This window comes from Cibotium barometz, chromosome 63, assembly GCF_041138505.1.
Source record: "Cibotium barometz isolate CiBa-2024 chromosome 63, ASM4113850v1, whole genome shotgun sequence".
Taxonomy (NCBI): domain Eukaryota; kingdom Viridiplantae; phylum Streptophyta; class Polypodiopsida; order Cyatheales; family Cibotiaceae; genus Cibotium; species Cibotium barometz.
Genome location: NC_141108.1, coordinates 25,762,727 through 25,906,905, shown reverse-complemented (window position 1 = coordinate 25,906,905; position 144,179 = coordinate 25,762,727). Strand labels below are relative to the sequence as shown.

Sequence of the window (144,179 nt, the reverse complement as noted above, 5' to 3'; positions counted from 1 at the left end):
ACGACATGTGAATTGGGATGTGAATAAATGATATGTGATGGGAATGAATCTCATGTGATCGGATGGAAAATGATGTATCTGGTTACGCATATGATTTGGATTTGGGTTAAGTAATATGGATTGATGTGGAACAATTTGGAAAGACGAGAGTTCATTATAGAAACTGTATTTGTGAACTGCTTGTTGTAAATGACTGTTTTATGTCAAGAATGCTGGGGAAGCATTTTGACTGTCTTGAGAATGTGGTCGTGGAGACCTACCTGATAAAGTTGCAACAGCTGATGGAGAGTCAACGGAGAACGTCTCGTGTAGCAAGGTCGGCCGAGGTCTTGACCAGCCTCAGTTCGATTTAAATGGTGAGCTTCCGGTACGGTGGATGAGGGACCAAGGAAGTGGCCTATGAGTGAAGCGCTAGGTGACCTGCGAAGGATTCTAGAGAGTGCTGACCATACGGTGCTCGGGCTCTGAGTCACCGAAGATACCCACACGTGCGTCATGGAAGATATTGGAACAAGGAGTAAGAGTTGTTTTCTTAAACCGAGTATGGATCTGGTTGATTGACCTTGCTCGTCCTCAACTAATGAGTCCATAGCTCTCTTATATGGATCTGTTGGTTGATCTTGCTGATCTTCAGACGAGGATTCTATCTTGATTTTTATAAGTGAATACTTACCAGGTACTATGAGCTAGGAACTATCGAAAAGGCCCTTGAGTGAACAGGTGGTGAGTGTTCTGGTTGCCAATGATGCCATAGATACTCCGATGAAGGAATGATTGGAAATTAAGATTCAACCGGATACTTGGAAATTTATGAATCAGTAACACTATGATTTCATTAAATGATTGATTTAAATACAGTTGAATCTGGGAAAAAGGCAATTTCATATTGGGTGTGTTAGTGGTGTGACTGGAGTTAAATTTGCTTGAAAATCCGGCTAGGGGGCCTGGGAACTCTTTTCCCTGGTACGCGAGACAAAACCTAACCAAATTCTAAATTGGATCCCATCACTACAGTGGTTGGGCGGTTGACTAACCCTCATGAGACTGGATGGGGTTAGGCTGGACTGATGGATCCATGAAATGAGACTCAATTTCTATTGTAGTACGCTAGATGAAGTAAATCCCGGATAGTAATTGTTCTATGGAAAAAGGAATCAACAGCTGTGCTTCTCGATGGGGAAAAAAGCGTTGATCTCTATGATCCAAGTGCAAGTTTCTTCCTTGATCTGAATATGTGACTTTAGGTTTGGTCGGATCAGTTTGGTCAGTAAGACCTTGACTACGTTAGAGTAAAATTTTATCCCGGAGGAATCGCCTGTGCTTTTCGGACAAGAGAAGTTTTTTCGAGTTCGTTTTTGGAAGAATCGAGGAATTAGTCACTTGTCCGGATATCCGTGGGCGAGGCCCTGAGTGTGGGACCCTGCCCCACACTAGATGTGCTATTTCCGCTACTAGCACCCCGAATCCGTTGCGCAGCGGGGACGGGGATCTCACAATATCCATGATGCCTAGCTTTTAGACCAATCTATCTGATATTATGTTCACTCCTGATCCTCCATCCAAAATGACCCTCCCCCACAGTCTACCCTCTGATCTTAACGGTCACTTCCGAAATGGACGTGTCATAGTCTTGAACTATTTTCACATTCATGCATTCTGCTGCTTGATTTTTTGGTTCTTGGCAAAGGCATCTACACCAGTTTCTCATTTGGCACTTTGGCTTGAAGCATCTTTTGCCTATAATTGGGAACTAGATTCAGCATTTGGTCCAGTCTGATGTTCAGTGCCATCTTGCTGAGATCCTCCCACATGTCATATTCCTTTTCGGAGTTGCTGTTTTTCTCCTTGTCAGTGGGCATACCTTGGCCTCTATACATTCGTCCTTCTTCCTCCTTTGCTTCCCTTTCCTTTTGCTAACTTTCCCTTATCAGTTTTCCTATCCGGAATTCCTTCCATTTCCTTTCTCCACGACACTTCCACTGCTTTGTGTTGTAATTGGCTCTAGTTGCACTTCAGCATCCTTTCTTCCATTGCTCTACCATTACACACCAAATTCTTTCCTGCTACAATTTCTTCCCTTTTCTTGACAAGGCTTATCCTATCCAGATTCTCCTTAGAATGCTCTCCCAAGAGTGGGCTTTCTTGCATTTTCCGCACCATCCATTGTGCACTCTGCACCAACTTGGTGATTTGCTCACAAACTCTTTGCTGCCCGGCCCACTATTCTAGCTTCTATTTCAGTTTCGACTTGGAATTCTTGCCTATCGACATCTTGAGAAGCCCTTGTGATCTTGTCACAGCCATGACCTCTGTTGGCTTTTCTTGTTCTTTACTTGCCCCATGGTCCACTTTTACCATGTTTACAGCTACGTAAGCTCCTGCTAGGTTCACCTATAATGCTCCTTGCATTATAAGCTTGAGGACTTGTAAGACTAGAACTTTGATTCTCCACCCAACCATATCCCAAATGGACTCTAAACACATGGTTATATAGGCCTAAGTGATGCATGACCTTCCAACTTCAGCCCCTTGACCTTTCATTGGCTAGGCATGGCCTTTTCACTCTCCAATGCCTCCTCAAATCCCCCTAGAAGGGAGCACCTATTTCTGTGGCCTTTGGGCTTCCCTTGTGCACCAATTACATCCCTTTTACTTGAATCTTAATGCCTATTAACCATTTCTTTAGGTATTTCCAATTTGAAATCCCCTGAACCTTATTTATATGCAAACATTTTACATATAAATAATCTTTTCTAGCCTTACCTTATAGTGTTTCTTGTCAGTCTCATAACATTTCCTCCTCTTTGAAAGAAAAGTTTTTGTCCTCGAAAACAAACTCAGGAAACCTTTTCTTTAGTGTAGCCACTCTTTCCCAAGTTGATCCTTCTTTTGTTCTATCTTTCCACTTTACTAAACACTCTTTAAACACAAAATGTCTAGTTTTATTTTCTTAATATTTGAGAATCTTTTCATGCTCATGTGGAAGAATAGATGGTTCTATAAAATCAACTATTTCTTCTTTTCCAATGATATTATCATTGTTTCCCATCTTGTGTTTCAGTCTATTAACATGAAACATAGGATGTACTATAGATCCTTCAGATAAAGCTACCTTGTAAGCTACACTTTCAACTTTTTTAAGTATTGTATAAGGACCACAATACCTTGGACTTAACTTTTAAAATTTTCCACTTTTAAAGTTTTTGACTTTTCATAAACCTTTACATAAACTAAATCACCTTCCTCAAAATTAATTGGTCTTGTTTTACCTTTCTCATAACTAAATGAACAATCCCACTCTTTTCTAATATTTCTTCCTACAACATTTAACATGTCTTGCATGTCTTTAAGAAAGTCTTTTACACTCTGTAATTTTTCTTTTTGTAACGCAACTGCTATGGGTGCTCTAGGCTGAAATCCATACATTAGCATGAATGGACTAACCAGTAGTAGCAGACTATTTAGCACTATTATAAAAAAATTCTAATAATATGAAATCTATTGAAATACTTACCCTCAGGTATTTGTAGTGGTTGTAATATTCCACCTACTTTTAGCTGCTCAACTTTTGGCACTTAGGGCATTTTATAACATAATTCTAGACGTGCCCAATAAAATTATTTTAACAAGTGCATAGGTCTTAGAAATTCTCAGGTGCCTTGCACTTGGATTGCCATCATATTCTAGTAAAATATTCTCACGAATATTTTCTTCTTTGGGTACACAAATACGCTCTTTATATAACAAACAAGTACCCATTATCATTGGAAAATTTTTTCCAACGATCCTTTTCACTTATTGATCCTTCTTTACATGATTCCTTTGAACCACTATCTTTTTTAAGTGACACTCTTTTATCACTAGCATACTCTTTATTTGAGAGTTATCTTTTTTAATCAAGTAATTTCAAACTACTTCATTAGCACATTTTCCTTTTACGTGAGCCAGCAACTCACTTTCTAGTTGAGTAAAACTCAACTCATTTATCACTAGAATTGTATTTTCTTTATTCTCTATTTGAGAGTTATCTTTTTTAATCAAGTAATTTCAAACTACTTGATAGCTAGGATCATTAGCACATTTTTCTTTTAAGTGAGCCAGCAACTCACTTTCTAGTTAAGTAAAACTCAACTCATTTATCATGGGTGCTCGAGTAAGAGCATCCATAATATTAAATTTTCCTTTTCTATATCTGATTTGAAAATCAAACTCTTGTAGGATTTTAGACTATCTAGCCAAGTTCCTACCTTTTAACTCCTTTTGAGTACTTATTAACCATTTAAGACTTTCATGGTCAGGTAATACTTCAAAATTGGCAACCATACAAATAATGATGCCACTTTTTAATGAAAACAGTTCTTTCTCATAAGTTGAATAGTTACTTTGAAATTTGTCCAACTTTTTACTTTCAAATGTAACTGGCCTTCCCTTCTGCAATAATACTGCTCCTACAACAAAATTACTAGCATCCATTTCCAATACAAATTGGATTCACTATTTACAAAATAGGAGCAGTAGCTATTTCTACTTTTAATTTTTCAAAACTAGTTTGTTGATCATGAGTCTAACTAAATTGTTTTCCTTCTTCTTTAAGCTAGTTTGTCATTGGAACAACTATCTTAGCATAATTTCTTATAAACTTTCGATAAAACCTAGAAACTCCTAAAAAGGTTTGTAACTCATCTATATTAGATGGGGCCTTCCATCTTAATATAGCTTCAACTTTATCAAGATCCATATCTCAGACACTATGTGTCCAAGATATTGCACCTCTTTTTTGAAGAAATCACATTTAGATTTTTAGCAAATAATTTATTTTTTTCTCAATAATTGAAATACTTTTCTAAGGTGCTCAATATGTTCTTGTTCATTTTGACTAAAAACTAATATATTATCAATAAAAACCACCACAAACTTTCCTAAATAAGGATGAAGTATAGTGTTCATCATGGTCATAAAAGTAGCAGGAGCATTAGTTAGACCAAAAGGCATAACTAAAAACTCATAGTGTCCACATTCACATTCATTCTTCCACATACACATCTACATTCATTCTTCCACATACTCATCGACATCCATACATCCATATCCATATCCACATCCATACATTCATATCCACATCCACATCCATACATCCACATCCATATCCATATCCATACATCCACATCCACATCCATACATCCACATCCACATCCATACATCCACATCCATTCTTCCACATACACATCCACATCCATACATCTACATCCATATCTACATACACATCCACATCCATACATCCACATCCATACATCCATATCCATATCCACATCCATACATCTACATCCATATCCACATCCATACATCCACATCCACATCCATACATTCACATACACATCTACATCTATATCTACATCCATACATCCACATCCACATCCATACCCACATTTATTCATTCCCATACACATGCATACCCTTTCTTTCACATATACATCCACATTCACATCTAATCACATCCCATACTCATCTTATCGCATCCGTTCTCATCTTATCACATCTCATACACATTTTATCGCATCCCATTTACATATTATCACATCCCATACACATCTTATCATGTCCATTCACATGCTATTCCCATTTAATAGCTTTTTCTAGATTGATACCGATAATAGGACTTTTTCTAAATTTTTGCCAATTGCTTGGCCTAATTAAAGATTCTTTTTCTAACAACTATTTTCATATTCCTTCTTAATTCCTCAATTGAATTATATTCAAGGTTCTTCTTTTGAATAAAAGAATTCATGGGATTTGTAGAAATCAATTCTACCCATATTTTCACTTTTGGTAAATAATCATAAATCGAATTATACTAAAAATTCCTCTTCTTCCCATTTAATTTCTTGGATCCCAATTACCATGGGAATTTCTCTTTTTGTATTTAATTATTTACATTCCAATGTCATGGGAATTCCTCTTTTTCCATCAATTATTTCTCATAAAATAAATTTATCTAAATTAAAATATCTATTATTTCGATATGCTAGAAATTTCTCTTTGCTCGTCTAAATGATGGAATTCCAAATGTCATCATAAGAATTCCTCTTTTGACATTTAAATATTTCTCATAGATAAATAAATTTATCTAAAAATTTATCTTTAAATTTAAATAAATTATCCCATAATTACAATATACTAGAAATTTCTCTTTTCCCATCCAAATGATGGAATTCCAAATGTAATAGGAATTCCTCTTTTAACATTTAATTATTTCTCATAGATAAATAAATTTATTTAAAAATTTATCTTTAAATTTAAATGAATTATCCAATAATTTCAATGTGATAGAAATTTCTCTTTTCCCATCCAATTGATGGAATTCCAAATGTAGTGGGAATTCCTCTTTTATCATTTAACCTTATCTATGCAAAAAGATAAATTCAACTAAATGTTCTCTTGAAAATTAAATAAAAATCTTCATTAATTCCTTTACACTAGGAATTACACTTTCCTTATTTAATTATTTGAATTCCAATATGGTGAGAATTCCTCTTTCATCATATAAATTTATCTATGCAAAAAGATAAATTTAACTAAAATCTTTCTTTAATTTTTACATTAAATATATATTATATTAGTATTCTAATTTTTTCTCTTAATTATTTGGAATACATGGATTTCCATTATCATGGGGATTACTCTTTTAACATAAAAATAAATTACTAGAATTTCTCTTTTTTCTAATTTATTAATTAAGTATAAACATAAAAATCAATTTCTCCATGATTTCAATGAGAATCATTCAATTAATCTAGGATGATAATTCCTAAAATATGGTAGGAAGTCCTCTTTTCATATTATGAATGAAAATGTTTTATGTGTTTATTTTACAAAAATTTTACCATAGCTCCGCTGTTGCTATTACTGATAATTCTCAATTTAATTGAAAGAATGAAGTTTAATATTATTGATAAGATTAGAATGACCACTAATTGGATCATTATCCAATTATGGCTTGATTCATAATTTCTCTACTATGAAATAAATATCATAAAAGCATTAAAAAGTCATTATTTTGGCCTCCAATTAGACAAGCATAGAAATTACTTTTCGATTAGAGAAATGCTTCATGAGAAGCTTCATTTGGATTGAGAATAGGTCATAGGAATGACCTTTTTGGGGGGAGAGACAGAAATTCTTAAAAACCATTAAAATTATGCATAAATGAAAATTTATGTGTTCCTTTATTACAATTCATAAAAGAACTTCAATAGTAATCAAAAGCCATTCAAATTAAAGCTTCTCAAGCTTGAGAGGGGTGAATAAGAGAAGCATTTGGAGTTTTATTAAGAAAAAGACAATAATCCACACTTTACCTTCTAATTTACTTGATTCTTTGATCATAGTAGAGGCCCCCAACCAATAATCCACACTTTACCTTTTATTAAGAAAAAGACAATAATCCACACTTTACCTTCTAATTTACTTGATTCTTTGATCATAGTAGAGGCCCCCAACCAATCAATTGGTTTGGTATGTTGTAGGAGTCACAAAGGAAGATTGAAGAGAGAGAGAGAGAAGCTCCAATCTCTTCAATTTTGTAGAGGTTTTTAGAGGATAATAGAAAATATCATTATTTCAGTATAATACTAGCATAGTATAGTTCTCATATTTTTTTACAAAGGGCTAAGGATCTATTTATAGGTGAGGGAGGCCTCTAACCAAGTCCAACTAATTTTTAGAATTTTCTAGGTTCAGTTTGGTTGAATTTGGACAAGATTTGGACCTAGTTTGGTTCCCTTTTGATTTGGTTTGATCCAAGAGAGAGGAGAGATAAAAATATCACAATATTTTTGAGTTTAAAACTCCACCACACATGTGAAATAGGCACCTCCTTGAAGGGGCCCCTTTTCCTTACACATGTGTCAAAAATGAATCATTATACCCAAAATATCTCATTTTTTAAGTAATACTCATAGTTTTTTACTAATAAACCTTGTACTCAGTCAACTCTTCATCTTATGTGGGCATTTACTCATTTTTGGGTATTTTTCTTTTATAAATTGGATTTATCTCCTCCCCACACTTGGATTGATCTTATTGGTCCATAGAAACCTTAATTGGACCATAATCCAAAAATTTCTAAAAATCTAGACCCCTAGGCTAAGGTCCTTTATAACCATTTCTAATTAATTCCAATTGCACATTGGAAAGTTCTTTTTGAATTTCTGTTTCAAGGGAAACCATTTTAGACACTAGAAAGATTTTTATATCCAAAAATATCTCAATTTTGGACTACCTCCCTCTAGACATTTTCTCTCTCTAGGTCAAAACAAGATAAAACAGAATCTTTCTTTTATTTCAGAGGGGGGAATAATTACAATATCAGAAGGGGAGGTTCTTACACCTGTACACCTCAAAAGCTTGGGGGAGGAGGAATCTTATGATTAGAGTTAGCCAATGAGTAGCTCAATGGAAACATGGAAGAAATAGAACTTAGCTATGATACCAATGTAATCCTCCTTGCATTATAAACTTGAGGACTTGTAAGACTAGAACTTTGATTCTCTACCCAACCGTATCCCAAATGGACCCTAAACACATGGTTATATAGGCCTAAGCAATGCATGACCTTCCAACTTCAACACCTTGACCTTTCATTGGTGGCTAGACGTGGCCTTTTTACTCTCCAATGCCTCCTCAGCTCCCCCTAGAAGGGGGTGCCTACTTTTTTGGCCTTTGGGCTTCCCTTGTGCACCTTAATGCCTATTTACCATTTCTTTAGGTATTGAAATCCCATGAACCTTATCTATATGCAAACCTTTTACATATAAATAATCTTTTCTAGTTTTATCTTATAGTGTTTCATGTCAGTTTCATAACATCGCCTCCCTTTCTCGCCTTGCCTCTTGTAGTTCCTACTGATGGTGCTCAAATATGGGTCAATCATTTTGTCTATACCCTAGACCATTGCAGTAGAAGAAAGCTCCCCTTAGCCAAAATATTCCACCTCCTCTTCCATACGGTCTATTGATTTGAGGTCACATGGTGACCTGGTTGACGGATGGGGCTTATTGTTGTTGTCTTTCCATCTCTCTTAAATTCTTGTTCCGAGTATTGTAGAAGAAACATGTCTCTATGGTGTGATTTCTCCTTTCATAGTGCATATCTGCTACGTGTTCTTTAACTAGCCATTAGGGAAAAAGGGAGCTCATTTTGGGGCCCTGTAAGAAATTCACTATTTTTTGATTTATTTCTCTCCTAAAAGACCTCAAAAATAGTAAAATACGGAAACGTGGCTCAGAACTGTCAGTAAGGACTACAGAACTGTCAGTTCAGAAAGGAATAAGATAATCTTTTGTCTAACTAACACAATTTTGCATTAAATATCTCCTTAGTTTTTTTTTGTTTCCCGAAGATTCCGCATCTCTTTTGACGACGTATGCAGGCCTCTCATAAAGAATCCATCAGTGAACTTGATGATTGCACTTTTTCAAAATATTTGCATGGATACTGCCACACTTCCACGATTCATGTTACAAAAAGACTATGAGATTGACAAGCATATTGAAGAAATATTTCATGGTGGTAAAGGAACCACTGTGTATACCCTTGGAACAATATATTTGTAGATCTACAACAACTTCAAAGAAGAATGGTCGAGTTTTATGGAATAACATTTGAGGAGTGCAAAGGCATTTTGAAATTTGTTATCAAACTGGATGAGTGTGAGGTTGTAAAGGAAAAGAAAATGGAAAGGATTACTATTACATTGATGAATGGAGCACTTGATACATCATTGACTGAAGCGAGTTCGAAGTATTTTAGTGTGCAGCCGGAGAAACACATGGTGGTTAGGCTCGTTCCAGGTATGATCATTTTTTTGTTTCGTACTTGATTTTAGTCATTGTTTTCAAATCTTTTATAGTAAAACTTTTGTTTTCTATAATCGCAGGTAAAGATAGAAGACCATGAAACACTAGATTGGGTGTTTCACCACATGGAAATACCAAGAATAAATAAAAGACAAGAGCGAGGAGAGAATCTCCATGTTGCAGGAAAAGGTGATTTTCAAGTAGAGTGGCACATGGCGGGGGATCTTAAAACACTTAAGTGCATGTATAACGTTAGTAAAGGAGGCAACTCAAAGTCTCCTTGTCTTTACTGCAAAGAATCAGCTCAAGTAATGGATTCCAAATGGTGGAAGAGAGCACCTAATAGAGATAAAGTTGACCCTGACTTCAAGGCCATTCTTGACATTCCACTATGTAATGTTCACATATGCTCATTGCATGGTCTATGTCGAATTATTGAGAAATTGGTATTTTTGTATATTGGATTTGCTTGGAAACTTTGTCCCGAAAAAAATAGAAAGGATGCTCTTCAAGCATTGGAAAAAGTGTTATCTGATATAGGTTTGCATGGAGGTGATGTTCATATCACAAAGGATTTTAAAAAGTCTACCAATGGCAAGGAGGTACCAATCAAGCCCTCTATTGGTGGTGTTAAGGCAAGAAGATTCTTGTCTCGACCCAAACACAGTAGTAATCAAGTAAGGCAAGGTAGAACAGTTTCAAGGATTAATTATGGATTGTGGAAGCAAGTCCATAATGCCGTGAAAGATCATGAGGTAGATGGAGAAGCACGAAATGTGAAGGTAGAGGTGTGGAGGTCTCTTGATCAACTCTTCATGTTCTGTCAATGTAACATGGACAAAAAGTGATTACAAGAACTTTGAAGAGGCAATTAAACATTTTGGGAAGTCAATGAAAGACGCATGGACAGCCTGCAATATAACTCACTACATGGTAAAGTTTTGTCTTCTTCTTTTACTTAAGTGTGATCCTCTTTTTTTTATAACTTACTATGCATTCTTATGTCTCTGTGAAAACAGCATATCATCTACAACCACCTTCCCTATTTTGTCAAAAAGTATGGATGCCCAGCAATTTGGTCTACCCAAGGCATGGAGAAGTCTCACTACATGGCACATAATGCATTTTTCAGACACACACAACACTACGGAGGGAGTCAAAAGGCAAATAGTCTGAAGGAAGTCTTCCAATGGTTTTACCGAGGCATACTACAGAGGCTGCATGCTAAAAGAAAAGTTGCTAGCTCCAAAGTCAAGCCTGCTTTTATTCTAGCCCAAAAGCAAAGACGAAGACAAACTTTGGACAATTCAATGGCAGCAGAGAGACATAGACAATGGAGGGATTCGAAGATATTTAGAAACCATAAATGGACAAGTAAACATGAATAGCAGTTTGTAACTTATTGGTGTTATGTCCACATGTTTTCAAACTCAATCAATAGATTTTTATTTTGTGGAACAAGTGACTCTTGGTTTTATGCCTATATGTTTTGAGACTCCATCAAAAGTATTTCTTTTGTGAAACATGTGATCTATATTAAACAAGCATCAATACATCCATGAGCTACACACAAAAAATTCAATCAATACTACTTAATTATGCTAGACACACTATTGATCCTTACCAATAAGGTACTGACTGAGTGTCAAACGCTTTTAGAAGCTACTAAGTGTGTACTGATGAGTGTCAAACGTTTTTAGAAGCTACTGAGTGTGGGAAGAGTATTGAAGTGTCGTACGGTGATGGGACAAATGCAAAAGGGAAAGGTAGAGGATCAAAGACTTTGTACAAATCAGTTCAACTTCAACATAATGTTTGTGCTATATTTGATGACTAAATCCTATTACTCCCAGGGCCTACCAATCGGAACTCTCTTTTTGATCTTGATTGGACTCTTTTTCCTGGAGAGTGATATCTAATTCTTGCTCTGTCATTTCTATTGCCACAGGAACATCCTCTTTTTCCCCTGCTTCAAATGTGTCTTGTTCTTCAGCCTCCTGCCCTTGCTCTTCTAGAGAGTACTGACTAAAGACAATGTACATAAGGAATGCAATGGTCTCCTCAAGCACTCTACACTTTCTGGTGTGCAAGCTACAATTGAATTTATATTTCTCAGGCAGGTTGTCAAATCTTCTATTCACATGGTACCTCAGCCTGTCAATGGAGACAATATGATTTATATGCACAAAAACCTTTTCACCTTCCACAATTCTTCCTGCCTCTGTCAGTTGTTTGAAGGTATCCCAATGATTTGAAAGAAAATTTCTGTGATGCTCCAGTACAGAGCTCATAGTGAACTCCCTGTTTGAAAATACTGTGGTATATGTGGAAGTTCCTCTGAGCCTTGCATTTGTGAAGAAAGTCAAATAGGAGCAAATCTGGAGATTTGTGCTCTTCTGATTCCTTTTGTTTTGAGAGGGAAGACTCAGCTTTCTGCTCCAGTCTCTTCCTTTTGCCTGAACCAAAATTTATATATCATGAATTCTATATGCTGACATATGCAATCAGGGAATGTATAGGATATCACCAAACAAATCCCTTCATGAGCACACATGACTTACCTGGTAATTGTTGTGGTCTAAGTATAGCAGCAGAAAAGTCCAACTTTCTCTTGAAAGGAGGGGCCTGAGAATCAACTGTTCCAAAGCAAAAACTTTTCTCATCATCAAGGAAGAAATCCCAAGGGCCAAAGAAAGCAAAACAATGAGGAAGAAGTGAAAACCAAAAGGGACACAGGAATTTGCAAGAAAACGCGATGTAGGGCCATTTGGAAAATGTCAAGTACTCTCCTCGCATTTTGTTGTGCAAATTTTCCATTTCTATTGCTATCCATCTCCAATCAAATGCTAGGATCACCTCAAAGATTCCTGGACACAGTAGATGATACTAGGAAGAATTCCCCAGGGCCAAAGAAAGCAAAACAATGAGGAAGAAATGAAAACCAAAAGAAATATAGGAATTTGCAGGAAAACGCGATATAGGGCTATTTGGAAAATGTTAAGCACTCTCCTCGCATTTTGTTGCAAACTTCTAGGTTCTATTGATATCCATCTCCAATCAAATAGATAGCTTCCACGTCAGTAAGACTCTCTATATCCTTATCTTCTTGTTTAATAGAATAACACACATACTTTTGGGATGTGATGTAGCTTAGATATTAGGATAAATACCACAAGTAGGAAGACTTGAATTGGGTTGATTTTAATGACTGAAGGCATGTTCCAACAGGCTGCCTCATGAATTTGCAGGAAAACGCGAGGAGAAAGCTTTAGGAATTTCAAACAGCCAAAATCGCGTTTTGTTGCAAATATAAAACTAGGATGTGGAAATTTGGGATATGGGATGTGGTGGATGGAAATTGCCCAGATATCTGGACATCAAATTCTCTGGATGGAAGAAATATATATCAAAAACATTGAAAAGGATATAGAACTCTGACCTTTCTTTTCCTTTTCCATGCTGGTGAATCTTTTGCTCTCTCCCAAACTTGAGCTACAGCCTAGGTAACCTGGAGATCTGGCAGTGGTAGTAGTCTTCAGGCAGGTTGCAGTCTGGATGGAGTGTGTTGAGTAGGAAGGGATCAGAGAGGGAAGGAAAAGGATGATGGGAGGGTGCTGGCAAGGATGAAAGACGGGGAGGGAAGAGTGGTTATGGAACTGATTATGAAATCATGATTGGCACAAGTTCCAAGGCAAAAAGTGTCCCATTCACAATGCCAAGTTTCAAACTCCAAGAGATCTGGGACCCATCCACACGTGTGAAAAAACGGCTCCATCATTTAGTAGCTGCCTTTTTTGTATTTTGCACTAATCTTTTCCCTCCTGTTTAATCTCTCCTGTCTTGGCCCTCCCCTCAGCTCTCTTGCCTCCCTACCTCCCTACTCTGCACCATCAGCATCCTGACCACCAGCAGCACAGGTTCATCCCCAGCACAAGGTACTCATCAACAAGCACAGCACACCCACAGATAGCTTCCAGGTCAGTAAGACTCTCTATATCCTTATCTTCTTGTTTAATAGTATAACACATACTTTTGGGATGTGATGTAGCTTACATATTAGAATAAATACCACAAGCAGAAAGACTTTTGAATTGGGCTGGTTGACATGACTGAAGGCATGTTCCAGCACGCTGCCTCATAAATTTGCAGCAAAACGCGAGGAGAAGGGTTTAGAAATTTCAAACAGCTGAAATCGCATTTTGTTGCAAATCTCACTTTTGGGCCTTTTTTGGCCGTTTTCGGGCCTCCGGATGTCCGATTCCAGCGTTTCAAGTGTCGTTTTTGGGGTTTTGGCCGTTCCGGTCGCGTTTGCAATGTCAAAATCACCAAATTCTGCACAAAAAATAAATTTTTTAAAGATTCAAATTGGATCACCTTATTAATGTGACACGCTTCTATGAACATATAGTACTATTTATTTTTCTTATTTTCATCTTCTTTTGTTGAATTTTCAACGTAACGTTGGCCCACTCCTGATTGGTTGAGAGCCTATTTTCTCTCTCTTCTAAAATGCCCCAAAATGAGCTCCCTTTTTTCCTAATGTATTGTATTTAGTTGTAAAGACAGAGAAATCACTGTAGGAATGTACCAACATGTTACTTCAAGTATTTGCAAGAAAACGCGAGAGTGAGCTATTAGGAATTTCAAACTGTCGAAATTGCATTTTGTTGCAAATTTATAAATGTTGCTTCATCCACCCCTATCATTGCCTTTTTGTATCATTCCATGTTCTCCATGGCTGTAATCTGTTTCCATTGCTTTGTGTGCAGCTTGTCAGAGTGATGGCTAGAACCAAGTCAACTGCAAGGAGTGCTGGCAAGGGGCCAGGGCTTGCAGCAGCAGCAGCTGGGACAGGTATCAAGGAATTTAGTGTGCCTCCAAAGAGAAGAGTTGCACATGGCAGGAAAGGAAAGCCAATGAGCCTGCTCTCCAGCAAAAGGCCAAGAGATTGAAACATGGTGCAGGTGTGCTAAAGGAGATCAGGAAGCAATAGAAAGCTATAGGCTTTGCAATCCCCAAGGCACCTTTTTAGAGACTAGTGAAAGACATATGTGATAGTTGGCACCTTGGTTTCAGGTGGAACAGGACTGCCATTCTTTCCTTACAGGAAATGGCAGAGGATTATTTGGAGAAATATTTTGAAGATGCAATGTATGGCAGGACATCAAGATGAGAGACATATTATTAATTCCACCTACAAGAAAGTTGAAGGTAGATGAGGTTAAGGTTGTTGAAGTAACCCACTCACAAAGGGAAAGCTACTTATGAGGAGTCACTGAAGCAGCAAATAAAAGAATCCAAATCTGTTATAGATGTGGAGACTGTACAGAGGGAGCTGCAGATACAGAGAAGGTTGCAGGAGCTGGGCCCTAACATAGTTGTCCATATTGAGGATGAAACTTCAGTGAATAATTTTGACTCGACAAAACCATGCTTGGCAGCATTGGCTCATAAGAATGAGTATTGCTCAGATACTATCTTTCTTGCAATGCTCTAGTAAGTGTCTTTTATTTTACATTTGTTTGCAAAACAATCCTTCTTGTACCTCCTTTACACCCTACCCTAATTATTGTTTGGTCCAATGCGGCATGATGAGAAGCTGGCTTAACCACGCTGTACAACATTCATTTTTGGATACCCAAAATATCTCATATTTTTAATATTGCTCATAGTTTTTTACTAATAAAACTTATACATTTTCAACTCTTCATCTTATGTGAGCATTTACTCATTTTTGGATACCCAAAATATCTCATATTTTTAATAATGCTCATAGTTTTTTACTAATAAACCTTGTACATTTTCAACTCTTCATCTTATGTGAGCATTTACTCATTTTTTGATATCTTCTTTTACAAATTGGATTTATCTCCTCCCTACACATGGATTGATGCTATTGGCCCATAGGAACCTTAATTGGACCATAATCCAAAAATTTTTAAAAATCTAGACCCTTAGGCTAAGGTCCTTTATACCCATTTTCAATTAATTCCAATTGCACATTGGAAAGTTCTTTTTGAATTTCTGTTTCAGGGGAACTTATTTTAATAAGATGAGATAATTTTCTATCCAAAAATATTAAAAATCTGAATATTCTCTCTCTAGAATATTTTCTCTCTCTAGGTTAAAACAGTTAGAAACAAGTCTTTTATATTTCTGAAGAGGGATTGATTACAGGGGAAGATGCTGGACATTTTGAGAGGCTGGGGAGGAATCTTACATTCTCTCCCACTTGAAAAACGCGAGATGCCCTCATCTCGCAAACTGGGGGTAATTTCGCAAGATGCACAAGTATGAGACTGAGAGAAAATTTTTAATTAAGATTAACCACCAATTAAAAAAATCTCAAAGAGAGTAAGGGTTAAGACAAGAACAAGATTTAAACTTTATTCATTCTTGGAACATATACAGTAAAGATAGAAGAACTCTTTACACTTCCATAAGCCCGTCCATCATATGATCACAAAAGCAGCACTCACAAGCTGCGCTGCACGTATAAGGTAACTCATCTATGGGAATAATTCTGTTGGTTATTGTTGCGCCTCTCTCAGTGGTATGAGGTGATCTAACAAAAGGACCTCTGAGAGGCAAGCCAAAAACGGGGTAAAGGCATATCTTCTGATGAGGAAGAAAACACGCCAGTAAGAAGACCCGCTCAGAAAACCCAAGATGTCTTGATCTCATGACGCAGTAGTATCGGGGACCCAAACCCAAAGCTTCAATAACCATGGCCAAGCGGACATTGTTACGAAAGTGCTGCTGACCCCAGGGTGTTACCCTAGTTATGTCTTGATAGGTTCGCCATTTGGTCTGAGCTACAGAAGTTCCTAGGTGAGGAAAAAGTGAGTGCTCATACTGTTCTATAAAATCTTTCTTCACAGACTCGCTTGCGTCTTGAAGGTGAGAAATCATCATGGATAAAACTAATTCTTGTTGCCAAGCCATGAAGGAGATTAAGAGGAAGGGAGATCGATGGAAGTAAGATTACTGTGAGCGACAGGTAAAAGTTACGACTTATATAAAGGAAGGAACTAGGGTAACTTAGAAGCCAACGGTATCTTGTCACTGAAGTTTTACCGTCTTTCCATGATTTGGGTTTGGCACATATTTCTATGAAATACATTAAGAACTTTGAGATGAGGAGGTAAAAGAAGCTTGTAGGCTAAGTCACCTACTTTCATTGAATTCAGATATAAGACTCACAAGATATGGGGGATAACTTCTTATACTCCCCAAGAGATAAAGAACTTCTTTTGGGCCGTACTCGAATGAAAACCAAAACCTTGGTATCCAAAACACCGATTTTCACTTCTGAACTCATTGTTCTGAATCCTTAAAACAGGCGTGACTCTTGAGAAGTATTCTAGGGAGAGGGTCTTCCTTTTTTAAACAGAATCTTTCTTTTATTTTAGAGAGGGAATAATTATAAGGTCAAAAAGGGAGATTCTTACTCCTGTATACCTCGAAGGGCTGGGGAGGAATCTTACATTCTACCCCAATTAAAAAAGTGCGAGATGTCCTCATCTCGCAAGGTAAAGGACAACTCTTTTTCTTAAGATCCAATTTTATTCTGGGGTTCCTTATATCCTGGGGTTCCTTATATTCTGGTTAACCCAACAGAATACTGGGATAAATATCCCTTAGAACTCATCATTAAATAACAATTCATTCAGATCATATCATTCATATCTTTAACATGATAATGGTCCATTAGACCAAAAAATTTCCTTCTGAACATTCCTCCACGGGAAATCAGTCAAGTAAGTTCTCAATTTGTCATCCCTTAACTTGATCTAACGGTCAAGTGTTAACAATAGCAATTTGACAGCACAATCCACTAATCTCATAGTGATTTGCTGAAATCATTATCATCATTTATCATCACAAGGACTCGTCCCATTCATCCTCATTGTAGTTTTGCTCAGGTTATTATATTTCAACTAAATTTCAGAAATCATCATTTTTCAATCAGAATCCAAATCAATTCATCAGTTCTCAAACAAAATTAAAATCATATCAACCACATTCAAATTCATCATCTGGATAGCATTAACGCTTATAATTTCAAGTCTTGGATTTACTCGTATATACTGCTGGTAAAGAGCTGCAGTTATACCCTCGGTATATACGGGTCGTCATAACACTTCGAATTATAAGGTAAATACCATCATGTCTAGGTCTCAAGCAAGTCAGGGTTCCATATAATTGCGGTACTTCCATTTAAAGACCCAATTACTAATTTATGAATTTTCAGATTGAATATCAATTTGTATGAATTATATCACACAATTACAACCTTTTTGATTCTTGATAAATTTTTGATATATTTGGCTTCTCGGTTGATCCTCATTAACCAAAAATCTCTGATACCAACTGTGAAATCCCTGTCCCCACCATGCGACGGATTCGGGGTACTAGCAGCGGAAGTAGCACTTCATGCACGGGGCAGGGACCCACACTCGGGGCCTCGTCCATGGATATCCGGACAAAAGACTAATCCGTCAGTTTTTCCAAACCGAACCCGGAAAAACTTCCCTTATCTGGAAAGCACGGGCGATTCCTCCAAGATAACTTTTTACTCTAACGTAGTCAAGACCATTAGTGATCAAACTGATCTGACTGCACCTATAAAGATACTCGGTCAGATCAAGGAAGAAACTTGCACTTGGATCATTGGGATCAACGCTTTTTTCCCCATCAAGAGGCACAACCGTTGATTCCTATCCATAGAACAATAACTATCCGGGATTTACTTTATCTATCGTAGTAACAGAAATTGAGTCTCGATTTACGGATCCATCAGTCCAGCCTAACTCCATCCGATCCCATGGGTTAGCCAACCGCCCAACCACTGTAGTGATGGGATCCAATTTGGAATTTGGTTAGGTTTTGTCCCGGGTACCAAGGAAAAGAGTTCCAAGGCCCCCTAGCCGGAAGTTCATGCAAATATAAAACTAGCCACACCACTTACACACCCAATATGAAATTGCCTTTTTCTTAGCATCAGCTAACTTTAAAACAATCCTTTTATGAAACCATAGTACCACTGATCACAATCTTCCAATTTATCCGGTTGATTCATAATTTCCCATCATTCCTTCATCAGAGTATCTATGGCATCATTGGCAACTAGAACGCTCACCACCTGTCCACTCAGGGGCCTTTTCAATAGTTCCTAGCCCATAATACTCGGCAATATAATCACTTATAAAAATCAAGATGGACTCTCGTTGAAGATCAGCAAGATCAACCAACAGATCCATATAAAGAGCCATGGACTCATCCATTGAAGACCAGCAAGGTCAATCAACCAGATCCATGCCCGATTTCACAAAACAACTCTTACTCCTTGTTCCAATATCTTCCTCGACGCACACGTGGGTATCCTAGGTGACCCAGAGCCCGAGCACCGTATGGTCAGCACCCTCTAGGATCCTTCGCGCAGGTGACCTAACGCTTCACTCATAGGCCGCTTCCTTGGTCCCTCATCCACCGTACCGGAAGCTCACCATTTTAATCGAACCGAGGCTGGTCAAGACCTCGGCCGACCTTGCTACACGAGACGTCCTCCATTGACTCTCCGTCAGCAGTTGCAACTTTATCAGTTAGGTCTCCACGACCTTAATCACAAGACGGTCAAAATGCTTTCCCAGCATTCTTGACATAAAACAGTCATTTACAAAAACAGCATTTACAAACAGTTTACAAATACAATTTCTATATTAACTCTCATTTTTCCACATTACCCCTTATTAATCCACATTACTTATTCCGCATTCCATTTATATGTGTACTCATCCAATCACATCATTTTCCATCTCTTCACTTCAGATTCCTTCACATCACATATCATATATTCACATCCATATCCACATCCATACATCCACATCCACATCCACATCCACATCCATACATCCACATCTACATGCTTACCTCCATTTTCACATCCTCATTTATACATCCACATCCCATATCCACATTCATACATACACATCCATATCCACATCCATACATCCACATCCACATGCATACATCCACTATCACGTCCTCATTCATACATCCACATCCACATACATACATACATCCACATCCACATCTACATCCACATACATCCACATCCACATTCCACATTCACATCTATACATCCACATCTACATCCACATTCACATACATCCACATCCACATTCCCATTCACATCTATACATCCACATCTACATCCACATACATACATACATCCACATCCACATTCCCATTCACATCTATACATCCACATCCACATCCACATCCACATTCACATCTATACATCCACATCTACATCCACATACATCCACATCCACATTCCACATTCACATCTATACATCCACATCTACATCCACATTCACATACATCCACATCCACATTCCCATTCACATCTATACATCCACAACTACATCCACATACATACATACATCCACATCCACATTCCACATTCACATCTATACAACCACATCCACATGCATACATCCACTATAAGATTCCTTTACACATTTATTTATGCATAAATTCTATTTAAGGAGATTAATACTTTCGAAGTAAAAATCAATCTTTTATGCATCTTCCTATGCATAAATTCATTTTAAATGAAAATGACACTTTTGAATAAAATTTCAATCTTTTATGCATTTTCCTATGCATAAATTCAATTTAGATGAGAATGACACTTTTGAATTAAAAATCAATCTTTATGCATCTTCTTATGCATAAATTCAATTTGGTAGGAATTACACTTTTAGAATAAAAGAATTTCTCTTATGCATCTAAGTTATGCATAAAATCCATTTATGATGAAAAATCACACTTTTAGTATAAAAAGGATATCTTTTATGCATACCTCTATGCATGAAATCCAATATGCTAAAAGTAACACTTTTACAATAAAATAATCAACTTTTATGCATACCTCTATGCATGAAATTCAATTATGATAAAAGTAACACTTTTATATTAAAATAATAATCTTTTATGCATACCTCTATGCATGAAATCTAATTATGATAAAAGTAACACTTTTATGTTAAAATAATAATCTTTTATGTATACCTCTATGCATGAAAATCAATTATGCATAATATAAAAATCAATTTCTCTAGGATTACAATGAATATATTTCAATTAATCTAGGATGATAATTCCTAGAATATGGTAGGAAGTCCTCTTTTTATGCTTTGAATGAATTTATTTTATGCATAATTTTTATAAAAATTTTACCATAGCTCCGCTGCTATGACTGATAAATCTCAATTTTTCTAAGGGATAAAGCTTATCAATTAAGGAATAATTAGAATGATCCCTAATAATTGGATCATTAATCCATAATGGATTGAATCATCAATATACATAAACTAAAAGCATAGAAAAAAAAGCCATTAGTTTGGCCTCAAGCATAGATTAATCTTGGATTAAGGAAAAGCTTTATGAAAAGCTTCATTTGGATTGAGAATGGGTCATGAGTATGACCATTTCTTGAGTGAGAGAGAGAATTTACATAAAAACCATTTGAATTAAGCATAAATAGAAATTTATGTAATTCTTAACTATCATTAATCAATTAACTTCAATAGCATTCATCAAATTATGTAACTCTTCACTACCATTCATCAATTAACTTCAATAGCATTCAAAAACCATTCCAATTAAGCTTCTCAAGCTTGAGAGGGGTTGAGAAGAGAGAAGCATTGAGAAATTATAGAAAAGATCAAAATTCACCATTTACCTTACAATTTGCTTGATTCTTTGTTCACGGTAGAGGCCCCCAACCAATCAATTGGTTAAGTATGTTGATGGAGCCACTAATGGGGATTGAAGAAAGAGGGAAGCTCCAAAAACTAGTGAATTATTAATGAATTCACAGTTCTTGGCTTAGGTGGAGTAGAGTAACATTGCATAAACACTATCTATTTTTCAACAAGGGGGAGGCTTCTATTTATAGGAAAAATTGAGCTCCTAACCAAACAAACTGATTCTAGAATTTTCCAAATCAGTTTGGTCAATTTTTGACCATTTTTAGGTCAGTTAAGCTAACTTTTTGGAACTAGACTTGAATGAGGAGAGAGGAGAGATGAAATATCTCAATTTTTATGAGTTTAAAACTCATTCAAGCATGTGAAAAATGCACCTCCTTTAAAGAACTCCCCTTCCTTACATATGTGTCAAAATGGAATCATTATACCCAAATATCTCATATTTTTAATATTGCTCATAGTTTTTTACTAATAAACCTTGTACATTTTCAACTCTTCATCTTATGTGAAATATGTACCTCCTTTAAAGAACTCCCCTTCCTTACATATGTGTCAAAATAGAATCATTATACCCAAAATATCTCATATTTTTAATACTGCTCATAGTTTTTTAATAATAAACCTTGTACATTTTCAACTCTTCATCTTATGTGAGCATTTACTCATTTTTGGATATCCAAAATATCTCATATTTTTAATATTGCTCATAGTTTTTTACTAATAAACCTTGTACATTTTCAACTCTTCATCTTATGTGAGCATTTACTCATTTTTGGATACCCAAATATCTCATATTTTTAATATTGCTCATAGTTTTTTACTAATAAACCTTGTACATTTTCAACTCTTCATCTTATGTGAGCATTTACTCATTTTTGGATATCTTCTTTTACAAATTGGATTTATCTCCTCCCTACACATGGATTGATGCTATTGGCCCATAGGAACCTTAATTGGACCATAATCCAAAAATTTCTGAAAATCTAGACCCTTAGGCTAAGGTCCTTTATACCCATTTTCAATTAATTCCAATTGCACATTGGAAAGTTCTTTTTGAATTTCTGTTTCAGGGGAACTTATTTTAATAAGATGAGATAATTTTCTATCCAAAAATATTAAAAATCTAAATATTCTCTCTCTAGAATATTTTCTCTCTCTAGGTTAAAACAGTTAGAAACAAGTCTTTTATATTTCTGAAGAGGGATTGATTACAGGGGAAGATGCTGGACATTTTGAGAGGCTGGGGAGGAATCTTACATTCTCTCCCACTTGAAAAACGCGAGATGCCCTCATCTCGCAAACTGGGGGTAATTTCGCAAGATGCACAAGTATGAGACTGAGAGAAAATTTTTAATTAAGATTAACCACCAATTAAAAAAATCTCAAAGAGATTAAGGGTTAAGACAAGAACAAGATTTAAACTTTATTCATTCTTGGAACATATACAGTAAAGATAGAAGAACTCTTTACACTTCCATAAGCCCGTCCATCATATGATCACAAAAGCAGCACTCACAAGCTGCGCCGCACGTATAAGGTAACTCATCTATGGGAATAATTCTGTTGGTTATTGTTGCGCCCCTCTCAGTGGTATGAGGTGATCCAACAAAAGGACCTCTGAGAGGCAAGCCAAAAACGGGGTAAAGGCATATCTTCTGATGAGGAAGAAAACACGCCAGTAAGAAGACCCACTCAGAAAACCCAAGATGTCTTGATCTCATGACGCAGTAGTATCGGGGACCCAAACCCAAAGCTTCAATAACCATGGCCAAGCGGACATTGTTACGAAAGTGCTGCTGATCCCAGGGTGTTACCCTAGTTATGTCTTGATAGGTTCGCCATTTGGTCTGAGCTACAGAAGTTCCTAGGTGAGGAAAAAGTGAGTGCTCATACTGTTCTATAAAATCTTTTTTCACAGACTCGCTTGCGTCTTGAAGGTGAGAAATCATCATGGATAAAACTAATTCTTGTTGCCAAGCCATGAAGGAGATTAAGAGGAAGGGAGATCGATGGAAGTAAGATTACTGTGAGCGACAGGTAAAAGTTACGACTTATATAAAGGAAGGAACTAGGGTAACTTAGAAGCCAACGGTATCTTGTCACTAAAGTTTTACCGTCTTTCCATGATTTGGGTTTGGCACATATTTCTATGAAATACATTAAGAACTTTGAGATGAGGAGGTAAAAGAAGCTTGTAGGCTAAGTCACCTACTTTCATTGAATTCAGATATAAGACTCACAATATCTGGGGGATAACTTCTTATACTCCCCAAGAGATAAAGAACTTCTTTTGGGCCGTACTCGAATGAAAACCAAAACCTTGGTATCCAAAACACCGATTTTCACTTCTGAACTCATTGTTTTGAATCCTTAAAATAGGCGTGACTCTTGAGAAGTATTCTAGGGAGAGGGTCTTTCTTTTTTAAACAGAATCTTTCTTTTATTTTAGAGAGGGAATAATTATAAGGTCAAAAAGGGAGATTCTTACTCCTGTATACCTCGAAGGCTGGGGAGGAATCTTACACACCAATATTGATTTTTATGTATAAAATGATGCATAAAAGAATTTTTTTATTATAAAAGTGTTACTTTCATCAAAATTGATTTTTATGTATAAATAGATGCATAAAAGAATTCTTTTTATTATAAAAGTGTTACTTTCATCAATATTGATTTTCATGCATAAAATGATGCATAAAAGAATTTTTTTTATTATAAAAGTGTTACTTTCATCAAAATTGATTTTTTACATAAATATATGCGTAAAAGGATTTTCTTTTATATAAAAGTGTTATTTCCATAGAAGTTGGATTTTATGCATAAATAGATGCATATATAATTTTTATATCAAAATAAGAGTTCTCTTTAATCCTATGTTTAAATCCCATGAATATTGGTAAATGAATAAGTAAATACTCTGTGAGAGAAAATTCTGTTGTTTCATATTCTCTAGGATAGTAATGAGAAAATTCAGAAAAACTATCAAAGTCAGAATTTTAGATAAATGATTAATTTATTCCTCATAGGAATTCATGATTAGTTTTAAATTCAATCTCAAACCCTGAATTAATTAGACTATGACCAAGATATAACTCCTTCGTCAGTTTCAAGAAAAGACGATGTGACCAGTTCAGAAAAATTCACTCAAATCACCCACACCGAATTTGAAATCAAGTTAAGACCCTTGATTCTGGTCTGAGGATCAAGGTTATAGAATTCAGGAAACTCTGTTGGAATTTTAGACCTGTGATCTAGAAGTATTAGGATACGGATTTAAGATATACCCATTGTATTCAAAAGAAAATCAAAACTGAAAACTTACATAGAAACCCTGTTTTCTTAAAGGATTGTCTTACGCCAGAATGCTGGAGGGAGCATTGGTATATGTGTTTTTCTAAGAGAGGTTTGGTTGCAATAGCTGGCGGGGAGTGTTCAAAGGACGGCTCACGCGGCAAAAACCTGCCCAGGTCTTGACCAACCTGGGTATGGTGAAAAATGGTGTGCTTCCGGTACGATGGGCAAGGACCGACAAAGAAGCGGTCCCTGCGTGAAGTGCCAGGACACCTAAGGAGGATCCTGGAGGTTTCTGACTAGGTGATGCACGAGCTCGCGGTGCTTAGGACGCCCATGCGTATGTCGTGGAAGATATATATGTATAATGACAAGAAAATTATTGTAATCTGTTTTACTGGATCTCGTTTGCTGATCTGCTGGTCTCAACCGAGAGTCCAAAGTGATATTGTTTTGTGAGAAACAAGGATTGAATGGAAATTTTGAGTTATGACATCTGTAACCAATAATTGTTTACCAATGGATTGTTTTTAAAAGTTAAAGTTTGAAGAGGAGTGTGTTGGTATCTGTATTCTAAAGCAAAAGTTAAGAAAGGCATTCAATTATGGGTTGGTGAGTACTTGTCTGGTTCTACTAATTCCAGTGGTTGGGCGGTGGCTAACCCATGCACCGGATGGCTGGGAATTAGTAGAGTTTTAATAATAAAATTGATCAATAAGAATACACTTAGAACTCGAGTAGTTAAATAAAATTGATCAATAAGAATACACTTAGAACTCGAGTAGTTAAATAAAAGCCTAAAGACTTCTTTAATGAATAGATCAACGGCTGTGCGTGATTCAATTAGGAAAAAAGCATTGATTCCCTCAAGATAAGTCTTTAATAGTTTTCCTTCTATCTGGTTTAATCAGATGATGGTTAGTTCAGTATCTTGACCTCGTTAGAAAAATTCGTTAAGAAATTCAAAATGGTGGAATCATCCCCGTTTTTCAGGCATGGGAAATTTTCCCGGTTTCGGTTTTCGGAATGACCACCAGCTTAGTCTCGTGCCCAGACATTCGAGGGCGAGGCCCCGAGTGGGAAACCTTGCCCCGCGCATGAGGGAGCTACTTCCGCTTGCCAGCTACTGGGAATCCGGTGTGCGGAAGGGGGCAGTGGGATCTCACACTAGAAGTAGTGTACTATTTATGTAACTACTTCCTTAGTAGTTTTCTATCCCTGGTTTTGTTTCTATTTGAGTAAAATAGATTAGATGTGTACATGAGGCTCCTTGGTTTTGAGGTGATTGTTATGCACTTGTTTTATGTGAATACTTACATTTTGAGATGTCATGATTGTAATATAGAAAGATGGGTACATGCAATGTGAATTGGAATGGTGGTGCTCGTAATGTGCATAACCCAATTGGTAAAAACAAGAGAAAGGTGTCATAAGGGTTGCTGATAATTTAGCTCAACCCCTTTCTTATTATTGACCTTCAAAACTTTCATGTAAGGCATTATATAATTCTGCAATATACATCTTGGAGATGAATGTCTCTTTGATCCTTACTCCTTGCATTCACTAGTTTAGACAAAGAAGAGTTTATCTCAATGGTAACTTTTATCATGTTATCATCTAAGCAAATTTCTTCTTTACAACATTGATCAAAAAATCCAAATTTAAGTCTATTATCAAATTCAGTAAAGTGTTTTTCTTTAGTCCCATAAGGAAACATTGTGTAAAGTGTTTTTCTTTAGTCTCATAAGGAAACATCGCTTCATTTTTGCATCATTGAGTTTCTCCTGGTCCTCACATTATGAGTTCAAGGTTTTCATGTATGGTTTGCTTAGATCTGTACTCTATCATGTAGATCTAGCTTTGTTGTAGAACTCTACCTAGTTCCTTGTCTTGAGAATCCGTAAATAGAGGCATCTTCAGAGTTTTGAAATTTTCCTTAATTTTAGGCAGCTTCAACATGATGAACTATCTATTGGTCTTGCCCATTAAGCATAAATCCAGTGCATGTACCTTGATAGGTTAATCCAAATTTCCAAATGTTTCACAACATTTTTCTCAAACATTTGCATGAATTAAACATGATCAGTAGATCCATCATATTTGAATATGAGCTTGGAAATTTCTATGGACATGATTCTAGATGACTCTTCTGGGTCATGTGCAGGTTCATCTTTGGTTAAAGCTCATATTTGAATATGAGCTTGGAAATTTCTATGGACATGATTCTAGATGACTCTTTTGGGTCATGTGTAGGTTCATCTTTGGTTAAAGCACTATTGTAATCCTTGTGCAACCCCCCTTCCTAGATTATTAATATCACTAAAGTTTTGGCATCTAGGGATTATTGCCAGGTTTGTGGATACCAACTCCGAGCATATGTAAGAAAGTAGGACCAATTGTTGTATTTGGCATAGGACCAGCACTATGGGAATTGAAGTTACCAACAAGGGTTTAAAACTTGGTGGCACAATTGGAAGTATAAAATTGGTCCAATGCATAGCAGATGTGATTGGGGGTTACACTTAAGGCATGGGCCTCACGAACTTATAGGTTTCTATTGTTGGATTAAGTTTCAATATTGGCACGTTTAACCTCCCTAGGTTAGCCATTACGCCCACCATGCTCTTTGATTATTATATATTATAGCTTGTAATATTCTTTGATGCTTTATCTACCCTTATGTCTCAAAACAAGAGTCTGTTAGGATCAATTTGCATGAATTTCCTCTTAGTCTCGCTAGGGCATATAGACGCTCTCTAAGAAATATGTTTTTGGAATATATGCACGCCAAATGGAAAAGAAGGTCTCAAAACTTATTTTCCAAATCATGTGTGTTTTTTTTAATGTTAATGGCTTTTAAGTTTTTGTAGTCCTTTTTCGAATGAGCCACTAAAAGAATTTGGAAACAATTTCTCTGAGAGAGTTGTAGCACTTTGCAAGTTTCTTCATCATCATCAATGACTACTAGGCAACCATCTTGAGTGCATTCAATGGTATTGAAAGTACCTATAGGTTGTTGAGATATTTACATTTTGTGTCATAAATTTGTTATTTGCAAGCTAAAATAGCAGGTTTGATGTATTTGGGATGCTTTCTGGTGAAGATAAGCTTGTTGACAGGTCCAACTACTTGTTGTGGTCCTATATGATGTGTCATATTATTCACCGTATATTTCAACACTTTGGATGGTGATACTATTTTGCACGTCCCACAGCAGAACAACCCAAGTGAGATAGTAGGGATGCAGAGGCACATGAATTGGTAGCACATTCAATGAAAAGGATCACTATTCCTCATATTCACTTATGTAAATCTACTAGGTAGGCTTGGGATGCATTTCTTGCACTTTATCAGGTGCATATAATAGGGCATGAGTGGCCTACTTATGTAAGTAAAGTCTAAGCATATGAATGAGGGAGACTCTTGAGAGACTTAATGGATGAGTTTCTCATGAGGATCAAAGATCTCTGATTGCCAAAACATAAGAAGGTACTATGTCTAGAGTCACATTACCTTGCTTGTTAGCAAGACAAGCTAGGTTGGCAGAAGTAACATCACAATGTTAACAAGCTAAGAACAACAAGCTATCAAGAGCAAAGAGGAGAGAAAGGATTAAAACATAAGAACATAAGAAGGAGAGCCTCAAAAAATGAAACACATAAGAATTGCAAATTGTTGTGAATTTTCTCACTTGAAATTATTATTTTTTTAACTTTGCTTTTTGCACTATTTGGCACTTGTGTTGAGGTGAATGTGAGACATGGTAGGACTCTTCCAATCAATCATCACGGTGGTCCAAGAGTGTTCAAGCTCATTGGTGCATACCATCTTGGTCTAAGGATTACAATTAGTGCAAGGAGATTTATGTAATGAGGTGACATTGATGTGTTACTTGGATATTTGCTATGTGATGTGGACATATTATATATGCATATAGTTTAGAAAGAATAGTGTGATATAAATTTTCTTTTGAAAGGAGTGTGTGTGTCAACTCTTATTTTTTAAGGAGTGTGATTAAAGTAGTAATTTGAATTAGGGGTGTTTGAGGTCATACCAATTCCATAGGTTTAGTGGAGGGCAGAAAGCAAGAAACATAAGATGAATAGGTCCAAGCTGAGCTTATGGATCTAGGCAAAGTAGAAAAAGGTTTGAAAAGTGAGCGGCCAGGTGGACTCATGAAGCAGGCACTTTTAAAACGAGACAAATTTGTGTCTTTTTTAGAGTGAAAAAAACTTGGGAGGACAAGTAGTTTAGTTGGAAAATCATGAAGAAGTATAGACATGTGCCTTCAAACATCTTGTTAAGCTTGGAGAAGCTACACCCTATGACCTACTTGTGAGAATTGTGAAAGAAATACACATGGAAGAATCATTCAGCTTTCCTACGTAAGGACTATTCTAGTCACATTGAGAGAAACTGACGAGATAGCCAAGCATTAGGACATTGTGATATGAGGCCCCAAGTGAGCCGCTCTACCCTTAGTGTCATTCTGTTTCCATAGATGTAGAGGGGTAGGGGTCTCACAACACACATGACACCACTTTTATGTATGCTTTAATGTGCTTTGACCCATATCTTAGGATGAATAAAGTTTTCTCTAAAAAGCATGTGCTATTTTTCTTTTACATATTTTTTAGCATACTTTGACCCATATATTAGGATGAATATATTTTCCTCTAAAAAGCATGTAGTACTTTGAATTTTTTGAGGGATATCCCCCACCAAAGCGCAAAGATAGGGAATCTCCTGTCATCTTTTAGCCCACCTAAAAATTTAGCCAAGATCCGAGTCTTTGAGCCATGATTATGTAATATTCACTCAAAGTTCAATATCACTTATAAATGAGATCTCCTAGTATGGGTAGAAATTTAATTAATAAAATGTTCTATTATTTCTATGCTACTCCTCCTCTCCAAACCTCCTCTCCAAACTTTGTTGATTGACCTCTTGTTCCATGCACTCATACAATCAAAATCCCCCTCCTTAGTTCTTTTCCTCCCCCACTAATGCTTACTTGCCTCGTCTCGTCTCCCCTCCGTACTTGCCTCCCACTACACCACGAAGGGAGAGATAGGAACCAATCTTATTTCTACTATATATATTAAACACTATTCAAAACTTCAAAACACAAAGGGAGTCTTTTTCCTAATGTATATTGAACACTAGTCAAAACGTCGAAACATAAAGGGAAACATAGGAACATGCCTTTTTCATAACGTATATATTCCACACTATTTAAAACATTATATTATATATTGAACACAATATTCAAAGCATGCCTTTTTTATGCATAATCATATAAGCATATGCTTTTTTGCATAAGCATGATTTTATGGCTAGTGTATATATATTGAACACTATTCAAAACTTTAAAACATTATTACAACCTGGCTTGAAGAGATTTTCAAAGACTTTCAAAGTTTCAAACACTATTCAAAGCATTAAAACATTATTGCAAGCTTGAAGAGAAGCATTTTTTTTAAAAGCACAAAAACAAAGCTAGTAAATCCCAAAACAAAAACAAGTCATTGTAACCTGGTTGTTTCCTATCAGCATGTATTAGTTATACCTCAACCTAAAGTATTACCTTACCCCATCCCACCACCCACCGCTCCTTCCTTTTTCTTCTTCGTTTAAAATTGCAAGAAGTGCTACCAATATTACATTCCATCACTTCCCTCCCTAGGGAGTAGGTATATTCAAACCCCAACACCTCCTTATTGGAAGGTGAGGGTGCTACAACTAGTGTATAACCCAAGAGATTACTCGTGCATTCATAGCTCCTCACGGTCCCTCTCCCCTTATTTTAAACCCCCATTGCCCTTGCCCCGCATTATAGCTTCTCAAGCTGCTTGGGCGAACCTGCCCTAGCCCTAATTCTAATTGCATAGACACCAAAGCATTCCCATGGTGTAAATTATGATGCCCTAGTTTAAGATGTCTCACACTAAAATAGCATCACACGTGTGCTCACATGCACACACACATACACACAGTGTGTGTTTTCCTTTGAACATTTTACATTACAAAGATAAACATTGTGACTTATTAAGAGAGCGATAGAGAGAGAGAGAGAGAGAGAGAGAGAGAGAGAGAGGACCACTTTCTCCTCCTTCAACTCTACAATGTGGATGCACAAAGAGAGAGAGAGAGAGAGCAATCAAAAACTAGTGTGCTTGGGTAGCTATCTTGTTGGTAGTAGGAAACCACTATGCATACTATTGTTAGTGATTCAGTGATTGCATCCTATTTTAGTGGTTCAATGATACCAACATGCTTAAAGATAAAAACCCTAAGGAAAATTTGACAATTATACAAAGATGGAGAGTGGGATGTGCGGGGAGAACGGGGAGGGGAGGGGGAGGGGAGGCACTGGGTGTTTAACACAACATAGGAAGGGGTAAAGTTGCAAGTGAAAATTTTTCTTATATTGCATAGCTAGATCCACCATGTGGGATCAAACATAGAAGAAGGGGATCCACCATTTGATAACTTTTTGAAACCTTCTCTAAGAGGAGGACGATGATATTGAAGAAGTGGCAGATGGAAACTATTTTTAGATTTGGCACTTTGGCAAAGTATTTATCAATGAAGTTCTTCATCCTCGGCCTTATCTGTATGGTGGTAAAGTTTTTTAGAACCATCAAAGAAGTAAGAAAATTTATAAAATGGTCCCATATTTTTGAGCTCTAAAAACTTCTATCATGATCACCATCTTTTGATCAGCAACAAAGGAACATTGGGTCGATCTAAAGCTCTCTCAGGGCAATTATGTAGTTGTCCCACATCTCTGGATCCAAGAGGTAGGCTACAATTCCATATAGTTTTATGGTTTGTAGTAACAAGGATCTATGTATAATCTCAGCAACCACGTCCATGTGTAAAGGGTGATCTATCTTCCTTTTTGCATATAGCTTCAACATGTTTGATTGTTGTCAAGTTTGATTTCTATATCAAAGGTAGTATCCAATGTTTTCAAGTGATTTTCCTGGTAAATGAGATCCCACAGATTTGATGGATGTGTAAGCTATTGTTCATGGACCGACAAAGATAATCATAGTTCCGTTTCATCATCAAGCAAGGGCTCCTATCAGCTGGAGGTCTTCATGTGATACTTCCAGCACAGCACTGAGGACTTGTTAATGTTCTTAATGAGTTGATTGACTTCTAGATTAGGCCTTCATGTGGTGCCTCTAGCACCAATGACTCATTGATGTTGCTAATGAGATGATTCATCTCTTAGAGTGGGCGTATGAAGGTGAACACTTAACATCTTAGGCAACTCGTGCTGATCAAGGAGGGTGATGAGAGTGGGGTTTTGGGCCTATGAAGGTGAACACTTAAAGTCAGGCAACTCGTTGATCAAGGAAGGTAATGAGGGTGGGGCTTTGGGTTTTGTGAGGGCTGCTAGAGGGTCTAAAGGAGGTTTTTAGTAATTCATCCTCATAAATACACCTTCTCATGTTCCCGCTATCAACTAACAAGGGGTAGCCTTCTTGATAAGGCATCTAGCTATATCCTTTTTATGAGAAGGTCAAGTGAGGGAGACCATTTGAAGAAAGGTAGTAGGTGATGTCGTTACTCCATTCTGATATGTGATCAACATGGAATAAAGGAGCATCGAGAAGATCATACTCTACTCCTAGAGGAGGTTCTCCATTTGGAATTCCAGAAAGATGGCTGAAAATGACCCTTTTCTCATTGTGATGTGAAAGTCAAATTCTAAAAGAATAAAACTAGTTGTAGCACAAGGCTTATTCATCAAGTATAGCAATGCTTGATGATCGGCAAAGAATATGAATTTGTTAGCCATGAGATAATGTATATGTATATCTCTAAACTATGTACACCATGTCTAAATCTTCTCTCTTTGTAGTGGTAAAGCTGCATGTAGTATCATTGAGTTTATGACTAACAAAGCTCACAAAGAAGTCCATGTTTGCCAATTTGGCTAGTACACACCTAATAGCAATTTGGCTAGTATGCATCTAGTAGCAATTTGGCTAGTATGCATCTAGTAGAAATTTGGCTAATACACATATAATAACAAAGTCCATGTTTGCCAATTTGGCTAGTACACATCTAATAGCAAAGGCTACTACTACGTCAATATGAACATACAAGATTACATTCCAACTTGGTGATCTCAATACAAGCGCACTTGATAATTCCCTCTTGAATGTTTTATATTCCCATTGGCATTCATGTATCCATCAAAATAGTGATTTATACAAAGGTCTAGTATATATGGCATACAAAAAGATAAATATCCTATATATGGCATACAAAATATATATACTCTACAAAGCTCTGATATATATGGCATACATAAAGATAAATATTCTACAAAGCTCTGATATATATATGGCATACATAAAGATAAATATTCTACATGAAAATCTCTACACCTCCTTATAATTGATGGTGTAGTTGAAGGGTGTCATAATTCCAAGATCAAATAGATCTTTCTTTTGTCAATGAACGTGCATTTTTGGACATGATATGTCCAAAAATAACTCTGCCAAGATGAATCTATGCTTGACCCAAGATTGGCATTTGAGTGGGTTCAATGATACGCACTAGAGTTTACATCTTGTAATACTTGCCTAAGACAAGGGAGATACACTTTCCACTTTGAGTACACATAAAGCTGACTATGACTATCTTCGCAATATTTTTTAGGGAATCCTTAAAGGGTATACACATTAAACGTTGAAAAATGTTGGAGGCATTAGTTAATTCAAATGGCATGATTCGATATGCATAGATGTCATATTTTGTAGCAAATGTTATCTTGTTTTGATTGGTAGTATCAATCATAACCTAGTAATAGCCTCAGAAGCCATCCAGCAAGTTGTGAACTTCTTCTCCCAGCAACTCTCTGCAACACATGATCTATTTATGTATGGGAGCAGATAGTGGTGGCATTAAACTTTTTAAGGTTGATGCATACTCTTAAGATTTCATTCTTCTTTGGAATGATTACAATAGGTGATACCATGTAAGCTTAATCTCATTAACAAATCGTGCATCAATGAGCTTGTCCAACTCATTTTTGACCAGGTTATTCTTGGGATTCATGTTGAAGGCTCTTTTTTTAATGTTTTGCACCTTCTATGATAGGGATGGTGTGTTTCACCACTTTCAAGAGATAATTTCCAAGATGGTGTGTTGCACCACTTTCAAGGGAATTTCCTTCACTATCAATTCACCACTTTAGGACTTTCTTTCATATCTATATACTTCCAAACAAGAATATCTTGATACACCTTCAATGAAGCTATCAATTCACTTTCTTATTCTATGGTAAGGTATTTGGCTATCAATTCACTTTCTTGTTCTAGAGTAAGGTCTTTCTCGCTCGAGGGTGAGGTCTTTAGGGACAATGAATATTAACTTGGGGTCTTCACAATAGTCAACAAATTTTACTTCCTTAACATCGTTTGAAGTGGAGCCATCATAAGAGGTATAAGGCTCACAACTTGGGCTTCTTTGCATTTACTACGCTCTCACCATACTACTATGTTCCCTATGTTGTAAGACTTGAACAACTCGTATACTTGCCTCAAATCTCCCTCTAGAGGCTTGGCAAATTCTTTGAGCATGACTTCTCACCTCCACCTTAAGCTTGCAAAAGTTTTAATTGCTCATTGTCAAATTTGATGGCCATAAGTGTGATCATGCGAAAAGCTCCATAAAGTCTAATACCTCCTCCGTGCGTAGGAAAGGCAATTTTTCGATACTTTTTACACTACCTCATTCTTAGGAAAGGATGGTGTGTTGATAAAGTGGCTTTGTTGATGACAAAGAAGTGTGTGTAATCTTAACCAAGGCTCAAGCGTGTGTGCCTGTGTAATGTGTAAGTTTGTCTTTTAACCATTGGCTCAAGCATGTGTGCCCGTGTGAATTTATGATGAATACAACTGGGGGATGATTGTAAGTACTATTTGCTAATGTCATCATGATGATTATTATTTGCTGATGTCATCATGATGATTACTATTTACTGATGTCATCATGATAATTACTATTTACTGATGTCATCATGATAATTGAGAGAGAGAGAGAGAGAGATGTTCTTAATCTTTCTTTGTAGTTATAACTACAAAGAAAGATTAAGAAAGAGAGCTGATGTCAGCATAATAATAGAGAGAGAGAGAGAGAGAGAGAATATCTCTCTCTCTCTCTCTCTAGAGAGAGAGATGTTCTTCATCTTTCTTTGTAGTTATAAACTACAAAGAAAGATTAAGAATCTCTCTCTCTCTCTCTCTCTCTCTCTCTCTCTCTCTCTCTCTCTCTCTCTCTCTATAGTAATATGTTGACTGAGATGAAGGTAATCTTTTTCTTTGTCTATAATGTGATTCTATTAACAAGACACGTTTATTTACAAAAGACCATAACAACGTGATAAGGGGTAGTCCTGTGTTGAAAGAGAACCCATATCACGTTGTTTTGGTCGCTCACAAAATCGTGTTAGCGTTCACTTTTACACCGCATGGAGTTGATCATGATTTTTTCCTTGTCTATAGCACGGTGCTATTAATAAGAGATATTTATTACAAAAAGACCACAACAAGAGATGACCCGTACAAGGAATGTATATTTCATTGATAAATTTCATATTGAGGTAAAAATTACAAAGCTCCTATGATGTTTGGGGTGGTGGAAGATTGGAACTATCAGGGGGGGACTCCACACGATCGGGAAGAGGATGATCGGGATTATCGAGATGGATAGTTCCCGCAACATCGCGTCGAGGAGGGGGGACAAGGGTGCACCATCGTGGAGCATGTGGTACAAAAGGATATGGGGCATCCCACTCCTCCTTGCTCGTAAGCATTCAGTGGGGGGTTCTGCAAAAAACAAAAAGAAAGGTCAAGAAATTAAGCAGCTTACTCCTTGTGGTATGAAAAGAAAATGATTTGCATCAGATCGATGACGCAGGTGTAGAACCAATCGTATGATCCGTTATTTAAAGTGATTGTCAGCTCCCAAGAGGGATCTTGCACTTAGCATGAAGAGAGATGAAGACTTAGTTCCATCTTACCTTATAAATCTTGTTTCAAGATTCTATTGAGAATTTCCCATCATTTGCTATAGGACATGAATCCAATCCTCAAACTCATGGAGCTCTAGGAGTCGCTCATATTATGTGCTTTCATCTTCATTTTTCAACAACTTCTTAATGGGATCTATAATTGAGATGAGCAAAGAGCTTCAATCTATTGTCTTAGAATCATCTGCAAAGATATACCTCGACCCATCCTTCCACAATTTTAAGTTTACTTTTAAGGTCTAGTCATCCTTACATATGTAGCTATGATCAGTTTTTTCCAGTCATGTACCAACCTTGCATCTCACATGTAAGAGGGCTTCCAACAAAGATCATGCTACATGATCATCTCATTTGGAAGTTAATTATGATGAAAGAGTAATGGAAATTAAATTTGAAGGTCTTGATTGAAGGATTTCAACGAGCTTCATATGTTCTCATCGCGGCGAGCTTTTCAACGAGCTTCATATGTTCTCATCTCGCGACGAGCTTTTCAAGGATCATGCTACATGATCAACTCCTTTGGAAGTCCATAACCATGAAAATTAATGGAAATTTAAATTCAAGGTCTTGATCTTGACATCTTGAAGGATTTCCATAGGCTTCATTATGTTCTCATCTTGTGGCAAGCTTTACCACAAGATTAGTGGATAAGTTTCCCTAGGTCTCCTATGGTGAGTTTCCAAAGGTCTCCTAACAACTCTGGTGATTATGTTGACTCTAACACCAACATCAAGTCTATGGTAACCTGCTTTCCTTCGTACATAACGGGGAGCATGGTGTTCATTTTGTCATTCACAAAATAGTATGCTAGCTAGTTAATGGGTACAAGAGCAATTCTTACTCAGTTTTCAAATCAAAAAGGAGGGTGTGCTAACTTGGGCATCTCATTTGGGAATCTCACTTGGGCGGCATGGCTCCATCTCAACTAGCTCTTCACTGTGGGCTCTTGGATTCCCATTTATCTAGTCCAATAACTCTCTCCAAAGTTGAGTCTTTCCTTGTAAAAGAGAACTTAGCAAACGTGTAGTATGGAGGGCAAGCAGGATATGATTCTCTAATTTCTTGTAGGGGTTACACTCACTTCGAGGTGGGCTAGAACCTATAATTATATATGGAATATACACTAGGTCATGTCTTTGGGGGGCGGTGCCTCTGCATGGGACAATTAAAGTTGTTTCTAATCACCGCAAAGAGTGGTATGTTGGCCCATTATTGGAGATAAATTGTGGCCTTGTGATGAGACGGTAACGACAATTACATAATGTTTTTTGTTGAATTATCTAGTTGGATTGAATCTAGAGAAAGAGGCTTGAAAACAAGCCTCTCTTTAGGCTCAAAAAAAAAGGCTCTTACTTTAGGCTTTTCCCTAACATAATCGCCAATTTAGGCATATCCTTTTGGCAAGCTCTAAGGCTCCGTGTGATTGGTCCTTGAATTGGATCTCACATGCACTCTAGGCGAAGCTAAAGTCCCAACACTAGATTAGAGTACTCTGTCAATTTCTTGTTTCATTGAGAGGTCGGAATAATCTATATGTTCCTTCCACTTAACAGGTTGTTGAGGCTTGTGGTGGAAGCTTTTGCCACTCAGGCGACTATCACCTTGTTGGGAAATTTTTGCATGTCTTGAGGTCTAATCTCTTCTGTTCCATTTTCTATCTGTAGGCAATATAGGCCAGTTGTCCTTAACCTTACTCAGGGTACTGACCAAAATTTCTTTTCTGCTGAATTTCTTGATTGGTGATCCAATTCAATTTCCTGTGATTCATACATTAGCCCAAGTCATTCTGCTATTCAATGGTATGTGCCATATGATCCTCAACTGGGTCTCCTTGGAGAGCTATATACTCAGAGAAAGAGAACCACCCCCTCTACAATTCCCCTGTTGTCCAATTATTCCACGGTAGCTTCCTATATGCACTGCCTCATTAATTTTTTATTTTCTTTCAGCCAATGTCCACACAAGAATTGCTTCATGTGTGTCTCCATTAGCAATGTAAACTTGGCTATAACTTCCAATCTTTCAGCCCCAGCTCCCTCAAGAATATGGGGATTCCTTTAATTAAACACTCAGTTTTATGTTCACTTATGAGTGACTGAGCCAGATACCATCTTTGGTGTAAATGATTATTGCCAAAAATACAAAACCAAGGTGGAAAGTTGTTATCATGTACTATGGGAATGCCATAGTGCACAAGCAGTATGGAAAGCTTTGGAGAATTTGTTAAAGTCTGCCAACATATAGGATAAGATAACTTGGAGACAAGAATTGTTGGGAGTGAAAAAAAGAATGAACCCTGCATTAAAGTTTGTATGGGATACTGGAAGAGACATGTTGATCACAACAATTTGGGATACAAGGAATAAAGTGCTTTTTAAAGGGAAACAATGGATGCAGGTCAATCCCAAGTTCAGGGTGCAGACACTTCTAGTAGAAGCTTGCAAGCTAGTTGAGACAATCAGTAGTCCTAATCTGCTTAGGAGGTTGGAGAGACATTAGCCCAATCATGTACAGGGCATGATGATGTACTCTTCTATCTTTGGAGTGTCAATACAACTCTCTTTATTTTTATTTTTATTTTTATTTTAATGTCACCTTGTTGGGATAACCTTTGTATATGTGCTCAAATTTGCACTTATAACATGTGCCACTATATGGTAATGTTTGAATCCGAAACTCATGACTTGGGGTACTTAGTACAAGGATTCTTGTTTTTGTTTGCTCCCCCAAATGAACCTTTGTCTTACTTCCATTGTTAAGGTTCATGCATGTTAATGCTCAAACTAGATAGGATATCGTTAACAAGTCACTACTCTTGCCTTGGATCAAGAGTTATGGATGATCTAAAAGTAGCATATAGTTGCTCTATTTGCTATAGAGGCTAAATACAAATGTAAGTACAAAGCAGCCATGCTTTGTTTCATGTGAAGCAATCTAGATGAGGATGATTTTGGGGGACACGATGTAAGCCCCTGCATCCATAACATTGAAGCAATGGCTTGTGCAGCACATGTTATTGAGTCATTACAAAAAGTGTCTTCTTCACTTAGGCGTGTTAGGTTCCATGACAGTCGAGTCACTCATCTTCATCTTCATAACAAATATACCCATGGAGAGCCTTATTCCTCCCTAAATGCGTCTATCTCAAGTGACTCAAAGGTAATCTCTGAATTTTGACTTTTGTAAAGATGATGCAATGCAACCTATTAATTTCTTTGCAAAAGACCAGGTATTCTCACATTGCTTGGTGATACAAAAAGAGCATTGATTCTATGTTATCAAAGATTATTGATAATGGCACATCCACTTAATTAAAGTTCTACACTCGTTTTATAACACTTGAACGTGACACAAACAAAACATGCGACATGTGAAACATATCACATGAGTCATAACAAACTGAACAAAAACACTCCCACATTTTGTATTTTTTTAAAGACAAAGTGTGACAACTCTTAAGGTTCACCCACTCTTTGGTGTGATTATTAATGTGTGTAATCCTATAGTCTTGCATGCTCTTTACCATGACATTTAATATGTGTGTAATCCTATAGTCTTGCATGGTCTTTACCATGACATTTTACATAACATCAAATAAATATAACACTTGACATGTGGCATTTGATGATATGTCAAATATATTTATTTGGTGTATCATTAGATCAATATAGCACTTAATATCATACATGGCACATCACAAACAAATTTCACACTAGTGATACTACAAGCCCATTTCTAGTCTCGATTTTATGGTTTTTAAGTTTATAATCTAATACGATGAACAACTACGCAAGATTTTTCAATTCAAAAGCTCACCTTAGCCTTGTGTAAGCACGTGTCATTCAGTCTTTCATTTGAGACGTAAATGCAACTTCCCATTGTGGGTGCACTAGCTTGTCCGTCGGGTCTTCACTCCATTGTTACACCAAAATACTACTTGAAATCCTTGCAAACAGGTCAAAAGGAGAGCTCTCAATGCCTGAATGAAAGTAAGAACGAATCCTTAACTAAGGGCTGGGTGTGTTCGCTATTGCAAGGACACTATTCAAAGTTGCATAAAAAATATGAGTTCATGCAACTTGATGTGCTACATTAAAATCCTTCAACAACAACACCACTAATCCTCCAAGAATAAAAAATTGAGCATAGCATAACACCGATTTTTGCAACCAAAAGCAACCAAGTTTACATAACTACTTTTGTGAAACTTAGCTGCACTCTATACCCAGTTTAGTCATGCACCTATAAACGGATTTACTGATCATATATCATTCTCCATAGCCGTAGCCCATGTTGAGAAGATGTGCCAACCTTTGCTCCTTGGTGAGATCACCACAAGGATATATATGCACCTTACGACTTAACATGTGACATTTTATGATGTCGAGTATATTCATTGAACATAGGATCAAATAAATATATAGCACTAAAATGTTTTTTGCATTTTCATAAAATATATTATGTGACATTTTCAAGAACAAGAGTGTTTTTCTAAGGCCTCATTTTAGTATGTAATGATCAATGCTTGAAAAAGTCAATGAAATGATGACTCCCATATCCTCTCTATTTTAAGGCAATAAAATGATGACCCCCATATCATTTCTATTTGCATACATTCACCCGTATCCTTTCTATTTGCATGTTCACCCATATCCTTTCTGATTAAGGTCCACAATAATTCTCTATAAAAAGCCTCAAAGGGCTCACTCAACGAGGAGAGAGAGAGAGAGAGAGACAGAGAGAGAGAGAGAGGAGGTGGGGGAACTCATCTTCTAGGGTTGTATTAATTAAATGGCATGTAAGTGAAATTTAATTAATACATATCGAATAATTTGTCTAAATATATAGATATCAAATAAGTATAACACTTGACATCACAAACAAACTTCAACAGTGATACTACCCAAAAGGTACACCCCCATTTCTAGATTTATGTTTTTGAGTTCATACTCTAATATGATGAACAAGTATGCAAGATTGAAAGGGCTTATAATCTATGGAGTCTCTACTGTATAGATGTGTTCACCCACCTTGTGAATACCTAATTATCTTCTATTTACACTTGATGTGAGAGAGTATATTGTAGACATAGCAAAATCTGTTATTGCATGAACAATAATAAGACAGCACTATTCTTTTGTTTTTGTTTTAATGTTTTATATACATTCAAAAGAATTACTTCATGTACAAACATAAGCGTGTACATGAACGCTCAGAGCATTTTGCACATGACTGGATAGTAGCATGATTCTCAAAATGATGTAATTATACTCCTCCCATTACTGATTTTGTCAAGAAGCCAAATGCGTGCTGCAGCCTGGCAAGTCAACAAAATGATGACAAAAATTTGAAGCCTACGCCTGCCTTAGTAGAGATTAACTACACGAACATTGAGCCAATTACAAACAGACCATATCCTGCTGCTCTTAAAAGAACTTGCGAGTTCGTGAAACTCAATCCAACATATGTGACCAACTTCAGCAAACATTCTGTTCCAAAAGACCACATTAGATGATTCATGTGTGCCTATGATCTTCGTTTAATCTTGCCGCCTCTGCCTGTCCTGCGAACCCAGAAAAGGCAATCAGTGAAGGGCAAATTATCAAAAAAGAAACAAAAGAAAATTGAACATGTTTTACCTTTCAAACAGTCCTAAAGATGTGCGCAGTGAAAGAATATGCTAATCGAATGATCGCTTCTTGTTAACGCACTTCTTTCATTAATACTCCTTGTTGTGTGTCAACTACCTAAGTTAATGTCCACATTAGCGAATCTCTGAGGGTGGGGATGGAGCACGAGCTCATTCATCCATAACATGGCAACCAGGATGATTTGCATCGAAAAAGATGGTAGCTAGCCATTAGTATCACCTACGGGACTGTGCATCATTAGAATACACTCCGCATACAGATCCACTAGGGCTGCAACGAAAGAGGTGAAGGCAATTCGGAGAGCAAACTTGGAGGTGAAGGGTGATCGGATAATTGAAAGGTGATCGCTTCGCCCAAGCTTCCTTCCGTGAAGCCCTTCGTTCCGCTTGCCGGTGATCGCTCTGAATTCCGGGGACAGTTTGTTGACCCAGATCTATTTACTCAAAATTTACTTGTCAAGCTGTTGCGAATCCGTCGGTAAGGGCAAGCTTGCCTTTGCCGGAACGGCAGATTCGCGCAGGCAAGTTTTTTGCAATGTAGAAAATAGATTGTTTCAAATCAACAAACAGTAAGGTTTAAGACAGAAATTAACTTTTCCATCGTGTTAAGTGATGTTTAAATGTGTGCGGTTTGACCCCACTCAAGCACCAGTACTGATTATGACCCACTTGTTGATGGTTATCACAACGGCATTCATCTCTTATGGGATTGGATGCTCAAAATCTATTTTTTGAAACAATAACAGAATTCCTATCCTCGTTTAAAAGCTTCCGTCTTTCACCAAAATGAGCTACTTACACTAGCTACCAACCTGGTTTGTTTGCTACTGATTTAAGAATCTCTCTACTTATCGTTCTATACGAACTCATAAACAACAAACTTTTTTAGTAGAAGTCACAAACAGCAGGCAATAGAATCTCACTGCGTGTAAATTTGTAAAGAGGCAGAAATATCCCAATGGTCTTTCAAGCTTTCAAGTTGAGAGAGGAAATAAGGTGTACATAAGCAGGCTGACTGCAGATGGGATCAGATGAAAAGATCCTTTTCACCACATATAATCCATATGAGGGCACCCAAATGCAAAGAATCAAAACTACGGATCCTTACCAAATCCAGATCCCTTGTTTAGAAGCCCATTGCATGAAATGCACCAGCAAGAGAGAGAGAGAGAGAGAGAGGGAGAGAGAGAGAGAGAGAAGGCAGAAATATCCCAAAGGTCTTTCTCTATGTTTTCAAGTTGAGAGAAGAAATAATGTGCACAGAAACAGGCAGACTGCAGATGGGATCAGATGAGAAGATTCTTTACACGTCATAAGCAAGCAAACAATCCACATACAAACCATATGATGGCACTTAAGCGCATGGAATGAAATCCTTACCAAAAACAAGATCCCTTGTTTAGTATTCCAGTGCGTGAACTGAGAGAGAGAGAGAGAGAGAGAGAGAGGGAAGAAATATCCCAAAGGTCTGTCATGTTTTCAAGTTCAGAGAGGAAATAATGTGAACAGAACAGACTGCAGACGAGATCAAATCAGAAGATTCTTTAAACGTCAAAGGCAAGCAAGCAAACCACACAAACCATATGATGGCATCGAATTGCACGGAATCAAACCTAGGTGTCCTTACAAAAACCCCAATCTCTTGTTTGGTAGCCCTGAAAACATCCTACTAATCTACTAGTAAATCTGCAAGGCCAAGCATGTGTGTGTGTGTGTGTGCGCGCGCGCGCGCGCGCGCGCGGGCACGCGCACGCACGAGAGAGAGAGAGAGAGAGAGAGAGTAACATCCTGCAAAAGACCACAGGGTCTATGAGACCATAACACATCATTGATGTAACTACAACATTGAATAACGGCATGTAACACACTTCAACGATGACCAAATAGAAGAAAAGTGGAAGCTATTTAGGAAAGCCCTACAGGCAGATGAGCAAGCATATGTGTGTGTGTGTGTGTGTGTGTGTGTGTGTGAGAGAGAGAGAGAGAGAGAGAGAGAGAAGAGAAGAGAAGAGAAGAGAAGAGAAGAGGAGAACTTTTTAACGTCGTAGGAAACTATCCCAAGAGACCAAATTGATCTATCCGACAAGATTTGAACTCAAGACCTTTGATTCAAGAGGGAAATGAGCAGAGAGAGAGAGAGAGAGAGAGATTACTTCTAAAAACCATACGTGAGCTCATAGTTCAAAGGCCAATGTAGACAAAACCCAACAAGATTTAGTGATGAAGCCAAGTAGGGCCAGTCTCTAGCTTGAGAAGCTTTCTTTTTTGTAAGAAAAGCCAGAAAAACTATCACTACGTCTATTTCTGCAAAGCAGGCCCAAAGAGAGCACATTGGTGTCAAGGCCTGTTTGATCACACTGGCGACAAACACAACTAAAACAACAGATTGATCTGGTACGACATTGCAAAGAATCCATATCCTTTACAGCTATAGGTATGGTGCTTGGCCTATTCCTAGTGCCAGTCTGGATTTTGAAAGGAAAACCAGCTGCAACCTTGGTTGTTCCCCCTAAAATCTCACATAGTTGTTAATCGAAAAGAACCTTCACTAGACAAGCTCCTACTAGACAGCCAGCATACATTCTTCAACTTGCCCAACAGCTTGGCCTTAGAACAGCGACAAAACCTACCTCTCAGATCATGCCACATTAACAATGAGCAGACTGCACCTGATGTATCTTGATTGTAGATTAAGGCTTAACTATATTGTTCCGCATTGAGGCTACCTAAACATGACTCTTCTAGTCACTGCAAAAGAAGAAACCCACAGGGTCCAGCTCCTTTTCTTTTAATTCCAAATGTGAGGGTGTAGTACTTGGGAAGCACCTGGGTTTTTGTTTCTGCAGAGCTTACAACCATGGATGAAAACACACACACACGCCCCCACACCGTATACATGTGCACACGTGTGTTCAAATCTTCTCGAACTACACCCATGTGGTGAAATATATGTATGTATACATACACCTATGTGTGTACGCATGCGCATGTGCACGCACACATATATATGTATAAATGTGGGTACGTACATATGCACAGGTGGGCATGAGTGTGGATGTATTTCTCTCTCACAAAAAAAGAAAAAGAGACCTGACACTTTTCATGGTCACTTATTTCGTATTTGAAAATTTTCATCCATTATACACAATGAGAAGAAACTAGTAACTGTCTTTGGCAGTCATCTGCCTTCTATCGAAATACTGCTCCAGATCGCCTGTGCAGCATCCCCCCGCCCCCCCCCCCCCCCCCCCCCAACAGACACACACACACACAGAAAGACACAAAAAGGTGATCCAGCCAACCTACATCCTTCTCGAGTCGCAGTAGCCAACAAAGCAGAAGCATCAAAAGAAAGGACACTTTGGTCAACAACACATGACCTCATTAGAAGCACTACCAACTAGGAAGAGGTGCACTCAAAGTCCACAATGGGCACTGTAGAGCTATCTAATCTGCCGAAATCTTCTAACGATCTGCAAAAAGCACACAAATAAAACAAAATGCAAGAAACAGAGCTACAAGTGCTCAATTTTACAACAGAAGGAAACTGTTATGTTGTCAGGTAATCCCACCACTTTTGCTTTGAGCTCCGTGTCTCCAACTCCTCTTCTTCCTTATCGAGTTCTTCATAGCCTCCTTGTATATCTACAAGTTCTCCACTTCCTTCGTCCTTCTCAGGTACCTGTTGTTCCCCTACATCCACCTCCTCCGCTTCTGTATCTTCGTCATCCTCGTCCTCACCCTCTTTACCTTCCTCCCCCTCTGCAAGGTCAACATATTGTCCATCTCCTTCATCCTGCTCAATGCTTGTGTCAATTACCGTCTTGGTTTGGCTTACAAAAACGTTCACTTGCTTGTGCAATATGACATCAATTTTGCCTCCATCCCCAGCTGTAACGTGTCTTTGCACTTGATCATCACTCTCAACTGTTAAAGCCTGCTGAACTCGGATGGCCACATTTCAGGTTAAAAAGATGGTTAAATTATTAGTTAGTTGACCATGTGTATGTGAAGGAAAAGTAAGATCTTCAAGCATATTAAACAAGGGGAGTTCTAATAGAGTGGAATTAGTGTGTGGTGCCTGATGTCATAACTGTGCAAGAGCAGAATCCAGATTTTGGCCTGAGAGACAAGACAGAAGACATTAGCAACATAATTGATGCTGATCAGAACATTTTACTCACATGACCAGGAGACGACACTTCTTGCATGTTCTCTTGATTTTCTTTGTCTTGGCCCGACATGGCTTTCTCTTTAGTATCATTTGATGCTTTTGGAGCCCCCATCTTTGTACTGAAACACCATAATAATCAAAAGTAGCCTTAGGCCTGTGTCTCAGATAAGATGCAAACATTTCACAAGACATTTGATTATCTATTATATCCTACAGGCAGTTTTTGATTCTGTATTAGCCACATCTTTCAAGGAAGACACCTAAGAAATATATACTCCTGAGTTTCCAATTACCTCAAAATCAACTTGTACTTCTTATCCTTGAAGTGGTTAAAAATTTGCCGCTGCTTCACACCCAAACCAAGCTTTCCGAGAAGCATATAAGGAAGGCCAACTTCCTCTCTATGTTCCATTTTCAGATTTTGCATACTCCTAGGAAGAAGAATGTGGTTGCCGATGCCTTGTCATGAAAGCCTTACGTGGCTGCAATTTATATTGCCTCACACCAAGACTTGACTAGGATGAGTGAAATGTATCATTTGGATGAGCATTTTCCATGCATATGGGCTAATTTGCAGGCCAGTACAGCTCATTCCTCATTTGTGATCAAGGATGGATACCTCATGAAAGATAATTGCCCTGTGTGGCCAAGAACATGAGGGAGAAGGTCCTAGATGAATGCCATGCTCCTCCCCCTGTTGAGATATCGAGCTCATCTAGTGAGGCGGTGGCCACTCATGACCCGCCTGGGGGATAAGCCCCACACTTATACCAATGGCATGGTTAGTGAGATCATGGGTGATATGCGGCCAGTGGGATGACAAGCTGTGTGACAGCCATTCTAGAGATTGGCATAGTTATAGCGCCAACTCATTTAGTTGGGTTCACACTATAGAGAACCCTAGTATGTATTTGGTTGAGTACCTTTTCATATGGTGTGTACTCTTATCTTTGTATATGGTGTGTTGAGTGTTGTGTGAAGAAGAAGAAGAAGATTTTCGACCTCTCACCTTGAGGCTTGTGTGTTCTCTTTAAGGGATTTGTGAGTGTGTGTGCGCTTGCAAGAGCTCAAGCTCTCTTCTCCCCTGCATCTTTTCATGGTATCAGAGCCTAGTTCATGCTAAGGGCTGAGCTGCAAGCAAGAGAAGCACAGGAAGCGGTACGAGGGTAAGAGCTTCATCTACTCTTTCCTATTTGTGAAGGCCTATGGAGTGTTAGGGTTAGGGTTTAGAGATGCTGCAAACAGGCGTGGAGAGCAACAGAGAGAGAACACGACTTCAGTGTATTCAGTTAATAAAATGTGAAGTACAATAGCCACATAATAAGTGACCTAAAGAGATGTGTTCACATGTCCGGCCATAAAATGTGCAGAGTGGACCAAAACACCTATAAACTGCTTATAAGTGAAACTAAGCTAAACTGGGAGAAAAAACCTCCACTAACTGAAGTAAAAAGTACCCCAGTAATCTACTGATGATCACTAGCACTCCTCTGGGTGCATACACAGCATAAAACCCAACAAACCCCCAGTGATATGTGATCACTGCACATCATCAACCAAAAGGAAACAAATTCAAAGCAGTGCGGAATGCTTCGAATTTCGGACGTGGTAATGCCTTGGTGAAGATGTCTGCCACATTCTGATCTGTAGGACAGTAGATCAGACTGATATCTCATGCCTGGAGTCTCTCCCGAACAAAATTATAGTGAATCTCAATGTGTTTCGTGCGAGCATTAAACACAGGATTCCTGGCCACAGCAATGGCACTCTGACTATCAGTATAGATAGGTGTAGGCTCCTCCACTGAAATATCCATATCAGTCATGAGACGATGCAGCCAAACACACTCAACAATAGTGGTGTAGGCTGCTCTATACTCTGCCTCACAAGACGAAGTGGCCACTGTGGTCTGTTTCTTGCTTAGCCAAGAAATGCATGAAGAGCCAAGGAAGAAACAATTTCCACTAGTGGAATGTCTGGTATCATAATCACCAGCCCAATCTGAATCACTCTAAGCGTATAATTGCATGTCACCCCCCTCAGGATAAAGCAATCCAAGAGACAAGGTACCCTGCAAATAACGGAATACACGCTTCACAGCTTGCCAATGTGACAACCGCGGGCTGTGCATGAATCTGCTCAACTGAGAGACTGCATACTGAATATCTGGCCTTGTATTACACAAGTAAATAAGGCACCCAACAGCCTGAGCATATGTAGTGGCATCAAAGGAAATACTGTCATCTTGTAGTGACAGTTTCATCCCAGGCTCCATAAGAGTACTAATAGGTTTGCAATCCTGAAATTTAAACTCCTCAAGAAGTTTAGCAACATACCGAGATTGCAACAACCCAATGCCTCTGTTATCCTGCACAAACTGTATGCCCAAATAGTAGTGTACAAGCCCCAAGTCAAACATGTCAAATGTCTGTTGCAGTATCTTTTTAAAAGCTGCAATTTTGTCATCATTTGATCCCATGAGCAAGAGATCATCTACATAAAGACTGATGACCAGCAGATCTGTCTCTTCTTTCTTTACATACAGAGTGGCTTCTGATGGACTGTTCACAAATCCCTGAGTGAGTAGGAAAGCATCTATTTTTGCATACCAAGCTCGTGGAGCTTGTTTCAAACCATACAAGGCCTTTTTCAGCCTGCATACTTTCCCCTCATGACCATGTTCTGCAAAACCCATGGGCTGATATACATAAACTTCCTCCTCGAGGTCCCCATGTAGGAATGCAGTCTTTATGTCTAACTGGTGAACAACCCAACCACGATGTGCAGCCAATGCAATGACACACCTAAGTGTCGACATACGGGATGTAGGAGCAAATGTCTCCTCATAATCAATGCCCTTTTTCTGTGCATAGCCCTTTGCAACTAGACGGGCTTTGTACCTGTCAATGGATCCATCTGCATGTCTTTTCAACTTATAGACCCATTTAGTACCAATTGCTTTCTTGCCTTTGGGCAGATCAACTAAATCCCATGTTTGATTCCTTATAATAGAATCAAGCTCATCCTGCATGGCTTTGTTCCAACGCACATTATCTCGTGCATCCACAAATGAATCAGGCTCATCATCATCCTGTAAACTGGCAGCCATAACCAGATTCAAATCCATGATGTGTGCATGCTCATTGGTCCGTGTCTCCCTACGAGTACGACCAGCAAGAGGACCCTCTAGATGGCTGTCCTGTAATGTCCTCAAATACCATCTAGGTATGTGTCTGACCTATGGTGCCTGCTGCTCCATATTTGGTTCAGCTTCTGGCTCAATTTGCTGCTGAATTTCTGCACCACCTTCATCATTTGCTGGCTGTCATGTACCCTCATGAGTTGGATCACCAACTGTGGAATGAAACTCCATAGGTAGTAGACCTTCAAACACATCATTTTCAGCCTGATTTGCATCATAACCAGCCATGGATATTTCTGATTTTTCATCAAAAATCACATCCCGACTAGTGAATATCTTCCTGGATAGTGGGTCATATAACCGGTAGCCCTTGCTCTCACGGCTATACCCAACAAAAATGCATTTTGTGGCTTTATCATCCAACTTCCTCCTCAACTCTTTGGGTATGTGTGCATATGCAAGACACCCAAAGATACGAAAATGTGATACCGAAGGCTTGCGGCCATGCCAAGCCTCAAAAGGAGTAATGGAAACCAATGCCTTTGTGGGACATCGATTCAAAATATGACAAGTACACATGACAGCTTCCACCCAAAAGATATGTGGTAGCCTCTTCGCCTTTAGCATACATCTGGCCATCTCCATGAGTGACCGATTCTTTCTTTCTGCAACCCCATTCTGCTGTGGAGTATAAGGAGTAGTATACTGATGTTTTATACCTCTACTCCCAAGAAAGGAATTCAGCATGTGTGACATATATTCCCCCCCTCGGTCAGAACGGAGAGTCTTGACCTTGCATCCTGACTCTGTCTCAGCAAGTGCTACAAAGGCCAAAAATGCATCATATACCTGTGATTTCTGTGTCAAAGGATAGACCCAGCATATACGAGAGAAATCATCAATAAATGTTGCAAAATAGAAGCAACCACCTAATGACTTCGTCTGCATGGGACCACAAAGATCACTGTGTATAAGTTGCAACTTTGCAGTTGCTCTTAGAGCCTGATCACGTGGGAAGGAAAACCTATGCATTTTTCCCAAAATACATCCTTCACAAATGTGATCTGGAGGCTTCTCCATGAGAGGTAGATCTGTAAACATGTTATGTCGCTGCATAAGCATAAGACTACCAAAATTTACATGCCCCATGCGAGCATGCCATAACTCCGCATCAACCATAGCTAGAGTAAGAGTGAATGCACTATAAGCAGACTGATCCACTGGCTGAAATGCATCCAACTGATAAAGTCCATGACATAATGTACCAGTAAGCATCAAGGTCAAAGCATTAGCTTTGTCTCTGACCATGCATTTATCATCATCAAAGTGGACTTGCATACCACAATGTGCTAAAGAAGAAATGGACAACAAATTCTTCTTTATCCCTGGTACATATAAGGCATCTGTAAGGCGGAGAATGGAGCCATCAATGGCTGTGAGCTGAATCTCCCCAATGCCCGTTTTGCCAACAGGGGCAGGGCCAACATGACTAAACAAATCCCTACGAGATGTGATATGCTTTGAGGCACCACTATCAAAATACCAAATACATGCATGCTCTGTCATACTGAGTGCCTGTGAAGACCAAGAGGCATCATAGCTGCATGTATAAAAACAGTAATCCCTGTCCTCAACAAAAGAAGCAGTCTCTGGAGGAGCTTTAGAAGCATCATTAACAGACATCCCAGCTTCCTTTGCCTTCTCTTTGGCAATCCTCTTTCTACATTCAGTGATGTAGTGACCTGGCTTCTTACAGTAATGACATTTGCCCTTCTTCTTGGGCTGTCCATTACCTTTCTTGGTATCCTGAGATGAACCACCATCACCTAAATTCTGATTTGAACTCTTTGGCTGAGTTTTTCCTTTCCCCTTTTGACCTGTAGTAAATGCTTGTTCAGCACTTGTGTTCATATTCATATTCTTCCTCATTTGCTCTTCTTGTAGCAAGAGAGCAACAAGTTCCTCATACTTAAGGGGTTCAACAGCATTCCTCATGCTGAGGTTCAAAGAGGTATGAAAAGCCAAGTAAGATCTTGGCAAAGAGTGCAAGATGGTGGACACAAGCTGTGTCTCAAGAATAATCTCATCCACATTGATGAGTTGCGCTCTCAAATCCTGCAGCTTGTTTAAGTGGCTAGACATATCATCTCCTTCATTCATTTTCTGATTTTCCAGCTCTCTTTTCAAAAATGAGATCCGAGCCTCATTACGAGCAGCATACATCTGCTCCAAAGTCACCCATGCATTCTGTGAAGAGCCAGCTGAACGAATATGAGGTATAATAGACCTCTATACTGACAATGCAATGAGTGACAAAGCTTGTGCATCCCTGGCATCCCATGTCTTCTGAGCATTTGTTCTTTGAACAGGCAATGGCTGCCCTGGAGCCTGTACCTGTTGTCCTCGTCCACGAGCACCCCCTTGGGGAGGAGTCTCTGGAGCCAATGGACTTGGACGTGGTTCATCACCACTAACAAAATCCCAAAGACCTTTTGCCACAAGCACATTTTTCAGCATAAAACTCCACAAGGAGTAGTTCGTGCCGTCCAATTTGTCTTCCTTAGACAAATACGTGAATACATCACTCTGCTGTTGATTTGCCATTATGCCTATGCACAATGTTATACCTGTGTATCAAAAAACCCAATAGCAAGAACCCTGAAAACAACTGTACTCCACTGAATACAGTTCACCCAAATATGCCTGCACTCTCAATCCTCTGAATGTGTAGCTCAATGCACCAATGACTGAGTAGAGCAGCAAAAATGGCGTACACAATGCCAAAATGCCCCAAAAATGCCCAAAATTACTGCACCCAAAACTGTGCAAAAAGCCTGTAGACTTCTTTGCAAGAAAGTCTGCCTGTAGTACCTGTAGATTTTCACAGAGAAAATAAAAATACCCAGTATTCAAAACTTGTAATGCTTACCACAGTGTGGTGTTAACAGGTACAAGTTGACTGCAATGTGAATGACTTGACTGTTGTACTGTGCAGGTACAGTTTACTATACGGAGCAGACTGCAGGTACAGTTGAAGTACGGCGGATGTACTCAGACGGAGCACTGTACTGAACAGTGCGAACAGGTACTCTGCAGGTTTGTACAGTACAGAAACAGTCGAGTGTAGGCAGGTACTGGTCAGGTACGGAACACTGTGCGCGCAGGTGTGTACAGAGGACTGTACAGAGTAGGGCGACCACAGTACCGTACTGAAAAAGTCGACCAGTGCTGTGTCGACTGTATTCAGGTACAATCAGCGCTGACTTGTACAGTTGGCGCAGGCAGGCGACAGTCAGCGCTGACAGGTACGGAGCAGGCACAAATGTACGGAGCAGCAACGGGCGCTGACAGTCGGCGCTGACAGGTACGGAGCAGGCACAGATGTACGGAGCAACAACGGGCGCTAACAGTCGGCGCTGACAGGTACTGTAGACGGCGCAGATAGTGTACGGGCAAGTACCTGTACGAAATGTTGTTGTCGACGTCTGGTACGGAAGCTGCCAGCTGTGATGTACCTACTGAAGGCGGCGCTTACAGTGTGTGTACGGGCAGGGCAATGATGTACGGGTTGTACTGAAACTGAAGGTGGCAGTGTACGGGCAAGGCAAGGGCAGGCCAACAATGCTCTGATACCAAATGAAGGCCTATGGAGTGTTAGGGTTAGGGTTTAGAGATGCTACAAACAAGCGTGGAGAGCAACAGAGAGAGAACACGACATCAGTGTATTCAATTGATAAAATGTGAAGTACAATAGCCACATAATAAGTGACCTAAAGAGATGTGTTCACATGTCCGGCCATAAAATGTGCCGGGTGGACCAAAACACCTATAAACTGCTTATAAGTGAAACTAAGCTAAACTGGGAAAAAAAACCTCCACTAACTGAAGTAAAAAGTGCCCCAATAATCTACTGATGATCACTAGCACTCCTCTGGGTGCATACACAGCATAAAACCCAACAATTTGTGTTGGCGATTACACCCTTGTCGGGAGCTCTACGGGAGGCACCGATAAACGATCTCTGATCGAGGAGCTTTCTTCGAGGGAGTAAAGCTATAGGGTAACTATAATGTCCTATAGGACGGTATTTTTCGGACCGAAGACGCGTTTCGGGCGCGTTAGGACCTCCGTTTTCCAAAAAGCAAGTGATTTCGAGCACTGCGGGTAAGTCATCAATTCTATGCAGAACTCTGTTTTAAGAACTGCAGGAAGACAGATTGGTTGTGCAGACATTGTGTGTGCTGCAAGGAGGTCAACAGTTGCCATTGGGTGTATGTATGCACATTGAGGTCACTGGTTGTGACATTTAAGTGTAATAAAGTAACGCTACAGAAAATACAGCAGTTTGTGCAGAACAAACCAGAGTGCTGTTTCTGGTAAATTTGTGTCTGGCAAGATGTCAAATGATGGCATAAACCAGATTGTTGCTAAGAAGCTTGACAAGAACAACTTCCATGCTTCGAGGTTCAGGTTGACAAATTTCCTGATGGGAAAGGGTTACTGGGACTACATAGAAGGTGAGCATGAAGAGACACCGGAGATACCGGAGATCAATCCGACTGCTGCAGATGTGAAAGAGTTCAAGGATTGGAACCAAGGAGCCAAAGTTACGTATTGACTCTCTATCAGTATAGAGGACACCATGATTGGGCACATACAGGATGCCAAGTCTCCCAAGGAGGCGTGGGACACCTTGATAAAACTCTATGAAGCGAATACTAAGGCACGAAAGATACATTTGAAGAATGAACTTCATACTGTGGAGAAAAAGAGTATGTCTGTGAATGACTATGCATTGAAGATAAAGGGTATTGTGGAATCCCTTGCATCTATTGGCGTTTCAGTAGATGATGATGATAAGGTGGAAGTCTATCTACGTGGTCTCGGGCCACAATACAAGGCATTCAAGACGTCTATTTAGACTCGGAAAAACATTCCCAATTTCACAGATTTGGTGTCTATGTTGATTGTAGAAGAGAAGAGCTTGGGTGAAGACCAACAGTCTTCACAAAACAAAAACAGTTCAGAGCAACAGGCCTTCTACACAAGTTCAGGAAGAGAACGAGGTAGAGAAGGCCGTGGACGCGGTCAAGAAGGTGGCAGAACAGGTAATCAAAATTATGGCCAGCAGCAACAACAACAACAGTCCCAGAATTCACAACAACAACAACACGCAGGTGAAAGAGGCCAATTCAGAGCAGGGAGAGTCAAAGAGATCGTGGAAATTGGCAAAGGCAGTATAATGATACACGTGGATGCTTTTATTATGGTAAGCCTGGACATGTGGAGACAGATTGTTTAAAGAAGCAGGCTGATATGCAAAATGGAAAATTGCAGCAAAACAACTATGCATCCTCATGCAGAAACAATGAGGATAATGAAAGGTTGTTTGTTATGCAGCATGTCGTTAATGCCATGTCTGAAAATGTTGAAGCAGCACATAAAGATGATGTATGGTACGTTGATTCAGGTGCTTCGAACCACATGACAAGTCATGGGGAGTGGTTCAAGGAGATGAAAAACCTTGAAAGACCAGGTTTTGTGGAAACAGGGGATGACACTGCTCATCCAATTGCCCGTGTTGGAGATATGCCATTCTCTATGCGCAGGATGGCAAAGTGAAGTACCTTGCAGATGTACTTCATATTCCGAATATAACAAAGAATCTGGTTTCAGTTGGCCAGATGATTGAGCAAGGTTTGCAGGTTCGGTTTAACCCTGATGGTTGTTATGTTGAAGACTTTAAAGACAAGTGCAGGTTGGTTTAACCCTGATGCTTGTTATGTTGAAGACTTTAAAGACAAGTGCAGGTTGGTTACAAAAGGCAACAAAGTGGGCAGAATGTTTACATTGAATGTAAACATGTTTGAAGTGAGTGCTGCGATGTTTGCAAATGGTTCAGGAATTGTTGCAGACACAAACATTTGGCATAAAAGAATTGGACATGTGAATGTGCAGAGAATGAAGTCTATGCAGACTAAAGGAATTGTGACAGGGCTACCAAAGTTTAAAGTTGAAGGTATGCAGAAAATATGTAAAGCATGCCAATTTGGAAAGCAAACAAAGCATGTATTTCCACGTGACAGAAATGTGAGCAGAAATGCACTAGAAGTTGTGCATTCAAATGTATGGGGTCCTACGAAGACCAAGTCTATGGGAGGCTGCAGGTATTATGTGACATTTATTGATGACCACACAAGGAAAGTGTGGGTATACTTCATGAAGGAGAAGGGTGAGGTGTTCACTCATTTTCAGAATTTCGGAGTTATGGTTGAAAAGCAAACAGGAAAATATGTACAGTACCTAAGGTCACATGGAGGGGGAGAATACTTCTCCAATGAGTTCTCTGAATTTTTGAAAAAGAATGGTATTTGGAGACAGTTTACATAAAGATACACTCCGCAGCAAAACGGAGTTGCTGAGCGCAAAAATAGGCACATTGCTGAGATTGCGCGAGCATTGATGGGAGAGAAGAATATGCCGCATAGCTATTGGGCTGAGGCTGTTTCTACAACAGTTTACATCATCAACAGAACTCCAATTGCAGCCATACATGATGTAACTCCAGAGGAGAGGTTTACTGGCAGAAAACCTAATTTGTCTCATCTGAAAGTCTTTGGATGCATTGCATATGTGCATGTGCCAAATGAGCTGAGAACTAAGCTGGATCCAAAAGCTGAAAAATGTGTGTTTATAGGATATTCCCTTGAGCAAAAGGGATACAGGTGTTATAACCCTGCTACAAGTGAGTTGAGGGTAAGCAAGGATGTTGTTTTTGATGAGATGAGCAGCTGGTATGCTTCTCAAAAAGAAGCTGTTGGGACTGATGTGAGTGGAAATGTGGTTGCACAGAATGCAAGTCAGCAATCACAGTCTTTGAGTGGACCATGAGAGGTCCTCATCTAGTGATTCAGTTGATAGACCATGGAGTGGCAGGCCAAGGTGGTTCCAAACGTTATGTACTGTACGGATCCGTACGTACTGTACGTTGTTTGGTACGGAAAAAAATTTTAAGGTACGTAAAAATACGTACTATTGGTAAAAATACATAAAATGTCAAGAATTTCAGCCACTTACATTAAATTTCAGTCCATGTCCACATTGACATATAAAACTTTTGAAATAGAGACACAACAAGGTCAAAAACCTACTAATTCAAAAGTGAGAAATTAGAATCACGAAGTCGTCAATCATACTTAATAAGTTAATCGTACTTAATACTTAATACTTATTACTTAAGACAAGTCACATTGTCACAAGTGAGTCGTGACAACTCACAATTCACATCAAGAAATGATGAAATTTGAAAATGAGTCTATGAATAATGACAAAATGTACCATGTCCATACAACACGAAATCAAAACTATGGTAATCCAAATCAAAACTCATCATCCGATGAGGATGATGACCCTGGAGAATCAAGCATATAACCCTCCGTGATGACATTGCCCTCGTCATCATACTCAGGCCCTGTCATCATGGGCACAGATGGGTGGGCTGCCTCAGATGTCCCTGTCCCTGTCTCTGCATCATCCTGCTGGGTAGTGTGAATGAGGCGAACGGCCTCATTCGCACGTGCTCGAGGAGTCTGAATAGGCAGCTTCCCTCTCCGGGCGCCTCTCCAGCCAGAACTCTCTGCATCTGCAGGTCCCTCATGTAGCTGAATTTTATAAGCTCGGGCTCTCGATCTCGTCACCCGCTTGTCTACACTCTCCAGCTCTCTATGCAGGAGGCAAAGAATCTCGGCCTGCTCATCTCTCAACCGTTGCTCTGCCTCATCAATGGTGGTAGGATCTGGGACCAGCTTGACACGTGTTGGATCCACCTATTCAACGTAAAACCAAAGAGAATGCGGAGTGTCAACGACTCAACTTTTTGTATACTATAGTATAAAAGCTATGTAAATGGGAGGCCAATCCCCACAAGCGAATGAATAGGATAAACTCACCTGTTTTGGGGTGCCCAAAGCATGATAAGCTCGTACGAGCTTCATGTTGGCCCTACAATAGACCAGTCTCTCTAGTTGAGAGGTGCTCAAACGATTGCGTATCTTTGTATGTATGAGCGAGTAAGCGCTCCAGTTGCGCTCACAAGCACCTGCTGAACAATCCTGCACTCCAATTCAAAAAAAGTGCTTCATTCATGTGAGCTCAGCAATTCCCAATAAGCTTCACAAGACTAGTTCATAGTCCATAGTACATACATGATATACATACCTGAGATAGCACTCGCAGAGCTATATCTGTAAGCTGTGGAAGACCCTGTCTTCCATAGTTTTGCCACCAAGTAAGAGGAAGCTTGGTGGCCTCTGGTCTAAGAGCAACAACTCTGGCAAATGAGGGTCCCAAGTTGTTGACCCAACTGCAGAGCTCCGCATCAATCTCCAATTGCTGCTCCACATCATACATACTATTAATGTATCTATCTCGTAAGGTGAGCAGCTCCCTATCATGAAAGAGAAGTGGCGTCTTGTAGAAAGGATGAAGGAATGCAGCCATCCCATGTATGGAGCGACTCATATACCCCCATCGATAATCCACAATAGCCAATATATCATCTCGGCTGCAAGAGTAAAATAAACAGAGAAGTAGAGCAATTAGTAAGTCAAGACTCAAGACTCAAGAATCAAGAATCAAGATTCTGTAATCGGTCATCAAGAATCAAGATTTTACTCACCAATTCTGTGTCAGGGACGTACAGGCTGCAATATGACTCTTCATCTGCATGAAGAGGTGGTACACTAAGCCCAAAGTGGAGCCCTCCATGTCTGTGACTCGCAGAAGTACAAATACTGGCTGCAAAGCCACCAAGAGAGTTTGCACATCCGTCCAGAGGGTCTCATCCAGTATCCGTCTCTGTATGTATTTGGTGGGCTCTGTCTGTGAATGATACATATCTCTCCACTTTGGATCCACAACTGTCTGTAATAGTGGATCTCTCAATTTGAAAAGCCTGTGTAGCACCAAATACATATAGGCAAATCTTGTCTTGGATGGCCGCACCATATCTATGTTGCTGTGGCTCCTAAAGATAGCCAATGCCTGCTGCTTCTTTCTGAAGAATGTAGTGATCTTCGTGGCATCAGAAACTGTGGGTTGCACCCAACTCAGCTTGCCTATGTCCTCCATAAGCAAATCAAGGCAATGGGCTGCACAGGGAGTCCACACAATGCGAGGAAACTCCGCCTCCACCATGTCTCCCATTGCCTTGCAATTAGCAGCATTGTCTGTTACAACCTGCACCACATTCTCTGGACCAACTTCAACAATTGCCTGGCGAATGTGCTGATAGATACTCTCAGCAGTGATGCGTTCGCCTGCCTTCCCAGCATCCACAGCGCGTAAGAAATACGTACCAAGACATGAAGAGACAAGAATATTGATGATGTGTCGTCGCCGTGTGTCACTCCAGCCATCTGAAATGATAGTGCAACCAAATTGTTGCCAACCTGCTTTCACTGGCACCAATGCCTTGTCTATCAAGGCCTTTTGCTCATCAAGCATCGTGGTGCGCATCTTTTTGTACTCAAGCCCTGACCATGACTCCGTGTGTCCAACCTGGGCTATAGCTCTGACCATCCTCTTCCATTGGTCAGTCCTCAAAACATTGAAGGAGATATTGCACTCTATGAGAGTGCGAGCAATCTCCATCTCAGCCACCTTTTGCCTTTCTTTGACCCAAGACTGTGCATGCACACGAGAAGGCAAGGTGGTTTGCCTTTCCGTATATGTATCACCCTCATTCTCATCTTGCATGACAGAAGGCCTCTTTCTCGCACACGATGCCTGCTCAGAAGAGGCAGGCTGAGATTCATCAACCTGCGTGGATGGACCAGCCAAGTCCCCAAGAAGAGCATCATGAAGTGCATCCTGTGTCTCTTGTGTGCCTCTTCCTCTTCCAGCTGCCCCCATTGCAGGGAAATTTTCAGCAATCAACTGATCTCTCAATGCTTGTGGCACTCTCTTGCACCCTGCACAATTGTTGGTGGTGCCAATGCCTGTGAGGTGCTTGATGACACGAGTAATTGTACTCGTGAGGGTGAAATTGCAGTACTTGCACTGCCATTGTCGAGTGCCACTACCTGCCTGCCCTGGAGTAGTCACAATGCGAATGACGTTTGTGTGCTCCTTCCAGTATGGGTTCTCTCGCTTCGGCATGATTGCTCTGACAAATTCAATGCACAATGCCATACAATTTCAATCAGGATTCAGCAATCGTGCAATGCATAATATTTAGTGGGCAGCTCAGGTAAGAGTGAGAGTGAGAGTGAGAGGGAGAGGGAGAGGGAGAGAGAGATTGAGAGCTAAGTGCATGGTCCACAGATGGTGGCCTAAGGTTCTGAGAGAGAGAGAGAGAGAGAGAGAGAGAGAGAGAGAGAGAGAGAGAGTTATGTTGCTGCCTTGGGGGCCTGAGCAAGGGTGGGTGGGAAAAGGGCGCCCACAGCAGATTCGCAGAAGAACACGGTGGATACAGCACCACAGAACATGGCTGAGCAAAGGGACTCGGGAGGGCGGTGGCAACAAAGGGGGGCGAGAGCAGAAGAACACAGAAGCAAATGGGAAGGCCTCGGGAGAGAGAGAGAGAGACTGTACCGGAAGGTGAAGCAAACGGAAGGCCTGGAGACTCGGACGGGGAGAGAGAGAGAGAGAGAGAGAGAGAGAGAGAGAGAGAGAGACTGTACCGGAAGGTGTGCGAGGCTCGAGCGCTGGCGACTGTACGAAGCGACGAGTCCAGGTGCTGTCGTCGGCTGGCGGCAGTACGGATCGGCGAAACCCAAAAGATTGCGAAACCCCAAAAAAAAAGCCTATCGCAGGCGATCAACGAAAACCCCACCCAAAAAAAAAATCCACACGTACGGATCTCCGTACTGTACGGATGTACGGTACGGAATGCATCCGTACGTACGTTTTGATCCAACCTTGTGGCAGGCTACGTCATAATACCAGTCCTGCAAATGTGATTAGTACATCACATAAAGGCAAAGAGAATGTGGTTGAGCCCCTTAGTATGCCTGGCATTTTTGCAGGATTTTCTCATGTTGATGGAGAGTCTAGTGGCTCAGAGATGAGCCTTGATGAGGATCTTGGGATACCAGCTATGAGAACAGCTGGTGTAAAGAAGGCTATGGAAGCCATGAATGCAAAGCTGCGAAGATCTGAGAGAGTGAAGAATCCTGTGCATAGGTTTACCTATGATGGTTATGTGGCACATCACTATGCATACATGGCAAAAGTTGTCCAAGTTGTAGAGCCCATATGCATTGATGAGGCTGTTGGAAATGTGTGTTGGAAGAAAGCTATGAATGAGGAGATGGATGCACTATATGAAAATAAGACTTGGAATTTAGTGCAATTGCCTAAAGGCAAGAAAGCCATTGGATGCAAGTGGGCGTACAAAGTAAAACATAACAGTGATGGAAGCATAACCAGGTACAAGGCTAGATTGGTAGCCAAAGGATATGTGCAAACATATGGCATTGGTTATGAGAAAACTTTCAACCAAATTGCCAAGATGGCAACAGTGAGAGTTGTGACGGCAGTGGCTGCATCAAAGCAATGGTCTTTACATCAGATGGATGTAAAGAATGCATTCTTGCATGGGGATTTACAAGAAGAGGTGTATATGTTGCAGCCACCTGGTTATGAGGATGTGAGTCACCCCGAGCATGTTTGCAAGTTGAAGAAAGCCTTGTATGGCTTAAGAGCATGGTCTGACAAGATTTCTAAATATCTTGTCACTATTGGCTTTCATGTAGCCAATGCAGATTTCTCGTTGTATGTGAGACACAGTGATAGAGGGGTTATGCTTATTGTCATCTATGTAGATAACCTGATCATTACAGGAGACCATGATGCAGAGATCTTTGATGTAAAAATCTTGCTTAGACAGAAGTTTGAGATGAAGGATCTGGAAGAGCTTAGATATTTCTTGGGCATCGAGGTGATTAGGTCACCACATGGTATTGGATTACTACAGAGACAGTATGACTTGGACATGTTGTCAAAGTATGGTATGACAGGCTGTAAGCCTATCTCAGTGCCATTGGATCAGAATGGCAAGTTGAGTGCAGATTCAGGAGAGATTTTGGAGGATCCTACTATGTATAGGCGCATAGTAGGAAAGCTTGATCTACATGACGATCACCAGGCCAGATTTGAGCTATGTTGTTGGGTTGGTGAGTTAGTTTATGCAGGTTCCTCGGAAGCGGCATTTGGATGCATTGACACGCATACTGAGGTATGTGAGGTCTACTTTGCATTGTGGACTATTTTATGAAACTGGGTCAAAGATATGTGTACATGGGTGCACAGATGCTGATTGGGCTGATAGTATCTCAGATAGGAGATCTACTAGTGGCTTCATGTTTTCTTTGGAGAGTGCTGCTGTGACTTGGAGCAGCAAGAAGCAGCCTACAGTTGCTCTATCCAGTACAGAGGCCGAGTACAGAGGTGCTGCTATGGCAGCATGTGAGGTAGCTTGGTTGAGAAAGCTACTTGCAGATTTGGGTCTATCAGTGAATAGACAAGTTGTCATTTTCTGTGACAACATTAGCGGTATACACTTGGCCAGGAACCCAATTTTTCATGCTCGCAGGAAGCATATAGAGTTCCACTACCATTTTGTCAAAGAAAAAGTTTTGGCACGAGACGTTGACCTTGTTTATGTCAACACACAGGATCAGGTCACTGACATCTTCACCAAAGCATTGGGTTCAGAGAAGCTCCGCAAATTCAGGACTTCGCTTGGTGTACATGAGATGGAGTTAAGCTCAAGGAAGAGTGTTGAGATATCGAGCTCATCTAGTGAGGCGGTGGACATTGATGACCCACCTGGGGGATAGGCCCCACACTTACACCACTGACATGATTAGTGAGATCATGGGTGATATGCGGCCAGTGGGATGACAGGCTGTGTGACAGCCATTCTAGAGACTAGCATAGTTATAGCACCAGCTCATTTAGTTGGGTTCACACTATAGAGAACCCTAGTATGTATTTGGTTGAGTACCTTTTCATATGGTGTGTACTCTTATCTTTGTATATGGTGTGTTGAGTGTTGCGTGAAGAAGGAGAAGATTTTCAGCCTCTCACCTTGTGTGTGCTCTTTTAGGGTTTTGTGAGTGTGTGTGTGTGCGCTTGCAAGAGCTCAAGCTCTCTTCTCCCCTGCATCTTTTCACCCCTTGCTCGTCAATTGGGGGAGAGGTATTTTTACTAGTAGGTCATGAGCAGAGACGTTAATGCTTATATATGTGCATGTGTCACTTCTCAAAGGGTCAAATTTGATAGGCAAAAGACTCCAGGTTGGCTTCAACCTTTGCCTACTCCCAACTAGACATGGGAAAGTATATTGTATTGCAATGGACTTCACTATGGAATTGCCCCTCACACAATATGGAAATAATGCAATCTCTGCAATTGTGGGCAAGTTAAGTAAGCAAGCTCACTTCTTGCCGATCAATAAGACCATAAAAGCTGAGCATATGGTTAGAATCTTTTTATGACAAGTGTTTAAGCATATCATGGGATAAAAGAGTCCATTGTGGGAGATAAAGATCCCACGACTACCAGCCTCTATTGGAGGGCTCTCTTTGACAAGCTGGACACAAAGCTAAATTTTTCTTCAGCTTATCCTCCTCAAACAAATGACCAAAGTGAAGCTGTAAATTCGGCAATATTGGATTTGTTGAAATGTTATGTGGCATATCAAAAAACTTGGTGGCAGAAGTATTTACTCTTGGTAGAGTTTGGACTTTGCATACAACAACATTATGCATGCATCTATGGCAAAAGCCCCAACTAAGATCATCTATGGTCCTCTTTCAGAGTCTAGCCTTTCAAATTTCAGTAACACCCATTCATTCTCTTTGACATCCATTTGCCTCCGATCTTTGTCGGTAGCCTTCTTATGCCTCTCTTGAGAACGCTCAATGGCTGTTTGTACTTGGGCAAATGCAATATCCAAATTCCTTCCTTCGAGAAGAAATAATAATAATAATAATAACTTGCAAAACTAGACAGATACATAACTAAATCACACACACAACTTCTTTATTGAACCACAACAAAAGAATTTCTAACAAACAAGCTAAACAAATTTTGAATGACTAATTAGCAACGACAAAACAAACTTTAAATGACTAATTCACTAAAACAAAACAAGCAAAGACAAGAATACAAAAAGTGCTAACTTTACCTCAAAGATTGTCCAATCATGAAGTATAAGATCATCAACTCCGTCATGCATAGCATGGACTAGGCGCTATGACATCCCTACTCATGTCATCAGTGCGCAAGAGTAGGTGTAGGTTTACATATAAAAATTTTGTCCTAACCAAGAGGACACAATTTTTATACAGAGACCAACGAGTTGAGTTTCTATCACTTCTCCATAGGTGAAGGGCAGACTCAGCCATGACGAAGGCTGGCACTTACAACTAGACTAGCAAAACAATCACTTCCCTCTTCTAGCAAGATTAGAAGCAATGATAAATAACAACTAAAAGCTAAAATGATCTAAACAATAAATGGGCTTTTAAGCTCCCCATTTTTGTGAAACTTATCAATTATAATCTTAAACATTCCAAAAGCAGAAACATCAAAGATATATCTCCTTTGATTCAAAAAACAACAAACTTTTCTTAAAACTTTCTTAAAGCAATAATCCTTTTCCACAAGCAAATCATTCATTGTGTTGACAAGCTTGAGCAATAAAAGCAAACTTGTTTCAACAAATAAAAGAGAATCTGAATAACTGAGAAGAGACAACAGCATATTTAGTTATTTTAGAAATGTTAAAAGTGAAGTGAGGCATTCTTATGATATTTAAGTTCGATACTCAGGTTGTAAACGATTATCATATATATCTACATCTAAACCAACACAAGATTGAGAAATCTTGAGATCCAAAAAAAGAACAATGGTCATTATTTGCAGTGCCATTAAGTTCACAAAACTCTTTGGGATAAATCCCTCCACCTAGACAGATAGGGTTTGAATACATAAAGTCTTGGAAATCGGAAATATCAGGAACAAAAAGTCATCAACAAAACGTCTCACTTGACAAAGTTTGTGAAGGAAGATAGGACACGTATCAACGAAAACTAGGCATTCTATAAAATCAAGTTCATATATAAAAAGATAAAAGTCAGTAAGAAAAACGGCGCAGTTAGTATCCATAGGAATACCAATGGTTTGTTTAAATAAAGAATAGCCGAAGGTTATATAATGTTTGGACAAAAGAGTTAACTTCTCTCAAGAGACATCCTAAATAGAGCGTTTTGCATGTAAACACAAAATTATTAGAACATTTGCCTACATAGGAAATTATGAAATCTCGATGAAACTTACGGAAAAAAATTAAGACACTTTGAGATAAAGAATTGCCATTAGAGCAAATAGTACTTCGATGGGATTGCATATTTTTCAAAGAGACCTTTTTTAGAACCATAGCTTTCCAATGAAGAAGAATGCCTTGAACTCCAAGAGACTCTTCTAACTTATTGACAAAATTAGAGATGCCCTTGTCAATAGCTTTCAAAAGACAAGAGTTAACCGAAGAGGAACTCTAAATTTAGTGCCTTTTATAATCTTTAAGAGACATAGAAGAACCAATAGAACAATCAGTTGTAACTATATGCCCTAAAGACTCATCCACAAAAGACAAGAAAACGGCCTTGTTACAACAACATTGACTATTAAGAATGGTTGATTTAGTAGACTCCTTCAAGTTCCTGCTAATATCTAAATAATTAGAAGCTTTCTGTCCTAAGGTTTTTATGTACTTGAAGGCCACTACAAGATGAATCCACACCTTCTTGACACAAGAAGGAAGAGAGTCCATAACTTTAGATAAACACAAAATAGAGCTTAAACCTATCTTATCTAGATCGGGAGAAGTGGACACAGTAATCAGCAAATCCTTTTTCACAAGAAAAGATATTTACCTAATAAAAACTTTAATTGAATACTATGGGATCTACTAATCCCCAAATCCTCAAAAGAAAAGTTTTCTAGGGTATAAAGAATTTTAAAGAGATTTCTTACATTATACATGTCAAAAATTTTCTAAAAGAAAAGGCATGAAGTCATGATCCTATCTAAGTGTAATAATCTTCAATTGTAGTCTCCAGAAGCAAAAACTCTTCTATTTGAAGCACTCACAAACTCTACCTCATAGTTTACTACGTCTTCGACTTCTATATCATGACGATTCTCTGGTTCTAAGGTTAGATGATGTTCTCCATTTCCATCAAAAGGGGAATGAGAATGAAGAAGAGCAAGACCAGGAAGAGAAGAACCATAAGCAGATTTAGGCATCCAAACCCCTCTACTAGAGTGAGAAGAAAAAAGTAAAATTTCCAATTTGAGATGATTTCTCCACATCATGGAGTTTACAAATTTTTTTGACTTTTACGAGATGAGGATTTACCTTCCAAGTTATATCCTCTAGGGATCATCCAAAAAAGTTCTCTAGGCCATGCAGCCTTAAAAATTTCTTTGGCATTTTTGAAGTGGCCTTCTATATGCTCAGTAAGAGTTTAAGAAAACATTGAAAAGATTCAAAACCTACATTTCCTATGGCTGCATACAAAGGTTTTACACTTTTAAGAGAAGTGCTTTTACTATGAACTCTTCTAGCTTCTCTAACATGCTCTTGGAAATGAAAAAAGAGAGCCTCTCTATGTGTGAAGACACCTAAATACTCATTGTTAATACATCATTATCACGCACCTAAATACTACTTGTTAATACATCATTATCAAGGGGAGAGAAGGTGTTGGGCGAAGAGCAGAGGAGGAAGTGGGATTCGGCCCTAGTGAAGTGTCATTTCAAATTTTTAGCTTTGGTTATTTGATTGGTATAGTATCTATTTATCTTATGTTAAATATATTAATTGTTTAAGTGGAATCATTCAATCCTAGGCAGGGAAATTACAATAACCATTGTTCTCAAGACTAGATTGTTAAAATATAAACCTTATCAAAGTACAATAGATTTGTGTGTGAATAGCCTCTTACAAAGGACTCTTGTATTTGTGTGTGTGATCATACTCTTAAGGACTCAAGCATAATATCTAGATATTACATGACAGCTTGACCTACGCAGGTGTTTGAGGCATGAAAGAGGTATATAGCAAAGTATCAGATATAAAAACAAGACATCAGAGAGGCTAAGCCTCTGCCTGCATGGGCTGCATTCCTTCATGACCCATGAAAGACATAGCATTCTCTCCTTCTTCTGAATCACATATGGGGATGCCCTTCTTCAGGAAGAATCCCAGCGGCCAGTGATGTCGCGCAGTGGATTAAGTCCATCCTTGGAGGATGCTTTGTAGAGGGAGTGTATTTTGCTTCTAGAGGCTTTTATGAGGTGCATTTATCAGATGCTTCGTGCAAGCAGAGGCTTCTTGAGTTCCCTCCCCTGTTTTACGGGAAGCAGATGGTACATGCTATGCCCTGGTCCCCAAACAAGGATTATCAAAGTCTTATACGACATCATTGTCCTGTATGGGTTGAGGTTGTTAACTTCCCGGACTATATGCATGAAGAGTTGCCTGGCCTGGCTGCTTCTTTGGGACAGGTCATTTGTCCTCCATGCCCCATGGGAAACCGTAACAGGTTCTGCATTCTCTGGGACACTGATACACCTACCCCTCCTTCTATTGCAGTGGAAGTTGAGGGAGTGCAATTGGAAAAAAAGTCTTTTGAATTGAAGTGGGGTGTGTTTGCAGGAGCTTGTTTTGCCTGCCACAAGTTTGGGCATCTAGCCTCTGAATGCCCAATGGTTCTGCATCAACCCCCTCCCAATGCCTTGCCGCCCCAGACACGGGAAAAGAATGAGAATTTGCAAGCTAAGACAGCAAATAGAAATGGAGCAAAGAATGCCAAACCAATCAATCAGGTGCAGTCACTTGCTGGAAAAGGAAAAGATAAAGGAAAAGAGAAGATGAAGGAATCTGCGGGGATTGATCAGGATGGTTTTCAACAACCTAAGAAGGTGGTTGTATTGAAGCAACGCCCCCTTCAATCTCGTCAATGGGATGCTTCTTCTCCCTCACCAGGACAGGCTTCTACTTCAGCTCCTGTCCTTCAAAATTGGGTGGGGTTTTTGAAGTTGGGGAAGTACACACACACACACACACACACACACACACACACACACACACACACACACTTACATACACATAGATACAAAAATACATGTGTCTACATACATGCATGCATATTCTAAGCTTAGTGCTGTGGACAGAAAGATCTATATTTCTCAACTTCACCTTCCAAACTTAGAGCTGATTCACCGGCTTCATCTTAATCATTCAGAAAATGCTAACAGATCTCCTTAAGAAAACAAAAATAACAGATCTCAGCAGATTTCCTTACATGGTAGAGCGCCTGAAGTTATAGCGCTTTATCCCTGAAGCCTCTTTTTCCAAATCACTACTGAGAATGCTACCAATCTCCCTTTGTCGGCGCTTCCTCTTTCCCCCTGTCAAGATCTCAGACTCAGCCTCCATGTCTTCAGTTTCTGTGTCACTGACCGTTTCATTAGCCTGACTGTGTCCTCGTTTTCTGGCTTGCCTGTTAGACTTGGTTTCTTTGTCCTGCTCACTAGCTGATGGAGCAGCAGAGTCCACATTCTTAACCTCTCGGGTCACAAACCCGTCATCCTCCTTGTCACTACTTGTTGAGGCTTCTTTAGCAGACTCTTTGCCTCTCAGGTGAGGCTCCAAGATCGCCTTTGCATCCTCCACAACAGCACGTATGGAGTGTGTTCTCTTCACACCCCGTCCTTTCCCTCTGTGTCCCCGCTGTTGTTTACCTTTACCAGTACTATGAGTAAAGCTTCCACTTGACCTTGATGCAGGAGCAGTCCGTACTTGGTCTTCTTCTCGATCAGATTCTGTATCAGGAGGTTGATCAGCATCATTACCATAGGAAGGCCCGAGAGAAGCATTGCTCTCTTGCAGTCCTTTAGCAGCTCCATTGAAGGTAAAATTTTCCAGCCTCTTATCCGGTGACACAAAGAGGCCTGAGACACACCTTTGCAGCCAAGAGAGGCGACCAGGGGTTTCCTTTGGTTTTTCAGGACTAGCTTTGTTATTCACTTTGGGTGTAAGTGGAACACTTGCAACACCAGCCTCATTCTGCAGTAAAAGAGAACCCTGCAGCCCAATGGTTGGTGTCAGAACTTCAAGCTGCTTCCAAGGTGATACCAGTTGTTCGGATTGTAGGCTCACCTCTCCAGCCTTCAACTCTTCTCTCAACTTCTTAAGCTTATCAGCCTCTTGAAGGCTCTCCTCCCTTTCTTTAACCAAATATTCCCTCTGCTCCTTCAATTTCTCCCTCTGTATTTGCAGTTCTTCAATATCTTTCTTGATTTCCAGCCACTCTCTCTTGGACTCTTCATGAAGCTTTGTGATCTCTTGTCTCACTTTCTCAAGCTTGAGCCTTTCCAGATGTGTCTCCTCTAGCTTCTTCTCAGCCAAATCGCTCTGAGCTGCTATCTTCTCCTTTCCCCTTTCTAACTCTTTCTTCATCTTTCTTTCCCTCTCCCTCAGTTGCTTTTCAATATCCTCTTTCTGCTTCTCTATGCTTCTCTCCAAATCTCTCCTTCTCAGCTCCAAATCTCTCACAAGGTCCTCTCTCTCCTTTTCTACTGAAGCAAACCACTCAGCCCTTTCATGCTCCACCCTTCTAGTGAAAGCCTCCTTCTCAAGCCGCAATGCTTCCGATTCTCTATGAATCTGATCTCGCAACAGCCTCTTCTCTTCCTTCAACCTGGCCTCTTCAGCACGCAACCACTTAGACACCCTCTGTGCCTCCTGGTCAGCTTTTTCCAACTCTTTCTTAACACTCTCTCTCTTCTCATCGAGAATGTCCCATTCTTTCTCGAATCTCTCTTTTTCTCTCTTTAGTTTCTCGGCCTCCATTGCCACTGACTTTGTTTGAGCCCTGCAATCATCGATCTCTTCTTTTAGGGACGTTTGCAGTTTAAGTAAGTCCTCTCTCTCCTGCTCAGTCACTCTAAGCCTCTCTTGCTCTTGCATCAACCCTTGTTTCTCTAACTCCACAGCTGTCCTAGTATTTTCAATCTCCTGCGTCAACAACTTTGCATCATCCCTCTCTTCTGCCAGCACTTTCTTTTCTGCCTCCAGCTGCTTCTCCTCCAACTTCAAAGCACGTTCTCTTTCTTTCAATCCTTTGGATTTTGATTCAATTTCCTTTTCTTTCTCTTTCTGCTTCTCAGCTTTCTTTTCCAACAACTGTTCCCTTTTCACCAGCTTCTCCTCCTTGCATTGGAATTCATTCTCTAATTCTTCAAGTGCTGCCTTTCTCTGGTCTAACTTCTCCCTTTCCTCCTCGAAAGCTTTGTGTTTTCTTTCCAACTCTGCTGATAGGGTCTCACATTCCACCTTCTTTAACTCAATCTCTGCTTTCTGTTGTTCCACAGCCCTTTGCAACTCGATCTGCAGCATCCAAATTGTGTCAAAGTTATAAAAAATCATAAAAACGTACCTACAGTCTAGCAAGTTTTTCAATACTTCTGGTCAGTATGCCAAGGATGGTCTACATTGCATCCAGGCATAGAGCAATACAATCATACCAAGTCCCTTTCTTGCTCTGGCAATGCTTCCTCCTTCAATTTCAATGCTCTCTCAAAAGCCTCAACACGATCTCTCTCTTTCGAAACAAACGCCTCAGTTTCCTTGACATGCTGTTCATGTTGTTCAAGTACCTGTCCCCATCGGAGCACGGCGACTGTCAATAGTCAAGTGGACCAAAAGATCTCTTCTTTATCCATAAAATATAGCATAAATGAAATCTATGTGTAAGTACCATTTCTCTCCTCTTTATCCACAAAATACAGCATAAAACGAAATCTATGTTTTTCTCTCTTACGAATATAAATTGATCATGTCGATATTCCACAGTTTTCAACAATGTAACCCACAAAATATAATGCTTTTGCTGCTATGATACATAGAAAATGGCAGCAGGAATACAAGAGATACAATGGCTCTATAGGCACAGGTGACCCTCAATTGCAGAGCACAATATTTGAAGAAACATACAGTCAGGGATTCAGGGTTCGTAAACAGTTAGCTTGGCTTGAGAGTCTTTAACTTTGGACCTCACGCAACAAATCTTTCTGTTTCGTGGCAAGAATGGCAGCCCAGCACACCATGGATTTTCACAAAATGCAACCGTCCAAACTTGACCCAGTTAGTTCTCCAGGCATGCAAAAAATATGCAAGACTGAAACACAAACTTTAATAACATTAGTTTAATAATCCAGTCCAAGGATGCTGAGAAAGCTATTGAGGAACCGCCCTGGAGGAATTGTGGTTTGGGGGGATGGGTGGGTCTGTTTTACAAAACCACGCTGACAACCTCGAAGATCACATGTTCAAAATGTGGCTTAAGTTCAATAAACAATGATCAATAATGGTTGCCAGTATGCATGGTACTTTGTTCAGTCTATTTATAGTCAGCAAGCTGGAACTGTGTTGTTTTAGTTTCCCTAAGCCACTAAGAGATCAGTTGTCGACCTTAATATGCACTTATGTAACCCTGAATTGGTAATCTCAGTACTTGAGAAGGATCTGGCCCACTGTATTGTACACAGCATTGATACATGCATCATGATAAGGGGGCGGGGGGCGGGGGGGGGGGGGGGGGGGGGGGGGGGGGGGAGGGGGAGAAGTGGGGAATGCTTTGATGCTTAAAGTTTAAGGAAATAAACTTACACGCTTTCTGCTGGCGACCCTTTCTTGAAGGAGTAACAGCTCTTGCTCCTTCTTGACAATTGCAATCTCCTTCTTAATAGCAACCTGATCCATTCAGCAAAAGCAAGTCACATTGTATAAAGCTTGTGAATGGAAACATTGCCTTGAGAGACCTCATGAATGGAAACATTTGGTTACCTCTTCCCTGACTGCCAAACCAGACAGCTTTGCATTGAAGTCTGTTTCTGACTGTTGCAACGACAAACGTTCTGTCTCGATGTGTTTTTTAGTTGCTAGCAGATCCATCTCCATCTTTTTCAAGCCACCATCCTTTTGATTCGTAGACTCCTCTCTCTGATTAAGGAGCTTCTGCCCTTCTAGTAATCTTTCCTGGCCTTCTTGCAGTTTTCTCTCCCATTCAAGCAGACTTTGCCTTTGACGATTCAGCTCCCCCTCATGAGCATCTTGTCTGAGAAAACAACATTGACGTGACTATTTCAAAGAGAAGACAATGCATACTTTCCACAAAATTGAAATTGATTAGGAAAAATACAATTAAACATTCGAAGGTTCTGTTGCATATGCCTTAAATCAAATGGGGTGGCAAAAAGAATTTCAAGTTCAAGGAAAACAGGCACCAGGGTCCAGAACCATAACATGGGGGAATATATATTTAGCCCACACCATGTCTGTACCTTTGCATAGCCTGATAAGATGATATGTCTTGATAAGACTAAACTGCACCGTTAAGAAAGTGGATGTGAATGATGAGAATAACAAAATATACTGAGCTCTAACCTGAAAATGTACAGCAAGTTCCAATATCACCTCCTATATATGCATGTGAACATGTAGAGTTATGCTAGATAGATCATACATTGAGATCAATACAAGGAATAAAAGGAAGTAATATGGCCATAGAATGAAGAATAAGTTTGTCACCAGCCTTTGTATTTTGCCATCCAAGGAACCATGAACAAAGGAGAATGCTCAAGGTTTATATTCCGCTGCAGGGAATTGAGTATTCTACAACTCAAGGGTTGTTGTCCAAGTTGAATCCAAAAGGAGCAACTCTAAGGTTGAACAACACTAAATCTTTTATACAAGAGTCATGGGACTAACCATCTCATGAAGGCACTATTTATCAGTGAAGGAAATCGGAACTAAGTACATGGATATGAATACTATTAGTCTCCCATAGTCAAATGGTTTTGACACCAGCACTAATTCCTACTGTAGTCCAACTTTGTACATTCATTTGTTCATTTGATTTATACTTGTGAGCATATTTGTGTATGTGTGCCAAGGATCAGGGACACCTTCACCACCTAGCTGCTCCCCCACAAGATCAGGAACTAAGCCTGCAGAAGGCTTTGGCTTCTTTGGCTTGGGCTCTCCTTTATTGTCAGGGTCCTTTTTGGACGTTCTTTTGGGACAATTGAATGACATATGCCCCTCTTCAGTACAGTAAAAACACTTTTGAGCATCTCTCAAAGCCTGTCTTTCCTCAGAAGTCCTCTTGGGCATTGGCAACTTCTTATACTTTGTCTCTGAAGACCCTTTAGTATCACGAGAAGCATGCCCAAATTTTTCAGCTTTCTTGCTCAATTTCTTACTGCCTTTAAATCCAGATGAACCACCCGTGAGTAACGCATTAGTTGTCTTAGCATTTTCAATCATCTGTGACATGTTCGTTACTCTTGTCTTTATACAATAATCTCGTACCTCTTTGGGCAGCCCACAACAATACTTCTCTACCTGCTCAGATAATGGCACGGCACGATAAGAAGTCACTGGGAGTAGAGCTTCCCAAAACTTCTTGTTATAATCCTCCAAACTATCACACTTTGAAGCATCCAATTTGTGCCATGCGGTCATAACATCCACCTCAAATGTAGATGTGAGCCATACGGAAGAGAAAACCTATTTGAATTGGACCCATGTGGTGGGTGCTATGCCCTGCAAAAGAAGAGTAGACCACCACTGCAAAGCATTGCCTTTGAGAAAAGTGGCAGCTTTCCTCACCTTAGAGGACTCTGTGTAATTCCCACCAGAAAAAGCAGCATCAAACTGCTGTAAAAAGGTAAGTGCCTTCAATTTATCCTTGGCCCCATTGAAAGTGTCAAACTTCACTGCAGCTCCCCCTTCCTTGTAATCCTTCGCCTTTTCCATAGGCGTTAGATTATCATATGGAAGTGGTTTCGTAAGATTGCTGCCCCCAACATTCATACCCATCATTGGGTCAACATTTCCCATTCCCATGCCAGGCATACCATACATTCCAGCCATGTTTCCATACATTCCATTATGCATACCTGGCTGCATGCCACCAAACATATTGCCTTGCATCCCAGGTTGCATGCCTGCAAACATATTTCCAGCCATACCGGACTGCATACCACCATACATATTCCCCTGCATGCCAGGCTGAAAATTGGCTCCAAAAGGCCCATACATACCCATGCCTCCCTGAGAGTAACCCCCAGTCATGGATTGAAACACCGAGCCACCACCAAAATAACCTGGATGCATGTTCTGCTGCGGAATAGGTGGCTGTCCATAGAAGGAACTCTGAGAGTTTGCACCATAAGCATGCTGCATATTCGGAAACTGGCCAAAAGATGGTTCCTGTGGGATGGCACCACTATGACCCTGTGGAAGATTCTTCGAATGAACCTTCTTCTTCTTTTTCTGGGGCTCTGTGCGGGGCTCTGTGCGAGATCTCAAAAATTCAGCAAATCTCTCGCTCTGAGTGAGCTGCATAAAAGTATCCATAACACTAGCCAAGCGATCTTTGAACCGAGCATCATCATCCTCTTTACCATGCACATCTTCTGGCTGTGTTACATCCTCATAAGGCTCAACATCTGCCGCCTGTTCTCCTGCAAAAATATCCTCAGATAGATCTCTTTCAGGAGAAGTCTCTTGCTCTTCTTCTTCATGATAGAAGTACTCTTCCTCTGTATCAGACATGATTGCTGAATTTTCAACGATGGCTTTCTTCAAAGCAACCACGAGCTCACCTCCTTCAGAAAGTTGATGATTGGTCCCGGCAACGGAACCTTGAAACCGGCCCCTGATAGAAAACCAGAGTGCGGTAGATTAGCAATCACCCGTCCACTTGTAGTCTAGATGTGAAAACAAAGCAGATTGGGGCTAGAGTGCCCAAATCTGAAAACACAGCGACACCTGTTGGCCCCAAAGCTTGGCGCCCCTTGCGGTATTTCTTTATTCAATTATAATAAAATGAATGGCTGAGTACAACACAAAGATGCACACAGATCTGTGTCTCCAAATAACACACTGTGCCTCCCTCTGATCAGCCAAGATCACTAAGCAGGCCAGCCATGGGCATACATCTGGCATAACTCAAGTGCATGATACATCATCTCAGCTCAAACATACATGTGCTGTCCAAACTCTGTCTCAACCCTTGTCAATCTGCCATACCCCTCCTTTCACAAGGGGTCAGATAACTCATATCTGCAACAGACATCAAGCAGTAGAAAGAGAGATAGATGAACAGAAACAAGGCTTACCAAGTTCAGCTCGTGAAACAGCACTGGAGGAAGCAATAGCACCAATCTGTACTTGCAGGCACTTGTATCCACAACCCTGCTTCACACGTGTGCTTGTACTTGCCTGTATCCTCCTCCTGATGTTCACTCTTATGCTGTCCTTGAAAGTACAGATCTGAAAAACAGCACTGTACTTGATTGTACTTGATTGTACTTGCCTGTACTTGACGGTACTATCTATCTGCAGAGAATCAGAAGTAGCCGCCTGCTGGATTTGGCTACTGGTTGCCTGCGCCGTCTGCTACAGTACTGTCCAGCACCTGTACTTGCCCTAGAACTGGCCGTACAGTGTACCTGCAGAAAGTACAGGGCTGTACTTGCAGTCGTACAGCACTGTATTCAGCAGTTGCAGGCGCCTGTATCAGTCCCACAGCCCTGCGCTTCTCTGTTCTCAGCAGAACCTACAGTCGTACAGGGTTGTACAGCTTCTGTACGGCCTGTTTCAGCTCACAGATTGCAGAAAACAGCAGCTACAGCACAGATACAGCAGCCGCCTCAGTTTTCTTGTGCTTTTCCACGCTAGAGAACATGCGCATGAAGGCTCCTCCACTTTTGCTCCACGACTCCCAAAAAGGGAAGAGAGAGAGAGAGGAGAGAGAAACACTCCTCCCCAAAATAATCCCTAGGGCCCCAAACTTTAATAAGTTCCTAGGGCCACTAAGGCCTAGGGGCAAACTTTAATAAACATTAAAGTTTAATGTTTCTAGTTCCCCCCTTCACACCTAGGGATGTCCACACATCTTAAACTCTGTCCGGGCACCCCCCATGTGAATCATAAAATATTCTGACTCTGCTACCACCATGCCCACACTTGTACTGTTCCATTTTCACAGGGCCATGACAGATGCACAGTTTCTTGGGGTTATATTCCTATTACAGGAGGCCCATTAGAAACTTTACCACCATTGCCTCTCCATTGCATGATCTAGCCCAGAAGAAAGTAGTGTTCAGATGGAGTGAGTGTCAGACATGCCTTTAATAGGCATATCAAGAAGCTTTTCAGTTGAGGACAACTGATTAAAAGCCGAGGGGATGTCAGTGGCCTTTGTATATTGACATCGAAGTTCTATACCCACACTATTGGGCACTGATGACATTAGTGGTGGGGATGTCGTAGTATCCAGTCCATACTATGCATGATGGAGTTGATGGTTTATTGTCTTGTGGATGACTACCATGAGGATATAAATTGCACATTCTTGAAAGATGAATTTGGGTATGTTCTTGGATTCATTTATGATCTAGGTATATCCAAGGAACCAAGAATAAAGGAGAATGCTCAAGGTTTATATTCCATTGTAGGGAATTGAGTATTCTAGAACTCGAGGGTTGTTGTCCAAGTTGTATCCAAAAGGAGCAACTCAGAGATTGAATAACGCTAAATATTTTGTGCAAGAGTCATGAGACTAGTCATCTCATGGAGACATTGCTTATCAGTGAAGATATCGAAATCGACTACGAACCAAGAATAAAGGAGAATGCTCAAGGTTTATATTCCATTGTAGGGAATTGAGTATTCTAGAACTCGAGGGTTGTTGTCCAAGTTGTATCCAAAAGGAGCAACTCAGAGATTGAATAACGCTAAATATTTTGTGCAAGAGTCATGAGACTAGTCATCTCATGGAGACATTGCTTATCAGTGAAGATATCGAAATCGACTACATGTATATCAATAATGTTAGTCTACCATAGTCAGACATTGACATGGGTAGTGGGACTACAGGAGGAATTGGTTTAAAAACCAAGAAATTGGTGTCAAAACCAAGGAATTCATTTGTTCATTTGTTTTATGCTTGTGAGCATATCTGTGTGCCAAGGGTCGAGGATGCCCAGTTAAACCCAAGGACGAGCATGTGTGTATGTGTTTGTGTCTTTTGACATATATAAGGTGTGTGTTGATCTTGACAGGAAGAGAATCATGGTGCAAAACTCTTGGTTGAGGGTGACCCTAGAGGTGCAAGGGGGGTGAGTATCTACCAGAGGTGTCAAACCCAAGGTCACTTTATGTGAAGGGTGAAAACCGTGAGAGCAAGATGCTCCCGAAGCAAAGCACAAGAGAAGAGGAGGACATTCCGCATGAAGAACTGTCTCAAGAGTTAGAGAGAGAAAAGCTAGATGCACATCAAGAAAAAGCAGAGAAAAGCAAGGAAAAGCTAAGACAAAGCTAGACCTATTAGTCTTCTCTATCTACTCTCTCTCTTTTGTTTATTTTCAGATTTTGTTTGTTTTTTCTTGCTTTTTCTTTCTTTTCTTTGCCTTTTCTCATTGTTGGTCTAGCTCTTCTCTCTGTGGCTCTTGAGACATGGTTCTTCATGTGGAATGTCCTCCTCTTCTCTTGTGCTTGGCTTTGGGGAGTATCTTGTCCTCATGGTTTTCAGCCTTCACATAAAGTGACCTTGAGTTTGATCTTTCTGGTAGATATTCCCACCCCTTACACCTTTAGGGTCGCCCTCTAGCAGGAGTTTCCCAACAAGATTCACTTCCCATCAAGATCAATATGCACTCCTTATATGCCAGAAGACATTAACACATGCACACATATTCAGAAGTATGCATACAAACTTAATAATATCTAGATTTTAAATCAATCTTACTAAGCACACATGTATCACGAAGCTTATCTGGCAAATCATCAACACGATAAATAGGATACCTATTTTTAACAGTTTTCTTATTCAATGCTCTGTAGTCGATGCAACTAGGCGGTAGACCTCTATTTGCTCATTGATCAAGTTGTACTTTCCTTTGTAAAAGTTTGGAACACCCCTCCACTTCAGAGGCCGAAACCTATTCCTGGAGTTCTCACGCTTCTCAGGTGCCGAAAACTCTTGATCTCCAGTACTTATCTTTTTCTTTGGTTCGTCTACCATATAGACCCTCGCAACAATTGAAGTTGAATGCATCAAATCTTGGATGGTATCATTCGGACATACATTCACAATCATACAAACCAGCACGATACTTTCTAAACTTTGACTTCTCAAAAATCTCCTTAAAAGGAGTAATCTTGAGATATGCAACCCAATATTTCTTGTTATAGTAATCAACTGTCTCACTCTTTCCATCCGCAATCTTTCCCATGCAAGGTGCACATCATCTTCAAACTTCTTAGATAAAAATTGATCATAAAAATGCTCTTGAAGTCTTTCTATTTCTTGGGAGATATTTCCTTCACCCATGAGTGCACTCCACCATGCATTGGCTGCCTCCGTAAGATGTAAACCAGCTGTGCGAATCTTGGATGACTCCGAATAGTTTTTGAAACCAAAAGCAATATCAAATTGGTTGATAAAAGTGAGGGCTTTGTTTGTGTAACCATAAGCTCCATCATATAGTGTAAACGGCACTATCCTTCCTCCTTTTAAATCCTCAGATTTGCGCTTACCCCTCTTCCCTTTCTTTCCATGCCATGGAGGGGGTGACCTAGAAGGGGAAGAAGAAGATGATGATGATGATGATGAAAAAGATGAGAGGCTTGATGAAGAATTTAGGCTCTTGCACCTTTTTCGACTATGTCAGCTTTTCCCAACGATGAGAGTGGGCTGATTTGGAATGGCTCCTCTTCCTTCCACGAGAAGGTGGAGAACATGGTGATTTCTTCTTTGAGGGAGATCTCTTTGATAAAGACTTTTGATTTTCAGCCACATCCTCCTTTGTTGGTTGCTAATCCCATTTCTTCATTTGCTCGATCTTCTTAGATAGTTGCTCAAAGATTCTCATCAAGTCAGGATCTTGGAGAATAGTCTCCAAATGGGTCATAGTTTCTTTGACCATGTGGATTCTCGAGTCTTCTTGGGTTTGCTTTCCACTTTTAGCTACTTGGTCCTCTTCTTGGTGGTGAGTGCTTCCTGTTGCTTGAAGAAAAAGCAAAAAGCACCGTGTGTAATGATAGTTATCCCTTGTAGAAGAGACATATAACCTTGGCTCTGATACCACTGAAACAGGCCTTCATAAGGGTTATGGCATGGGTACCTAGCTTATCTAGAAAACAACATATTTACTCATAAAACCTTGAGAAAATCTGAAAATAAACGAGAGAGAGAGAGAGAGAGAGTAGAGAGAGAAGACACCACACTAGGGGTCCCAATAGTCTTGGGCCGACCCCCCCCCCCTTTCCTCCAAGTTATATTTTAGATAAAACCCCTTGGAGGAGTCTTGAGTACAAGTTCTTAGAGCTAGAGAGCTCTCAACTTTTTACATGTCTCAACAATGAGAGAATAGCTGAATTTATAGTTCTTACCCGCAAGCACTTGGGAAAAGTGCTTTAAAACTCACTTATAGCCCAAAAAGCATCTTTTTAATAATAAAAGCTCTTCTCTTTTCAGTATTTGAAAAGCTTTTAATCTTTTTCTTTCCAAGATCTGGTCGCATCATTCCAAGCCTATAAGGTTGCCCTTCGTTGCTATCTGCCACGTCATCAACGCCACGTCAATTTTTTTGACACACCTCACTCAAAGCACAAGCTTCTCAAGACAGCCATGTGGCCATAGTTGCCAGGCGTTTCTGAAACACATTTCAAAATTATTTTACATGTTTGGTTTTTCTGAAACGCTTCATGCAATAAAGGGGGTATACAATGTCTGTTTTAGGTTGGTACGTGCAAAAAAAATGCTGGTTTTTGACATGACAATGTCAACATAGGTCCAAATTTGGTTAAAATACACTATGTTTGAATCAACGCACCATAGAAACATCTTGGCTCAACAAATTTATTTAAAAAATTGTGACCCATAACTCATGAAAGCTTACACAATATAGGGGGATTAAAAAACAGCAAGATTAGACAACCGTGCTTAGAGCTCTTGTCTTGCACATCGTTCTTTTGCTCTTTCATCATTTGCTCATCCTATTTCTGCTCGTCCTGTTGGTAGTAGAACCCAAGTCCTGATCCTTTAGAGGCTTAAGGCTCTTTGAAAAGCTTGGAGACAGTGAACAGCTCATGCTGTCAGCATAGCCCTGCACATATTAAATGTAAATCTCTCTGGTTTGACAATGTCACCTACTCTGTTTCAAGTGGCTTGCACTACACGTTGAAAGGGGATGGTTTGAAAGAGCTTTGGCATTCTATGGAATTAAACAACGTGAAAGCTTAAGCTCAACAGCAGGAGGAGCTTGAAGAAAACTTGTGGCAAGGTATTGTTTGTAATTTACACATGCAGAACTAGGGTCTCTATAAGCTTATCTAAAATTTAAAAGCATTCGGTTGTGTTATGGTAGGTTAGAGACGGCGGGAGGGTTTAAGTTCCAAAAGGGGTGGGGAAGGGGATTGAACTCAGCCTCTCCGAGCTGTAGCCAGCCACATCGATTGGCCCACAAATTGTGAAAAGGGTGGTCTTTTCATTAGTTGAGTCCACATTTCATACAACCTTTGAAAACACCTGCATCTACATGCAATCGAGGATCACACCAACAATAATTAACAATAATTACCTACAAGCATCTTGCACATAAGTGTGACTGCACCCATACTACCACTTGTCATGTGCACAGTTGTGTATCTACTGTGTGCTACACGCACACAAGACTAGCTTCGAGGTTTGGGGAAGCTTGGAGCTAGGCAGGCTGATTGGCGAGCTGAGTTAGGGATAGACTAGCGGGCGGCACCCGAGTATGGACGGGCGGGCACCCAAGTGTGGACACCCGATGACCGGCCAAGAGCCTATAAAAGGGTGGCCAAGGTTAGTCATTAGTTAGATAGAGAGTCTCGCGTGATTTGTGAGAGCTCTATGGTCTTGGAGCCTGGATCTAGTGCAGATGTGCACCTGCTTTACGCAGCCGAGGCCGGCAGCAATCTCGAGGCCCACAAGGGTAGCTTCGTGGCGGTATGGGACGTCGCGAGGAGGAGATTGGTCGGTACGTCAACCGAGTTAGCTCAGCTCGTGGCTCGGTGGGAACAGCCAAGACTGTGGGCTTGCCCACAGTTGTCATGGTTGGGAGGCGAGTCAGGCCTACACCCCCTTGTTGTTTGTTTGTTTGCAGGATTCGAGTCTCGTACCAGGAGCATTCTACGAGGAGATCTATGGGGATTTGACAGTGGTATCAGAGCGTGCCTCGTGAACGAGCAAGTCAGTAGGTAGAGAAGATGAGGTCGAAGAAAGATGTGTTCAAAAAGCTTGCTGTTTTCCTGTGCATACTGCTGTTTTTCAGATTCAGTATGTTGTTTTTTCATCTTAGGAACCCGTGATGATAGCGATTGTGGTCTAGAAAGGGTTGTTTGCTTTGCAAAGAAGAGGAAAGATGTTTTTGAACTGTGTAAACAGTTTCAAGTGAAAGAAAACAGAAAAAAAGCACGTTTGCTTTTAGCTGCACGAAAGAGAAAGAGAGAGAGCGAGAGAAGCGATTGCTGGCCATGCAAGGTCGGGTACTGCTGGTCATGTACTGCTGGCCGGGTACTGTTGTACTGCTTGTAGGCGCACGCATAAAGTTGGCCAGGCCTACGTAGGCAGTTGGCCAAGCCTACGTAGGCAGGCGCCTAGGCCAGGCCGGCAGGCTCCCAGCCCAGGCCTACGCAGACGCCCAGGCCTACGCCGCCTTGTGGCAGGATGATTATGATGTTGTTGCCCGGTTTACAGCTTTGACCATGACCTCACAGCACCTCACTTATGAGGTCTACCTCCAGAAGTTTAGGGACTTGCAGATGAAAGCTACAAAGATGGATCCCACTACTCTTTTGGGGTTCTTCGTAGCTGGTTTACCAGACTCATACCATTTACAAATTAAAAATAACAAATGCAAAACATTGGACGAGGCCATTCATTCAGCTTGTATCTATGATGATACAATGGTCTCTTCCAAGTCGAAACCCGTTACCGAGCAGGGGAACAAGCATAAACGAAAGTTCTCTGCACCTATGGCTAACACGACTGAAGGAAAGTCTTCGGACCAACCTTCGAAGAATTCAAGTTCGACTCCAGCGAAGAAGAAACGACTCCTTAGGGCTTTAAAGCTCAAGAAGGAAGGACGTTGTTTTATTTGCGAAGAAAAAGGACACATGTGTAACGAGTGCCCAAAGCAAAAGGGTGCAAAGACCAACGCAGGACCCAAGCCAAAGGCAGCTAACCAGTTGTCTTTGATAGGTACGTCGATTACTGTACTTTCTCGCCCTAGTGCATGTTCTGATTGTCTATTCAACTCTAAAGTATTTGGCTTGCATGATCTTCTCCGAGTTTATGGAGAAGTGAATGGCCATAAAATTCACATTCTTCTAGACCCTGGCAGCTCACACAACTTTGTTAACCACAAACTTGTGCAGAAATTGAGTCTTGATACGACACCCAGCGATCATATCTATGAGGTATGCCTACCTGTGGGAAGGCAAGTATGGGATTGAAAGGTGGAGATGCTTCCAATCCAGATTCAGGACTACAAAGATACTCTGGAATGCTATGTTATGCACCTAGAAAATGTAGACTTGTTATTAGGGATTGAGTGGTTTAAGACTCTTCAAGTCCAGATAGATTGGTCTAGTCATATTTTTTCTTTTCAGCATAGGGACATCCAGTATAGTATCTTAGGTGATTGTATTCATCCCTCTCAAAGACCTCTTGTAAATACAGTTAGTTGATTTTGGAAATATAATGGATTCTTCTTTGTATACCGCTTTCCATTGTGTCCACTTTCTTCCTTTCTCATCCCTTCCATGGATGTAAATGAATTAAGTGTGTTTGAAAGCAAAGAATTACAGACGATACTTGATTCGTTTCAAGATGTATTTCCTAAGGAACTGCCGTCTGTTTTACCACCTGAAAGGGCAGTAGATCATCGTATTGACTTGATCCTTTTTGCCCATCCTGTCAATATTCCACCTTACAGGATGAGCCAAGCTGAGGAAGATGAGTTGGCTAAACAACTCGAAGATTATTTGAGGATGGGCCAGATCCGTCCAAGTAAATCACCTTGGGGTGCACCTATGTTGCTTAGGAGAAAGAAGGACAACACCTGGAGAATGTGTATAGATTACAAGAGATTGAACAAGCTAACAATTAAGAACCGTTATCCTCTCCCTAGATCAGATGACCTGATTGACCGGTTAGCAAGAGTGAAATATTTCACGAAGATAGATTTACGTACTGGCTATCACCAGATACGTATTCATGAAAGGCATGTCGAAAGAAGCGCCTTTCGGACTAAGTATGGCCATTACAAGTTTCTCGTATTACCTTTTGGGTTAACCAATGCTCCAGCCACTTTCCAGCAAATGATGAACGATCTTTTTCATGAACATTTGGAAAAATTTGTGGTGGTGTTCCTGGATGATATTTTGATATATAGTCGTACTCTTGAGGATCATGTTAGACACCTCACGATTGTCTTATCTATTTTAAGACATAATCGGCTATATGCTAAGTTAAGTAAATGTGAGTTTTTTATGACAGACATCATTTACTTGGGACACAAGATCACTAGAGTTGGATTGAGCATTGACTATGACCGAGTTCAGAAGGTTCTGGACTGGCCTATACCGCGAACAGTGAAACAACTTCGTTCTTTTCTCGGTTTTGTTGTTTTTCTTCGGAAATCTGTGCGTGAGTACTCTCAGCTCACACTACCGATGACCCACTTATTGAAAGGTCGTGGACGTAAGTCAAATCAGCCTATCACTTGGAATAACGATTTGGATATAGCCTTCAGACTTTTGAAAGATAAAGTCAAGGAAGCACTTATCTTAGCATTACCCGATCCTAGTCGGCCAGTGACTATGCCATCGGGGCTGCTCTATTTCAAGATGGTAGACCGGTTGCTTTTGAAAGTAAAAAGCTAGACGACACTCAATCTCGTTGGCCAACCATTGAGAAGGAGCTTTATGCTGTGATTCATGCTCTCAAGGTTTGGAGACATTTTTTTTTTCCCGAGAAAAGATCCTTTCATTAGTTGTATAAAAACGCCCGTAGGGCTACAAAAAATATCTCCTGCTCATAAGAGAAAAAGAGCAGGGAATACAGCATGGCAGCCCGGGAGACTCTCCCTAGGTGCTGCAAAATACAAGCATCAGCACAATGGACTGAGAGGCTAAATCATACAATAGGGGGGGGGAGAGCCAAACAGGTGGCCTGTAGTGCCAACGGGGGGATCCCGTGTGTAAGGTGTAGAAGGGGCCACAACGCCAAGTGGTGTGAAAAGTCTGGCGCCGCAAGATCGCCTCATCCGAGTCTCCCCGGATGCGGTCGTACTGTCCTCGCAGGGTGTGGATCAACTCCTGCCAAATCCCCCGTACAGTCTCTGCTGGTGGCTCCAATCTCCCCTCAAAGGCCGTGAAGCACCGGGCCCTCCAGGTGAACCAGATGGTGAGGCTGCTGAGGAGCTCCCATCGTAAATCCCTCTCCTGTGTCCAGCTGGCGGACGAGAAATCCGGTGCCGGAACCAGGCGAGGCTGGCCCCTAATAAATCTGATGGCCTGACTGCCCTGCTCCATCTCATAGCCCATCGCAGGCCCTGACGAGGTCGACCAAGCAGCGGCACCCCACGTAAACATACCCTCTGGAGAGAGGGGAGCCAAAATACGCAGCATCCGCAGCCAAGTCTGCTGCGCCTGAGGGCAATCCCAAAGGCAATGTCTCTGTGTCTCCATAGGGTGGCCGCATCGGACACAGGCCGCCGAAAGACCGCTGTAAACAAGCCAAGTGCCAACTGCTGAGCCCCTATGGGCGACCAGCCACTAAAAAGTCGAGATCCTGCGGGCCTGTCGACTAGCCCAGAGCCGAGCCCAAAAATCCTCCAGGAACTCCTGTGAGAGTCCCTGCAGCCGCCAATGCCCCGTTGCCGCTGGAGAGACCGTCCTCCTAGCCGTCAAAATATACCGCCCTAGCCGAACTGTATACTGGAAAAAGGTAATCTCTGTGGCCTCAAGGGATGCATAAGGATCATGCCACTCGTACTCCCCGGGGTCCCACTGTAGCCGGGCCAAAGGGCGCGCTGCATATGCCCATATGCGCCAATCCGGGAGCACATCTGCAGGGTCGGGGTCAATATGCCACTTCCGAGAAGCGGCGGCCACTACCCGAATCCTCTGAAAGGTGCACTCTGCAACCAAAGGCGACTCCATCTCCACTCTCTGGAGTCTGCCCTCATCCTGAATCTCATAGTAGAGGCAACCGCCATCCTCAGTGCAAGCTCTGACTGCAATCAGGATCTCCAACTGTGTAAAGGCTCCCATCCACCGTGGGGCCACTGGCTCAAGAGGCGTGAACCACTCCTCTGTGAGTGCCTCCTGAATATCCTCCCTCATAATCAATCCCCCTCTGAAGTGACTCAGCCTCTCCATCTGGATCTCCTCTGGGAGACTGCAGAAGGTCTGCCAGTCTCCAAAACTACGAGCTGGGCCTGCCGCTAGAGGTCCCCAGGCTAGACGAGGCCGAGAACCCAGCATGACCCTGCTCCGTGCGAACCGCTGGGTTCCAGATGAGCGGCTGTCTGGCCCGCTCCTCAACACAAGAAGGAGGTCGCTGAGAGAGCCCAGGTCTCAGCAGCTCCCAAGCTCTCAAGATACTCAAAGCAAATCTGTCCTCCCATCCTCTACTGAGGCCTGTCCTCCTCATCTCTATGAAGATCCAGCGAATCTCTGGTGCCCAAGTACCCCCTGCTGGGGGCGCCCGAGCCTGCAGTCGCTGCAAGAGGAGCTCTTTCCAAGGCTCAGCGCCTGGAAGCAACCCCCGAACAATAAGCTTCCCCAATAAGGCTCTACTCTGATCGACTGGATCTATAATGCCCAAACCTCCTTGAGCCAACGGAAGTGTAATAACTGCCCATGCAACCTTTGTCCGAGCTGGCTGACCGTCCCGCCCAAACCACAGAAAGTTCCTGATCAGCCTCTGTACCTGGCTGATGCAAGAGCTCGAGAAAATCCAGCAAGACGTAATGTACCACATGATCGCTAACAGCACCTGATTTGCCACCACCACCCTTCCGGCCAAGGATAGTCGAGCTGTACTCCAATACAAAAGCTTCTTCCGAATGCTCAGAAGAAGCGGGGCAATCTGCTGCTCAGGTGACAAATCTAGGCCAATCTGACATCCCAAATACCGCACTGCTGTGCCTGGAGGAATCCATCTAAAACCGGGGTCCGGGCTCCATGCCGGAGTGGGAGCACTACTGATCCAAAAGGCCACTGTCTTGCGCCAATTGATCAATGCTCCCGAAGCTGCACTAAAAACCTGGAGCGACTCCTCTGCCCGAAGAAGATTGGCCTCTTGGCCATGCAAAAATAAGCCCATGTCATCTGCAAACTCAGCATCAAGCAGGTCCTCCCCTCGGACTGGGAGCTCAGTCCTCTCAAACCAACCTCCTCTGCCGTCAAATACATGCTCGTAGCCTCCGCAAAGAAGAGAAAAAGAAAAGGAGCGAGGGGACACCCCTGACGGACTGATCTGGTCAACTCAAAACTCGGCCCCCGTCCTCCTGCAATCAGCACCTGGCTGCGAGCTGTGGAATACAGAGCCGCCACCCCTCTGATCCATCCTGGCTCAAAGCCCAGGCGAAGCATAGTGCCCTCTAAGAAACCCCAATCAACTCTATCATATGCCTTCTGAAAATCGAGAAACATCACGACCAAGTCCTCGCCAAGAAATCTAGCTCGGGCCGTCGCCTCCCAGAAAGTAAAGATGTTGTCAAGGATACTGCGCTCCTTGACAAATCCTGTCTGAGTAGCATGAATCAACTCCCCCAGGAAGGGCTAGATCCTCAAACTCAAGGCCTTTGCTAAGACCTTGTAGACAGTATTGAGGATCGTAATAGGCCTCCAATGCCGAATATCATCTGATACTCCCTCCCCCTTGGGGATAAGATAGATCAAGCCCTCTGAAAAGCTCTGCGGCATCACCCCAGTGTCCAAAACATGCTAAAAGCCCCTGCGGAGGCCTGGCCCCAAAAGGTCCCAATAGCGCATAAAAAAGGCCGGCGTCAGTCCGTCCTCCCCTGGGCAACTATGTCGCGGCAGGACCCTCAAGGCCTCGGCAAGCTCAATCTCTCACAGAGGCGCACCTAGAACTGTACGCATCCGGTCTGTGACCCTCCTCTACACATGGGCCCACACAGTCTGTCTGCATACATCTCGATCCTCAGTGGCTGGCTCTGCTGAAAGCAGGTCTCTATAAAATGCAGTGGCAATGGCTCTAATCTCCCCAAGCTCAGTAGCTACCGATCCATCCGGTCTACCAAGCTGGCGGACTCCTGCTCGCGCATGACGGGAACCAGTGATCTCAAAAAACTCTCCAGTCACTCTATCACCAAGCTGCGTCCACTGAGAGGCCTGACGACGATAGTAAAACTCGTGTCTCTGCTCCTCTACCTCTCTAACCTCCTGGCGTGCCTGGCGCAGCTGGGACGCCACCCACTCACATGCAGGCTGCTGCTCCTGAAGGCGCTGTAGCGAAGCAAGGCTGCCGATGCTCCCGCTCGCGAATCTCTCCCAGCCGTGTCAAAGCTGCAGCGTGAAGAAAAGAGCTAAGATCGGTGAGTCCCTGAGCACACTGGCCCGCTGCATCCTGGTCAGAGCACTGACTATCATGCCAGATCCTCTCAATGTCCTCAGCGAGACTGGGATCTGTAAGTATCCTCTCTGGGATCCTCAACTGCAAGCTGGGCTCCCGTGTCCCCTCCTCCAATGTCAATATAACTGGCGCATGATCTGAAAATGAGGTGCCAGCGAGAATGCCGACGGAGCCCCCTCGCTCCCCTAACCAGTCGCCCACATAAAAGCAATCAATCCGTGATAAATTAGTCCCTCCCTGCCGGCGATCCGACCGAGAGAAACTAAGACTGTCCTGAGACCGAGAGAAAGCCCCATGCTGCCATGCATCAGTGATCCTCAGTGACATGCATAACCGATCCCAAGCTGCAAGCTCTGTGCCGTGCACTGTAACATGACTGCCTCCCACCCTATCTGCCAGGTCCTCAAGCATGTTGAAGTCTCCCCCGACACACCAATGTGCGGCCTCTGGCAATGCATCCGTAACCTGGGTCCAGAACTCTGCTCTGGCACTAGCATGATTGGACGCATAGACGTTGAGCATGCCCAATAGCTCATCATGCATCCTCAGAATGATATACTGTGCTCTACCAGGCACAATGATCCCTCGATCCACAATGGCCTGCCGCCATACATCTGCAATGACCATGCATACTCCTCCCTGTCCACCCAAAGGACCAAACCCTGCAGACCAAAAAGTGTCCCATCTACCAGGCATCACCGAACCATATCTCCGGATCCTGCTCTCACCCAAGTGGTGCTCCTGCATCATCAAAATATCAATGCTGCCACCAACCAGGCATCTCTGAAGCTCCTGCCTCAAGCAACCACGATAGCGTATAAAGTGTGCTCCGCCAAGGCCCTGTACATTCCATGAGATGATCCTCATGGATGTCCTGCTGAGGTGGATGCTGTCTCAGCCGTGTGGCGGGCCTTCGCAAGCGGCTTGGATGGAGAGTAGTCCCCATCCGAGCGGCTGCGAATCTGCCCACCCGGTGTACTGCAAGAATCCCGGATCAGGCGCCAGTGGCTGTGGCCCATGGCGACTGCCTCCTGCTCTGACAGAGAAACCTCGTGTATACACACATATCCAGGGTCGCGTGCTAAGTCGGCCACTATGCGCACGACCAAATGCCGAATCCCTGAGGTATCCACACCCCCGGGATCCAAGAAAAAATGAGCCAACTCCCAAAGTCGGCCTATCACGTCTGTCACCTCCAGATCGCTCATGTGATGAGAAAACTCAACTGCCTGAGTCTTCAAAGTGCTGAGAGCGAGCTCTAGAGTCCACTCCCGGTCGCAAGGGCCACATAGAGGGAAACAGAAGGCCACCGCTGAGTCTAGTGCCTCCTCTCCGCGGGCCGGAGGTATCACTACATGAACTCGGATGGGTGCTGGCTCATGGGGGCCCTCTGCTCCAAAAAGCCGTGTGAAAGTATAATCGAAAGCCTCCGAGCGCTGTCTAATGCCAAGGCGACTCAGCCGACTGCGGATAGATGAAATCCGTGAAGCCCTAATCGGCATCGGTCTCCTCTGTGATGCTCGAGCGAGATCAGTGCTCAGCGCTCTCCGGACTGCAGGTGAACGCCAGGGAACCGCCAGGGCCTCCCGGGAGGGAGAGGCGGGCGGAGGGGGAGGAGGGGGAGGCGAGGGGGATGGAGAGGGAGCCGCTGCCGAAACCGGAGCGGAGACGGGAGGAGGCGATGGTGGAGGCGAGGCGGTGGGGGGGGGGGCGGGGGTGGGGGTGGGGGGGGTGAAGGAGGGGGTGCTGGCATCTCTCGGTCCTCAGTCCTCGCCGCGGGGGTCTCCTCCTCGAGGGGAAAAAAGAGCACCTTACGGGAACCCAGTGAGGCTGAGACTGTGGCTGCTGCTGCTGCTGCTGCTGCAGCGGTCTCTGGGCGTGCTGCTGTGGCTGTCTCCCTCGACGGCGCCCCTGTCCAGGCTGCCACTCCGAAGTCTCTATGGCCTGAGCAGGTGTCCCGGAGGCAGCCTGCCGAGCCGAATCTATGGGCGAGCCATCAGTAGCCTGCTGCCGTGGTGAGGGTCGGGGTCTCCTGCGAGGGCAGGCCTTGGCCAGATGACCGACCTGCCTGCAAATGAAGCACTGATTCGGGAGCCCCGAGAACTCCACTCTCTGATCTATCCATCCCCCCAAGTAGCTGAATGACCTTAGGAAGGGAGGAGATGTCAGACACCAACACTCTGACCGAAGGTAGCCCAGCTGCTCTGGCCACCACTGAAGCTGTTGAGGGGCCAGTCTCTAGTACCGAGCCCACCAATGCTCCGAGCCTGGAGAGGAGCGGAAGATACTCCCGCGGAGTCCAGGGAAACAAACTGTAACATGGAAGAGGTGCTCTCCCTGCTCCGCCGCTGCTGGGTCAAATCCATGCTGCCAAGGTCTGAAGAAAGCCCGAGCACCCCTGATGTCCAGGGGACTCATGGCAAGGACCTTGGCAACGCTCTGGGCGGCCTCGAACTCGATCTGATAATGTCCCCGACCCAGGAGCTGTACATCCAGGATCTTGCCCACATCTGCAAGAAGGCGAGCCTGAAGAAGATCCCTGATCTCCCCTCTGCTGGGGCGAGTGCCGACTATACGGCAGATGGTGGAATGAGCCTGGAGGCGTTCCACCTCTGCGGTGAGGCTCGCTTCCTCTTCCGGCGAAAGAGAAAGCCTGATGGGGATGTCCTCGGGGGCGGGCGAGGGGGCTGCGAATGAGTCCCTCTGAGGCGAGGCGGGAGGAGTCTCCATCAGAGTCTGAAGCTCAGGCGAAGGCGAGGCGAAGGCGAGGCGAAAGCGGAAATCCTGCAAGAACGGGCTGCACACAAAGAGGCAGAAGACCGGATGAAAAGGAAAAAACAAAACCCCCTGGGGGTGAAAAACAGCACGAAAGAGGAGGGAGGGGGCGAAAAATCGAAGGAGAAGCCCGGGGGGGGGGGGGGGGGGGGGCGGCAGCAACACGAAAGGGAGGGGGGGGGGCGGGGCGCTGCTGAAGAGAGGCGGGCGTGAACAGGCGAAGAGGGGGGGGGGGGGGGGGGGCGAACAGGCGAAAAAGGGTGGGGGGGCGAACAGGCGAAGAGGGGGGGGGAGGGCGACGAGGCGAAGAGGCTAGGAGGGGGGGGCGAGATGGCAAGGAGGGGGGAGGCGCAGCAGCGAGGAAGGGGGGGCGCAAGAGGGCGAGTACGCAAGAAGAAGGGGGGGGGGGGCGCAATGGCGAGAAGAAGGGGGGGGGGCACAGAAGCGATGGGCAGGCGGGGGGAGGAAGGAAAGGGACGCGAGGGAGGGAAGGCGATGGGCGAGCAGCGCGAGCGCAGGGGTGAAGGCGGGAGCTTCAGCGAGCTTTCTGGAGCTTTCACGATCAAGGTTTGGAGACATTATTTATATGGCTCCAAGTTTGTGGTATTGACTGATCATCAGTCAATCAAGTATGTGTGTGATGCGGATGATTTATGAGGAAGGAAAGCTCGTTGGGCTGAGTTAATGCAAGATTTTGATTTTGAGATCCATTATCGGAAAGGGTCCATGAATAGTGTTGCAGATGCGCTTAGTCGAATTAGAGAGGTGAATACTTTGTCGTTGACCGAGATTTCTACTGACTTATTTCAGTCATTGAGAGGACTTTGCAGGACTGATAGTTATTTTGGTCCATTTTGGCAGAAGATCCAGGACAGGAGCTCATTGATTGACCAAGACTCAATGACTGCGCAGTCTACCATTCAGGCTGCAGGAGGCCAGTGGATGATTCGGAATGGTTTACTATTCCGTAATGACAAAATTTGTGTACCACAGATCCCGGACATTAGGTCCAAGATTCTTAAGGAGTGTCATGACGCCCCTTCTGCTAGACACCCTGGGGTACATAGTACACTATCGTTAGTGAAACACACTTTTTATTGGCCAAAGATGAAAGGGTATGTAGAAGATTATGTTCTCAAGTGTCAAATTTGTCAGGCAAATAAAGCTGAACATTTTAGACAGGCTAGGTTATTGCATCCTTTGCAAATCCCAGGTAATAAATGGGAAAGTATTTCCATGGATTTTATTACCGGATTGCCAAGAACACATCAAGGCCACGATTCTATTTGGGTTGTGGTAGATCGCTTGACAAAAATGGCTAGATTTTTACCGACCCGGAAGACTATTACAGCTACGTAATTAGCACGGCAGTTTATCGAGCAATTGTTTAGACTGTACGGGTTACCGCAGGACATAGTCAGTGATAGGGACTCTAAGTTTACGAGTGATTTTTGGAAACTTGTTTTTGAGAAGTTGGAAACAACTTTGAATTTGAGTTCCTCAGATCAGGTCGATCTCCGAAATTATGAGCACAGTGTGTATCTACCGTGTGCTACACGCACACAAGACTAGCTTCGAGGTTTGGGAAAGCTTGGAGCTAAGCAAGTTGATTGGCGAGCTGAGTTAGGGATAGACTAACGGGCGGACACCCGAGTATGGACGGGCGGACACCCGAGTGTGGACGCCCGATGACCGGCCAAGAGCCTATAAAAGGGTGGCCAAGGTTAGTCATTAGTTAGATAGAGAGTCTCACGTGATTTGTGAGAGCTCTATGGTCTTGGAGCCTGGATCTAGTGCAGACGTACACCTGTGTCATGTGCATCATAGATGCCATGGACATTCTCAGGGCTAGATCCAAAAGAGGCAAAACAGATAAAGACCATGAACCAGTAGAAGATGGACATGAAGTGGACTTGGAGCAAAGCATGGATCAGATGGCTATCGGCTGCTGCAGGACAGTGGATGCTGGCTGCCACAAGAGATGTCGGCTTACGTCAGCAGAGGGTGGGCAGCATGCGCATCAAGGACAAGGACCAGCAGCAGTCCGGCAGGGCTAAAAGGGCTTGTATGGACATGGAACTGGCCGACCAGCAGCCGGCCAGCATAAAGTGTCCAAAGACACATATAAATAGGTCCACATGCTCAAGGTTTTATTCATTCAGCCCACTAGGGGTTTGAGTCATTAGGAGTCCTAGTCTAGGGCAGAATTTTGGGTGTTTTACCACCTTTTCAGGAAGGCAGCCAAGGGCTGCAAGATATGTACCTTTTTGTACCATAGTATACACTGAATTTCCAGCACTTCTCTCTCTCTCTCTCGCTACTCTCTCTCTACCTGCGTTTTTGCATCAGAAGGTTTTCCAAGAGTGTTTAGGGCTGAAAGAAGACTACCCAGAGCTTCCGCATATTACATTGGTATCAGAGCATCAGGCTCAGCAAAGCTAAACACTGATTCAGTCCCAAATGATGGTGTACACGTCCGAGGTGCAGGAAAGTACACGGATTCAAAGCCCAAGGCAAGAACATAGATCAGGAAGAACTCCCAGGAGGTTTGTTGGTGGTGTTCCACAATGCCAGATGGGGATGGCAGTTCCGTGAGCCAGATAGGTTCTCAGGTAACGGTCCCACGGGAGGTTGATCCTCCAAGGGTGATGTGAGAGTGCCAGACTCAGTTCCAGGAATGAAGACCAAGACAGTGTTCAGAGTCAGGGCAGGAACGGATTGTGGACTAGAGGGAAAACAGAAGCATAGATCTTCATCAGAGACAGAGTGGTTTGAAGAACAGATCGGATTTTCAGAGAAAAGGATTTGCCAGGGATGAATGGATGACAGAGGGACTTCAGGACAGGATTGGGATGATGACAGTCATCCAAGAGCAGGTTGGATTCCCGTCATCAAGTTTAGCAGAGGGGGATGTCATGTGCATCATAGATGCCATGGACATTCTCAGGGCTAGATCCAGAAGAGGCAAAACAGATAAAGACCATGAACCAGTAGAAGATGGACATGAAGTGGACTTGGAGCAAAGCATGGATCAGATGGCTGTCGGCTGCAGGACAGTGGATGCTGGCTGCTAGAAGAGATGTCGGCTTACGTCAGCAGAGGGTGGGCAGCATGCGCATCAAGGACAAGGACCTGCAGCAGTCGGGCAGGGCTAAAAGGGCTTGTATGGACATGGAACTGGCCGACCAGCAGTCGGCCAGCATAAAGTGCCCAAAGACCCATATAAATAGGTCCACATGCTCAAGGTTTTATTCATTCAGCCCACTAGGGGTTTGAGTCATTAGGAGTCCTAGTCTAGGGCAGAATTTTGGGTGTTTTACCACCTTTTCAGGAAGGCAGCCAAGGGCTGCAAGATATGTACCTTTTTGTACCATAGTATACACTGAATTTCCAGCACTTCTCTCTCTCTCTCTCTCTCTACTCTCTCTCTACCTGCGTTTTTGCATCAGATGGTGCGTTTTTGCATCAGAAGGTTTTCCAAGAGTGTTTAGGACTGAAAGAAGACTACCCAGAGCTTCCGCATATTACAACCTGCTTTACGCAACCGAGGCCGGCAGCAATCTCGAGGCCCGCGAGGGTAGCTTCGTGGCAGTATGGGACGTTGCGAGGAGGAGATCGGTCGGTACGTCAACCTTGTTAGCTCAACTCGTGGCTTGGTGGGGACAGCCAAGACTGTGGGCTTGCCCACGGCTCTCATGGTTGGGAGGTGAGTCAGGCCTGCACCCCCTTGTTGTTTGTTTGTTTGCAAGATTCGAGTCTCGTACTAGGAGCGTTCTACGAGGAGATCTATGGAGATTTGACACCACTCTACAATTATGAAGAGAGAGGGCTATAAAAATGAGCTTAGGAAGATTTTTGATCAGTATATGAATAGTACTAAATAAAATCAACTTGCAATTGATTGGAACTACCGATTATCTTTCAGTTGTGAAAAAACTATCTCCCCTCATAGTGTAGCTCAAGCTTTGGGGATCACAATTTAAGGGAAGAGACTTGCAAGGTCTAGTGACTGAAATGGTCAGATGGATGTGACACTTGGGATCTAAGACATATTTGATTTGGCAATACAACATAGAATGCCGGCTGCCTGGACCACAAACTCGACAAAACCTCTACCCAAGCGGGGTCAAAACCGATTGGTCGACTCTCAGAAACAAAAGAATAACAGTATATGAAAAAAAATCTTACGAGTATATTGTCTTGTTAGTTGGGAAGAAAGTGGATATGATTTTAGATCAAAGAGAGAAATAAATTGAAAGTAAAAGACTGTATGGCTTGGAGTGTTGGGGTAAAGGCATTATGCCCACCCTTATATTGTGTACAAGCCCATAAGTTATAGTACATAGTACACTTAGTACTTTTAATGTACTAAGTGCACTATGTGTACTAGTGCAATATACATGTGTGATAGGGGAGTCACACACTCATTCCCATGAGTTGACTTATCCCCACAACTCTCTCTCTCTCTCCCTTGTTTCTCTGTGTATGTCTCCCACATGAACATCTAACCCTAATTCTCTCTCCCATTCAACTGGTATCAGAGCTATGGTCATTCCCCCCGCCTCTTCTTTGCCGATTGTTGCCATCGCCGCCCTATGAAGTATTGCACCTGTGAAGAACAGCATGCTTCCATCGCTGTAGACGATATCCCAGCATGCTCTGCATGTAGAAGGACACCCGACCTGCAGCAGCAGCGCTTTGATTCATAGAGTTTCAAAGGTCACTCAGAGAGTGCCGTAGCTGGGCATGAGCAAGTACCCGCAGGCGAACACACAAGCTTTGGTCGCTTCGCTGGTCCACAAGGCGAAGAGTGTAGGCAGGAACGTTAACAGGCGAACACGCCTACGTGAGAACCCGTAGTGCGAAAGGGGAACCGAGGCACCTGGCCACAAGGCGTAAGATACGCAGCGAAGGCGGCGGCAACTGAGCGTGGAGCGAACACAGGCAAAGGCACACAACGCGTGTAGCGCTACTAGGTGGAGGCGGCGAAGGCTTTGGTCGTCGGCTGGGCGTCAATACAACAGGCGAAGGCGGCGGACACGTAACTGGTTACGCTACTTTGAGTCGGCGGCAGCTGGTAGGCAGGCGAGCGAAGAAGAACACTTGCATCTGGCGTTCTCTCGAAGCGAAGGAAGAAAAGGCTGCGCTTGCTATCCTTCTTCCCGATACGGTGTGTGCAGACTCATCACGCTGTGACGGCCGCCTTACGCACGATGAGCTTCTTTGGGCTGGGCAGGAATCAACGAACATTTCGCCCTAAAAAGAGTACTCCATCAGGGAGTAAGAGCTAGACGGCTGCAGGGTGGCCAGCCATCCGTACATGAACTGCAGCTACAGCAGCTTCCTCACCCCCCTTCTGCAACAGCATCACGATTTCTGCAGCAGCACCAAATTCAGCAAACCCCCCCCCTTTCCTGCAACAAAAAATCAAAAATTACAAGGTACTCTGCTTCAATTTTTTTTGGGGATTTGCAATTGAGCAAGTACAATCATCAATTGAGCAGATACAAGTGCCGAATTGCTCAATTTCTGAGCAAAATTGGCAAAATTGGGTGACATTGGTCACAATCAGGATCAATTTGCAGGAAATTGGATGTCGAAATTTGGGGCTTTTGATGTAATTGTGCAATTAAGCAGTCATACATGCTGTATGATGTGAGAAATCGCACATTCGGGCAAAATTGCAACAAATTGCAGTGCAAATCAAGGGGCTTTTGTGCCGATTTGGTTGATTTGCATGCAGGCACTCGCATTTGATGCCTTGGGCAATGTGTTGATGCCTGTCAAGCACTCAATGTGCCTGTAAATCAAGGGGCTTTCATGTATTGGATGTATATGTGACCAGGGGGAAGCATCGCAAAGACTCTGGATGCCTTCATGTGCGTCAATGTACCATGTATGATCAGCAATTGATCTTAAATCAAGGGGCTTTTCAAGATTTTATGCTTGTTAAGCTTGGCAAAGCAACAGGCAAGACTTTTATGCCTTGAATCCTCAGAAATCAGCTTGCAGTCAAGGGGCTTTTGCCCAATTTCTGTTCGGAACTGGTGTATACAGTGTTCAGGACTGTAAAAGTCTGATTTTCACTCATTTGGACAGCCAGGAGAGCATTTATTGTTACTGTACCTGCTGGTACAGATTTGGTACAGCTTTGTACAAGTTTTGGCATGGCTGCACATTGATTTGAGTGAGCAAAAGGTTCATTTACAGCTGCTGTATTTGCCGGTACAGGTTTGGTACATCATTGGTGAGCACTTAGTACTGCTGTACAGTACTTTGGAAGGGCAACAGAGCACATTTAAGGTGCTGTCCTAAATCTGCAGCAACCAGATTTTGGTGATTTCATCACATACAGTGGGAGTAGAGTTGCATTTGTGCTTCCGCAGTGGGAGATAAAGCTTGGGAGAACAACTGTGAGCACTTTGTGTGCTTTTGGTGCAGTGTTTGCACATTTTGCAGGGAGTCAGGCATTGACAGGTTCCATATTGCTATGGCAACCACAAGTGAGAGCTCTTCATTGCTTCACATCAAGAAGCTTGAAGGCTCACATAACTATGATATTTGGCAAACCCAGTGCTATAATGTGTTGCTCCAGAAGAAGCAGCACAAGCCTATCAAAGAAAGGGGTGTAAAGCCCGCTTCTCTTACTGCTGAAGAGTGGGAAGATATGGATGAGCTGGCAAGATCTACTATCATGTTGTCTGTGTCAGACTCTTTACTTTTCAGCATTCGTGAAGAGAAGACAGCTTGGGAAATGTGGCAGAGATTGCAGGACTTGTATGCCCAGCAAAGTGCCTCAAGCAAAGTGTATTGGTTGAAGAAACTCATAGGTCTTCAGATGAAGGAAGGGGCGTCTATGGCAGCCCATCTAAATGAGTTTAATGGTATTGTCAGCCAAGTTATAAATCAAAAGTTGGCAATGGACGATGAGTTCAAAGCCACTTTTCTCTTATGCACTTTGCCAGAGAGTTGGGACACATTCAGGACAACCACTAGCAATTCGAATGCTATGCTGTCATATGCAGATGTTGAGGGTGCTCTTCTTCAAGAAGAGATGAACAGGAAGAACAATTCTGTTGGAAAGTCCAATGCAATGAATGCACGTGCGAGATCCCAGCAAAGGGGTAAAAGCCAAGAACGGAGAAGGAGCAAGTCTCGCTCCAAAAAGGACTTGGAATGCCATTATTGTGGCAAGAAGGGACACATCAAAAAGCAATGCTACAAATGGAAAAATGATCAAAAGGAAAAGGGAAAAGGCAAAGACAAAGACAAAGATGAAGCCAAAGATGTAAAGCCAAAGGACAAAAGTGGAGTCAAGATTGAAGAAATCAATGTGTCACATGCAGGTGACAGTGAGGATGAGGTCCTATTTACGTCTTCACTTGATGCCCATTCACTTCTTACAGGTGGTCATGGTATGCACTCATGGATCATTGATTCAGGTGCCTCTTTTCATGTCACAGGTTGCAGAGACTTGTTTGTCAGGTATACTGCTGGCAATGAAGGAGTGGTTTATTTGGGTGATAACCATGCATGCAAGATTCTTGGCAGAGGTGATGTGAGGCTTGTGTTTTCAGATGGCTCACAGCTTATGCTCCATGATGTCAGGCATGTGCCTGAGATCAAGAAGAATCTGCTTTCTACTGGACAGCTTGATGATGCTGATTATGTTACCACATTTGGTCGTGGAAAGTGGAAAATTAGTAAGGGCTCACTGGTTGTTGCCAGAGGCTCTAAGGTGGACACTCTTTACTTTATGCATGCAGGTGTTTGTCACCATGCTAATGTAAATGCAACCGAGCTGCCGGAAATTTCTATGTGGCATAGCCGGTTGGGACACATGAGTGTCAAGGGAATGGAGCAATTGTCTCGTTTGGGTTACTTGCCTTCTCTAAAGTTTTCAAGTTTTCAGTTTTGTGAGCATTGTATATATGGCAGGCAACTGCAATGCCCCCACAAGAAAGCTCTTGGACAGAAAGATGCTCAGTTAGAGCTTGTGCATACAGATGTATGTGAGATGCCTCAGCTTTCTTTGGGAGGGGCAAAATATTTTGTGTCTTTTATTGATGATGCCACACGCAAGGTGTGGGTTTATCCTCTTCAAACATTGATGACGCCACACGCAAGGTGTGGGTTTATCCTCTTCGTTTGAAGAGTGATACATTCTCATCAAACTGGCAAAACACTGAAGGCTTTGCGTTCCAACAATGGTGGAGAGTATATGTCCAAACAGTTTCAGGACTTTTGTGATGCTAAAGGCATCAAGAGGGAGCTCTCTACTCCTTATGATCCTCCACAAAACGGGACAGCAGAGAGGATGAACAGGACCATTCAGGAGAAGGTCCGTTCTATGTTGTCACATGCTGCGTTACCTCATGGTTTTTGGGCTGAAGCTGTTATGACAGCCGTTCACCTTATAAACAGGTCACCTAACACGAGGCCTGGTGGGAAAGTGCCAGAGGAAGTATGGACAGGGAAGCCTCCGTCATACAAGCACTTGAGAGTGTTTGGTTGCGTTGCGTACGTGCACATACGCAGGGAAATGCGCACCAAACTTGATCCTAAGTCTCACAAATGCATATTCCTAGGATATGGTGACAAAGGTGAAATGGGGTATAGACTTTGGGATCCCGTGAATAGAAAGATTATACGTAGCAATGATGTCATTTTTTATGAAACATGCATGTATAAGGAGCCTGCAAGGCAACAGGAGCCTGGCAGAGTCATCTTTGATGATGATGGACATCATGGACAACAACAAAGGGCTGTAAATCAGCCATTACAGCAGCAAAACCAGCCCTTAAATGGTGCTGAAAATGGTCCAAATGGACAGCCAGAGATGGCAGAAGATATCCCTATGGATATACCACAGTTAGAGGAGATACCGGGCATGATATTTCAGCCTTATGGCATGGAACAGGAGCCACCAATGGGTGATATGCAGGCTGGACAGCAACCTGCAAATGATGGTCATTGGGTACGGAGGTCCACAAGACCCTCCAGAGCCCCTGACAGGTTTGTTCCAGGGGTTGACTACTTGATGCTTACTAACTGTGGGGAGCCCTCATGTTATAAGGAGGCTTTACAGAGGGCAGACAAGGCTCTTTGGGAGCGTGCCATGAAGTTAGAGATGGATTCTCTGCACAAAAATGGAACATGGAAGTTGGTGCATTTGCCTGCAGGCAAGAAGGTTTTGCCATGCAAGTGGGTTTACAGGCTCAAAGTTGCACCTGATGCAAAGCCAAGATACAAAGCCAGGTTAGTGGCTAAGGGCTTCAAGCAGGAATATGGTGTGGACTTTGAGGAGATCTTCTCTCCAGTGGTCAAAATGACCACACTTAGAGCTGTGTTAGCTTTGGTTGCACATGATGATCTGGACTTGATTCAGATGGATGTGAAGACTACTTTTCTTCACGGTGATCTCCATGAGGAGATATATATGCAACAGCCAGAGGGTTATGCAGTGAGTGGAAAGGAGAAGCTTGCATGCAAGCTGAAAAAGAGTCTTTATGGGCTCAAACAGGCACCAAGGGAATGGTATCATAAATTTGATACATTCATGAATTCTCAGAAATTCAGGAGAAGTGACATAGATCACTGCTTGTACACCAAGAAAGCTTTGGATGGCAGTCTATTGATCCTCATCTTGTATGTTGATGATATGTTGATTGCCGGGAAATCTCGTAAAGAGATGGATGCCTTGAAGAAGAGGCTGCATGAAACCTTTGATATGAAGGATTTGGGTGATGCAAATCACATTTTGGGTATGCGGATACTTCGGGACAGAAATCAGCATGTGTTGTATTTGTCTCAGAAGGAATACATTGGCAAAGTCTTGCAGAGGTTCAATATGGACGGGGGGAAGAAGACTAGTACTCCTTTGCCTCCATATGTGAAACTCAGTGCTATGGACAGCCCACAGTCAGATAGAGACAGGGCTGATATGGCCAAGGTTCCGTATGCTTCAGCTTGTGGCAGTCTCATGTATGCCATGGTTGCTACTAGGCTGGACATTGCATTTGCAGTGGGAGTGGTTTCTAGATACATGACCAAACCTGGCAAGAAGCATTGGGAAGCAGTGAAAGGTGTCATGAGATACCTGAAGGGCACACAAGATATGTGCATATGCTTTGGCCAACAAGATGCATTAGTGCATGGTTACACGGATTCGGATTATGCCGGTCATCCAGATAACCGGAAGTCTACTACCGGTTATGTATTTACATTCACAGGAGGTGCTGTGTCATGGATATCCAGGATGCAGAAGTGCACAGCCTTATCTACTACAGAGGCCGAGTATATTGCAGCCACAGAGGCTTGCAAGGAGGCATTATGGCTATCTCGGTTAGTGGTTGATTTGGGCTATACAGGGGATATTCCATTGTTGCATTGTGACAGTCAGAGTGCCATCCAGTTGGCAAAGAACCCTGTCTTTCATGCAAAGACGAAGCATGTGGATGTGAAGTATCACTTCATCAGAGAGGTGATAGAGAACAAGCAAATTCAGCTTGTTAAGATTCATACGGATGACAACCCGGCTGATCTGTTGACAAAAAGTTTGCCTCCGGAGCGGTTTGCTCATTGCAGACACTTGATGGGCATTGGATGAGGCCAGTTTCAGCCTTGATATGGCCTTGTATATTATCATGTACATGCTGATTTTTCTTTTCCTTTACTTAAGGACACTTTGCCTTTAAGTGGGAGGTTGTTGGGGTAAAGGCATTATGCCCACCCTTATAGTGTGTACAAGCCCATAAGTTATAGTACATAGTACACTTAGTACTTTTAATGTACTAAGTGCACTATGTGTACTAGTGCAATATACATGTGTGATAGGGGAGTCACACACTCATTCCCATGAGTTGACTTATCCCCACAACTCTCTCTCTCTCTCTCCCTTGTTTCTCTGTGTATGTCTCCCACATGAACATCTAACCCTAATTCTCTCTCCCATTCATTGGAGTGCACTAAAAAAAAAAAGTATGGCTTGGAGTGAGTTGCCGACATGCAGGAGTGTTACTTGTTTTTAAAGACCTTGGGGCCTTTCAGGAGCAATGGACAATAAAGCACTAGTTCAAATCTCCATCTTTCCAAGATACATTACTGTTTCGCAATAGAAGGCTACTGAATGAGATGTTACCGCAGGAAGGATAGGGCCCACCGTGTGCAAGTCCAGGAGCCACAAGTGGGGGATTTCCCAAAGCAGATGCCATGACGCTTTGCCAGATGATAGGAGTGGACACGACCACCCTCCTTGCAAATACGTGGAGGGCAAGGAAGGATATGACACGAGAGCGGCCTCTCATCATCGGATGACAGATTCCTTGACACTACCAAAACAGACAGGCCTTCTTAGACAGATGGGCTGCCCTCAAGGGCACACAAGTCTACATGGAGGATGATCTTGTCAAAATACACAGCGGAAATGATAACCAAACTTGGGTCCACAAGAGCAAGTAGAGTGCAGAAAATAGACAGCACAAGAAACACTGAGAGATAGGCGTGTAAACTCTTCTCTAGACACAAGATCCCGTACAAAACTGAATGAGAAAATGGTGAGGAACATGGGGCCTATTTATATGCCCCATAGATGCAATCGGCCAACGCTTGAGGGCTCTCCACGACTGCATAAAGCAAGTCGGCTAGCAGAAAATATCTCAACAACTGTACAAAACAGGTCGTCCAGCATCAAAACCTCCACGATTGCATCATAGGCAGTCGGCCAGCACCAGGGGCTCCTGCCAACATGTGGCATCCATCCGCACCATGGAAAAATGGGGAAAAATACGGGGAGTGAGGAAAAATGATAAAACACCTATACAGGGCGGGCACACCCACAACAGAAGCCCTGGTGTCTGATTAAGACTGGAGATGACTTCTAACACCCCCTCTCAGCTCCTAGCTGTGCAATCAACCCAAGGGAGCTGGAGTGCCGCCTGAGCGTAGCCTGAGGTAGAGACTTCGTGAAGAGGTCCGCCGCATTGTCCTCCGTCGAACAATAAAGGAGCAAGATGTCACCAGCCAAGATCTTCATGTACAAAGTGATACTGTATCTCTATGTGCTTGGTCCGGGCATGGAAGACCGGGTTCCGAGCAATAGCTATACAACTCTGGTTATCGCACTGGATGACTGTGGGCTCCTTCTGTGGAAACCCAATCTCGCCTAGCCTCCGCAACCACACAACCTCGCAAGCAGCACCACAAGCACCCCAGTACTCTGCCTCTGTCGAAGAGAGGGCAATAGTTGGCTGCCTCTTGCTGCTCCAAGAAGCTGCTCCTGAGCCAAGGGTAAAACTGTATCCTAAAGTAGATCTCCTCGTGTCTAGATCTCCTCCCCAATCTGAGTCACTCCAACCTTGGAGTCTGACTCCATCCCCTCCTGTGTAAAAGAGTCCTAGATCCTTCGTACTCTGCAGATACCGCAAGATCCGCAATCCTGCGTCCCAATGAGACTTCAATGGCGTCTGCATAAAGTCCAATCTGGTGTTCAGCAACCAGATCAATGAACCAACCAACTTCCGATACTGCGAAATCAACTGGCTCACAAGGATCAGTAACGGTTAACTTTGTGTTTGGGTCCATCGGCGAAGTAATAGGCTTGCAGTTCTCCATCCCAAAGGCCTCAAGCAACTCATGAACATACCGCTGCTGAGAGACAAAAAACCCCCTCTGGGTCTGCCAGATCTCCAATCCCAAAAAGAAGTGGAGTAAGCCTAAGTCAGTCATCTCAAACTCCTTTGACAAGGCAGCCTTCGTCACACCAATGTGCTCCATATGACCGCCGATGAGAATGAGATCATCCACATAAAGGATGATTATCGTAACCATGCCACATTCCCGAGAGAGATACAGGTTAGGATCTGCAACCGATCTCTGAAATCTAGTCCGAATAAAGAAGGAATCAATCTTCTGATTCCAAGCCCTGGGAGCCTACTTAAGACCATACAAGGCCTTACGTAACCTGTAAACCATCCCTTCTGATCCTCGAACAACAAAGCCTGGAGGCTGCTCAACATACACCTCCTCCTGCAGGTCACCATTAAGGAACGCAGATTTTACATCCATTTGATACACGGGCCACCTCTGAGAAGAAGCAAGGGCAAGAACGGTCCGAATCGTGAACATCCGTGCTATCGGTGCAAAGGTATCCTCGTAGTCAATGCCTGGCCGCTGAGCATAACCTTTAGCCACAAGTCTGGCTTTGTGTTTGTCCACCGACCCATCAGACGCATATCTGGTCTTAAAGACTCATTTGACACCAATGACTGACCGTTTCGACCGCCTCGGTACCAACTCCCATGTGTTGTTCTTCTCGATGGCATCACGTTCCACCTGCATGGCTTTCCTCCAAGTATCCTGTGAAAGGGCTTCCTTGACGGAAGTGGGCTCTTTGTCACGCATAATACGAGACATCAGAGCATAGTTTACTTGAAGAAGCTCCGTTGTATTGCTTTTATCTCGGACTCTGTGTGATCTTCGAGGGCCGTCCTCTATGGTCCACTCGGAGGGTAACTCCGCGACACCTCACTCTCGAAGGGTGTCCAACAACCACCTAGGTACTCGAACTGATCGTGGAGCCTCCTGTGGTTGTGGGGGCTCTACTCCAGCTGCGGGCTCAACCTCTTGTACTGACTGAGGTTGATCAACTGGAATAATGGTCTGGGAATCATCATCAGACTCCTCTGGATCTCCAAGAAGTGGCGGCTCCTCGACAGTGGATACTGGAACATGCTCGTCAAAGACCACATGCCGACTGACAACAATCTCGTTCCTGTCTGGATCATACAATCTGTATCCCTTGGAAAGCAATCTGTATCCCTTGGAAAGAGAAATATACCCCACAAATACAAGCTTGCGAGACTTGGAGTCAAGCTTCCCCCTCTGCTTCTTCGGAATATGTACATACGCATCACTCCCAAAAACACGGAAGTGCGAGACATCACGTTTCCTGCCAAAGTATGCCTCAAATGGAGTCATATGAGGTACTGAAGTCGTCGGAGATCGGTTGAGGGTATGGACAGCCGTTGCCACAGCCTCTCCCCAAAGTGGACGAGGAAGATCACGATGCTCCAGCATGGTCCTCGCCATCTCCACCACAGTCCTGTTCTTGCGTTCTACAACTCCATTCTCCGAAGGCGATCCTGTATTGGCCAGTTCCCTCTTGATGCCATGATCTGCACAAAATCTGAGAAATACAGTCGAGGAGAATTCACCTCCTTTGTCAGCCCTGAGAGTCTTTACCTAAAATCCAGACTCTTTCTCCACCATCACGTGCCAATCCTTGAACCGTGCAAAAGCTTGGTCCTTCTGGGAAAGAAAGTAGACCCACGTGAATCTGGTACAATCATCAACAAGCAGCATAAAGTAGAGAGATCCTCCCAAAGATGGTGTCTGCTGAGGTCCACACAAGTCAGTGTGAATCAACTCCAATGGTTTCGAAGCCCGCCTGGAAGCTTGCTTCGGAAAGGATTCCCTGTGCTGCTTACCACGTGTGCAAGAACTGCAACACCCTTGCCTACAGCCAACATCTGGCAAGCCAACCACCATCTGGTCCTCTCTATCTATATATCTTTCTCTCTTGGATATGTGGTTGTCTTTCACGACACGCGCCGCTGGGCTTACACAACCGCCAACCACGCATAGGTTCAGATCCCTACCGATCGCCATTCCTGCTAGCGCTCATGCCTCCTATTTCAACCGCCGTTGTCTCTCATTCCCGCCGCCTGGTCTACCAGTAGGTCGTTTGCACAACCCAATTTGTGCCTTCTCCTCATGCTCCGACGTCAAGAAAGCTATTGTTGCCACTAGTACTAGAGGTGACGCAAGTGCCACAGTCAAGGAGTTCAATATTTTTTCATGACTTCCCACAGATCAGGTGACATATGTCTAGTTACCCACTTCAGCATTTATGGTATTTGGGTCCTTATTCAAGTAAAGCATCATGGAGACCAACAGCGCCAACATGGTGATTGAAAAATTCAATGGGAGCAACTTCCCAACATAAGTGTCTCTTGATAATCAGAGATGGTCTCTAGAATGTGGTCAACAACACAAACCTCAAACCAAGTGATGGAGTGGAAAAGATTCGCACGTGGAATGACCGTAATGACAAAGCCATGGCACTGATCGGGCTCCGGTTGTCTGACAACCTGATTCACCACGTGGACTTTACCAAAAGCTCAAAGGAGGTATGGGAGTCGAGACAAGTTGGAAAACTTGTTTGGTAATAAAATCATTTAACTCTAAAGTCTTCCTTAAGCAAAAATTCTCCCACTTAAAAACAAATAAAAGAGAAACTTTGGGAGAACATTTGAGCTAGGCTCCATACAACAACTCTCTACCTTGGGAGTTGTTGTGGATGAGGATGACAAGAAAGCTGTACTTCTATCAAGTATAGAAGAGGTTTCAAAAGTCTCTGAAACCTTGACTGTACTAGGGGTAGCTTGGGAAATGAACTATGATGAGATGGTTGCAGTTCTCATAGACGAAGACCACCACAAAGAGCAATCTAAGATATCCTTTGAGTCAGATAGAACCATGTTCACAAAGGGGAGAGGAAACTTCTACAAAAAGCTAGGACACACAGAGGACAGATGCTTCAAGAAGATGGCCAAAGAGAAAAAGAAGCAAACCTGGTGTCACAAGATGAAGAAGTCCAAGAAGCAGAAGCCTCAGGGGTGGAACATGAAGCTACTGTCATGGATAATCTTTCTCTAAAAGAGGAAAATTATGATTGGGCTTTACAAAAGTCAATATGTGTGGGGCATGGGTTCTGTGCCCAATTGGTTCCCCAAAATTGATAGTAATTAATGTTGTGTGTGTGTCACCTTCCATGTGTGTAATAAGCCTCGAATCTTATAAAAGGCTCCCTTTTTCTACATACCCCTATTTAGGTCAAAGGAGGGGGGGGGGGGGGGGGGAGGAACTATGATGAGATGGTTGCAGTTCTCATAGACGAAGACCACCACAAAGAGCAATCTAAGATATCCTTTGAGTCAGATAGAACCATGTTCACAAAGGGGAGAGGAAACTTCTACAAAAAGCTAGGACACACAGAGGACAGATGCTTCAAGAAGATGGCCAAAGAGAAAAAGAAGCAAACCTGGTGTCACAAGATGAAGAAGTCCAAGAAGCAGAAGCCTCAGGGGTGGAACATGAAGCTACTGTCATGGATAATCTTTCTCTAAAAGAGGAAAATTATGATTGGGCTTTACAAAAGTCAATATGTGTGGGGCATGGGTTCTGTGCCCAACTGGTTCCCCAAAATTGATAGTAATTAATGTTGTGTGTGTGTCACCTTCCATGTGTGTAATAAGCCTCAAATCTTATAAAAGGCTCCCTTTTTCTACATACCCCTATTTAGGTCAAGGGGGGGTGGGGGGGGGGGGGGGGGGGGGGATGAACTATGATGAGATGGTTGCAGTTCTCATAGACGAAGACCACCACAAAGAGCAATCTAAGATATCCTTTGAGTCAGATAGAACCATGTTCACAAAGGGGAGAAGAAACTTCTACAAAAAGCTAGGACACACAGAGGACAGATGCTTCAAGAAGATGGCCAAAGAGAAAAAGAAGCAAACCTGGTGTCACAAGATGAAGAAGTCCAAGAAGCAGAAGCCTCAGGGGTGAAACATGAAGCTACTGTCATGGATAATCTTTCTCTAAAAGAGGAAAATTATGATTGGGCTTTACAAAAGTCAATATGTGTGGGGCATGGGTTTTGTGCCCAACTGGTTCCCCAAAATTGATAGTAATTAATGTTGTGTGTGTGTCACCTTCCATGTGTGTAATAAGCCTCGAATCTTATAAAAGGCTCCCTTTTTCTACATACCCCTATTTAGGTCAAGGGGGGGGGGGATGAACTATGATGAGATGGTTGCAGTTCTCATAGACGAAGACCACCACAAAGAGCAATCTAAGATATCCTTTGAGTCAGATAGAACCATGTTCACAAAGGGGAGAAGAAACTTCTACAAAAAGCTAGGACACACAGAGGACAGATGCTTCAAGAAGATGGCCAAAGAGAAAAAGAAGCAAACCTGGTGTCACAAGATGAAGAAGTCCAAGAAGCAGAAGCCTCAAGGGTGAAACATGAAGCTACTGTCATGGATAATCTTTCTCTAAAAGAGGAAAATTATGATTGGGCTTTACAAAAGTCAATATGTGTGGGGCATGGGTTCTGTGCCCAATTGGTTCCCCAAAATTGATAGTAATTAATGTTGTGTGTGTGTCACCTTCCATCTGTGTAATAAGCCTCGAATCTTATAAAAGGCTCCCTTCTTCTACATACCCCTATTTAGGTCGAAGGGGGGGGGGGGGGGGGGGGGGGGGCCTACTAACAAACTAATATAGGTTGTCATTTGTAGTCAAGCTCTTATATCAGGCCTAACATGAGAGTTCAGGTGTTGGTGTCATTGTGTCTCCATTGAGCACATGGTGCAATCTAGAGTTCAACCAACAATGACTATTGAAGGTTTTTCAGGCATCTCCACCTTCGCAGGGTTTGTTAGGATTCGGAGCCATGTGTGTGGAAATCCCCCTAAATGGTTATGAGGCAATTGAAGTTTTATGGTGCAAAACTTGGGTTGAAGGCTATGGCTTTTAACACTTTGTCACCGGTGGTATCTTCACGGAGTCTTCATGGGGTTCAAAAGGCAATTTCTTTCTATGTTTAGCAGTGGTGATCTACTATGCTTCATTAGGGACTTGTGCTTACCACTTGGGTGGAGTGCAAGCAAGTTTTGGGTGCCTGAGGATGTATCAGATGAGGCTCAGACGGAAGTGGAGGAACTTGATGAAGTTCTTATTTCCGAGCAAATATTGGCACATAAGGAAAGAAAGGTACGAGGTAAAGTTTCCTTTGGAATGGCATGGTTTGGTTGAGCTCAAAGTTTTGCAGCAACCTGAGCTAACACTCATAAGTCTTGCGAGTAGTCCTAGAGTTGGTAAGGTTGTAAACCTACAAAAAGGCATGTACTCGGTGTAAAAAAACAACTAATCAAGCCCACATTGAGTCGTGCAATACTCTCTCCAGTGTGATTGTTTGGGTCAAAAGATAAGGTTGTAAACCTACAAAAAAGGCATGTACTCGGTGTAAAAAATCAACTAATCAAGCCAACATTGAGTTGTGCAATACTCTCTCTCTCTCTCTTCCATCATATTTGTTCCTCACTGTCTGAGCACAGCAACCAGTATGTAAATCAAACACCTGTGAGAACTCCCTGAGCCTACGTATTGCTTTAGGTGAGAGTGTTCCTAACTTGAGGTCCTTCACTTTAACTCGTTCATGTGTAACTCTTTATAACCAGGGCCACGCATAGGTATTGGTCTGACCTCATTGATACTGCCAACTTAGTTGTCTTTTAAGGACATAACATATTTCCTACCTAGTTTTTAATTTAAAAACCTGACAATTGCCTATTCAGAGGTTCAACCAATTACCATAAGCTATCCTCTACAATGATCCCTCTATTCGATAAGCAGCTCAGAAACATCCCGATTGTAATGGGGCACTAAGTTAAATCTTCTACCCAAATGAGTTTAAGTATTGAAGAGAGGAATCGTTCCGTGACTGGAATAAGTATGTGGATCATCGCTCAGCAGTATTCACCTGTACGAGACTCTCAACTGCTGAGGATGGAAGAAGTTGCCTATCACATGCATTGTGATTGAAATTCCAGAGTTAGGACACTTCTACAATGCACTTTAAGAGTCGGCAATTCTAGCATATTCAATTGGGCACATGCTTATACGCCTTAATGAACTGCTCACGTGCCTCACGTGAGTGTAACCTATACATACATACATACATACATACATACATACATACATACATATATATATATATATATATATATATATATATACCTAGATGAATCCAGGAACATACCCAAATTCACCTTTTAGGAACGTGCATGTTATATACTCATGGTAGTCAACCCACAAGACTGTATAACTATCAACTCCATTATGCATAGTATGGACTAGATACTAAGACATCCCCACTAACGTCATCAGTGCCCAATAGTGGGCGTAGAACTCTGTATCAAGATACATGCTCACACACACGCACTCCACACACACACACCCACACACACATCAGAGCATATATTCACACAAAGGCCTTCGTACTGAGTTTCTGTCGAACCTCCAGAGATGCGAGATGCAGGGCAGACTCAGCCATAATGAAGCCTAACACTTAGGGAAGTAGCAAATAGAAAGAATTAGTGCAGCAAATAAGTAGTTGATAGGGCAAATGCACCGCCAAAGATAGAAAGAATAAGCACGATAACCTATTCTGAAATGAGAAGCCCTTGGGATGGGAATCATGGGACATAAGTGGCCGATCAAACTTCTTATTCCTAGGATTGGAGGACCTCTAGGGCTTCCTACAATGAAGAGACATGCAACTGGGACTTATCCTTTTCTCTTCTGGTGCATTGCAGTACTCCATCCACAACAATTATTGCTACAAGACTCTATGTGGATCGTTATCTTTCTGCTGGTAATAAACTCAACGTTCGCTAGGCCTATATTGATGGCAGAACTTGGCGATGTATGTACATCATTTGAAGTACTCTTTGTGGGCAGACATCCTTTCATATATCAACACCAGTGAGGTAGCTGGGGGCTCCCATCCTTTTTGAAGGTTCTTGATTTTCTGTCGAGGGAATCAACGACCAAGAGGGAGACAACATAGTCAAATTAAACTAGCAAAAACGTAGAAAACTCACTGTGCATTGAAAGTAAGACGTTCTCGCCTTAAAGCATCTTCCCGTGCTTCAGCTTCCTGTAGCTTCCTCTCTGCAATACCATGCTTGCGACTTGCCTCTGCCTGCAAAGCATCTGCTGCGTGTAACTTTGACTCTGCTAAAAGAGCCTTCTCTGTCGTTCCAGCAACTAGGTCCCTTGCTTGAGTTAGCTTATTTTCAGCTGAAACCTTCAACTCTGCTGACTCAGCCCGCATATCCTTCAAAGCCTTCTCAAGCTGGTCAAAAAAGAACCAATCAAAGGAATTCAAAGGACATGTTAGTTAATGAGCTAAGCAAGGAAAGGCATGAACAGAAATCTAAATTACAATGTGAGAAGTAAATTTGTGCAAACAACGCATTAACTTGACCCTCGAGGGAAGATAATTGCCCGCTTTTACAAAAGCCACTGTGTGCAGCATGCACATGTCCCCATGTGTGTGTGTGTGCATGTGTGCACGCCATGTGTGTGTGGATGTGTGCACTCCGTGTGTGTGTGTGTGTGTGTGTGTGTGTGTGTGTGTGTGTGTGGACGTGGACGTCTGGTACCTCACATCATATACACATTGCCTTTCAACAGCCAGAGCCTTCTTTGTGTGTGTGGATGTGTGCATGCCGTGTGTGTGTGTGTGTGTGTGTGTGGATGTGGATGTGGACATCTGGATCCTCACATCATATACACATTGCCTTTCAACAGCCAGAGCCTTCTTTAGACTTTCTTCTCGCTTTTCAGCTTCGGAGACAGCTATAAGGTGTGCAGCAAGCTCTCTCCGTAGGTTTTCTTCTGCATCTTGCGCTGAGGCTTTCAACTTCTCAGTTTTTGAGCCCCACTCCTTGCGTTCCATGAGTAGCAAACCCATATTATATTGATAATCATAAAGCTGCAGTCAATTAAGAAGAGATATCAGGAAAATTACCGAAAACATGAAATCCCCAACCGGCCCCATCACTCATATCATAAGCTTCATGCTTTGCAAAGAGTACTAATACATATGAAGTACAGCTTGGATGAAAAACAGAACACAAATGCAGCTTTCTTTCTTCACTGATTTGAAACCCATGCAAGATGTTGCGATGTGAGTATACGATGACTCTACATCCCATTAAGTTAATTTGAACATCACACCATGTCTTTACTCATTTCCAATGTTTTTTTTAAAGCATCTCATGGCTTACCCAAGCACGTAGAACAATGAACTTGTGCCAATATTTAACTCCATACAAAATATGGTGTCACGTGTGTGTGTGTGTGTGACAGAAAGAGAGACAGCTGCGGGGGGTGAGAGACGAGAGTATGTGTGTGGGGTTTTCTGCTGTGCGCTCACATTTGCTGTGACTTCCCTGTAGTGGTGCCGCCTTCTCGTCTGTTCATCATTTCGGTGAGAAGTGAGTCAGGGTTGTCATCTGTTTCCTTGTTGGAGAAAGCACCATCAACTGCTCTTGCTTCAGAGAGGGCCGTCGCCTGTTTGAGGCATAGTCACATGAAACGCGAAATGGGGACAGGGAACAGGGACGGAAAAGATTGAGAATGGGCATTCCCTGTGACTATAGAGTGACATGGGATGGGAACGGGAACAGGAAGATGCTGCCATCCCCAACATTCCCGAGTCTAAAAATGCCCATTCCCTGTGACTATGGTTTGAGGGCCATCGCCTCTTCCTGTCGTTTGTTCCTGCTGGCCGTCACCGTCTACCTTCTCCTACTGCTACTTCTGCAGCTGTCCCTTTCCTGCCTGCTAGTTGTCAATTGTGTTCGTCGCTGCTGCCTTTGCTTCTGGTCAGCCTCAAGGCTCGTGTGTGTGTGTGTGTGTGTGTGTGTGTGTGTGTGTGAGAGAGAGAGAGAGAGAGTATGTGTGTGTTTATTCCATGGATTCTGATCAAACAAAATTTCAAGAAAATGTTTATTCTCGAGGATGTGTGACTAGCAACGGAGAAGACCTTAAACGGCTGAGAGAATCAATCCCTCAAATGCTTCATCATGAAAACCCTGATGCGCACTATTTATGACGTTCTGCGTCATGATTTCGAGGAGAGTCAGGCTGCGTGGGTAAGCCTAAACCCACATTTAAATACAAAATAGCTGTAGAGACAATCTTACCTAAGGTTAATAAGTTTTCTGGGAGTGCAGTTATCTTGTTTTTTTCCTAGAAAAATGCCTTCAGCCCCATTGACATTGCTCATTGGTTGAAAAATATGCTCAGTGGATTTTCTTTAGATGGGGTGTAATGTTGCCCAAGGATTTTTTGAAGTGATACTTACAGCCCCACGGCAACTTGGACTCCAACTAAGGATTATCACGCACTTATCAAGCATCACTGTCCCATGTGGGTTGAGGTAGTCAATTTTCTTGTAAAGTTCAGCGAGGCACTGCCTGGCCTGGCTCAACATTAGGCAATGTTATTTGTGCCCCACGTGTGATGGGAAATCACAATCATTTCTGTATACTTTGGGACACTAACAAACCCACCCCTCCATCTGGTGCTGTGGAAATTGATGATGTACAGATGGGGGAAAAATGCTTTGAACTCAAATGGGGAGTTTTTGCAAGAGCTTGTTTTACTTGTCACAAGTTCGGGCATCCGGCCTCTGAAAGCCCCACACTGACATTGCGTCCTCCAGTTGATTCAGTCCCTCGTGCTCTGATCATGAATTATTCGATGTCTCAAACCAAACCCCCTTCCCTTAAGACAGCTAATTCACCTCTTGTGGTGGTTAATATGGGTGTCCAAACTAGCAATAAAGCTAGACCACAGGCACAAGTGCGTCTTGACCCACCTCAGAAACTTTTTGTTGCAAAAGAGAAAAGCATGCAATATGTAGAGGGTTGGCAAACCCCCCCATCCAAGAAAAATGATCAATGTGAAACCTCGACCATTGCAGTCCCGCACTTGGACGGAGGCCACTACATCCCAAAATAAGGCATCCACTTCTGCCCATGTTGATGCTAGAATATTGTGGGCTGGTGTACTTAACGGTGGAATGTGAAAATTACAGAGCATGCACATTGATATTGACATGGCTTTCACCTAATGAACATGCATGCACCAATAAAATGCCTGTCGTATAATGTACAAAGGTTAAATAACCCACGAACTTGGAGATTACTTTGGAACTATGTATATAGGATGAAACCCGATATAGTGTGTCTATAGGACATGGTCACCATGAAACGCGTTTCAGGCAACCTGAAACGTGAAATCTTTGAAACGCGTGAAACATTTCAATGTTTCAGTGAAACGCCCATTGAAACCTTCAAAGTGAAACGTCTAAATTTTTGAAACTTTTGAGATTTGAAGTTTAGATATTAATAGTAGAGATGTCTCTTATACTTGTGTTATCACTCATGGTAATGTATTATGTGAGTAATTTTGATATTTTTATACTAACAAATAGTAGACCTAGCATCTATCTCTCTTGACTTTATATATATATATATATATATATATATATATATATATATATATATATATATATATATATATATATATATATATATGCGTTTCGGTCCGCTGTTTCAATTGGTGCATGTCACAAAGTGAAACATTTCAAGTTGAAACTCCATGTTCCGGGTGAAATGTTTCGTGGTGTCGCTGCTATAGGAACATAATCAGCATGCTCTCGTTGGACAAACTCGTTATTTGATGACTATGATATATGATATGCAAGCTTGACTACTTTTTTCGTGTTTGTGTACTTATACAACATGCTTTACACATAGTAGTGACTTATAATGATCGAGATGGTAGACTTAGGACTACTCATTGTACAGTGCATTTTAAATGGGCAAACTTTTGAATTTGCATTGATTTATGCTCCTCTGGTATCTTCTCACCATGTCTTGCTCTGGCAAAAACTTATGCAATATCCATGGATGACTAATGTTTTTTTATGTGGTGATTTTAATAATTCACAATCACGAGGACTACTCGTGGTTGCTTTCACATGATTGTGATTGAGAGGATGTCACATGCACTCTGCACTCAGTGCATGGTGACAAGATGGCTCATCATCAGAAGTGCAGCAGTTGTACAGTTTTAGAACCCAATAGGATGATAATTGTCGTACGCCGTGACCCCATTGTACATCCTCAGTCCACGATAAGTCAGGCGCGAGCTACGTAGGTCATTCCTCAGCCTTAGCGGGTCGGTCAGTCAGTCAAGTCCCTTAACCCACTTGGAGAGAATCATTCATGCATGCAGAGTCAGTAGAAGCCTTAAAGTTTGCATCAGAAAGCACTCTGCATCCTGCATAATATGCATTCATATGCTTGTGCATCATTTAGAACATCCCCGATGATGGGAGAAGGAACTGAATTAGGGTTTAGAGTTCATTCATGGGAGACATACACAGAGAAGCAAGGGAGAGAGAGAGAGAGAGAGTTGTGGGGATAAGTCAACTCATTAAAAAGCATGAGTGTGTGACTCCCCTATCACACATGTATATTGCACTAGTACACATAGTGCACTTAGTACATTAAAAGTACTAAGTGTACTATGTACTATAACTTATGGGCTTGTACACACTATAAGGGTGGGCATAACGCCTTTACCCCAACAACCTCCCACTTAAAGGCAATGTGCCCTTAAGTAAAGGAAAAGAAAAAATCAGCATGTACATGATAATATACAAGGCCATATCAAGGCTGAAACTGGCCTCATCCAATGCCCATCAAGTGTCTGCAATGAGCAAACCGCTCCGGAGGCAAACTCTTCGTCAACAGATCAGCCGGGTTGTCATCCGTGTGAATCTTAACAAGCTGAATTTGCTTGTTCTCTATCACCTCTCTGATGAAGTGATACTTCACATCCACATGCTTCGTCTTTGCATGAAAAACAGGGTTCTTTGCCAACTGAATGGCACTCTGACTGTCACAATGCAACAATGGAATATCCCCTGTATAACCCAAATCAACCACTAACCGAGATAGCCATAATGCCTCCTTGCAAGCCTCTGTGGCTGCAATATACTCGGCCTCTGTAGTAGATAAGGCAGTGCACTTCTGCATCCTGGATATCCATGACACAGCACCTCCTGTGAATGTAAAGACATAACCGGTAGTAGACTTCCGGTTATCTGGATGACCGGCATAATCCGAATCCGTGTAACCATGCACTAATGCATCCTGTTTGCCAAAGCAAATGCACAAATCCTGTGTGCCCTTCAGGTATCTCATGACACCTTTCACTGCTTCCCAATGCTTCTTGCCAGGGTTGGCCATGTATCTAGAAACCACTCCCACTGCAAATGCAATGTCCGGCCTAGTAGCAACCATGGCATACATGAGACTGCCACAAGCTGAAGCATACGGAATCTTGGCCATATCAGCCCTGTCTCTATCTGACTGTGGGCTGTCCATAGCACTGAGTTTCACATATGGAGGCAAAGGAGTACTAGTCTTCTTCCCCCCGTCCATATTGAACCTCTGCAAGACTTTGCCAATGTATTCCTTCTGAGACAAATACAACACATGCTGATTTCTGTCCCGAAGTATCCGCATACCCAAGATGTGATTTGCATCACCCAAATCCTTCATATCAAAGGTTTGATGCAGCCTCTGCTTCAAGGCATCTATCTCTTTACGAGATTTCCCGGCAATCAACATATCATCAACATACAAAATGAGAATCAAGAGACTGCCATCCAAAGCTTTCTTGGTGTACAAGCAGTGATCTATGTCACTTCTCCTGAATTTCTGAGTTTTCATGAATGTATCAAATTTATGATACCATTCTCTTGGTGCCTGTTTGAGCCCATAAAGACTCTTTTTCAGCTTGCATACAAGCTTCTCCTTTCCACTCAGTGCATAACCCTCTGGCTGCTGCATATATATCTCCTCATGGAGATCACCGTGAAGAAAAGCAGTCTTCACATCCATCTGAAAATACAAGCCTCACATCACCACTGGAGAGAAGATCTCATCAAAGTCCACACCATATTCCTGCTTGAAGCCCTTAGCCACTAACCTGGCTTTGTATCTTGGCTTAGCATCTGATGCAACTTTGAGCCTGTATACCCACTTGCATGGCAAAACCTTCTTGCCTGCAGGCAAAGGCACTAACTTCCAAGTTCCATTTTTGTGCAGAGAATCCATCTCTGACTTCATGGCACGCTCCCATAGAGCTTTGTCTGCCCTCTGTAAAGCCTCTTTGTAACATGAGGGCTCTCCACAGTCAGTAAGCATCAAATAGTCAACCCCTGGAACAAACCTGTCAGGGACTCTGGAGGGTCTAGTGGACCTCCGTACCCAATGACCATCATTTGCAGGTTGCTGTCCAGCCTGCATATCACCCATTGGTGGCTGCTGTTCCATGCCATAAGGCTGAAAAATCATGCCCGGTATATCCTCCAACTGTGGTATATCCATAGGGATATCTTCTGCCATCTCTGGCTGTCCATTTGGACCATTTTCAGCACCATTTAAGGGCTGGTTTTCCTGCTGTAATGGCTGATTTACAGCCCTTTGATGTTGTCCATGATGTCCATCATCATCAAAGATGACTCTGCCAGGCTCCTGTTGCCTTGCAGGCTCCTTATACATGCATGTTTCATCAAAAATGACATCATTGCTGCGTATGATCTTTCTATTCATGGGATCCCAAAGTCTATACCCCATTTCACCTCTGTCACCATATCCTAGGAATATGCATTTGTGAGACTTAGGATCAAGTTTGGTGCGCATTTCCCTGCGTATGTGCACGTACGCAACGCAACCAAACACTCTCAAGTGCTTGTATGACGGAGGCTTCCCTGTCCATACTTCTTCTGGCACTTTCCCACCAAGCCTCGTGTTAGGTGACCTGTTTATAAGGTGAACGGCTGTCATAACAGCTTCAGCCCAAAAACCATGAGGTAATGCAGCATGTGACAACATAGAACGGACCTTCTCCTGTATGGTCCTGTTCATCCTCTCTGCTGTCCCGTTTTGTGGAGGATCATAAGGAGTAGAGAGCTCCCTCTTGATGCCTTTAGCATCACAAAAGTCCTGAAACTGTTTGGACATGTACTCTCCACCATTGTCGGAACGCAAAGCCTTCAGTGTTTTGCCAGTTTGATTCTCAACAAGAGCAACAAACTTCTCAAACACTGAGAATGTATCACTCTTCAAACGAAGAGGATAAACCCACACCTTGCGTGTGGCATCATCAATGAAAGACACAAAGTATTTTGCCCCTCCCAAAGAAAGCTGAGGCATCTCACATACATCTGTATGCACAAGCTCTAACTGAGCATCTTTTTGTCCAAGAGCTTTCTTGTGGGGGCACTGTAGTTGCCTACCATATATACAATGCTCACAAAATTGAAAACTTGAAAACTTTAGAGAAGGCAAGTAACCCAAACGAGACAATTGCTCCATTCCTTTGACACTCATGTGTCCCAACCGGCTATGCCACATAGAGATTTCCGGCAGCTCGGTTGCATTTACATTAGCATGGTGACAAACACCTGCATGCATGAAATAAAGAGTGTCCACCTTAGAGCCTCTGGCAACAACCAGTGAGCCCTTACTAATCTTCCACTTTCCACTACCAAATGTGGTAACATAATCAGCATCATCAAGCTGTCCAGTAGAAAGCAGATTCTTCTTGATCTCAGGCACATGCCTGACATCATGGAGCATAAGCTGTGAGCCATCTGAAAATACAAGCCTCACATCACCTCTGCCAAGAATTTTGCATGCATGGTTATCACCCAAATAAACCACTCCTTCATTGCCAGCAGTATACCTGACAAACAAGTCTCTGCAACCTGTGACATGAAAGGAGGCACCTGAATCAATGATCCATGAGTGCATACCATGACCACCTGTAAGAAGTGAATGGGCATCAAGTGAAGACGTAAAGAGGACCTCATCCTCACTGCCACCTGCATGTGACACATTGATTTCTTCGATCTTGACTCCACTTTTGCCCTTTGGCTTTACATCTTTGGCTTCATCTTTCTCTTTGTCTTTGCCTTTTCCCTTTTCTTTTTGATCATTTTTCCATTTGTAGCATTGTTTTTTGATGTGTCCCTTCTTGCCACAATAATGGCATTCCAAATCCTTTTTGGAGCGAGACTTGCTCCTTCCCCTTTCTTGGCTTTTCCCCCTTTGCTGGGATCTCCCACGTGCATTCATTGCATTAGACTTGCCAACAGAGTTGTTCTTCCTGTTCATCTCTTCTTGAAGAAGAGCACCCTCAACATCTGCATATGACAGCATAGCATTCGAATTGCTAGTGGCTGTCCTGAATGTGTCCCAACTCTCTGGCAAAGTGCATAACAAAAAAGTGGCTTTGAACTCATCGTCCATTGCCAACTTTTGATTTATAACCTGGCTGACAATACCATTAAACTCATTGAGATGGGCTGTCATAGAAGCCCCTTCCTTCATCTGAAGGCCTATGAGTTTCTTCAACCAATACACTTTGCTTGAGGCACTTTGTTGGGCATACAAGTCCTGCAATCTCTGCCACATTCCCCAAGCTGTCTTCTCTTCACGAATGCTGAAAAGTAATGAGTCTGACACAGACAACATGATAGTAGATCTTGCCAGCTCATCCATATCTTCCCACTCTTCAGCTGTAAGAGAAGCGGGCATCACACCCCTTTCTTTGATAGGCTTGTGCTGCTTTTTCTGAAGCAACACATTGTAGCACTGGGTTTGCCAAATATCATAATTATGAGAGCCTTCAAGCTTCTTGATGTGAAGCAATGAAGAGCTCTCACCTGTGGTTGCCATAGCAAAATGCAACCTGTAATGCCTGACTCCCTGCAAATGTGCAAACACTGCACCCAAGATGTGCAAACACTGCACCCAGAGCACACAAAGTGCTCACAAATGTTCTCCCAAGCTTTATCTCCCACTGCGGAAGCAAGAATGCAACTTTTCTCCCACTTTTTGTGATGAAAACACCAAAATCTGGTTGCTGCAGATTTTGGACAGCACCTTAAATGTGCTCTTTTGCCTCTCCAAAGTACTGTACAGCAGTACTAAGCGCTCACCAATGATGTACCAAACCTGTACCGGCAATTTCAGCAGCTGAATTTGAACCTTTTGATCACTCAAAACAGTGTACAGCCATGTTAAAACATGCACAAAGCTGTGCCAAATCTGTACCAGCAGGTACAGTAGCAATAAATGCTCTCCTGGCTGTCCAAATGAGTAAAAATCAGACTTTTACAGTCCTGTACACTGCATAAAACAGTCCCGAACAGAAATTGGGCAAAAGCCCCTTGACTGCAAGCTGATTTTTGAGGATTCAAGGCATAAAAGTCTCGCCTGCTGCTTTGCCAAGCTCAACAAGCATACGAACTTGAAAAGCCCCTTGATTTGAGATCAATTTCTGATCATGCATGGTACATTGGCGCACATGAAGGCATCCTGTGTGTTCACGATGCTTCCCCCTGGCCACATATACATCAAATACATGAAAGCCCCTTGATTTACAGGCACATTGAGTGCTTGTAAGGCATCAGCACATTATCCACAGCATCAAATGCGATTGCCTGCATGCAAATCAACCAAATCGGCACAAAAGCCCCTTGATTTGCACTGCAATTTGCTGCAATTTGCTGCAATTTTGCCCAAATGTGCGATTTTTCACATCATACAGCATGTATGAGTGCTTAATTGCACATTTACATCAAAAGCCCCAAATTTCGACATCCAATTTCCTGCAAATTGATCCTGATTTGACCAATTTCCTGCAAATTTATCCTGATTGTGACCAATGTCACCCAATTTTGCCAATTTAGCTCAAAATTGAGCAATTGGGCACCTGTACCTGCTCAATTGATTACTGTACTTGCTCAATTGCAAATCCCAAAAAAAATTTGAAGCAGAATACCTTGTAATTTCTGAATTTCTCTGATTTGCAGGTTGATTTCTGTTGCAGGAGGGGGTTGTGATGAATATGCTGCTGTATTGCTTTATTGATGCTGCTTGTGTTGATGGAGATGCACCTGCTGTGCTGCAAATTTAGATCAACTGCAAGTACTGTACGGGCTGGGCAGCGTAGCTTTCCTCAGCATAGTACCCAGTTGGACGCCCAACGCTGCTGCTGCACCTTTCGCTTCGCCTGGCTAACGTGGAGCGAAGCACTTTCGCTTCAGTTTCGCCTAGCGCCAGCCGTTGTGTAGTGCTGTGCGCTTCGCTTCGCTTCGCCGTGCGCCCTCCACACGCCTGAAGTCGACGGGCTCCCTTCGCTACTCGACTCTCCGCCGCCTTCAGTGTTCGCCAACGCTCACGCTTTCGCTTATTGCTGGCGCCTTCGCTCGCCTATCGCTTCTTCGTGCACCAGCGCTACACGTGTTTGCCTGCGCCACTATGCTGCCCTCCTCGCTCGTGGCTGCTGGACAGTCCGCCTGGCTGCTGGGCAGTCCACGCTGCTGGCTGGGCAACAGTTGAGCCAGCCCACGCCTACTGGCTGGGCAGAGACCAGAAAAGATACAGGCACACTCCAAGAAAGATTCAGCAGGCGACCTTGCTCTGATACCAGTTGATGGGAGAAGGAACTGAATTAGGGTTTAGAGTTCATTCATGGGAGACATACACAGAGAAGCAAGGGAGAGAGAGAGAGAGAGAGTTGTGGGGATAAGTCAACTCATTAAAAAGCATGAGTGTGTGACTCCCCTATCACACATGTATATTGCACTAGTACACATAGTGCACTTAGTACATTAAAAGTACTAAGTGTACTATGTACTATAACTTATGGGCTTGTACACACTATAAGGGTGGGCATAACGCCTTTACCCCAACACCCGAAGCCTTAGGGAATTTACTCGGATTTATCTGGTATTTTTCCCATATTTATTAGTATCTATTTAGCATTATTTGCATTATTGGGCATTTATAAATATTAACTTTATTAAATGACCAACCTCCAGTTAGTATAAATAGGCTTGCCTAGAGCCTCTTTTCTCATTCAGTCTTCATTGTGCTAAGAGCTCTCCTCACCCTTGCTTTCAGCCCAAGACTAATCCAGCCCTAGAGCCCATAAGCTTTCTTCTCCAACCCCTTGAGAACCATAGCTGTCACGTGCATCCCGCACTTGGATGCCACGTAGACATATCTGTACAGAAGGTGCAGGACCTGGGATGGTGAACTGGTCCCATGTGAGCCCAGTCCGGGACGAGTCAGCCAGGGATCCATCTCAGTTGTCCGAGGTCAGGTGTGCATTGTCCTGCACATGCGTCCAAGGTCAGGTGTGCACTGTCCTGCACATGAAGCAGTGCCAGTCCGCGCTGTGAGTCTCCCTCTGGAATGATGTCAGATGTTCTGTGTATCTGGTTTGCAACTGGATGCCAGGCCTCTGTAGGCATGTAGGTTTGCATGTAGAGATGGGGCTAGCCCATAGGGCTACCCCAGTGCACTTGCACTCTTAGTGTGGGGCATGGGGGAGGTGTAGAACCACCCCCAAGGGGCCAGGAGGGCCCAAGCTTTGCCCACCAGCCAAGGCATGGGCTGGAGGGGCTGTCGGCCAGCTGTACTGCTGCTGGACAGGCAGCCGACAGGGTCAGAAACCCTAATCAGCAGGTCGGCCAGGTGTAGGGGCAGTCCCACACCCATGCGCAGCATGGTACTATCCCACACAAGCATAAGCGCAGGCTGGACAGCATTTATTAGAGTGTGAAAGCATTTTATTAATAAGACCTAGTCGTGAGGCTTTCCTGTAGCTGGCCGACTGGATGCAAAAGGAGGTATAAAAGCCCAGCCAAGAATTCATTGAAGTCATCTCATAATTCACCAAGTGCTCCAAGCAAACAAGGGCCAGGACAGCCAAGAACTTGCTAAAGCAAAGGGGTGAAGGACTGAAGGTCAAGGGCAGGTTTTCCAGCCAAGAAAAGGTCAAGTACTTTGTATTTGTTTTCAGATTTACATCATTCTAATAAAGCAAATACACCATCCGTGGTGGGGGCCCTACAGAGGGTAATTGGGACCCAATACTGTGTCCTCTCCATCTCCCCCTTCTCTCTCTATTTTCTGCACATCGTCTTTCAGTTTTGTGCGTTAATTCCGTCGCGAAAAGAGTGCTGATTTCTGAGTTTTGAAGTACCGATCCTTCTCCGAAGCTTCCGCATATTACAATAGCTTCAGTCAGCCCTAGGCGCCTGCATTCAGCCCTGATTCAGCCTCAGTTCAGGCCCAAATTCAGCATACCATTCAGCCCAGTTCAATGCCAGATTCAGCAGTTTGCAGCCCTGCGTTTTTGCACAGCCGTACAGCAGTTCTCTGCGTTTCTGTTCCAACCGTACAGCAGCAGCCCTGCAGCCCCTGTTTCTCATGCGTTTCAGTCCACAGCATCCCTACACTTCAGCGTTTCTGTCCACAGCAGTTTCCAGCCCTGAAGATTCAGTCTACAGCAGTTTCCAGCCCTGAATCTGCTGTTTGAATCAGTGTCCAGCCTTCTATGCATCATCCACACATGCAGCAGTCATCTGGTGAAGGTAACACAGCATTCATAAGTGTTTTCAGCATTCTAACATAGTGTAGAACAGTCCACCTTCTTCTTCTCTTAGCCTCAGGTGTGCAGCCCTTCCTCATGCCCTTGGGAAGAGTGCATAGGCTCGAGATCAAGTCATTGAGGTGTTTCTACAGCACTGTACAAATCAGCCGCTCTCCGATCCTCCGAGATCTTGCGTTTGGCTTATCTACAGTCCACAGTCATTCTCTCTAAAGAAATAAAGCAAATACTATCTCATTATCGGGATAGGGGGCCCTTCAGTGGGTAATTCGGGACCCAATCTGGTGTACAGTTCTCATATCTCTCTCTCTCATCTCTTTAAAAGTTTGAAGTATTAAAGTGGATTGCTAAACTCACGAAACTCAGGATACAGAAGACGGTGTGAGCATTTGTGTGACAGGATCTTCCAATAGACTTCCGCTGCATATCACATTGGTATCAGATTCAGATAGTCCACACACACCGTATCCTAGCGTGGGGGCATCCTTGGATGGTTAGATTGCGTTCCGGCACGACCACCGACTTCAGCACCATGTCTACAGGAGAGAGTACTCATCAGCCGGAAGATGTCTCCCCCGAAGGAGACCTTGTTCTTCCGCCTACAGCAGACACCATAGCTCTTCTTAGAGCTCAAAACCAGCTACTCATGGAGCGTCTCCAACTCTTGGAGGCAGCAGCAACACGTCCTTCTACACCTCCACCAGCACCCGACTACATCTCCCGCTTCTTTCAGATGGAACAACAAAGGAGAGAGGACGAGGCCCGAAGGAGAAGAGAAAAAGAAGAAAGACGGGACTATGAGGAAGCCCAACGCAGGATCAACGAAGACCGGCGTCAGGCTGACCTCGCCGCTCGGGAACACCAACGTGAGCTTGATCGAGAACGTATGTTACTCGAACACCAACGGGAAAAGGAGGCCATACACTTGAGGTATCAGCAGCTCTCCTCAGTCTCCCCAGTCATAGGTGTCACCAGCCAGCAGCCCGTAGCAGCATCAACCACCATCATTCGCAGTCAACCAAATTTCAGCAAGTATGATGGTAAGTGTGATCATTCTTCAGTTAATCAATTTGTTCATCAGTTTAATGCTCATTTTCCATTAGCTAGGATCACAGACCCACAAGACAAAGTCCACTTAGCGGCTCCCCATCTCACTGGTGAGGCAGTTACTTGGTGGCAGCATTGGTCTAGTATTCATACTGACCAGGCCACAGGTGTCACAGCCTTTGACTGGGACATCTTTGTCCATGACCTGAAGACCAGATTTCTCCCGCCCCAGTACATGACCGGTCTGAAAGACGAGTTCTATGGACTCAGACAGAACGGATCCCCAGTGCTTCAGTTTTCCGGTAAGGTTATTACTTTAGCACAACAGTTAGGGTTATCTGAGCAGGCCAAGATGGAGCAATTCATTCGTGGATTGGACTCCAACATTCGGTTCACAGTTCGTAACTTTGAACCAAGTACATATGACCGGGCTCTGACTCTCGCTCAGAATGAAGAAATGAAGCTCAACGAGGGCAAGCCCAAGCAGACATCTCAATCCAGTACCAAACCCCAGCAGCAGCAATCAGCTGCACAGACACGGAAAGGTAACGCATCTTCTAAAGATGCTAAGAAGGACAGCAGTAATAGCTCCAGTTCAGGGGATAAGAAGGATAAAGAACCTAAGAAAACCCCTGATGAAAAGGCTAAAGCAGGCGTTACTGGAGGTTATCTTCCTCCAGAGGAGCAAAGGAAGTACCAGTCAGAAAATAGATGTTTTTTCTGTCATATTATAGGGCATGGTAAGAAGGATTGCCACAAATGGCAAGCGGCACAAGCTGCCAAAGCTCCTTCTGCCACAGTTGCCACAGCCTCCCCAGCTCCTCCAGCCCCGCCTACTACCTCAAATGCAGTTCAACTTTTACCTTCCATGCATCCTATACCATCCGTGGTATTTGATGCTAAGCAGGAGGGTGAGAGCGATGCTGCTCAGAAGAGCCTCATCCGAGCCTATGGCTCTGCCCAGGGCCGACAGTTTGTAGTCCTGTTCGATATGGGCAGGTCTGAAGACGCCATCTCTCCCCAGTTGGCTAATAAATTGAACTGCACATTAGTCCCATATCATCTGGATGTGGACGGATTTACACCTAGTCTTCGCACCCACATTTCCCAGAAGGCACAGCAATTTGCCTTTGAAGTTCAGAAGGCCTCATTTCAACGAGATTTCATCGTCTCACCTTTGTTGGGGTGTGACATGATCAGGAATTCAGTGGTTCCGTCAGTATGAGCCTATTCCCAATTGGGGGCAAGACACTTTTACTATTTGTACAAGTTTTCCTGAGCCTGTCATGATTCGGGGGGATAGAAGCATTCTTGGAATCCCATTGATTTCACATCTCCAGGCCAGACGAGCTATCCGCAAGGGAGCAGAAGGAGCACTCAGCACTCCTTTATGTTCATGCTCAAACAGCCCCTTCCTCAGTAGTAGCATCCCTTACATCTTCAGTCCCTCAGTTAGCAGACCTCCTATCCAGACACCAGGACATTATGCTTAGGGACGATCTCCCACCCAGTCTCCCACCCTCTCGCCTTGAGGACCATCACATTGATTTGGTCCCTGGATCAGATCCTCCTAGCAGGTTTCCCTATCGTCTTTCCAAGACTTTAGAGGGCGAGTTGGAAAAGCAGTTATCTGAGCTTCTCCGAGCCGGATTCATTCGGCCTTCTTCCTCCCCATTTGCTGCACCTATCCTATTTGTCCAAAAGAAGGACAAGTCTGCACGCCTTTGTGTAGACTACAGGGCATTAAACAAACTCACTATCAAGAAAAAGTTTCCTATGCCCAAGATAGAGTACATTTTGGAGCGTTTAGACAGTGCTAAGTTTTTCACTAAGATCGACCTCAAGAGTGGTTACCATCAGGTCCACATTTTTAAAGCTGACATTCCAAAAACAGCTTTTCGGACAGAGCATGGTCACTACGAGTTCGTAGTCATGCCTTTTGGACTTACAAATGCACCCGCAACGTTCAATAAGATGATGTCTAGGATTTTCGCAGTCCACATTGGGAAGTGTGTCTTCATATTCCTTGATGACATACTAGTCTTCTCAGCCACTGCGGAGCAGCATGAGAAAGATGTGGAGAAAGTCTTGCAACTTTTGCGAGATAATCAGCTCTACATAAACGCCTTTGGTGTTAAGGAAGTTCAGTATTTGGGCTACATCATCGGTTTCGATGGGATTAGACTGGACCCATCAAAGGTTCAGGAGATCTTAGATTGGGACATTCCTAAGACCGCCCAAGAAATCCGTTCATTCGTAGGTCTTTGTCAGGCCTATAGCACACATGTCCATCAGTTTTCCAACCTTGTAGCACCTCTTACCGACTTGCTCAAGGGGGTGAAGACTCACAAGCAGAAAGTCTCAGTTATTACAGGTAAGGCACTTGGATGCATTCCGTGCACTCCAGAAAGCTGCCTCAGAAGCACCTGTATTAAAGTTAGCATCATGGGACGAACCTTTCGAGGTCATCACCGATGCCAGCAATGTAGCCATAGGAGCAGTCCTCCAGCAGGACAATAGACCCGTGGCATATTACAGCAGAAAGTTGGATGTCGCCAAAAAGAATTATTCGGTATATGACAAAGAGCTTTTGGGTGTGATCACAGCGCTCAAACATTGGAAGCCTTTTCTTTATGGACAGGCTTTCACAGTGAAAACAGACCACCAAGCACTTAAGTGGCTTCAGACTATGCCAAGTGCCCAGTGGAGTGATCGACAGGCCAGGTGGAGTCAAATCTTCCAACAGTTTGGAGGTATGATTGAATACATCCCTGGTAAGCATAACCCAGTAGCAGATGCTCTCAGTCGAAAGTCCAGCATCCAGGCAGTCCACGAAGCTACCATTCTCGAAATCACGGGGAAGGACTTGGATAGTATGAAAGACCAATATGTCGACTCCCCTGAGTTTGGTACTCAGTATAGTTTGGCCCTCACTTCTGAGCCTGGCCACTATTCAGTACAGAACGGTTGGTTGTTCTACAAGAACCGTCTCTGTGTTACTTGGGAAAAGCGTTCCGCTCTTCTCCACGATGCCCATGACTCCTTAGTTGGAGGACATAGGGGTATCAACAGTACCCTCGAGAAATTAGAACAGTCCTTTTATTGGCCAAAGATGAGGCGTGATGTCTATGCACATGTACAAGCCTGTAAGATTTGTCAAAAAGTCAAGGTTGCCCATACAAAGAAGGCAAGTTTACTTCAACCTTTGCCTGTCCCCGACGGACCTTTCATCGACATATCTATGGACTTTGTAGGGCCTCTACCAGCATCCACTGGATCCCGTAACACTCAGTGTTTTACCATTGTGGATCGCTTTAGTAAGTTCTGCATGCTCATCCCATGCAAGCATACGGCCACAGCCGAGGACGTAGCCCGTCTGTTTCTCAAGCATTGGTATCCAATTTGTGGTTTGCCTAGCACCATAACATCAGACAGAGATTCCAAGTTTACCTCGCATTTCTGGAGGACATTATTTGAAAACTTTGGAACTAAGTTGCACTTGTCTAGTGCATTCCATCCCCAGACAGATGGCCAGACAGAAATTTATAATCAGTTGGCCTTTGATGTCCTCAAGTCATATTGTCATGACCAGCAATCCAAATGGGAGCACTATCTTCCGTTGGTCCAAGCTATCTTGAACGACACTCATTCATCCAGTGTCGGACGGACTCCATATGAAGCAGCCTTTGGTCGCCGTTTTTCTTCTCTTTTGACGAGAATGGTGTCTCCATCTTTAGAGGCTAATAAAACCACGGAAGCATTTTCCGAGATTATTGAGTCAGTCAAGGACCGCTTGACCAAAGCTCAGGAAGCATATAGCACACAGGCAAATAAATCTAGACGAGATGTCCACTTCAAGGAAGGGGATTGGGTCTATTTGCGTATCATGAAGCAGAGATTGAAACAAGTGGGCAAACGTTGTCCCAAGCTTTCATTCCGTAGTTTTGGTCCTTTTCCAATAGTTAAGAAGATAAGTGATGTCTTAATGAAGTTAAAGTTGCTTGCCAGTTGGACAATGCATGATGTTTTCCATGTTTCTTGGCTAAAACCATATGTTGGTCCAGAAGTGTTTGATGTTTCAGATGAACAGCAGCCAAACGTGGTAGACGAGGCAGAAGTTATTGAGCCTGTGCAAATCCTTCTTCATCGATGGAAGCATGGTTCCGGTCAACGGATTCGTCAGTTCTATACGAAATTCCGAGATCGAGGCACCCACGAAGCCGTATGGCTCGATGAGGAGTTCTTCCAGGAGTACCCCCAGTTATTGGCGGACTACTTGGAAGCCATGAACCTGCCGCCAAGCGAATCAGGAGGGAATGTCACATGCACTCTGCACTCAATGATTGGTGACAAGATGGCTCATCATCAGAAGTGCAGCAGTTGTACAGTTTTAGAACCCAATAGGATGATAATTGTCGTACGCCGTGACCCCATTGTACATCCTCAGTCCAGGATAAGTCAGGCACGAGCTACGTAGGTCATTCCTCAGCCTTAGCGGGTCAGTCAGTCAGTCAAGTCCCTTAACCCACTTGGAGAGAATCATTCATGCATGTAGAGTGACGAGTCAGTAGAAGCCTTAGGGTTTGCATCAGAAAGCACTCTGCATCCTGCATAGTATGCATTCATATACTTGTGCATCATTTAGAACATCCCCGAAGCCTTAGGAAATTTACTCGGATTTATCTGGTATTTTTTCCATATTTATTAGTATCTATTTAGCATTATTTGCATTATTGGGCATTTATAAATATTAACTTTATTAAATGACCAACCTCCAGTTAGTATAAATAGGCTTGCCTAGAGCCTCTTTTCTCATTCAGTCTTCATTGTGCTAAGAGCTCTCCTCACCCTTGCTTTCAGCCCAAGACTAATCCAGCCCTAGAGCCCATAAGCTTTCTTCTCCAGCCCCTTGAGAACCATAGCTTTAGTCAGCCCTAGGCGCCTACATTCAGCCCTGATTCAGCTTCAGTTCAGGCCCAGATTCAGCATACCATTCAGCCCAGTTCAACGCCAGATTCAGCAGTTAGCAGCCCTGCGTTTTCGCACAGCCGTACAACAGTTCTCTGCGTTTCTGTTCCAACCGTACAGCAGCAGCCCTGCAGCCCCTGTTTCTCATGCGTTTCAGTCCACAGCATCCCTGCACTTCAGCGTTTCTGTCCACAGCAATTTCCAGCCCTGAAGATTCAGTCTACAGCAGTTTCCAGCCCTGAATCTGCTGTTTGCATCAGTGTCCAGCCTTCTATGCATCATCCACACATGCAGCAGTCATCTGGTGAAGGTAACACAACATTCATAAGTGTTTTCAGCATTCTAACATAGTGTAGAACAGTCCACCTTCTTCTTCTCTTAGCCTCAAGTGTGCAACCCTTCCTCATGCCCTTGGGAAGAGTGCATAGGCTCGAGATCAAGTCATTGAGGTGTTTCTACAGCAATGTACAGATCAGCCGCTCTCCGATCCTCCGAGATCTTGCGTTTGGCTTATCTACAGTCCACAATCATTCTCTCTAAAGAAATAAAGCAAATACTATCTCGTTATCGGGATAGGGGGCCCTTCAGTGGGTAATTCGGGACCCAATCTGGTGTACAGTTCTCATATCTCTCTCTCTCTCATCTCTTTAAAAGTTTGAAGTATTAAAGTGGATTGCTAAACTCACGAAACTCAGGATACAGAAGACGGTGTGAGCATTTGTGTGACAGGATCTTCCAATACAAAGGATGCTCCCATTGATGATATACAGTTGCCCACCAAACAACTTTGTATGGTAAATAATAGTTATCTCACTTAAGCCCTGTTCAGGAAATGGTGTGCTCTTGTGGATGCCCTAAAAGCTGAAATGTATGAGGACATAGACATTGCTTGGCATCATTTTGCAATGCGAATACAAGAGGTAATAACAAATTATGGAAAATGGTACTCGGGGGAAGAGAGAGCCAATCACTAAACTAAAAAATCAATTGCAACCATATTCATTTGTTATCGCCCCATGAAGAAATGCAAGAGAATTATACCATGAGCTAGATAAAAATGATCAATGAAAGCTGCAAAAATGGCAAATTTAATCATGATAAAAACCCCTACTGGCAAGGGTTGTTCCTCCAAAGATTTCTTCAAAAGTTCGCATTCAACACGGCAAAAGCAATGCATTTCACAAGTTCAAATGCAAACTAGTGAATGGACGCAAAAGCTTATGTAATTAGAACAAGAACGCATTGCTTATTTTCCGCATTCTTTTGCTTCACATGCTCGGTTGGCAACTTACGAGAGAGAACTATTATTTATGTGTAACAATGTCTGATGCTGGAGAGGAGGTTCCCACAAGGGCATATGAAAATATAAAGCCAACCATAGTAGTCTTTGATCAGAGAGTGTTGAGGCATAATCAACCCAAAGCTTACATGAGAAAGAGTCATATTGTGGAGTGTGTAACAGATACCATCGGTCCAATCTAGCCCAGTATTGAGCACGTGCATTATGCCAATAAGTGAATCCTCGAATTCCAAACATAGTAGAAAGCCAAAGATCACAGGCATCAGTTTGCACGATGAAATTGTATTATCCTCCCTTTGTGGAGAGTTGTTAAAATCTCACAAACGAAAGCATTTGTCAACCAAGGATAGGAATTGAAGAAATTTCGAATCCTTTGCAGATTGAGATCCATATACTGTGTGGAAGGTCACTTTTAATAATACAATCTACTATTGAGCTATCTTGGGAGCTCTTCAATTCTTGTTTGTCTTGTTCTCTTCTTAATTCTTGCTTGCTTCCATGTCTATGCACGTTTTGGTTGTGCACTCTTGTAGAGTTTGCTTGCTTGCATATGTGAGTGCTTGAGTGTGTGTGTGTGTGTGTGCGTGCGTACATGAGATAAGCCTTCGAAGTGAAGATAAGCCCCATTTCACCTTTCAAATCTAATTGCAATAGAGTGCATTCAATGAAGTTATTATAAATTGAGCTAGTTTTGGGGTGGTCCAGAGGGCCCCCACCAGTCTAAATCCAATCCTTTAGCCAAGCAGACCTGTTGCTTCAGTGGAAACCTACAGGTCCTCTACAAGAGCCAAAATTTGTCTTATCAGCCTACCTTCCTTACTGTTAAGGTTAAACATGTCCCTAAGTTTACTCTCATGTTTCTAGCCTATGAGAGCTCCTCCCCATAGGTCACCAAATTGAGAGAGTTCTTTGTTGTTCAGATTCTTTGCAAAGCTTTGATCCAACCAAGCAAGAGGTTGAAGGAAAAAGTGAGACCACGACAAGTGTAGAGAAGAAACAGGGAGTTTCCAATCACTCTAACTGATCCATTCCAATTCATCAGTCCAATTTGCTCTTTCTAGGTTTAAATCAAGAAGCTGCTAAAGGGAGCATCAACAATCTTGAGAGGAGCATGAGAAAAGACCTTGTTTTTCCTTGTGACTTTTCTAGCACATCTAATTAGCTCTAGAAGAACTCACTGGCCGTAAAAAAATGAACCTCCTTGGGAGGTCTTAAGCCCCCCCTAGCCCCAAGGGGGTGGGGGGAGCCCCCCATTGTAGCAGCCATTCAAGATCGATAAAGTTACTATAGGATATTATGTTTTCTAGGCATAGAACTCCTACAAACTGAAAAATTTCATCATGCAAAATACGTTGTACAATCATACATCGACCCAATGAATCATTAAATTCCAATGTTGGCTCCAATTCATGTCGCAAAAGAAGAACAACACTCAAGAATTGTTTGCTTCCTGCATAGAAAATGTCATATCTAGCAAAATGGCCATATAGTTCGTGCTGATTATGTTTTTGCAAACAAACTATATATGGTCTTGCAAACTATATATGGTCTCATTATATGTACATAATCCCATAATCATCTCCATTTATGAGGATTACAAATACCTTGTACATTACAGGTAACACACTTTATTGGAAGCATCTTATGTACATGACAGAGAAATAAGGGGATTTAACTCTCATCCAGATCCCCCAATACATTCCAAATAACATCATGCTTATCAAAGATCTGAGTACCTCTAGTACAAACTTGAACCCAATTATGTGAGCCCGCATTGGTAGTGGGATTCATTTTTGCATTGAGAACATTAGCCACTAAGGCATCCACATTGTGAACTGCATTCTCCTGGATCTGGGTCCAATTACGAATTTTGTACGAGGGCGTCTTGAAAGTCTTTTTCGAGGCAACAAAACCATCCTGATCCACTATACTTTTCCCTTTAGTCTTGCCAAATGGCACAACCTTACTAATGGAGGCTTGCTAATTAACTACATGCAATCAACCTTTTGGTCTTTCTTGCTGCTTAGCCATAGCAACACAGGGCGACATAGGAATGGCATTTGTGGTAGAAGTAGAAGGCGAAACTGACACGACCAAACATTGGGCCACAATTGGTAGTTTGTGAATGACAGTGAGACTTATTGGAGATATGCCTAAATTGTTTACGTTTAAAGCATGCACCAGCAAAGGTGCCCCAAATAAGCTCATTGTTCCAACGGCCAATCCCAAGCTGTCTATTATCAATACATTTTATCCCAATAGGGAACAACAAACCTAGTTATATCCCAAAAAATCATAAAACAATTTCCATCTTCAGTAGGCCGAGGAGGATAGGAAATGCTTTCCTATCTGTTTTTCAGCCATCAATACATTCTCCTATCTTACCTAATGATGCAACCAACATAGGCAAATGTTTACGGAAATGCTCTAGGAAATGCTTCAATGTGACGCACACCAAACATTTATGCTTAATGACACTTTCGTGGTCTTTATTCGCCATCCATGGCAATACATGAACTAACTGAGTGCTAAACAGGAGGGGCGATTTCTCCAACAACACTATTTTGTGTTTAGGTTCTTAAAAAGAACATCATAAAGTTCTCTAGCAACCCAGTACATACCATCAACTACATTTCACTGCAATTCTGATTTTATCCATTGTACCACCTCATTCACAAGAGGCATTTTGCCTAGGGAAAAAAAACCACTGCAGGATTTTCTGAGAATTTCTTCAGTGGTGAGACCACCGAAGGGAGAGGAATATCAAGCCAAAAATCAAGATGCAGCGATTCCCAATCCTTTTTACTGTCCACAAAGTCATCAAGCAGCATATCATGAACAAAACATTTGTCAGGAGATAACTCCTAAAGAGATTTGCCAAGTTCAATACTGAGAACCTTGTTCCTGAGCATGATAATAAACCTTGATATTTACATTCTGGTCTGAAACCAACTGATCCGAAGAAGCGTCCATACTGAAGAACGCATTGTAGAGTATTTCTCTCCCTCATTGTACACACACACACACAAAGGTTTGTGCAAAGAAGAAAAAAGTGAGGGAGCAGGTGCTGAACAGAGGGGAAAAACAGAGCAAGGAGAGAGCGCAGGTCACAAGCAAGGGCTACTTCACATCCGCGTCAAAAGTCACAAACGCACACATACACACGCGCATCCATACAAAGACACACACACATACAAATGTACATATATATGTACGTAACTGTATGTATGTATATGTGAGCGCGTGTGTAATAGTATCACATATATTATATATGCATGCATGCATGCCTTAATATACACACACACACACACACACATATTGTATGTGTGTAATAGTATATATACACAAATTGTCTGTATGTTTATATATAATATACATGTATGTGTGTGTATTACACAACACATGCATATTATATGTATATATACACAAATTGTCTGTATGTTTATATATGTATGTGTGTAATATATATGTTGTATATGTAATATATTACATATATTACACACACACACACACACACACACACACAAACACACACATATACATATATATATATAGATAGATAGATAGATAGATATCACACACACACACACATGCATATTATATGTATATATACACGAGTTGTGTGTAATCTATGTGTGTTTATACATAATATGCATATCTGTGTGTGTGTAACCTATTTAATATACATATATTACACACATACATATGTATGCAAGCATGTATGTATACACATGGACATATACATACACATCCATGTGTGTGTGTGTGTGTGTGTGTGTGTGTGTGTGTATACACACACGTGTAAATATATACACACACGTGTGTGTACATACATACATACATACATACATATATATATATATATATATATATATATATATATATATATATATATCACAGTGCATACATAGACACATGTTGGTGTATATATATTCCAATGGAAAGTTCACGTTATTTCACAAACTTAACAAAAACCATCGTGACGATCTTGAATCTACGAGACAAGACACTCACAATGCTGCAAATCATCAACTCCATCATGCTGCATGCATAGGGTAGACTGTGTGCCATGACATCCCCACTCAAGTCATCAACACCCAAGAGTAGGTCCAAGTTCATGCATAGAGATAAGTACATGAATATGCGTTGTGTGTGAATCAAGGCAGAAAACTGCTGTGTAGCAAGCACGCTGTGTATTTTTTCTTACCTCAGATTCCAAGCTGGATATGTGAGCCATTAACGTTGCACGATCCTTCTTCTCGATGGAGCCCTCGTCCAGAGATCCGACCTCCTTAAACCGCCTCCAAATTTCTGGCTCAGACTGCCCAGAGAATCCCCCATTACCTTCAAAAGATGTGATTAGGCCTTTCACAGGGCTAAACTCGCCCACACCTGTGCCCGGTCTGGTTTCAGGCGACGCCTCCATTTTCCCCTTGCCCCTTCTTTCTCCGGACAATGGAGACCATCCGGGCCATCCCCTTCTCTGTGGAGTAAACATGAGGTCCCAAATCCCAGTAATTTAGCCCGGAGACTCAGAAAAGATACAACTGTTGTAGGCGTGTTCTCGACATACTGATGACTGCCTCCATGGGTTCTCTGATACGTTTAATCAGAGCTTTCAGTTTTCTGCAGCTGAACCTGTTCAAGTAGGTTTCTGAAAATTCCACTGTCTCATAAGAGGAGTTTCTAGGGTCTTCTGCAGATAAAACTACTACTGCGACTTTCTTGGACTTCACCTGCTTTTCAAGGGTTTCAAATATACCTGCAATGGATCCTAGGGCTTCAGAAGACGAGAAGCCAGACCATGGAAATCGCGCACTGGCAGGATTCTGCTTCTTTTCTGTCAAAGCACAGAGCTGGCTTTCGCCATAGCCAGCCAGCAAATAAATACTCGTAAAGTAAACACCATAACAACGACAAAACCAACAGAGGATTTGTAAAAGAGAACGGTTCCTTCAGCTACACACAAAAGGATCCTAAGAGTATAAAGCCCAACTTCCGACTGGTTTTTCGAGCTACTCACCAAGTAAAAAGCGGTGTGCCCAATAATATTCTTACACGTATACAAAATGCCACGCTGTTTCTCCTGCGTGGTAGTCGGAGTCACATCGGAGCGTCCTTTACTTTTTTTCAGATAAGGATCTCGACTACTAAGGGCCTTTTCACACGGCAGCCTGGTTTCCAACTAGTTGTTGCCGAGTGGTTGGTTGGGAGCTAGGGCAACCTGCCTGCCTCACCCAAATTTGAATGTCTAATGTTTGTGGCACCTTGGCATTGTTCAAGAGCTTCTAAGAGCCCAGGTGGAGGGGCAGATAACCACACCATGTGTCACATACTCCTGTGGGCAAATAACCCCGCAATCTCACCAAAGATTAGTGGGGTCGAGAAAAAAGTCAGAGTTTCCACTACCCCTACTAATTCTTTGAAAAAGGGGTTGCTATCAAGAAAATAGGAGGCGTAACCAATAGTTTTTGTGGCTGTTCTTAAATGAAGAAGTGTATAGTTCCTCATTACACATGTATGCATGCATACATACATATAGCACAATAAGTATGTATGTATGCATACATACACATAATACGAGTTGAGAATTTTCAAGACTTTGTTGTTTTTGCTATTTATTGTATCCAAAGAGATGTATGCTTCACATCTTGTATGAACCAAACTTGATCATAAGCATTTAATTTGATTGTTAATGCAAGCACACAGGTATATTTGTCAAACTTTATCACATATATGTCTTTATGGATTACCTTAGTCTCTACCATTTTCTATCTTGATCACGCTTATTTTTTCGAAAATACATCGTAAAATTAGAAAGAAAAAAGATGAAAAAAATGCACATTTAACATTGATTTTGCAAGCCAAAAAAAAAAAGTTCCATAAATATTACCATAGCAGTGAACTCCTTGTCATATATACTATAGTTGCACTCTACTAGTTTCAACTTACGACACTCATAAGCTATGGGATGTTCGTCCTGAATGAGCACTATCCCAATCCCACTCGAATCGGACAAACTACAAAAGGAATGGCTTAAAGAAATGGGGTAGTTGTAACATAGGTGAATGAGTAAAAGCTTCTTTCAAAGCTTGAAAGGATCTATTATGTCTATCGATCCAATGGAATTGTAGAACTTTAGGAGTTCAATCATTGATAGATCCTTTCAAAGCTTGAAAGGATCTATTATGTTTATCAGCCCAATGGAATTAATGTGCTTTCTTTAGGAGTTCAGCCAACATATGTGGAATGAATACAAAGTTCTTGATGAACTTCCTATAATAGCTATATAATACCAACATGGTCATGTATATCACGAGGTGTAGGCCAAGCAACAATGCTCTTGATCTTCTTTGGATCAACTTGAATACCCTTAGCTAAGACAATGTGGCCCAAGTACTTGATGCCCTCGGCTAAGACAATGTGGCACAAGTTGATCTTCTTTGATCAACTTGAGTACCCTTGGCTAAGATAATGTGACCCAAATTTATCTTGAAAGAAACTACTAGTCTCTAGGTTGAGATAGAGTTGGTTTTCTTTCAAAAGTGAGAATACTAGCTCTAAATGAAAGAAACTACTAGTCTCTAGGTTGAGATAGAGTTGGTTTTCTTTCAAAAGTGAGAATACTAGCTCTAAATGTTTCTCATGCTTCCAAACTACTCTTCTCTAGGTTGAGATAGAGTTACTTTTCTTTCAAAAGTGAGAATACTAGCTCCAAATGTTATGTTTCTCATGTTTTTGAATACTCTTGCTAAAGACTAGAGTTGATCTTCTTTAGATCAACTTGAATACCCTCGATTAAGACAATGTGGCCCAATTTCATCCTTCTCTAGGTTGAGATAGAGGTAGTTTTCTTTTAAAAGTGAGAATACTAGGTCCAAATGTTTCTCATGTTTTTTAATACTCTTGCTAAAGACTAGTATGTCGTTTAAAAAAAGACTACCATAAAGCTTTGATATTTGAGGAATATGTGGTCCATCTACATGGCTAAAAGTTGTAGGAGTATTGGTTGTCCAAAGGACATAGCCAAAGTTATATGAGTATTGGTTTTCCAAAAGCTCATAATGACCAGTTTGAGTTCTAAATGCAGTCCCTCTGTAGCCATTTCCACTCGATGAGATAGAAAGATATTCTCACTTAATGATAGCCAAACTTGATGTCAATCCTGCTCAATATCTTAACCCTCACAATTTATCCAACTAGTCATCAACTCTAGGAATAGGGTGACTATTCTTTACCGTACTCTTGTGTAGGTATTTATAGTTAACACACATACCATAAGTTTCATTTTTGAAACTAAAAAGTTACGGTTTACCATAGGGTGAGCTACTATATCTAATCAACCCTCTTTCTAAGAGGGTTGATTAGATATGGTTTACCATAGGGTGAGCTACTAGATCTAATCAACCCTCTTTCTAAGAGTTCTTTTATTTGGCATTTGGTTTTTTTTTACTTAATAATATTGACTCTAAGGTGCCTTGCAAGGTGGGGTATTACCTAGGAGAACCTTAATCTAATAGTCCTGAGGTCTAAAGTGTGGAAGTCTAAGTGGTAACTCGTCTAGAAAGCAATCCTTGAATTTAGAAAGGAATTCTTGGTGAGAGGGACATGTGGGTGTAGTTTTAATAGTTGTGATCTTGTTTATTAACACTATACAAGTTTTGTTCCTCTTACACAAATCTCTCTTAGCCTGTGTGTGGCTAAGCAAAGGGCTAAGCTCTCCTTTCATTTAACACTCCTCTTACCATCCTTGGTAATCCACATAGTACGTGTGTCGTACATAGTCAATTTGAGGATTATATCAATGTCTCCAAGGCATACCTAAAATGATATCTACCTCTTGCAATGATGGTAATCCACATAGTACGTACATCATACAATTTGAGGATTATATCAATGTCTCTAAGGCATACCTAAAATGACATCTACCCCTTGCAACAATGTTATAAAAGAAAGCCTCTCTTAACCTCATAGGTTTGATAAATAGACCTAATCCTTTCACTTCACTGTTATGGCTCACCCAAACCCCCTCAACAAGAAGATTACCTAGTGAACCGCAACTGTTGTGGGCATCTTTCCATTGGTTGAGCTCATAACCCTTGAGGTCTCCAAGCTCCACAAACTCCTTGAGAAGCAATTCCATCGTACCTCCCGTGAGCGGTCACACCGCCGCGTTGCACTACGTGTACTCGTCCCTCCTGCCACCTCTTTTCACTCACACACACTCAATAGCATGGATTAGAGAGAGATTAGCAAGAGGATTAGTAAGAGCAAGACTCTATTGCACAATGGGAGAGTCCTTTGTATTATGTGAGATTTTCACTTATATACATGGCCATAAGTGTTTACACTCACTTAAACTGTGTCTGGCTAGGCACTTTAGGCTCATAAGAGGCCTAATGCTATTACAATGACTATTGTCATAATATATCCACGAAGTGCATCACTTGGGAATTCATCCTAACTTGCTACCACACGCTCTTGAAGTGGAAATCACCATAAGTATTCCGTCGGACCATTACGGACGCCCATCCAAGTTGTGGATTTGGACACCATTGCTTCATATCTTGAATGTATGACCTTTTGGTGTGTCTATCTTGACTCCTTGATGTAAGATAATGGCAGTAGCTCTTGTTAACCCTGAAAATGTGTTAACATTCCCCCCTTCTTCCTCCTTGATGTCAATCACATCCTCTTAATCGTGTTGAAGACCTTTGTGTGGGGAGAATTTACAAGGTTTGTTGATGGCTTTTGATGTTGATTGACGTTCAATAGTCCTTGTTCCTCCGTAAAGAATAAGAAAGGCTAGTTAGTAAATGAAAAGGTTAGAGATTAGCGGGAATTCCTAATGAGGTGGGTGTTTTTGTGAGTGATTGCATGTTTATATTTTTGTGAGCATTTTTTAAATGTGGGTTATATTTTTTGGCAATCACAAGCAGAGTTACATATTATTTGTGTTAGTTGGGAAACTAATAGATGTTAATAATGGGGGACAAGAGAAGAAAGGATCTGGAGGAACGTAGACAAAATCATCAAAATGAGATTGTGATTCTCAGTTCCTCATCTGATTCATTGAAATGACCTTCATCACTTGAAGAATTTGGTCTTTGATAATGTCCCTTTTTGTGGCAAGATTCTTGTCAAGTATTGTTGAATAGGACTTGCTCCTGCATGCTTCTTCCCTTGTGCTTTTACGTATATTTTAAGTACTCTATGAAGCAGATAATCATGAAGTACATTAAATGAGTCAAATGGACTCTTATTGAGTTGTTGCTTATTGAAGTAGCCACTTGTTGGCGAGGCATGAAAGAATTACATCAAGTTGCAAGGCGAATATAGACATCTTTACTAAGAAATAGAGATTAATGTGTTGTGAAGATTCTAGTTTTCATTTGGAGAGGTTTGCAATTTGAAGGAAAATTCCAGACGATGGGTTGTACCATTGACCAAGCTTTCGCCCACCATGGCCCCCCCATCCAAAGATGTACCCGAAAAGTTATCGATGATGAGGCTCTGGCATAAATGTCCTCCACAGTGCATGAGTATGGATATGTACTCATGGAGCAGTGGCTATATTAACTTAGCCAAAAGAATAGTAAGCTATAAGCTTAACAAAAATGTATTAGCTATTGAAGAGCGTTGGAAGTTTCTTGTGATATTCTACCATTTTTAGGTAGACCATTTGTGTGACTCCCTTGTGTTTTTGTTGTTTTTTTCTTCTTCTTTTAATTTTTTTGTGTTACCACCTTGCGAGCAACAGGTTCTTGTGGCTACTCTTCTGTTTGAGAGAACAGGTTCTTATGTCTACCACGTAGCTTCTACACTCATGCTTATCCGGAGGAGTGAAAAGAGTATTCTCAAGTTTTTCCTTAATGCGCTTATAAGTATGGGTTCTAGACGTGGGGATTGATTCTTGAATTTGTGGCTCAATTTTTCTCAAGGTAGTAGGTACCGCTTTTTTTGGTTGGTTGCCATTGGTGTTAATTGAACACGCAAGCTCTTGTGTATGTGTTGTATGTACGAGAGGGATTGACTGGTTGGCTTGGTGTTGCTTGGGCCTCCATTCTTGTCAAATTTCAGGTGAAGTTCTTGGATTCACTTTTTTCGATCTTAGCAACCATATGATGAGATTTCCATCATAATATCCATGTTCCTGAAGTACGTGCATAGGCATCAATCTTTGATGAACATTGGGAGTTAACGGTTGATGCCTATGAGGCTTCTTTCTTTGAGTATGCTTGGGGCACTTCTGGATGCGCTTAGGAATCCAGGCGTTAGTATTACCTTGGTAGTACCCTTGTGCTTGTAGTAATCTTTTTGGTACCCCTGCACACTTGTTGAGTTGTTAGAGTTCTTTGAAGAACTTGCATAGGCTTTTGTGGACGATGTTGTGGAGTATTTTTATATTCTTTGGCCTTTGAGTTTTACATTGAGGAAGAGGCTTTGATTGTCGAGGCACCTAGATTGGAGTGGCACTATCGTAGTAGCCCTGAGCTACAAGTAGTTGCTTTTCCACCCATATTTTTATACCATTAAGATACCTTGATTTTGTTTGTCGTAGTGGAGTTTTATTTTTTGATGAAGTGGAAGGTTTGGGGCTCTCCTTCACGTTGGTTAGCGCTGAGGTTATGAGTTTAAGACTCATGGACATTGTTGACGATGAGGCTTGAGTCTCTTATGGAGTGGTGGCTGCTGATGTTGAGGCTTTTGAGCATGCAACCTTCTTCTTTGGTGAGGTTGGTCAATGAGGAGTTGTTGAGGTTGAGGATTTTCCTTTGAGTTCCTTTTTAGAGATAGATGGTTGCGCTTGGGGGACTTGTTTAGGAATAGTTGTTGATTGTGAGGTTTTGGCATTGGACTTTGTTGGTGAGAATGGAGTTGAAGGGTTAGATTCTTTGTCCGAGTTGGTTATTGAGCAGATGGCAGGTCTTTGCGTAGAGGGGCTTCCGAGGAAGAGGCTTGCAGCTTTTTGCATTCAGCATCATAGAAATCCATTAGGATTGGATCCTCTTTCTTGTAGTATGATATTCTCAACTTTGTGTTGTTGACCATCACGATGACTCTATCGCTAGAGCAAAGCACAGTGGTGCTTGGACAGCAATAGACCATTTATGCCCCAAGATTAAATCTGCCTCCAACACATACTCGACCATAAAAAACTTACACGTAAGGGGGGTTAAATTCTATATACATTGTTTTTTCAAAGAACCCCAAACATGACATGTTGATGTCTGTTATGAATGGAATTTTCTCAGGATGAGCGTTGAGTGTTGGTTGACCTAACAAATCCCATAACTTGAGAGTCATGAGATTGTGCTCTCGTTGTGGATAAAGTTATGCTTGGACTATGGTTATTTTATTGTAAAGTTCAAATCCAACCATAACTCTTGGGATATTCTAAGTAAGATATGTTCCTCCAAGGTCTCTTCCTCCCATAATAGCAATTTTCACATTGCCTGCAGCATAAGTGTTCAAGGTGACTGTTTGCATGCATTCATCAATTGAATACCACAGGTTACATAACCAAGTTCCACCCAAGATGACATCATACTCAAGGGGATCTGGGGTAACATGGAATCTAAATTCCACATTTCCATCGATTGTTTGAGTAGCATAGTTAAAGCAACCTGGAACTTCAATGTTTTGTCCATTGGCACCTCTTGCAAGACTGTTGTCTTTAGGGATGATTTTAGGTTGTCCTAATGACACCTAATTGTCTAGTGTCATGATGTTATGCTCAAGGGTTAATCAATGTGCGTTTGCGCTTAACATCATTGCCCATAGGGAAATCTAACCATACCATGATAGAATCTTCAAGTGGAACCATGGATGTTCCCGTATTCGATTCAGTTTTAATTCCGAATTTGGTTTCATTTTCCCATTCACTTTCATCCTCTTCTTGGCTCTTAGCTTTTTCAAGAGTTCCTAATGTGTACAATGGCATACTTGGTCCTTTGACAACTTTAACTGAGGTCTGTTTGGAAACTTTTGAATTCTTATAGTACCCTTCTATGTAGCTTTTCAGATCTTGGTACAACTCATTGTTAGCTTGTAAAGGTGTAAGGGCTGAAGCTATGCTAGCCTAACCACCACGAGAGAAGAGTACTTCTCAAAATGAGGATTTGAGAGATTACTTAAACTTCGTAAGGGATTCATCAAATTCCTCACGTGCTTTTTCAATTGCATCATTCATGCAATCTTCCTCTAATGACTCTTCTTGGTTTGATGAGTTCATTTCTGTAGAGAGTACGTCTTCCTCTTAAAAGGGAAAGTGATATTCCTCCAGTTTTTGAATTTTGGTTGTTTTTTAGGTTTGACATGATGAGGTTTAATCACAACCGGTGATCCTGTATAACACTCAGTAATGCTAAGCATACTCTCCTAAGCTTGCTTTTTGTGTTCCTCGTATGTCATGTGATCATAATTTTTGATATGGTGTGGCTGAGTGAGTTTTAGTTTCTTGATTAGATTGTGAAGGTACACCGAGTGACTAGTTAGAACTTGTTTCGTCCTCGTTAAGTAATGTACTAGAACTTGTTTCATATTCTAGCTTTCCTTGGAGCGTCAGGTTTTCATTATGCTTGCTCATGCGACGAGAACAAACAGTCTTGCTTGTTTCGTCCTCGTTAAGTAACATACTGGATCTTGTTTCATATTTTGGCTTTCCTTGGAGCGTCAGGTTTTCATTATGCTTGCTCATGTGACGAGAACAAACTTTCTTTAAGACTTTTGTATCATGTGTCGCACATGTGCATTTTGTGTTTTTACGAGTAGCCTTTGAGGTGGGTGCTTCCGCATCATGTGTAGCTTTTGACTCTTTTGAGGTTAAGTCCTCCACAAGCTCCTTTCTCTTGTCCTTTATTTCAACCTTGGTTTCTATAGTTTGTTGGCCCTTGTTTTTCTTGGGTTTAGAAGGTTTTAAGAGATTTTTAATGTTTTTGATAAAAAAATTAAATGATTAAGCTACCTCTAATACTTGCTAACACTCTAATGCATGCAAATCAAACCAAAAAAACACAAATCAACAAAAATTAATGATTCTAGCTCTATATTTAACTCTAAAGAGAGCTAAAAATCATAAAATTGCAATCCATTTGCATTGCTTGATGCAATGGATGCAAATTGAGCCTAATACTCTCTATGTGCACATTTAACAAACACTAAAAACTAGAATAAAACTAACAAAACAACACATTGAAGCTAAAAAAATCATTCTTTTAAAAGAGAAAAAAGAGAGCTATTTCTCACAAAATCACACACAAATCTCCATATTTACCATAGTTTTTTCATGGAAAACCACTAATTAAGACAATGGGCAATGGGTTTGCATATATTAGAGAAAACATTGAAAAAAGGCAAGGGCTCCCCGATAGCGACGCCAAAAATGTTATGGCTCACCCAAACCCCCTTTGAAACACATCCAACAAGAATATTACCTGGTGAACCGCAACCGTCATGAAGATCTTTCCATTGGCTGAGCTTGTAACCCTTGAGGTCTCCAAGCTCCACAACTCCTTGAGAAGCAATTTCACTGTGCCTCCCGCAAGCATTGTCACACTGCCGTATTGCACTACGTGTACTCATCCCTCCTCTCACTTCACTCACAAAACACTCACTAGCATGGATTAGAAAGAGATAAGCAAGAGCAAGACTCTATTGTATTATAAGAGATTCTCACTTGTATACATGACCATAAGTGTTCACACTCACTTAAACTGTGGCCTATCGGGCACTTTAGGCTCATAAGAGGCCCAATGCTATTACAATGACTACTCTCATGATATATCCATGAAGTACATCACTTGGGACTTCATCATAACTTGCTACCACACACTCTTGAAGTGGAAATCGCTATAAGTATTCTGTCGGACCATTACGGGTGCCCATCCAAGTTGTGGATTTGGACACCATTACTTCATATCTTAAATGTATGACCTTTTAATGTGTCTACCTTGACTCCTTGATGTAAGATAATGGCAATAGCTCTTGTTAATCCTGGAAATGGGTTAACATTCACTTGTGCATTTATACTTTGTGTATCATCATACAAAATAGTAACATCTTTTTTCCATTAATGGTTCCTTTTATTTTCAAAAGTGAATGAGATTTACCCTTACCTTCATACTCATAAATAGTAATGTTCGGTGTTACCCTCTTGCTTGAAAGAATCGTCATCTCCCTTATTTTCAAAAGTGAATGGGATTTACCATTACCGTTGTACTCATAAATAGTCATGTTCAGTGTTACCCTCTTGCTTGAAGGAATCGATGTCTCCCTTATTTTCAAAAGTGAATGGGATTAACCATTGCTATGAACTTTATCTTTTCTTCTTTTCATCGACTTTCTTTAAGGAGTGTAGAAGATGATGACATATATTAATGTTAAGTCTAATAGTAGGTTTAAGTCTAGCTATGAACTTTATCTTTTTGTTCTTCACATGGACTTTCTCTAAGGGTTGTAGTAGCTGAAGAAGAGTGCCAAACTCTATCAACATGGACTTTCTCTAAGGGTTGTAGTAGCTGAAGAAGAGTGCCAAACTCTATCAACATAAGATCCAATTAATATAGGCTCCAACTAATGTAGAATATCCCACTATTGTCTAGCTCTAGCCTTGTGTTGTGGTGATATCAAAAATTTCTTAATTAGCTTTTTAAAAGATTTCTAAGTATGGGGTTTATGACGACTATTCTTTGTGGCATCCCACCATAAAGCAACACTCTCCACACTAAATGGTTAGTAGCATGCTTGATTCTATCTATTTCAAAGAATTTCTCCTCTAAGTAAGAATCATCAAGTTGGTTAAGCCAACAAGGGACAATATGTGCATCTTTCTTCTCATCATAATTTTAGAAGGTGAAAGCTTTACGGCTAGTTTTGTTCTCCTTCTTAGATGATTGTGCCTGAAGAGTTGTTGTGATTCTACGAATGTAATCTTCTTTGAAGTCAAATCAACATTTAGAGTTGCTTGGGTGATTCTACGAAATGTAATCTTCTTCAAATTCAGATATTTTTACTCGTCTTTCTAAAAACACTATTCTCATCTCTCTTCACATCTGTTTGAAAGTTAGATCAGCATGTCTTAGATCAAAATTCTATGAATGTAATCTTCTTCAAAGTCAGATGTTTCTACTCCTCTTTCTACGATAAAAATGGTGTTCT

The 144,179-nt window shown here is 42.1% G+C and overlaps 2 protein-coding genes across 12 annotated transcripts; both read right to left on the bottom strand.

The window, feature by feature from the left end:
• Window positions 1-41,116: 41,116 nt before the first annotated feature.
• Window positions 41,117-134,020, bottom strand: LOC147603881 (uncharacterized). 11 transcript variants are annotated; one of them, XM_086796265.1, is made up of 11 exons: window positions 133,783-134,012; window positions 133,228-133,658; window positions 109,932-110,141; window positions 109,246-109,499; window positions 70,873-71,143; window positions 70,696-70,779; window positions 69,552-69,683; window positions 67,328-69,414; window positions 45,816-45,924; window positions 45,204-45,571; window positions 41,117-41,544 (listed from the first exon to the last, which is right to left on the bottom strand). In XM_086796265.1, exons 2-11 carry the CDS (start codon window positions 133,516-133,518, stop codon window positions 41,508-41,510), a joined length of 3,843 nt encoding a protein of 1,280 aa, XP_086652391.1. In that variant the 5' UTR covers window positions 133,519-133,658; window positions 133,783-134,012; the 3' UTR covers window positions 41,117-41,507. The 11 variants fall into 11 exon arrangements, with proteins under 11 accessions (XP_086652391.1, XP_086652396.1, XP_086652394.1 ...); XM_086796270.1 differs by having other exon boundaries at window positions 133,228-134,020; XM_086796268.1 differs by having other exon boundaries at window positions 41,117-41,539; window positions 133,228-134,016.
• LOC147603882 (uncharacterized) lies at window positions 56,327-59,792 on the bottom strand. Its single transcript, XM_086795925.1, has 4 exons — window positions 57,625-59,792; window positions 57,165-57,510; window positions 56,897-57,058; window positions 56,327-56,773 (listed from the first exon to the last, which is right to left on the bottom strand). The coding sequence occupies exons 1-4, from the start codon at window positions 59,136-59,138 to the stop codon at window positions 56,327-56,329; spliced, it is 2,469 nt and encodes an 822-aa protein (XP_086652051.1). The 5' UTR covers window positions 59,139-59,792.
• Window positions 134,021-144,179: the final 10,159 nt, after the last annotated feature.

What these genes read in the sequence shown, in the direction of transcription:
- LOC147603882 (XM_086795925.1), bottom strand. Translation starts at nt 59,138, where the DNA reads ATGGCATTGTGCATTGAATTTGTCAGAGCAATCATGCCGAAGCGAGAG. An exon ending in ACGTCCCTGACACAGAATTG is followed by an intron (nt 57,511 to 57,624) that starts GTGAGTAAAATC and finishes TTACTCTTGCAG; the next exon opens with CCGAGATGATATATTGGCTA. An exon ending in CTCTGCGAGTGCTATCTCAG is followed by an intron (nt 57,059 to 57,164) that starts GTATGTATATCA and finishes ATTGGAGTGCAG; the next exon opens with GATTGTTCAGCAGGTGCTTG.
- LOC147603881 (XM_086796270.1), bottom strand. Translation starts at nt 133,518, where the DNA reads ATGTTTACTCCACAGAGAAGGGGATGGCCCGGATGGTCTCCATTGTCC. An exon ending in CAGAGCAAGAAAGGGACTTG is followed by an intron (nt 69,415 to 69,551) that starts GTATGATTGTAT and finishes TGGATGCTGCAG; the next exon opens with ATCGAGTTGCAAAGGGCTGT. An exon ending in AACTTCAGGCGCTCTACCAT is followed by an intron (nt 45,925 to 67,327) that starts GTAAGGAAATCT and finishes ATGGTGTTTCAG; the next exon opens with TACAAAGATGGGGGCTCCAA.